The 123,732-nt window shown below is 38.7% G+C and overlaps 2 protein-coding genes across 3 annotated transcripts; one reads left to right on the forward strand and one right to left on the reverse strand.

Annotated features, from left to right (window-relative positions):
• Positions 1-12,189: 12,189 nt before the first annotated feature.
• PTCHD4 (patched domain containing 4) lies at positions 12,190-77,310 on the forward strand. 2 transcript variants are annotated; one of them, XM_007435456.3, is made up of 3 exons: positions 12,190-12,753; positions 37,106-37,586; positions 63,900-77,310. In XM_007435456.3, the coding sequence occupies exons 1-3, from the start codon at positions 12,205-12,207 to the stop codon at positions 65,534-65,536; spliced, it is 2,667 nt and encodes an 888-aa protein (XP_007435518.1). In that variant the 5' UTR covers positions 12,190-12,204; the 3' UTR covers positions 65,537-77,310. The 2 variants fall into 2 exon arrangements, with proteins under 2 accessions (XP_007435518.1, XP_025027104.1); XM_025171336.2 differs by having other exon boundaries at positions 12,190-12,579.
• Positions 77,311-92,408: 15,098 nt separating this feature from the next.
• On the reverse strand, positions 92,409-102,627 carry OPN5 (opsin 5). Its single transcript, XM_015889325.3, has 5 exons — positions 102,429-102,627; positions 100,090-100,260; positions 99,441-99,775; positions 96,052-96,296; positions 92,409-95,464 (listed from the first exon to the last, which is right to left on the reverse strand). Exons 1-5 carry the CDS (start codon positions 102,571-102,573, stop codon positions 95,398-95,400), a joined length of 963 nt encoding a protein of 320 aa, XP_015744811.2. The 5' UTR covers positions 102,574-102,627; the 3' UTR covers positions 92,409-95,397.
• Positions 102,628-123,732: the final 21,105 nt, after the last annotated feature.

Below are 123,732 nucleotides of genomic sequence, written 5' to 3' on the forward strand. Positions count from 1 at the left end.
GTTGAGCTTCAGGGTTTAGTGACTGTGATTTAGACAGCATATTTCCTGATGTTTTGCCAGCAACTCATCAGAGGCAAGGTAGTCTGCTACACAGACCACAGAAAGCTGAGCAGGGACTGACTGGGCTCCTGTCTTTATAGCCAGGTGACATGAGTTCTGATTGGTTTTTGGCCAAGCTGGTTTCCTGTTGGTGGAGGTTGATGTGATGGGATATACAGTATCTACGAGGAGGTGAGTGATGTGGGAGATCAAGGCTATCAGGAAGGAGGCCCCCAGTCTAGAATGAGTAGAGTAAATTCTGGCCCATTTTCTGTATGGACAGCTCTGAAAGTTACAGTGCAGAATTCTTTTTTAATATTCTAAAGGGCAGATTTGCAAACAAATCAATAAAGAGACTGATTTCACACACTGTTTGCTTCCTTTGCTACATGTTTAATCTATCATTTTCCTTGACGTGATGTTACCATTGCTAGTCTTAACTATCTTTTTCTTTATTTTGTATGGTTTTCCTTTTGTATTGTTTTCTGGGTTGCTAAATTATGTTAATGATGTTGCACTGGAGAAGGCAAGTGCAGAGGTGATGCTCCTAATACTGATATAGATAGCCTATTAACAGCAGTATCAATGTATTGCCAGGGTCAGTTCTTGGAATCCTATTTGCACATTACAGTATTGAAATCATGGTTTCTATCTGTTCCTGAAACCATTTCCTTGTCATCAAGAGCTTTGACTTGCATCCAGGGTTTTATACTGCTAGCAAGTGCATATCTGAGTGAAGCACAGTTAAAGGCATGCTTAAAGCGTGATTTTTATGCCTTTAATTGCTATTTTAATAAAACATTGACAACAATTATGAGACTTTCACCACAGTAAATTTATATTAGCATCATATTAATGAGTGTTCTGATAATGGAATATTGAAGACAGAGGGATCATTTCCATATTTACTGGAAATGTCAGGGAAAAATTAGTGTCTGATACCAGTAATTCTATTCCGTAGAAAATTTACACATAGGCAGGTTTGAGCATTGCAGTGACACATGCTTATAGCATTCTCCAATCTTTTTTAATCATCTACTTTATTTCTATGCCAAAAGAAGTGTGTGTGGTGTGTGTGCGTGTGTGTGTTTATGCCTTCCTGTACAGAATGATTTCCTCAGGAATTCTTCCTCAGGAGATTTGTATGTAGTGGCCCCTTTTATTAAAAAGTAACCTCAATACTTTTGTTTTTGTAATCAAGGCCAACATTATGTTAGAATATGTTGTCTTCAAGGTAGGTTTACCAGATCTGGGGTGAAAAAAACCCAGGCAACCACTAGATGGCAGTGATGGGTTCATTTTCTATGGCCCTTTGCTGCCATCTAGTGGTCATTCAGGATTTTGTCCCCCAGATCTGATACCCTTACTTCATGGAGTCTATTACAAACCAAAAAAGTCAGAAACACTGAGTTGAAACTTTTTCTTTTAAGTTGGAGTGGAAGAAAGCAGTGGAGTAAGATATCTGGATTTTAGTGTTTCTTTTCATTTTAAAATGTAGTTTGCCACTCCTACTAGTAGTGTCAGGTTAGGTAACAGTAGTCTAATGCAAGATGGGTTTTAAGGCTGGGCCCTAGTACTCTTTCTAACTTTCCTTCAGGTCATTTTGCAAATATGGAAAATGTAGCAAATAGCCCTAGTCTTATATTTCCTTTATCCCTCATGTTCATATCCTTGATATTTGATTCAGTAGTTAGTTGTAAGAGCCAGTTTGATGTAGTGGTTAAGGCACCAGGCTAGAAACCAGGAGACTGTGAGTTCTAGTCCCGCTTTAGCCACAAAGCCAGCTGGGTGACCTTGGGCCAGTCACTCTCTCTCACCCTAGGAAGCAGGCAATGGCAAACCACTTCTGAAAAACCTTGCCAAGAAAACTGCAGGGACTTGTCCAGGAAGTCGCCAGGAGTCAACACTGACTCAAAGGTACCCCCCCCAAAAGTTAGTTGTAAGCTTGTATTGCTTGTGACAAAAACACAGCAACTTCACAAAGGATGTCCATTTTAAATCTTCTTGATTAAATTTTCCAGACCCCTACCAAACTGAATTTTTATCTAATTCTTGTAAAATGTAACCTATTGTCTACAATACTTCATGTTGATATGGCAGGCTACTTATATAAAGCTAATTCTCTGTTCTTAACTCGGCCACCTCATTGCTAAGGAAGGCATCTAAACAGGGCCATATAATAGTACTGTGTTTCTTAAATTGCTTTCTTGGCTACCTTGGAATTATAGGGCCAAATTTAAGATGCTGACATTATTTTATAAAGCCTTACGTGGCTTAGAACCCAAGTACTTAAAATAATGCCGCTCTCAGTATGTAAAATCAACAGAGGGATCCTGCTCGTGGCCTGGCTCCATTGGTGGGTTGGCTCACTGTTGGGTGCTCAGAGTAGGATTTTCTTGGGGGCAGTGCCCCATTATGCAGCCCTCCCTCTCTTGAAGAAGGAAGACAGATGACACCCCTCCCTCCTCGGCTCTCTTGCTTTGAAAACAAGAGAAGACTGCCACTTCACCCAGACCTTTGTAAAAGAACAACTTCTTCAGGACCACAATGTTCTTCTCGTTCCCTTTTTTAAAAAAAGTATTCTTATTGTCTTTTATTTAGGAAAGGCAGTTTCATGGTTGATTGATTGATTTAATTGTTTTATGGAAAATAATTTCTGTTGTTCTTTTTGCACATATTTGGGAATCATTTGGGAGGAAGAGCAACACATATACACAGAGAAAGAGAGAGAGGAAACTGCGTAACTGCAGTCTAGGCATAACTGCATCTATGCATTTAGCTACTGACTTTCAATATTCACCTTTCCATACCCAAAGCCCTAATCCTTTAACTGGAAGTGGTAAGAAAAATGCTTTATTGTTCCTTTATTTTCTTATTGTGAGCCTCCTAACTTTTGGAATTCCATTCCATACATCTTCTGGCTGTATTGTTTGTTCCCAAATGGATCCGCTGGAAAAGCCATTACTTGGCTGGATATGTCTCAGTAGACTCCTGTCCCATCTTGAATGTGCACTCCAGGAAGCAACACGCTGATCACAATGACATCTCCATTCTCCTGATGGCTGTCTCCCCCCACCCCTCTTTCTCAGAAGGAAGGTTTGAACCATCACCACATCTCTGCTCTTGCTTGGCTAAACATCCCTCATGTGCCTGAGCTCCTGATACATGGTTCAGAGTCAAATGTGCTTACTCCTACTGATTTCTCTCTAGGATGTACAGCCTTGAAATCCAGGGTATGCCCATCTCAGTCCTAGGTTATTCTGGAAACAAGTCTTGTTTTGTTTATGTGCTTAAGATTCCATCTGTAAAAAGTGGCTTGATTTCAATCAGGATCAACAACAAATATATTCATGACAGTGAAAGCAATTTCTCATTATTTAAGTATTTTTATTACATTTTAAAAAAGAAAAAGTTCCTTCAAATGTATTCAAATTTTATTTTTTATTTTTTGGGGGTTGTGCAACAGAAGCTCACTTGGTAACTTGAGTCAGTCCAATGTATATCACAGGATTGTTGTAACAGGAAAAACAGGAAGAGGGAACCCTATGTACTCTGCCTTCCTTGAGCTCCTGAAGGAAAGAAGAGATACAAATCTAAATAGTAATAGTAATAATAATAAAATAATGCTATAACTATAGCAGTAATAATAATTATTCATACAATTGGTAAGGATGAACACAGATATTTGAGTGACAACTGGTGAAGCCAGAGTGACACAGCAAAGTTAATTTACTTGTTCTTAACCCCCCCCCCCCCCCAAAAAAAAACTATGACACAGAAGTACTCTACATGGATCAACTTCTTTGGTGTATTTTTTCAATGCCCTGCAACTTAGTCAAATCGAACCTTTATTACCGTCATAGACCAGCATAGTGCTATTTAATCAATGTACAGATACAAAGGAGATATTTTACTGACTGTTAAGCATCTAAATCATTTAAAATACTTTGGAAAAATCAAATATTTAGTTGACTGCTAGTAAATCCTTCTATATCTAAAATCCATAAAATGGTATGCTGAAATGTTTTATTTGTTGTTTTAGCACATGCGGTGTAGCATTAGCTTGTTATAAAAGTGTTAAATATAATCAAAGCTTTTGCTTATGCCATGAGATTCCTACTAAGATGAATCAATTTTCTTGCTTAATAAAATTGGTCCTATTAGTTGACATCTTTAAAGTTCTGATTTGAAGTCTTCATTTCCCTTTACTTAGATTTGTACATTATAAGAAATCTTCTTTGTGCTGTTCATTTGAACATCTTTCACGCCAATTACTTGGTGTCCTCTTGAAAGGTTGGGATTTAAGATTTGAAATTTAAGAGATTGCTAAAGAATTCCCCCAAGAAAGAAATTAGGACTATACAGTGCTTTGGGTTTACTCTCAGAAGAGTGCTTGGGTGTGTTTGGTAGTGTGAACTAGCACTTGTCTGCAACTCTTTAAAGCAGCAGTGCGTCTTCTAGGATCACAGAGCTGCTTTAATGAGTTACAGACAGATCCTGTTTGTGCCCCTGAGTTCTCTGCAGCATCTTTTTGGAATTAAACCTAAACTGCTGCATAGTCCTGAAAGAAATATTGAACACAAGCTTTGAAATAGTGATTTGAGGACTACATTTAAACCAGCTATGTTAAATATGTTGATGGGCTGCAAAAAGGGAATAAAGATATTCAAGGTGAACTGACCCCTTTACATGGTCTCTTATCGATATATTTTTTGAATATTCCTTATAATGCCAAATCAATCAGTCACTACTGTTGTATATGGACAAATTTTTGTGTGAGATTTTTTCCATTGCAGACTGAATACCAGCTCCAAATAGAGTAGCGTACTGTTTAGGTTTTTGTTTTCATCTACCAGAACCCCAGCCTAATTTTGGTTCAGCTTCTCTGAAGCGCTTCTTGAGATAATATTTTATCATTGTCAAGACAGATAAGAATTTTTTTTCTGATAAGTTAAGCAGATAATTTTTTCCAGACCTATCTCCTCAGGCAGTCAAGCAATATAATCTGTTTAGTAGAGCATGTTTTGCAGCAAGCCAAAAGGGAATTACATTTTGTGTGTGTGTGTGCATCCAGATATGTTTTTGTTCTATTTCCTTGGATTCTGGGGTCAAGAAATTCTCTAAAATGGGAACTGCAATGAAGTTTGTGCTGTTAGGATCAGAAGGAGAAATGAAATGGCAGTCTGTTTCTTTTACAAATGTTATGTTTTACTTTTTTGAACTGGAGATAGCTGTCTTAGTTGCAGGGGAGTATTTTTGTACTGTAGTTTCTAGCATGCCTCTTCTAGTAGTTCATACAGAGTTAGAAGTTCTTTTTTTTCCTTCTTGTATTCTTCTATTATGTGCTGGTTTTTGTTTGTTTTTCCTGTTTCTATTTTTTGTTGAAAGTTTTGTTTTGTTTTTGCATTTAGTAATCCTATGGAGTTTATTATTGGTTTGACAGTGAATATTATTTAAATTGTGTTAAGCAAAACTATTAGGAGCAAGGGGACAAATCCAGTAAATTTTTGGCTTCCAGATTAAAAAATTGTCAGCAAACTAATATTATTTCTATAATTAAGGATTTTCAGGATAATAAACATAAGTCAGCCTTAAAAATATGTGCAGTTTTATAATACTGATTCATAAGTATCAGATTTACAAGTAGCATTTTTTGGATAAAATAAATTTTCCCAAGATAGCTCAAGATAAAGCAATTCAGTTAGCTGTCCCTTTATCTCTGCGTGTAATTATGGATACAATTAAATCAATGAAATTAGGTAAGGCTCTGGGCACTGACAATTTTCCTATTGACTGGCATAAGTTATATATTGATTTTTTGCTTCTATGCTGCTAGAGGTTCTACAAGATGCAGTTTTGCAAAATGTTTTTCAATGACAATATGTGCAATTTTTTTAAAAAAATCTTGTTTTGGCTGGAAGCATTGCCTGTGTCTGAACTTTTCTGAAGTAGCAATTAACCTCTGGAACACCCATTCCTCCTGAGATTAGGTTAGCCCCAACTCTGCTGGCCTTTTATAAAGCCCTTAAAATCTGGCTATTCTCTGGAGGTCAGGAGCTCATCAGTTGAATGTATTTGGGGTTGACTGGTTTATCCTTGGTGACCATTTTTCTTTGGTTTTACATGTTTTATTTATTGTATCTGGTTATTATAATTATGGTTTTATTGTGTTAGCCATCCAGAGTCACTTATGTGAGACTGGTGACCATATCATTCAAATAAATAAATAAATACATTCTTTCACTGTTAATGAAATTAAAAAGAGTTTATAAAGTTTCTAAACATACAATTCATTTTTATTCACAATTGAAAAATTGTAATAATAATAATAATAATAATAATAATAATAATAATAATTGGAATAATGAATTGGAATATCCTCATTAGGATTTTAACTCAGTGGATTTGGGTTGCATAGAATTTTATCATTCAATTATAAGATGAAACTAATTCTACAGAAGATTTATTTTTGGGTATACTGGATGCCCTGGAAGCTGTACAGTAAGGATTGGGTTTCAACTTCTGTATGTTAGAAGTGCAGTAGGTTGGAAGACTTATATTTTGAGGACTTGCTCTATATTGACATCATTTTGTCTTAATATTCACATGGAGCAACAATATCAAACTTTTATGATTTGGGAAGCACTTCTTAGATCATTTGTTTCATCTAGTACATTTTTGCTACAGAAACATTGTAAATAGGGCACTCAGAAAGAAATAAGGGTGAAAGATGTGAATGTGATGCTGAATTATATTCCAAAATATATGCAACCAATTGAAATATGAAGAACTTTGGATTTACTGTGGCTAGGTAGCCACTAAGAAAAACGTTTTATTTTGGTAGAAAGTCTCTAGTTTTAAAATCATGGATGAAAGATATGCTTATACCATCTACATAAGAACTGCCTTTCTATTGACAGTATGAAATTTGATCAATATGATTCTGTACTGTAATTTAGGATACCACTATGTATTTAATTGTTCTAATATAGGTTTATTTTTTTCTTTGTTTTTAATTTTTTTCTTGTTATTGTTATTTTCTGGTTATCTTGTTGTTTTGTATTACAATCATGACGGTACTTGGGTAAAGCTTTCATTTTTTTTCTTCTGTTATGATTAAACAGCAACAAAATACTTTTAAAAAGGAAATCCAATTGAATCAGAAAATGGACTTATACCATTAATAGCTATCATCTTGCCAAATAAAGAGTTCTGGAAAACTCTTGAAAGCTTGCATTCCATTCAGTGATTTTGTGCTAGCTTAAAAAAGAGGTTACACTAATAGGTCTTTTAGTATGAAACTACAAGATTCTCTTAGGAGCTTATTTTCTGTCCAGGCATATTAGTCTAAGTCTTCCATCTTGAAACTATGTATACCTCAGGGCACTGATGCTGTGATCTGTATTGGCTGTTTCACCCATGCAAATAATCATTTGTTGTTACCATAATCAAGTGATGAACGTTTCATTTGTAAACTTGTTCCTAAACCCTATTTGAAATCTTTTCTCAGTTGTTACTAAATGACAGAGGAAAGTGCCTGATTTCTCAGCTTCCATTTCCATATGTGAAAATAGAAATATCTAATTATTTCCTTACTGGGCTTGTTATTTCTGGAAATGAAAGGAAGAAAGTACATTTGGCATTCCAATGCAATTCATCTCACAACACAGCACTAACATGTTATAAACAGCAAATTTTCTAGCTGCATCCCAGTGACTTTGGAAGCTGCTGCTTCATAATAACAGGACTTGATATTACAGTTGCTCATTTATAGTTCTAATAATTAATCACGTCAATAATTTTGGATTAAATAGAACCAATACAATTTCCATGCAGTTCTAGTTTTGTGTATCTCTGCAAACACGTGCTTTACTATCTTGGGCAATGCTTCACAGGGGTATATCTGTGCTTTGTGTAGAAAGTAAACCCTGAAGGTCAAACTAGACACAAGGTTTGACAAATAGTTTTCATTAGCAAGTTGACTTGAAAACAATGGCCAGGGCAGGTCACCACAATCAAGATTGGGACCCTGAAAATAGGAAATAGAACACTCCCATACATAGTACTTGTATAGAGGAAAAAATGGTAAACAGTAAAGCCAATGAATGTCAATTATATTACAGTTTGATTGTATATAAAATAGACAGAGTAACTGTTCACAAATCAGAATTATATAAAGACTCCAGCACTTCAAAGAAAATTAATATAAATAATGAATTACAAATCTATTATCAAGAACTGGACTTGATAACTTTTGTTAGTTTCATGCTGCAGTTTTCCCTTAAAATTTCTTTCAAAAAAGTTACTTCTAAGATAGTCAATCACAGTGCTAAAATAGTTTCCCAGCAGTTTCTGAATATTGTCCCTTCTCATGTACTATTTGTTTGTTTTTCTTCTGTCATAGATTGACATGCCTTTGCTATGTAGTGTAGAAGATCATGGCTAACAGAAGTTGACATATTTATTTAATATTTTATGTATACAATTTATAGGCTGCCCAACTCCCAGTAACTCTGAATGACCTCTTAGGTACAGCTGTCATTAGATCCTGTAATAATGCTGCCTGCATAGGAGAAGATTTGGCAACTGAGTTTGTTGCAGAATGCAATCTTATGCCTTTTGCCTATTATTGCTGATAGTAGCTATTTCAGATTAAGGGATTGTCCTATGGCTACCACATCTGGATTACAACATTTCAGACTACTCCTAGGTGGGAGCAACATCTTCTATATCTTTATTGCCATCTAATGGTCATCCAGGGTTTTGCAATCAAGATATGTTTGTCCTGCATAAACAAAGATAGCCCTATCTACTGCCTAAGGCTTGTGGGAACAAGGGACGATTCTTGGTACCAGTTTGCAAAGATTCTGTGTACAGTTCTGTTGACCAAAACATCTTTTTCTTTAAAAGAAAATTTTAATGTATGTTAAGTATTGTAAATTAAATTCTTCCTTCTCTAAAATATTTAAATCCAATAATATCCACAATCAGGTCCTAACTTTCTAAGTCAGGAATTCAGTACATACATTTAAACTAGAATTTGTTTGAGAATTCCCTTTTTCTTGAACTTCAACTCTAATATGTGTGTCATTTGGGAGTTCAATGGACAGTGGTGGGTTACTCTGAAGACACTTCTCATCCAAAGGAAAGTCCATATCAAAACTAGAAGATGGGTATTGAAACTAAACATGATAACAGACATCTGGTAGATGAGAATTTCTGATATATGGCCATTTGGATTATAAACTATTTAAAAAGGGTATTAGAATAGAACTGTTCTAAATAGCAAAGAGGCTATGGAAATCAATAAAGTAGAAAATGCAAGAGATGTACATGATATATGTTTTCTTGGGACTCTCCAAGGCTAAAGGCACCCATTTTATTGTTTAATCTTCAACTCCTAAAAATGGGAGTGGGGGAGTGAAAATATTAACCATTTCTTCTGCGGCTGTGAAAGGAATGCTGGTGGAGAGCATGTGTATAGCATACCTGGATTGTATCGGGAAGAACAGTAGGGTCATGAGGCATCATTCCTCATATAACAACTAAATACAGTAGATTATTCATAAACTATCTGGTAAGGTAGTTAAATCCGTATTACTAATACTAAAAATGCAAGCGGCTGCCTATGTGCTCCAAAAGTATTTCTCAAATGGGCAGCAAAGTGGAAAATGCAGTTTCATGAAATAAGTTTATTAGGGGGAGAACCGAAGATCAAACAACTGAGTGTGGCTAGGCATACAGCAGATGGCAGCATTTTCCTAACATTGGCTGATTGTGAGAAAACAAAACAGGATTGGACAATGGATGAGACTTGGATGGGAGACCCCCAGGAAATTCCACAGTTGTAGAGTAGACTTGGAAGTCCAAAAAACATCCCAGAAGTGGCAGATCACTTTTCCCTTTTTGCCAAGAAAAGTAGGAATGTGTGCAGGAAGTCACTAGGAATAGGAGTCAATTTGAGGAAGATGCTACCTTTTAATATAGGAATTTCTTTAGGTAAAGTCATGTTTTGACTGCAGTGACACCAAATGATAAAACCCGCATCATGATATCATGAAAGAAGAATTGCCCTTTTCTGGTTTTATCATGACATTACATGCCAGAGGCAGAATTTGTACCGTACCGCCCTGATGCTTGTGTTGTCACTGTCCCCATCTGTGGATGCCTGTGGGATAGTGCACACAAGGGGAATGATCTGTAGCAGATCCAGGAAAGACATGAGAAAGTATACCTTCCTGCAATGAATGCCCAGTTCACTTAGTAAATTTAGTTGCACAAGATGTGATGATGATCACTGTCTTAAATGACTTTTTAAAAGTTTATAGCATGGAGTTGTTTGAGCTGAGGAGCAATTGGTTACACACAATTTAATGTTTATAAACGTGGAACTTATTTCAGCCACTGCAAGCAAAAAAGAAATCAAGATTGGCCAGAGCTGTGGATTAAATTGGAGTCATTGGGGGGATGGTAGTAGAAGAGAGTCTGGGAGAGGACTGAACAGCGCTGGAGCTTGCGAAATGTTACTGTTAAATTTCCTGGTAAACAGCATGACAGATTTCTGGCCTTGATTCTATATGATGGTATGAGTGTGCGAGTGTATCTATTTCAGACCAATTCAGGCTGCTACTGTTATAACAATCCTTTATTAGATGTCTTGAAATTCTTGAAGCAGCCTATAGTGAAAAATTAGACAAAATGTTCTAAACTGAAACAGCCAAAGAACAGAACAGCACCAACGAAAGCAAACAAAATTGCAGTCCGGGTGAAAGAGATCCATTTTCCATTTTAGCCTCTGATTATGTGCATGGTTCTTGACGTGTGTGTGTGTGTGTGTGTGTGTGTGTGTGCGCGCGCTCGCTGGGGGTGGAATGTCAATTTCAGGGCATTGGGGCAAAGCTGCTGCTCCTCAGCAAAAAAAGCCTTCAGGCAAAGATGGATTTCCGAGCAGATCTTTTGCTAGACCAGGCAGCTGGCAGAAGATTGGAGCTGAGACACCAGGCTCTTGGCTTTGTTAGGAGGGCACACCTGGAAGCCTCTTAGCAGTCAGTTCTCCTGGAAGATCGTCGGCCCCATAGCTTTGCGCCTGAAGGCAAGAAGCAAGAGCATTTCAGCAGAGGATCAAGGGCAGTCCCACTCTCAGTTCATTGTAGTAGTCAAGCCCGAAGCTTAGGCGAGACCGCCTGAGCCTTAGGATTTCCTCTCTGCTTTTTCGGGGGTGGGAAAACACCTTTCCCGGCTTCGTCACCTAAACCTCTTCCCGGGGCCAAAAGGCGCGGCTGGAAGGGGAGCCCCGCTCAGCTATCCACAGGCCCGACCCTGGCGGGGGCGGAGGAGAGAAAGGAAGGGGAAGCCGGCGATGCTGGCGGCTTCCCGAACCCGAGCCGAGCCGCAGCTCTCAGGCGCTGCCTCGCTCCAGCCAGGGGAAGGGCGGGCGCGAGAGACAATGAGCCGGCTGGGTTACGCCGCAGCCTCATCTTTCTTCCCCGTTCCCGCCTTCCTGGCCGGTTGCTTTCCGTCCACCCGAGAGCCAAAGAGGCCGGGCTACCCTCAGGTAGGCAGGGGGCTTCCCGCGCCTCCTCTTTAAGGGAAAGCAGGGTCGAGCGCAGCCTAAGCCCTCCTCCTCCCAGGAGCCTCGCCGGCTCGACCGGTTCGGAAACTTCAAAGAGCCCGAGAGCTCCGCGGCAGTCCTGAAATGCCGCCGCCCACCTCGCTTCGGAGGGCTTTGCACGAGCGCGCCAGGAAGGAGTGGGGGGTGAGGGCGAGGGGGCCTTGGCGCCGCCGCCGCCGCCGCCGCAGCCCAGAGCTGCCTGAGGAGGATCGAGAGTAAAGTGGGGCTGGAAGGCTGAGAAGGGGAGGGGGGAGAGGGAAGCCCGAGGGAACCCCCTCCTCTGCCCCCCTTCACCCTGTACCCCCGCACGCGCGCACCCCCCGCCCCCCCATTGATCAATATTTGGTCATCTTGCTGCAACTTGCTGCAGTGTTTGAACCGGGTAGTCGAGGGAGAGGAAGGCAGAGCCAGCGGGCGAGCGAGCGAGCGAGCGCGAAAGTACGAGGCAGGCAGCGCGGCTCGCCAGGCCAGTTAGCTCCCGATGTCCCCCGTGCTTTCGAAGAAGACGGCCGGGAGCATCCGCAAGCTGGCTCGGGAGGAGGAGGAGGAGGAGGATGCTGCGGCAGGTGATCCACAGAGGGCTCCGGTCGTTCTGCCACCAGCTGGGCTTGTTCGTCAGCCGGCACCCGGTCTTCTTCCTCACCGTGCCCGCAGTCCTGACCATCATCTTCGGCTTCAGCGTCCTCAGCCGCTTCCAGCCTGAAATGGACCTGGAGATCTTAGTGGCCCCGAGTCACAGCTTGGCCAAGATCGAGAGGAGCTTGGCCAACAGCCTTTTCCCCCTCGACCGCTCCAAAAGCCATCTCTATTCGGACTTGCACACCCCGGGGAGGTATGGCCGGGTGATCCTCCTCGCCAAGCCCGGGGGCAATATTTTGCACCAGGCTGAAGGGCTGCTGCAGATCCACCGAGCCGTGCTGGAAATGAAGGTGAACCACAAAGGCTATAATTATACTTTTTCCCATCTGTGTGTGTTGAGAAATCAGGATAAGAAATGCGTGCTGGATGATATAATTTCAGTGCTAGAGGATCTGAGGCAGGCTGCCCTCTCCAATAAGACAACAGCCAGGGTGCAAGTGAGCTATCCCAACACTAAATTAAAGGTATGCTCTTAATTGCATGCTTTTGCCAATTAAAGAAGCAGCACTTCATTTCTTGTCCTCAGCAGCAAAGAGAAGCATTGATGTTGTATTTGTAGTTGTTGTTTGAAAAATCAGAGACACCAAGGGCATGAGGGTACTGTGGGAGAGGAGTGGGATCGGGGGGGGGGGGGGGGAAATGGAGCAATTCAGGAGTCATCAGGACAAGCAATAGCACTAGGCTGGGCTAGCAGTGCAGAAGTTGTGTAGAAAAATGTTACCTTTTGCTCCCAGCACAAGCTCTCTTTGGCATGAGAACATCTTTCATATAGACCAGAAGGGTATCTTTTGACAGATGCCAGGTAGGAAACCAATACTATAATGAGCTAATTGCAGTGATTCTAGGAGCTGTATCAATCAGCCCCATGCTCAAGGCTGGGGAGCAAGTCCAGGGTGAGAATTAGGAGTCTTACCAATGGAGCTGAAACTTGGATTGAGCCGTCAGTGCAACCTCATTGGGTGAAAGCAAAATGAAGGAAGAGGGTGGGATTATTTCTGCTCAGTTAGCAAGTTAAAGTCTTTTAAAGCCAGTTATTACTTTTAATATTAAAAAAATATGAATACTTGATGGCTGTTTCCTCTTGGAGCAACAGAATTTCTTCTGGAGTGGATGCTTCTTGATAGACATTTCAAAGGCCAATACATTGCGCAGCAAAGAGAATTTGGGTATAGCCGAAAATGTTGGCTATTGTTAGATGCCTTATTATTAATATTAGTGCTGTGACCTTGCCTTAATTACTACAAAAGAATACAAACTTTTATTTGTCTACAATATGTAATAAGGTACGCCCTTCTTTATAAACAATTTAGGCAAGGCCACAACCATTGATTGAATGTAAAAACATACCATAATATAATCTTCTGCCATTATAGATTTAGTTCTATCTACAGCTCAAACTTTCTTTGGAGAACCTTTGTTTTCTCTTGTGTTTATATGTCCTGCCTTAGACGAGTGTGGTTCTTAACCCACTAGATGAAGAAGACCAGATATGCTGGTCTCTGGAATCTCTAGCCATTTGATGGGCATGGTCCAATGAAAGCTGGTTGTATCTCATTCAGATTAATGAGGCTGTTTGATCATAGATGATGTTCTGATCTTATTCATATTTACTTGGATATAAACTTCATTAAACTCATTGGGATTTACTTCCAAGTAACCTATGTAAGATTGTGCAGCATATCTCTTTCCACTGCTGCCCTTGGGACTTCTCAGTATTGATCTTGTCTGGACAGTGCCATTTCATTTATTATTTTTTTCCAAATAGAATACAGTCTTATAGTGGGAAATAAAGTTCACCCAAGAAGTGGAGATAGATAGATAGATAGATAGATAGATAGATAGATAGATAGATAGATAGATAGATAGATAATAAATTGTAGCAAAGCGTCACACTTTAGATATGGCAATATTTGTGCATTTTATTTCACATAATTTTTTTTCCCATTGTGAGGAACAATTAACATATGAAATGGCTTTTGCTCTATATCCTAAAGGTGAAGATTCTAGAATATCATATGCTTATTTCTAACTAATAGATCTGCCTCATCTTTGCTAAGCAGGAAAATGAAAACTAATGGATAACTACTGCAGTTGCTTTTTTGTCCTTGGGGAATTTTTTTTTGCAGATCAGGGTTATAAAATGGACAGGGCAAAGCTGGCTACTTTTTGCATTTTGCATTTGAATCTGGAACCATAGAACTGTTCCAGTATTTCATCAGCCTACATATATGGCAGATCATACTTGTCATTCTGGGTGAGAAGATGATGGTTTAAAAGTGGATACTCTGAGGTGGCTGAGGGAATTTAAAGATTTCTAAGGGCTTTGGAGGAATTTCAACTGAAGTTGGTGGCACCCCTGATGAAGTCTAGGACTTTGGATTACAGACAATACTTGAGCAATTAACCTATGAGACTGTAAGCATTTTTCTTGCTGCATAATGCAGATACCTTGTTCTTCCAGGAAACTGTGTCAGTGAAGCAAGAAGAATGGTGACTATAATGCATTTGGTGAAATGTGGCCTTGCAGAAATGTTTTGGTGCCTAATCTGTAGTACTGATAATGACAGCAAATCAATACTTCAGTCACCATGGGTCCTTGGAGAGTCATCCATGTCAGTTTGGCGAATAGGGAGATGTTCAAGACCCCTCAGAAGCACATTAAATGTCTGTAAAACATCTGGAGGATTAAATCCCGAATCTTTGACATGGCATAGATTATCATTAGGTTTGCAAATTAAATCCATAGATATGGACAGAATACTTCAAAGAATTTGGACTATCCCATCACACACATCCATTATCCTTTACAGCTGGTAATATCCGGCTGGGTAGAGGTATAGTAAACTCTTTCTTATGAGAGATGGGGATTCTGAGTGACTTGAAAAGAGATTATGAAACCAAAAATGAGACTTTCTCGGAGCCTGGGGATTGTAATAAATAATAGTCATGTGCAATTATCCTTACTTGGGCTTGAGTAATGGCTAGACAATGGTAGGCATTCTTGTTGTTTTTTTTCCTGGATAGGTGGTTATTCTTTCAAAGACATGGGCTGCTGCATGAGGCCTAGAGGCATTTTTGGAAATAAAAATTATACTGGATAGTGGTTCTGTGTTATGCAGCATGCCAACTTCCCATTTTAAAATTAAATAGGTTTTTAAAAATCAGGCAGGGTAAAGAGCCTTCTGGGCATCAAGAACCATTGGCAATTTTGGGCATCATGTTGTAGATTCTAGAACCATGGTATCTTTCTGACTAGATTCTTTAAATTGAGAAAAGGAAGCATGATCTTCTGATGGTTCTGTTTCTACTTAATGAGCTGATTCCAGAAATTAATATTGGGAGACTGCAACTCTCTGGCATGTAGGTTTTCTGATCATACAACACTTGTACCCCATTTTTTAAAACATCTGCATTAAATAACTGGAGAGGCCAGCCAGGCATGTGGCGTGAGATGTTGTCAGTAGCTGTGTGGCAAACAAGGATGGAGTTGTCTTCTATGTCAGATAATAGCAGCGGAAATGTTATACTTGTGTTTGGATCACTTATGGAACTATAGCCAATAAGTAAGATTACCTGTTCCTACTCTCACTAATTGGTTTCTTTAGGTAGGGAGACAGTTTGTATATGGGGGTTGTAGATTCCCAAAGGATTAGATTCATACCTTGGCAGTGCTTCTGGGACATGTTATGTTACTAAAAGCTTAGGTCGCCTCTTTGAAGTGGAGCTCATATGCAGCTGTGGCCTCCCTGAACAGAAATGTCCTGGCCAATTGGTGACATTTAGGATTACTGCTATAATAACAATATGTAGTTGTAACTATATAGCAATTCTCTCTCAAAATTATGTTACTAGAGTTATAATTATTAATAATAGCATCTGTAGTAATGTTAACGTATAAGTTTTCTATGTTAAATGTACCTTTGAAGAATGATTGAAAACTTTGTTTCAGTTAAAACACAACCACTAGGTGGAAACATTTTACTCCAGTTCTGAAAGAGCTGTATTTGTGCTCAGAGACTGGATTTTTACATCATACTTAGCCATAGTTCGTTTAACCATATTTTATTGATAAAACCACTGTTGACTGAGTTTACATCATATACTAACCCATTGTTTGATTGCTTCTGACTTACGTATTGTGTGAATCCAGACACAATGTTGTAATTATGAAGCTTAAGAGAACTTAGGACCTAGTTGTATGCAGGGACCCCTCTTCCCCATCAACATCTCTACTATGTTGAAATAATTGATGGAAGATCTCTGCCAGATGTTCCTGGCATATAACATGATATAGGTGGTGAATGGACGTAGAACTTTTTCATTAATGGGGTCACTTCCTACATGGTTCTTCCTCTTTGCAGAAGCTCATATTTTGGGCATTTTTTTTTCTGCTTGTTTTGTTTTGTTCTCTCCGGCTTTATCAGTTCTGGGTTTAAACTGACATCTACTACTTAAATTCTAGTTGTAAGTACTCTGGAAACTGGATGAAAAATGATATATGTATGTGTAAAATACTGTAAGTAAATAACCTTCTCCCAATAATGTCAGGCAACTGCTATTTGTGTCTTAACTACACTCTTTGCACGGTTACTTGGAATGCATATTTTCAGGCTGGCTGTGCCTCCTCCTCCTCCTGAAAATAAATAAGGTGATATGCTCTATGAGTTTTGGACAATATGTACATTTTACAAGATATCTGTTCATTTAACAGATCAAGGATTTAACAGCTCAAGGACCAAATAATCCTTTTAGTAGTGAAATATTCATGTTACAGTATCTATTCTAACTCTTCTTCTCAAGGAAACAACTCTATTTCAAAATAATTTATATATCCCTTTCTTATGATTAAACTGCTATAGTATTGAATAAAAGAAACATAATATATGAATAAAACATGACATCAAAAAACTTGTCAATTTATATTATGAAACCTTGTGCAATTTCCCAAGCCTTTGTAGCATCTATCTGGAGGCATTTGTTAGAATATGAAATCTTTATACCTTCTTTGGGTGCTTTTACACATGCTGAAGATCACTAACATTTCCCTGGTACAGTGGCAGACACTTCCCAACTGAGGGTGAGGTTATTGGGACATGTGTAATGCAACCTCTCTTGTTCTCTTTCTGACTAGAAGAAGACGGACAGTTAATAAAAGGTTGGCTCAGCCATCTTCACTTCCAAAGCCATGTCCTTGATACACTCCCTGGCTTTCCCTGCTCTTTTGTCCAAGGGAATAGCCTTCACAATTTCTTAGACAGGATAGGAATTGATATCTGGGGCTGGCCAAAGAGATTTGCTTCAAAAGAGAATATCATGTCTATCTACATGGGACTGCTCTTGAAGACCACTTGGAAGCTACAGCTGATCCAGAAAGCAGCGATATGTGCAATAATGGGCATACCACAATATGCCAGTACAGTATCTATCCAGAACTTTTTATGAGGAAGGAAGGAAGGAAGGAAGGAAGGAAGGAAGGAAGGAAGGAAGGAAGGAAGGAAGGAAGGAAGGAAGGAAGGAAGGAGGGAGGGAGGGAGGGAGGGAGGGAGGGAGGGAGGGAGGAGGAAGGAAGGAAGGAAGGAAGGAAGGAAGGAAGGAAGGAAGGAAGGAAGGAAGGAAGGAAGGAAGGAAGGAAAAGGGGAAAGGACATGAATCAACAGAGGAACAGACAAGCCAGCAGATACAAAGACAGAAGAAAATAACAGAAAAGGAAAAAAATGCAGGGAAGTTGGTGGCAGCAAGAAAATTGGTGCTGTCTTGCAAAGAATGTGGGATTAAGTTGGCAGTCCATTAATAAAGAGTAAATCATCCCATAATTAAGAGCATAAACATGATAAAAGGATTGAATAATTCCCCACACCCCCAGTGGGGATAATTGTGGTGATTAGGCTTTGCAGTCACTGCAATGAGTACAAAGTAGGTTATTGCTCCTAGAAAATAGTTTGACATTTCCATTTATGTTTATTATTGTTTTATATCAGAAAGGTTAATACATTCCTCAGAAAATGTCTGCTCCAAAATGTCTTTGTCTTTATCCTGTTGCCAGGGATAAGCTCCCAGGTATAAACATAATGGTATTAATATAATATTAATATATCTAACTGCCCTTCAGTTTTTTCTGAAGGATGTGTGCCTGTCTATCTAAAATCTGTAAAGCTTTGCAGTCTGTTGGGCCTGAATGAGATCTTACCTCAGGAGTCTCTTTAAAACATTGTCTACATCGAAGTAACATTTCCAAAAGCGTAGATAAGTCACACAAATCTTCTCCAGTGGTATTCATGGGGGGAGATGTAAAAAAAGTCAAGATGGCAGTCCTGGCAGCGTGCAGTCAAAGTCCTGCCCTTTCTGAATATATATAACCCTTTTCAGATGCCACCGGGTCTTCTCCAAGAACTAGAATCCCAGATATATCAAGCTGCCTGTTGAAAACAGAGATGAGTTTGATGTAACTTCAGGTTTTACAGCTCTGCCATTCTTGAACCCAGCTAACTGAATCTTGTTTCTTTCTTTTTTTTCATGAGATGCTGGCAGTGTCTTCAGAATTCCAGATACATTTTCTCAGGACTTGGTTTCATCATTCTGTAAGGTGGGGGAATTAAGCTTTGTTTCCTAACTGGCTCTTTCCATTCAGAAGAAATATTTGCATTCCAAAATCAGAATACCTGCATTGATTAGGGTTTAGTCAAGAGACAACTAATCTTAAAATGAAAACTTAGAATTGCATGCACACGCGCGCACACCTACACACACTGTATATATGCAATTACATACTGTATAAGTAATCAATCTTTTCCTTCTATCTAAACATTGTGTATTTTATATTTATCTACGTACAATGCTGCTTTCTTATTTTACCTTGCTTTCTCAAACTTAGGAACTTCCTTAAAAAACTTCTGTTTTTATTGTTTCAGCAACTCTGTAAAGTACGTTGGGCGAAGTCACTGGCTCTACCGCCATGTAAGCGGCGTAGTCCAACGATCTAACCACTACCATATTGGAAAACAGTGAATGACTAAAGAAACATAGATTCACTGAACCTCAGAGGAATTTGAAATGATCCTTTCAGAAATCTAGTCATGATTTGATGAGCCTTCCTAAAGATGTGTGCCTTTCCAGATGCTATTTATTTATTTGATTTATATAGCCAAATAACAAATTAAAACAAAATTAAACATTGTGCAAAACATATAGATGTACAAAAACATAAAACACATAGCAGCCAAGAGAAATGACAAAAACATCAGTTAGCACAACCAGGAAAAGGACTCCATCGCGCGCCTGAGGCCTCAGGCTCGAGCACAGGGCCAGGTCTTCAAAGCCTTATGACCCTTAAGGCCAGCAGGGTCAGGGCCCATCTGATCTCTGGAGCCACTACTGTAGAACCAGTGCATTATTGATGGACAGCTACAGGAGAAAGAATCTATACTAGCATAAACTGTAATGTGGAGGCATTTTCAGTTGCTTTTGACATCAGTTTCCTCAAAAGTAGTCATGATAGCGCTTTAGAAACTAAATACACATGCCTATAAAGGCCTATGCCACTTTTGTGCCTCATGAAAAGCCAGTTTGCAAAGAAGACTGTAAAACAAATCAGGTTTATTGCTTCTGATGTTATCTCATGTGCATGTAGTTCAGAATATTAATGCAACAAGCTGAAATAGGAAGCATTTTCTTCCTCCTATAATATTGCAAACTACAATACAGCATGATGTGAGTTTAAGAGTCAGTGGGGTGTAGTTGATGGACCTGGGCCAGGAAATCCTTAGTTATATTCTTCTCTCAGCCATGAAGTCATTTTCACTAAACTGCCTCACAAGTTAGATATATAGATAAAATAGGATGACACTAGATATGGGCTAAGAGAGTTTGTGGCCTGAGGCAGAAAATCCAATAAAAATCACAATAATATTGACATAAAACCAGTAATTGATGATTTAATGCCTTACAAGTTCTCACAAATGTGGTTGCACAAGATAGGGTGTTTCTTTCTTCTCTGCCAGCTCAGGAATCAGTCTGGACCTACTAACTCATATCTGGCAACAGAGAATGTAATCTTTAGCAAGACCACTGAGTGAGTTGAACAATGGGGGATTTCAGTTTTGTTCACTGACAAGGATCCTATTGCAGCCAAGATCATGATTTCCTCACTGCCATGAACAGTGGTGCATCAGCAATTTTGATCAGAATTTTGGGGCTTTCTTCCCAAACCTGATCATTTGGGGGAGTGGGAGAAGGGAAGAGCCTGTATGCGTGTTTGTGAGACAGCAAGAGTGAGAGAGTCTGAAAATGGAAGGGCCAGGAATGAAAACCGCAAAAATTAAGAATGACATACCCATTGTCTGGAGAAGGGAGATGGAACTGTGACTGAAAAAGAATGGCAGTTTCAGACAGGCACATAACACTGGGGGAAAGCCCTCCCCTTTCTTTTAATCACACAGAGCCTTTATAATGCCTAGCATGGATACAATTGCCCAAATATTACAGGCATGTCTGTACACTTCTCTAGACAAGAAAACAGGGATGGTTTACTCTTGGTTTCTTCTGGTTTTGAGTTTTGAGTTGTGTCTTCTAGTTGGCTGGTCTTCCACGTGCCTGCAGAGCCCTATCTACTCTCCCATTGTGGATTGCCCTTTGCTTTCCCCTTCTCCTTTTGAACTTACCAGCAAGGGTGGTAAGTTCATCAAGACCTATCAGATGCAAGGTGGCTAGTGTAGAGAGCCAAGGAATATAAGCAGGAAGTTTACTTTTGCTAGACTTTGTGTAGATCAGCGTTCCTCAACCTTGGCAATTTGAAGATGTGTGGACTTCAACTCCCACAATGGGAGTTGGCTGAGGAATTCCAGGAGTTGAAGTCCACACATCTTCAAGCTGCCAAGGTTGAGAAACACTAGTGTTGACTGTGCCAGAATGTAGAATGTATTAAGGGTAATAAATGTGTGCCAAAACACCTGATTAGTCTGTTCAGGAGTTTTACAGTAAATAATAAGGTAGAGTAAAAAATGAGTTTGGAGGAAAAGAGGAACAGAATAGAAAAGAGAATGGGATATTGTCCCCCTATCTGTTTAATTTATATAGTAAATTATATTATAATATCAAGTTGGGACAAAATCAAAACTGGAGGTCAAAATACTAGCAATTTGTTATTTGGAAATAAAAGACACATTCATATTTAGTATTTAAGCTGTTCTTGCTCTACACTCATGCTGGTTTTAATCTAAATGGGTTTTAAGAAAACTACCTGGAATGAAATGCTTTAGCAACAGCTTGCAAAGGATTTTGTTCATATTGCAGGCTACCATATCCTCTGCTGTGCCCTCCCTCTTTTCTAGGAAAGCAGTTGCTTTCTTCTTTTGGGTGGGTCTTCTTGGACATAGATATTTTGATGTGTGGGCATATGTGTTCGTATATATATAAAATACACACACATTTATATATACATGGATATATATTTATACATGTACAGATACACATATATAAAAGTATCAAAATGCACATAGATGCAGATACAACAAGCAGCTAAAAAAAATCCTTTCTTACTGCCCTGTTTCTTTCAGTTGTGGGGCCTGCCCTCTGGAATAGTGTTCCCTCCCCTGAGATTCATACAGTTTCCACTCTGACAGCAACAGTCCTGGGGTAAGGTGGTTGTGAACCCCTGAAGGTTTCTTTTGCTTGATGTGTATGGGTATTTTTTTCCCTTTTGGACTTGTACGATCTGTTTTTCTATTTTATTGTTTCTTCCCTTTTGAAAAGTGCAAGCCGTTCAGAGTTATCTGGGCCCAAGCAGTCTCTAAATTGTATAAACAAATGAAGTCTTTTTTAGATGTACCCTTTATGTGAGTGCTCTGATAGCACAATGGCTATAACTCTTGCCTTGTAAAAAAATGTCCAAAACCCAGCATGTTTTTAATTACTTTTCCTGCTTCCCCCCCCCCTCCCTCCAAAACTCCAGTGGTGCACCATTTAACCTTTTTTCTAGTTAGCTTCAGGAACAAGGATTTCACCCCCAGCTTCCAAATAGCCCATGGTAGAGTGGGAGTAAAAAGATTTGTGTTCTACAGAACCTGGAGCAAGTTGGGGAATTTTGTTCCTTGTTCACAGCATTCAAGTTGGCAGAAGTGAAGACAATCAGAAATCACCTTTGATTCAGAGAGTTTAGAAAGTGGAAACACTGCCTGTGCCACTTGTTTGAAGATGATGAGCTGAAATTTGTTTGAAGAGTTAACAAGCTTGTTCATGGGTTAAAACATTGACCGGAGCTTCTTAGCGTATTACATTGTTAACTTATCATGCAGTGCCATTGGCATCTGCAGGGTTGCGGCTGGGGAGGAGGGTACATAATGAATGTACATCCCTGCTTTACTTCTTTTTAAAATCATAAAACAACTATGAAATGGCTTGCATTGTGACATGATGCATGTCTCATCATTTAGGCTTCATCATGGTTAGAAACAGAAGATTACTGTATATGTTCAGTGCAAGAATGTCTGTGTCATCCCACCCCTGTATTGAATTTTTCTTCACATGTTTCTCTTGGAAATAGCTGGGTTGGGTTTTTTTGGTGTGTGTGTGTGAAAAAGCATATTGCTTTTTTGGAATAAGAAAACTCATATGAAATGGATTTACTGGCCTTTGAGGTAATACAGGACTCTAGCTTTTCTGCTAAGATCTGACAAGGACACCTGTCTAGACAGAAGACTCTTTGTTCTTGCTGTTACTTGTGATTAACATCCAAAGCAATTATGCTGTAGTGTCAAACGCTCTGGTTTCTGCATTGGGAGGGCTCCATTGTTGCTCTGCCTTGCATGGAACCAGCAGGGGAGCAACTTCAATAAATTGGGAGGAGGCACAAGATCATGGAAACTTGGCTAGCTCCATCAAACTTCTGGGAGACCATATTAAAAATGGGCTAGAAGTTTTCCAAGAAAGTACATTTAGGAAGGGCTATTTCCAGCACTGCTATCCAGTTGGGATGGGCAATTTTAGGGATGGCCGGAGCTCATATTCTATTTTTCTGTTGGGAGCAGCCAAAGAGTCAAGTGCCATGATGTCACTGACATGGTAGGCTGGGATTTCTATGCAGCCATATTTTGAGTGGGCTTGCAGTCCAAATTTTGGGGGGTATAAAATGGCAACATGTGGCTTGTGAGTTGCAGGTTCCCCACTTCTGGCCTGTAGTTACAGGGCATATAGGCTGTATAGCCAGAATTGCCACTGTTTGTGATGGAGCTGGCACATTCGGCTTTAATTCTGACTCTCTAATGTAATTTCAAGGACCATTCAAATCTACTTCATGGGCTCACTGGAGTCCAGCTCTTGACTTGCTTGGTCACTGCAGTGACATTTTACAGTGTGAATTTGTAACAGACTGATGTTTTTTTCCTTCAGATGCTCTGGGGCTATTTTATCATATCTATTTTATCATATCTAACTTATGTATCTATGGGAAGCTGGAATTATCCTCTACAAAAGGAAGAGAAATTAAAAGCCAAGTTACTGCAAAACATATTGCTTGATTTTGCCAGTCTGCAAAATTGGGAAGGCTATTCCACAATGAAGTGACTTTCATGGGATCTAAGACAGATATCCCAATATTTACTAAATGCTATTATTATCTCATGATGCATATGCTTCTACAGCAGTTTTTAAATGACCTCTCTTACTTACTACTACCCTGCAAAACTTGTTAAAAACGGGACAGTTTAAAACAAACATTGTAGAATCTGTGCCCACGGACACTTCTCTTGCTGCTTGCCAAACTCTGCTGCACCGATGTCTGAGTATGTTAATTTTAAATGTAATTAAACGGGAAGCTATACTGCTGCAAAGCAGTGGGCTCTAAACATGACATTTATTTTTGAGCATGCCACTGAGCTTGACACAAGTGCCAGAAGCATTTTTAGAAAGTGACAATGGATGATCGCAGCACAGTGCTTCATTGGGAATATACCTATGTAGTCAGAAAGACGTGGCAATGGAGCCTGCATCTGGAGGAGGCATTAGAAAGCATCTTAAGGGGCTAAAGGTAATCTTGCGATACCTTATGTGGGCTTACTTGCCTGATTTGCTTATTATTATTTGTATGCTTTCTCGCCTACTTTCTAAAAACATGTATGGGTGTGTTTGTTAGCTGGTTTGTTTCTGGGTTGTGTATGTTTTCTAGGGCTACCAAATATGGGCTGGAAAACTGCTAGAGGGCAACCACTAGAGGGCAGCAAACCGAGAAATTGCTGCCCCCTTGTGGCTGTTCAGATATTTGCAGCCCAGCATTTTCAGCTTATGTATTTTTCTTTTTAAAACGCTTTTATTAATTGAATGTACAAAACAAAACTACAGATTAGCTGCCCTTAATTACATCACACATGGCTAGGTTTTGCGCAGCAGCATGTAAAATCTGCTGGACCTTGATAGGGCAAGCTTCTGCTACATAGATGTATTTTATGTAATTTTAGATGTTATCACATTTGATGTAATTTTAGATACTATCTCACTTATAACTTAGACATAGATTGCTCCTTTTAGACTTTACTCACTAACCTTTCTGGTCAGGTTGTTTATAGATGTCCTTTAATTTTGTCTCAAATATTGTTTATTGATTTCTTAGATAGATTTATAAGTGCTCACAGATCACTCGTGGACCCACTTCTTCTATGGCCTAAGACTGCAATAAACTGATTCACTGATGACTGACAAAACAAAACACATTACAATAAAAATACCAGGAAACAATAAGCAAAATTATGAAAAAAGGAAAAAGTATTTTTTTTCATACAGTGCATATACATATATAGAAATTCTACTCTTGCATTTCAATGAATGATAGTCATAGATTTCATTATAATCATCTATTGCTAATGTATGTCTATAAGTTCATAAGATGCTGATAACATCAACTCTGCAGACCAATGAGTATTTAGGACTATACATTTATTTTTTATAATGCTGAAGAATAAGTGTTTTAGCTATAAGGAGGGCATGAAGGATACACTTTCTTTGTTCAGCTGTCAGTTTCCATTCAATGGGGATATAATAACATGGACATCTGAAAATATTATATCTTGTTTCAAAGTTGAATTAATGCATATAATAACTTTCTTTTAAATGGTACGATTATAAGACATTGTACAAACATATGTTTCAATGAAACTTAAACTTACTACATTTCTAATAATATGATGATTGACTCAAGCCTTTTCTATATAAACACAATGGAATCCAGGAAGTTCAAATACTATTTTTGTTGAATAAAATGTAATCAGTTGTTTTTGATATTAACATCTTTTACCTTTTTTTGCGCAAAGTAGGGATCTCTCATTCTTCAACCATTAAAGTTTGTATATCAAATTAATTCATCACTAATGAAGTAATTGTGGATTTTTTAGTATCATAGGATTTAATAATTGCTTGTAGTAGATTAGGTGTTTTTGAGACTGGAAATGCAGCAGATGCCAACTGGGATGTCAGTAGAAATAACTATAAATACTGCTCCTGGGCTATATTAGGCAGACAATATTTATCCTTTAATGCAGATATTAATTTTTTTAAAATCCTTTTCATCTGTAATTCATCCAAAGTATAAATCCTGACTTTCATCCATTTTTTAAACTAATTCTGCAGTCTGGATTATCCAACAGAAAAAGGGTCAAAATGCTCTTTCCTGCAAATAGTGTATCACAATCTTCAAACTGATGTAATAGCAAGTGGAACTGTTTGAAATATGTTGTATTTTTATCCCATGACAGCCCAAATAAAGGTGTTCTATATGAACATTAAAAATTGAAGGGGGGCCCAGTTGGGAAAATTTCCAATAAGGGAAATTGTCCAAAATTTGTTACAAAGTAATAGCAACATGCAAAATGACATACTTCAAGTCTGGAGAACCAATTCCCCCCTTTAACAGAGAGTTGCAACTTTTAAAAAGATAAGAAAAAATCTTTCAGCATTGAAGATCCTCAGAAAAAAAAATGAAATATTATATTACATTTTAAATATATATTTTGCAGATATGTGTATAGGAATTCCATGCAAGGTGTATAGTATTCTAAGAAATGCATTCATTTTTAGAATGCTAACCTTGCCCCAAAGGATAAGATTTAAAGACTGACATCGATTGAGACCCAAAGAAATCATCTTATATGTTTTGTTCTTTATAAAGTAATTATCTATGAAATATCACATGGGATAAGAACGCAAAGACAGTTAATATATTCACCATAAAGTACTAATAATTGCTTAATTAATAAATGGAAGATTTTTTTATCTTTGGCAGAAATTCAAACTTGGACCAGTTAATTAAATATCCTGTTATTTTCCCGAACACATTTATCACATGCATCAAAGTTGGACATGGAATGTAGACATAAATAATAACAGCAGTATATAATATCAATTTACACTCTAATGAATTATGATATAAACCTTGAATATTTAAGCTATAACAGCACAAACTATTAAAAATCAAAGGGAAAGTGTGCAACCTCGCTTAGTGCCTTAGTGGAAAAGTGGATGAAAAGCTGCCACTAACTTTCACTTTGGATACAGGAACTGCAAAAGTGAACGTGTGTTTCTTTGAGCATTGCCTTGGGAGCTTTCCTGTGAGTCACTTTGTGTGAGATGGGTGGCTATATAAATATGATAGATAGATAGATAGATAGATAGATAGATAGATAGATAGATAGATAGATAGATAGATAGATAATTTATGATTTGGCATTTGAAGTTTAGTTCCTTGGAAATGCTGCTCTTGATAAATGGACATTTTGCGATTGCCCACATTTACTATGGAAGCTGTTGTATGTAGAGCAACCAGCTCTGTGGGCAAAAGTCTTGAGAACCCCTGGATGGCAGCTGGAAATTAGTTTTTTCTGTACCTCTTTGCTGCCAATCTAGTGGTTGTCTAGATTTTTGAAGCCAAGAACTGGTAGCCCTACATTTTTTGAGAGAACCTGCAACATGCCTTCCAAATTCCAAACGTCCTTCCAGCACCCTCCCCTGCCCTTCCCCCCCAAAAGATTGAGGACTCTGCTGTAGTCCAGAAAAACCGAATATTTGTCAGTCCGAGGACCGCGCTAAGCCAGGGCAAAATCTAAATTTGATTGCATTTCATTTACATGTTACATTTGAATTTAAACTAATATGACTGTGTGCTGCATGTGATGTCTGCTGCTTTAAACTTTATAATTCAGTGGTGAGTGTTTGAAGGATTCTGAGAGTGTCATCCAAGGCTTTTGGGGTTCCTCTGTGGTCCTGGGACTCAGACTGCATATCACTGCTTCGGCTAGCCCCTTGGGATCTGGGCTGTATTGGCTGAGCATTCTTCATCAGGATCTGCTGGTGGACTCCTTATCCCACCTAGTCAAACAGAGCCAGAACCCTATTATCATCTCCGAAATGCTGGAGAGAGAGTTTTTATCCAATCTTATTGTCATGTAGAGACTATATAACCCACGATAACCAATTTATTATACAGTAATCAAGATTGTTAAAGTGTGTACTAACACTTGCAGCTGATGATATACTGTACCTCCTACCTGGCAATTCTGTTTCAAGGACTTACACATTTCCAGGGAAAAAAAACACAATACAAAATACAGAGCCTGCATTTGCAGCAAGGGTAAATCTAATTAAACTGTCACATTCATCACTTCCTCACAACCAAAGTCAACTGAATGCAGACATGACTGTATAGTATTCTGCTTAATTTTATTGAAATGCAGTTATACTTTTAAACTTCTTAGACTTTAAATTGGTGGGTTCAAGTTCAAACCAGTATGTCTTATATAATCCTAGTTTTTCTCTCTCTGCTTTAAAACTAAGACGGCTTTCCACAAGATCAGGTCCAGAATATCCACCATCTAGCACTGTCTGTAGCAGCTGTTTTTGGAGGGTCTGACACATATAATCTTTCTGAGACATATATTTTTTTTCCTTTTTTGTGTGTGCCTTTGAGTCAGTTATGACTCCTGGCAACTGCCTGGACAAGTCCCTGCAGTTTTCTTGGCAAGGTTTTCTGGAAGTGGTTTGCCATTGCCTGTTTCCTGGGACTGAGAGAGAGGGACTGGCCCAAGGTCACCCAGCTGGCTTTGTGCCTAAAGTGGGACTGGAACTCATGGTGTCCCAGTTTCTAGCCCGGTGCCTCAACCACTACATTAACCACTACAGCAAACCAGTCCACCAAATTCAAATAATTTTTCCTATACTTGCTTAATATATCTGAGATTTGTTGTGGGACTTTCTGCATGTTACCTATGTTCTTGATAGGGTCCCTCTCTGTTTATGCTGAATACATCACTCAGAGTCTAAGGAAATCTCCATGGTTTCTTCCAGATCCCCCCTTTTAAGACAGCTCCAGCTATTGCAACTGCTGTGGGAGGCACCCCAGGATCTAAAAGGTCCCCGTTATTAAACAGCCATGGGCATACATCTGGAAAGCCTGGTTGTGGTTCTGTTTGTGTCAGAACAGAAGTGATCTTGCTGTCCTTCTGCTTGGACACAAAAAGCATTTGACGATTCAAGCCCAGTGGCTGAGGGAGGGAAGGAAAGCACTGGCTACACTGCAGTTTGTTTTTTATCTGAGGTGAGCTGGAATAGCATAGCAAGCAATGGCCAGGAGAAAAAGAACATCTTTCTTAGTAAAGTCCTATATAATTTCAGTCCCAGTTGTCGCTGCTGCTGCTGCTGCTGCTGCTGCTGCTGCTGCTGCTGCTGCTGGAAAGGAGGGCTCCACCATTCTGTGTCCCCCTACAAGCCCCTTGGCTCACTTTTTCTGAAGAGATTAGGCAAAACTCCTTCTCTTGAAATGGGCAGTGGACTACTATACTCTAGTGTGTGATACACTGACATCATTAAACACTCAATTGAACACCTGTTTCAATTTAATCAAAGAGCCTATTAATTGGCTCTGAAGTTCCCTGAGATTTTGAATGTCCTTACAAGTAGCACCTTAATGTTTTTCTAGATGCCCTTCTTTTCTGTATTAACTACACCCAGGGATTGTTGTTTTCTGCACCTAAAGCTCACCCCTGAATCTTTGCAGTATTTTTAATCAGAGGTTATGATTGGCTTAGGTCCTAGGACACTGTTGGGAAATATGAACAAGCATTTTGTAGCTATCCAAATGTTATGAGATTACAACTTCATCGTCCCTCATCCTCCCTTAGGGATGGGAGTTGGAGGGGCTGCAGAAAGTAATATGATTTCAGAAGCAGCATTACTAGCAAACACTTTGCCTAATTGAGTCAGAAGCGGCTGGCTGGATGCCCGCAGTCCTCTTGCAGCCCAGAGCAACTAAACTCTAGGAGACTGCAGGAGAAGTCCTTCTTGGAAAAACAAGCTGGCAGAGTCTGGCACACTGAGGCCGACTCATCCCAGGAGAGCCTTCCTCTGGTCAAGATAAGTTTTTCTTTCTTGCTCTCATTTTTTAAAAATCCTTTTTAGAATTAGACAAGTACTGAGGAATCTCTCACTTCTTTCCTGCATTCCGAAACAGTACTGTATATGGAAAGAAAAATCTAATGTCTTCCACTTCTTTCTCTTTCCTCTTTTCCCCTTGCTACTTGCATCCTTACCTCTTAACCTTCTGTCTTCTGCCTGTGGGATAAGCTTCAGTAGTTAACCATTAATTTACTATTTTGTCAGTTTTCTTCTTAAAAAAAAAAAAATTAAAAACCCACTACTGATCCTCTAAATAGCTTACAGCAGCACTCTCCTTCTGTCAAATAATTATTCATACCATGCTTCTTAAATGTGGAAAAGATGCTAATTTCTGGGTCAAATCTTCTGAAGCAACTGTGATTGTAGATGGGCTATGTTCCCCCCCTCTCCCACACCTACATACACATCAATCTTTTGCATTCTGGAAGGGTTTATTCTGTAACTCAAAGAAATACTTTATTGACAGGAAGAGATACATGTAGCCCAAGCAAGTCCAGTCAACATAACATTTTTTTCCAGAGCTGCAGGATATATGGCAAAAGTGGTTGCATTTGATGTAGTAGCTATCTATTTACATTCAGTCCTGTTTTCTTCTGTAGCCTTCTATATATTACTGTCTTGTAACTCACCCGGAGCCTTCTGATTGGGGCAGACTAGAGAAACTGTAAATAAATACATAGCATCTGATTTTCAGCTTGCATCTTTTTCTCCTCTTTCCAAGGTTATTTCAGGGGCTAATATATGCCTGAAAAGTGTTTTATATATACATGTACAGAGGAAATAAACATAATAAATAAGTATTTGCAAATGTATGCATTTTTGTGGCTACTTTAGATGAATTTAATATCAGGAATAAAACTGGGCCAACTAGGGACCCACCCTGGATTCCAGTTTAAGAAGAGAATAGAACTTCTCAGAAGTAAGCCAGGGTATGTTATGAGTCATTCTCTGCACTGTTTTCCTAGTAAAATATTCTAAAAGCTATATAGTCTGTCTAGTGGTGGCCGGGTGTTCCCATAGCTTATTAGAATTTTTCTGGATTCTACTTTAAAGTGAATCTATAGTTAGCTGTTGCTTTCTGTAGAGAGCGACCTGGGAATGCAGAGCAATACTGTGCCAAGTCTGAAGCTCTGGCTCAGCAAATTAGTCCATTACAAATGTTACATGTATCTGGGCAAGCATTTTGTGGAATGACACAGTCAACAGCAAGAGCTGTTACCATGATCACAATTGCTCTACAATTCATTATTACTATTGCTCCAAAACAAAGGTGTGCAAAATATAATTCCACTCAATTCTTTAGGATTGCTGATCTTTTTGAAAATGAGGAGCTCTTTGGGGTTTTAATGGTCTCTCTGTGTGCATGTGTGTGTGTGTATGCGCATGTGTGTGCATCAGATGGCAGGGGTTTTCAGTAGTGTCTTTGAGTATTAAATATATGAAACGTTTACATTTCTTCTCCCTTCCCTTCTCACTGATTCAAGCAATGGCTTAGCTGCCCAGAGCAGCAATCCTAGGAAGCAGGGTCTCTTGCGACTGTGCTGTGTGATGATGTTTAGTGGATAGATGTATCTAAGAATGTATATTGTTGGTGGTATCAGTGGAATCTTATTGAGCCCCTAAGAAAGTTTATTGCATTTTTGTCCAAATGCTCAAAGCTGATAACAAGGATTATAACATTCTATTCCAGCTTTCATTCATGTAGACTCCCCAAGATATATTGGCACTGCATCTCTCATAATTTGGCCAGCACATCTAGTAAGCATCAGACTGGGAAAAACTACTCTACTCCATGATTTCTCAGTTTTCATTTACATAACTGAGGATTTCTGACTATCTGATTTAAGATTCAGAAGAATATTTGACACCCCTAAGTTATAAAACAAAAAATAGTACTGATCACATCCTGAGCAAAATAACAGGGTTATTGTGCAAATTTAGTTCCACTACCAATCTTGGTAATCCTTGAATGTGTAGCTATGTTCTGCTTCTAGACTGCATGACTTGGGATTCTCTGGATGGTTATTGCTTGGCTAAGAACTAAGGTTGTAGATTATGGCTGCAGTTTTCTCCTTTACTGAAGTATTAAAAGTTTATAGCTGGCAATTCTAGCTCTCCACAAGGCAAGGATATTTACACCATTCTTGTGCTGTATTTGGTATTATGGGATATCAGTAAAAAAAATTGTTTCAAATAATATCAAATCAGTTTTAACAATAAAGCCAAGTAAATTCAGAGAAGAATGAAATTTCCTCTTCAGCTCATCTGAATTAATGTTTTCTGGGGAAAGTGAGAGAACCTAGAATTTGGGAAATAACGTGGTGCATGCCCAAGCCCCATTCTGAGCTGGGCCACCAAGTGTCATCAAACTCCATCAGTAGTGCAGCAATGACTTCAGGAATAGGAAACATATCCTGCGGTGCAGACTCTTGGGTTTTCTATGCCAGCACAGGTGACTGTCAGGAAGCGAATTAGTAGTCTATAAATCAGCCACAGGCCAGAGGTAAGTGAGCTCAGGTTCTATCACAGCTAGTTGGAATAAAACAGCCTTTGAAAAAGTACTTTTGCAGTACCTTTGAAGACGGATTGCACTCATTGTCCAACAGGCAAGCAGGGTTTGAGATCAATAAACTATCAATCAGGTGACAAATCCAAAGGAGAAGCAAGAGATGAGTCCAGAGGAAATCCAAGATCCAACACAAGATCACGTAGAACATTCTCTAGCAACTGTTTTTAGCACTGTCCAAAGGGAATGAACACAATGAATAAGCTCAAAAGTGCACAGCTGAGATCTGTTAAGCTCTCACATGGCTTTTGGGTAACCTCTCAGATCTGGGAAGTTCAGTCATCTGATCCTAGATCTTCATTAAATGCCTCTGCTTAGTGGCTGAACTTCTGAGTCAGTGGGAGTGGGTAAGGGAGCTTGTGAATTTGCTAGCTTTGACTGCTCCAGTACTACTGAAATCTCCCAGGGACAGGACTGTTGCCGCTTGGTGCTACTAGCTCCATTTCCTCTCCATCCTTCTCATCTAAAAACATGTCCCCAGCAGGATCATAATACTGAAGCTATAGCAACTCCTACTCCTTGCCTCTCTCAACCCAAACAGCCTGTATCTCTCAGCCCAAATCAGCCATGCCACCAGGAGACGTGAGAGGAAGTGAGGGTCTTCAGTGACTCTTTGTCTTTCTACTGCTGCTCCTGGTCCTGTCTGCCCCCCTTTGCCAGAGTGGTGGCCTGGCTTAACTTGGTCTGAGAAAAATCAACATTCCCTCACTATAGACGAGATAAGAAGGTTGAAGAGTATTCTGGGGCAAAGTAGTACAGGGTATCCTCAACTGGTAATGAATAAAGAAAGAGAATCTCACAGAGGAGAGCTTTGAATGAGACTCTGAAGCAACAGTCAGGAACATATAGGTTGGTTCCTTTCTGTTTGGAAGTGAACATATGAGTAGCTCCACTATGATTTAAATGTGGGCCAAATACATTGCAGCTTTGCTGCTTGGCCAATCCGAGATATGCTTCTCTTCCAAACACTTCAAGAGATGAGGATGCCTATGAAGTTTTTGTTTAGACTGGCTTCCAACAAGAAGAAAGTGCTAGAGTACTTTAACAGAATCAGCATTCTAAGATGCTATAGCACATCCCAGTTTTTCAGAAGCTAGTGCAAGGGGAAGCACATTCAGTATGGTTGAAACACCCTAGATTTCCTTCAGATGTTGTGTCCCCCAGCTCTATGTCACTAAAAAGATCTAACGCTCCCATTTCTGTTTTTGTGCATTTTACTTGACTGAAGGCTGCCCTTCCCTTCTGCCTGTAAATTGCCAAGTTGATGCTCATGTGTCTTGATTCAATGGCAGATTTACAAATTAATTTCAAACAATTGATTAAAGCAATTAACAGATATTAATCAGTGATATCATGAATTGTTTCTTCATGTTTCATTACTGAATGCAATGTAACCCTTCCAGAAGTATTTTAACAACTGGCATGAGATTATAAATTGCTATTTGTATCAACTACTGCTAAACAATCAGTGGAAAATAATATTATCTGCTTATAAAAATATCCAGTCAGCAGTTGTGTTAGACAAAGGCAGGCAGGCTGGCTGGCTGATTGACTGACTGACTGACATGTGACTTACAATCTATGGCTTTTGCATTCCTTGCATAATCAGTATCTCCCAGGAATGGCAGAATCTCTCTCCCCATTCTTTCTGCAGTCCTGTCATGTACTTCTCACTCTTGCAGTATTAGCATATCACATTAGTTTCTGGAAGGGATAGCTTGGATGAGAGGATTATGAATGGAATGAGTGTATATTGCCTATCTAAAAATTTCAGTTAAGGTTGAAAGGACTGTGTCTAACACAGGTATGAGTCATGTGTTGCCCAATCCACAGGAACCAGAAGTGAACCCAGAAATGAACTTATATGTTAATGTTACTTCCTATAAATACTAAATGTAAGGCAAATGTGCAGGAAGAAATTGTTGACCAGCTGGGAGTAACTTTGCAGGCACAGGACTTTTATCTACCTAGGGATGTGGGTGAGTTTACTTTTTTCAAAAAGTATCTGAGATGCAACCCCAAATCAATGGCTAATAATTACAATATGTTGGCAGGATTTCTCTATATGGACAATAACATGCATGACAGTTTTATGGGGAGCAGTTCTCTCTCCCTTCCTGCTTTTCTGTTGCCTGCCTTGAAGGGCTGACAGCTTGCCTACCCAAATATATGTGGCAGGAAAGACAACAGTAACATAGGGTTCATGTTTGGTAGAGTCACAGACACTGCTGGTGGTTGCTTATTGTTATAAACAGTATGGTGGAACAGATAAAGCACAATTTGACTCGGCAAAGTAGTTCTCAAGGGAAGTTGTTGCATTGTTTTTTGCTCTTAAGAAATCCAGAAGTCAACACTGTGTGTGACTTCCCTGCAAGTTGCATATTAACTAGTTTGGTAAAAAAAGTTATGAATTCCTTAAATTAGGAAATTTCAATGTTCCCTTTTAAAATCAGTGGTTTCACTAAGAGCAAGAAGTGTAACATGTGTACCTGTTTGTCACATTGAAATTTCCCATTAAAACACTTTTCCAGGTCTGAAGGTAAGACTTGTTTGGGGCTCTGATTTAGCAACATTTGAACGTCTTATTTGACTTTTACCAAGTATAATCACAACAATTGGTGTGGCAACTTGATCTTAGTAGAGAAGCTTATGCACACAGTTGGGAATGAAACCAATATCTATCCTAAGCATGAGTATTAAGTCCCATTGAATTCAGGCTTACTTCCAAATAACTGCATGTAGGACTGAAGCTTTGCTTCTAGATCCATATGTACATTATGGGATTATTAGGGTTAAAAAGAATTATTTCATTATATTATTGTTCAGGGCAAGACATAATCAACAGTACACTAGTGATCTTGACCATAGGATGACTGGTAGTAATTATTCCAGATCAATTAATTTGGAATTTATAGTTTGGGGGTGATTCTTTGTGTTATGATTTCAAATTTTTATTGAACGATCAATAATAATAATTGGTCATGGGATCTATCCATAATTTCTGCTACAGAAATAACAATTGTGAAGGTGGTTTCATGCATAAAGGATCATGATTGATTCCAATTTTGTTTGTACTTTTCTTAAAAAAATAATAAATATTTGTTTTTCTTAAAATAGCAGCTTCTGAGTAGGAATTACCTACTCAGGTATTCATTGAACAATCATTCATTTTTAAAATGATTGAAAAGCAAAACAAATGCATTTTTATTCATTATTTTGATGTGAAATAACCAAAAATATAAATGAAAGGAAAAGCAAATTCAAATCCTTTTATTTATGCTGTTCATTTCTCATAGTAGGGATTCCTGAAAATTGACACAAGGCAATACATTAAAATGGTTTGATAGCAAATTGATATTCAGTTTAGATAGATAGATAGATAGATAGATAGATAGATAGATAGATAGATAGATAGATAGATAGATAGATAGGAGGTAACTTGACTTGGTGGAATGTGGGGAAGGTATAGAACAGTGTTTCTCAACCTTGGCAACTTTACAACATGTGGACTGCAACTCCTGGAATTCCCCTGCAAGCATGCTGGCAGGGGAATTCTGGGAGTTGAAGTCCATACATTGTAAAGTTACCAAGATTGAGAAACACTGGTATAGAACAACACAGTCTTTTTTTTTTTTTTTAACTATTTGAACCAAGAATCAAATTAACATTATAGAACTTCAGAGGAGTTGTAAACAAGGTTCCTTTAAAACTACAATTTAGGTTAACCTTTTTAGCTTTCTCAATAACATGACTTGAAGTAACTTATATTTGATAAAATATCTGCAGGCTGCTAATCCTTGCCTTCCCTAGCAATAAATACTGTACATGTTCTTCAACCTGTCACTCTGACAGTTGGAGAACTGCTTTCAGGTAGGACTCCAAGCTCCTCTCAGATCCATCTGTCTATCCATACCTCCCAATTCCATGTTCCATTCCTTTTTATCACATTTATATTCCAAGGAATTTAGAATGAACCTTCCCCCATTTATTCTTGCAAACATTATGTGAGCTTGGGTAATTCTGGGGGCTGGTTCAAACTCACCCAGTAAACTTCACAAAGGAATGGGGATTTTAACTTGATCTCTCCACATCTTGTCAGGTACTATGTCTCACCACACTTAGTTCTTCAGTGCTCTCCAGATGGAAGAAACAGTTTATTATTGCTTCTCTTCAAGATTTAAGTATCTTACCAATTTTGGAGGACGGAACCAGTCTTAGAAAAACTTCCCAATCTACTAGCCCCTTAAAGTGATGTTATGGGAATTGAAAATTCCAGTTTCAAGAAGACTTAAAAAGGGTGGTGCCAGGGATTGAGAAAGATGGAACATCCAAGGAATCTTGTGTTTCAGACTATCTACCACATCATCCAATGCAATTAAATGCAAAACAGCTGTCAGGCTGGTTTATATCCCCCCCTTCCCATTGAGAGGGTATTTTTAAAAAGAAAAGGAGGAGACCTGTGAATGTTGTTGCTTTGTTGGTACTCCCTGCTAGTTTGCAAGAATGTGTAGTTAAATTAATATGCACAAAAGGTTGTTAATTGAAGAAATTTGGTGTGTCCTTGCCATCCTTGCAATTCCCCCAGTTGTCCTCCATGAGCTTTCCATCATCCCCAAGGGGCCCTCTCCTTTGCCTTTATGGTCACGCTTCAGACTTTAAAACTTTGTTCAAATTGCTTACAATTTTGGTTATCCAAGAAAAGCAGGATAACTGGATTTGTCTTGTAGGAAGTTCTTTACAGGAGAGTTACTAGAGCTGCTGCTATTTGTACCTTAAGAAAAGGCTTCATCCTAACATTTTTGTCTCTTGGTTTTTATCCTCAGGATGGGAGAAACAGCTTTATTGGCCATCAGCTTGGTGGAGTCATGGAGCTGCCAAACAGCAAGGACCAAAGGGTCAAGTCAGCCAGAGCTGTCCAAATCACTTACTACCTCCAGACTTACCATTCTGCAGCCCAGGACCTCATTGGCGAGAAGTGGGAGAATGAATTCTGCAGGCTGATACACAAGCTACAGCTCCATCACAAGGATCTACAGCTGTATTCTCTAGCCTCCTTTAGTTTGTGGAGGGACTTTCACAAGACCAGCATCCTAGCCAGGGGCAAGATCTTAGTGAGCCTCATGCTCATTCTGTTGGCGGCTATCCTCTCCAGCTCCATGAAAGATTGCCTTCGCAGCAAGCCATTTCTTGGGCTTTTGGGAGTACTCACAATCTGTATCTCCAGTGTTACTGCTGCAGGGATATTTTTCATTACTGATGGAAAATATAATTCAACTCTGTTGGGAATCCCTTTCTTCGCAATGGGTAATTATTTATCTTCATAATAATAGGATTAGTGTTGCTGAATGACAGAATTGTAAATGGGTCTTATACTCTACAAGTACAGATATTTCTTGATTGATTTACCTGCAGCTTTTAAACAACCCTGTTCAGTTGCCCTATCTCTTTGCTAGGAAAAAGGGACCCTCAAACAAAACTAAGAGGGTAAAATGAATCTCAACCAAGGGGCAGATTTTTTTGTAACTAGGATCTAGTTTTACTACCTAGGATCTAGTTACAAAATGAAGGAAAATTGTTTTTAAAAATTGGAGAGTTGTTGAACTGGTTTTGAAAAAAAAAGTTTGATCAGAAGATCAAGGAGGAGGGCTGGGAGGAGATTAAAACAACTCTAGAAGGCAAAGGGTCCAAAATTGGGACAAAAGGAGTATCATTTGGAAAAGAGGTTAGCATTCTGAACATATGCATGTTTATTGATATAAAGTCTCCCTGTGTGAAGTAAGGTTTATGCCCTTGCAACGTGATCACATGTATGTTTACTCAGAAATGAAGTGTAAAGCACTCCAAACCAATTACACTTAGGACTGCAACTCTGGAACTCTCTGTCTCTCTCACACACACATATACGGAAGCCAATCCTTTAGCCATAATTAGATTTTGCTTTTGACTAAATATCCTCAACATAATTAAATGTCAGATATTTGCAAGTTTTTTTAAAACTTTGACATCATACATTTTCCATAATCTCTAGCTTTCTGAAGTTAAGGTAATTGCCAAGATGTTTGCAATAAGTTATTATGGTGCTAGTTACTTCAATTAAATAACAAACATGTTGAAACCATCCTACTTTTTAAGCAAATAACATGGATTTGGGCAAGTTTAATTTAAATGACTAGATTGACATGACCAGCAAATCAAAACTGCAGCTATAGCCAAAGGATAGGTTTTATGTCAGTTTGTCTTTAGATTGAAATAACTGATCTTACTCTGTAGAGATAGAACATGTATTTGGCCTTTAGGTATTGGTCTCTATGGGAATACACATTCCATTTGATTTTCAGGGCCTTCTCATTTAAGTATACATGGCACCTTTATGGAGCACCATGGGCACAGAAGACTATTTACCCTTTTTATAGAATTATTTAGAAGTGGAATCTACTGCCAGGGTCAGTGGGGAAGAATACTCTTAGTTTAGTTTTAATTTTGAGGCCTGTATCTTTCTCTTCAAAATTGTTTACAGAATTTCTCTATAACTAGTGAAAGAAATAGAGCCTGTTTAGTGTAGTGGTTTAAGACACCAGGCTAGAAACCTGGAGACCTTGAGTTCTAGTTCTGCCTTAGATACAAAACCAGTTGTGTGACCTTGGGCCGTCCCTCTCTCTCAGCCCTAGGAAGAAGAAGGCAAGGGCAAACCACTTCCAAAAATTTTGCCAAGAAAACTGCAGGGGCTAGTTCAGGCAATCTCCAGGAGTCAACACTGACTCAAAGGTGCACACACACACACACACACACACACACACACATGAAATAAAACTACAGAGCAAACATTTGTTCATTTGAGAATTCTTGTAAGATAAATTTGCATTTTGATAGTTAAGAGCACTTTGTTATGCATATATAGACTTTTTCATTATTTAGGATATTCCGAGATATGAATACACTCAGCTTTCTATATTTAAGGAACTGTAGGATGGTTTAATTTAAGAAAACTGCTTGTATCTAAAATAGACCAATGCATATCACATCAAACATCAGCTCATTAAGGTTGAAAGGAGCATGCTTCAGGGCAGAGATGAGCTGGTGTGGTCTATACATCATCCTTAATAGGATAGTGCCAAACCTAACTCTAGCAATATCAGAGTTCAAATGCTAGCAATATTAGAGTGAATTGTGACCAGTTCTTTCATTGTGGGAATAATGGCTCTCATTGCAGAAAAACAGAAAGTATATTAATTTATTGACTACTCCATTTAAACATTAATTTTTTAAGAATATATTTTGTTTGGCAGCTTATAACATAGGTGATGCATAAATTAAAACAATTGAGCATCTAAAACAATCACTCATGTTCTCTATCAAATCTTAATTGCCATAGGTCTAATTTCTGATGTCTTAAACCAATGGGACTTATGTTTTTTGAAGGCTTCAGTAGACTTCTGGATCTAGCCTCCTCTCAGTTCATTTTCCCTTTCTCTGCCTTCCTTCCACTTCTCAGAAGTGTAGTTAGGACAGAGATTCAAGTAACAGCAAAAGTTGTTCGTGACCTGCAATTTACTAACAGGAAGGCAGGAAAACCATAATCTCTCTGGCATTTCCCCAGCCTCATATACTTCTCCTGTCCATGGTAAATATTATATACTATATAGCCAACCAATTGAAATCATCTTCTGCAAACATCAGTGGTTCCAGTGATGAAACAAGACCATATGACATAAACTAAGAAGTGCTCTTTTGGATGGGTCTTGGGTGAAAATCCTATCTTTAACCAGCTGGGTGCCCCAGCAAAATTGCTAGGAAGAGTGGGTGGGAGATGTCTCTCTGTGGCTCTCTTTCTCTCTGTTTCACACCAACCCTGCTGCTTTATATTGGCTCTCAGCCTAAAGATTCTACCATATTTTAAAAGATCATCTAGTGAGTTGTAGATATGCAGTCCTGAACATCTCAGAAGAAAATTCTCCTCTCGTGCAAAGCTATTTCAGCCAGAGGCCCATGTGATATCTTGTGCTTTTTGGAGATAAACTATCCAGCAAGATATAAAAGGTGAGCTTCTGATGTGGCTGCTTTATCATACTCCCCATATGCCCATAGCATGCGGTGATATTTGCAGAGTCTGATTGTTTCTAAATCAGTGAAATGATAAGAATCGCATAAAACGAAGTAGATAACACACATGTGATTCTGTAGGCTAGGAAAGAGAGAAGCAGTTTCCTTTGAGGTTTAGAGGCATCTGGAAAAATCTCCTTTGAAATACTTGAACCACCTTCTACATGTAAGTCAGTATTATAAACTGAAATGACATTACAGAGCTTTCCATGCGATACCTTCATTTTTCATCCCTGATCCTTACTATGCAGGGAGGATGTTTTTCGAAAACAGACGTTTCATGCCTTGGAATTCATCCTGCTTCCAGATAGAAGCTGCAGCAAAAGTGAAGAATTTTATATTTCTGTTCTGCTGTTAATGAAATTAAAAAATATCCTCCATGAAACACTATTCTAGGTAATAGCACTCATAGTGACCATGTAAATATCTATAGCATTCAAAAAATATAATCATGGTTTTTAAAAAAATCAGTGGCTTAGACATGCCCTAGAAGTGCCAAAATGTCACTTACCCTGCTTCTAGGTTAGGGCACAAAACAACCAACTTGTGCATTTCTAGTTTGAGGTTATGCATGAGCTACAGCAGATCTCGAACAACTATGCCCTGAGTAATTAAGGCTTATAAATACCTAATTCACCTCTTCCTCCTTCTCCCTCTTTTATCATAGTTCCAAAAGGTCCACCCAACTTATCTGGGGCTGGAGAACATATTGGAAGGGTTGATTTCAGCTCCTCAGCAGAACATTAATTTCCACTGAGCATCGTACAGTAGGATCACTATTCCAAATAAGTCTGACAGGAAAGAAGATAGTTCGTAATACTGTAGCTTCATGTTCCAGAAGAGATGCTGGGATTTGTAGTCTAGCTGATTGCTTGTGGAGAAAAGATGTTCTGTGGAAAGGGAAACAAGTGCTTTGAGCCTCTGTGCTTTGCCTCTATTTCCTTCTCGTATCTCCTAACAGTGATCTTTCTGCATATGTTCATTTAGATCATGCACAAAGGAGTGTCTGCTCGGTGTTTATAAATCTGAAGCCTACATTTCCTTCCTTCCTGCCTCCCTGCCTCCCCCCCCCACCCTGTGCATTTCCCAAAACAAAACTAATATAACACTAGACTGTGTAACAGCACAGAATTGCATGCCCTGTTTCTGCATAATGTGGGTATAATTGTGGACATGAATTTACTTTAATTAGCAGAGTAATTTTAAATGCTTACCAAATCAGTGAACAAAATATTTTCATTTTGCTTTTTAAAAAGCTGTATTCCTATTGTTGCTGCTATCTGTTGTTAGGGGCAGTTATTTTAAATAGCTAAAATTTCTCTATTTAAGTTGAAGGACAAAATCACTGTTTCGTGGTCATAGATCAAACCTTGGGTTCAAAATTAACCAGGAAGTCTCTTCTACCAACACATAATCATTCCTCATTGATTTATTATTATTTTTTTAGCTAGCACAATTGGTCAGTTATTGCTATGACATTGTTGGCTAAACACACTGAAAGATAATAGCAGGGTTTTTTCTCACAAGATGACTGAGCCAGACAATTTTTTGTTTTCTGTTTTTGGTAGTTTCATTGTTGTTACAAACTGGGAATCTACTTTAGCTGGTGTGGGCCCCTTCTGATGCTGGCCTGGGGTTAATCCAGTTGTGCTAGCCACTCTATATTAATTTACGTATTCAGTAACACATCCAGTAACATATTCACTTTATATTAATTTGCATATTCAGAGCTTAACAAGCTGCACCTTTGGAAACTAAAGGAACTTGTGTATATAATTTGGCTATAATTATTTGAAAAAGCCTTGAAAAAATGTGTGAGACAGAAGATGGCCAGATGTTGACCCTGTCCTTAAGGCACAAAGAGAGAGGAGCATTCAGACAATACACAACCATAAAAGATTTTCCATAAAAATCTGGAACGGTTTTTAATTAATCATTAAGCCCTGAATATATGCATGCATTTTGTGGGGAACTGCTGTGTCTGTTAAGAGCAGCAAGGTTTCCTGAGGAGTAGGTCATCCTAGTCAGGGGAATAAAGGGGACATGGAACAGTATATTGTGATTCCATTATGGTTTTCGACAAGGACTCCCACTATATTTTCCTTGTAAACTGTTAAAATATGGCCTAGATGGTGCCGCTGTTCAGTATATTTGTAGCTGTTTAATGGACCAGCTGTTCATCAAGCCTGATGAAAAATAGGTAACGGAATATTGCTAGAAACTGGCCTGAGCCCAGTTTGGTTTAACATTTTTACAGCTGGACAAGGAAATAGTCAGTTTTGCAGATGGTATCAAATTGAGTGGGATAACTAGGAAAGAAACAGTATTCAGTGTGATAGTGTCTGACATAATGGAGAAATACAAGTAAGGTAAGGAAGTGAATTCCAGCACAGAAAAATGCAGTTCTGCATTTAGGCAGAAGGTTCCAGGTTGTGTCAATAGAAAGATCCCAAGCAGTAAATGCAGTGCTCTAATATGCTTTGGTGTGACCTCACTTGGCATACTGTGTTCATTTCTGGATATTGCAATAGAGGAATTGATAAAGTGGAATATGGCCAGAAGATGTGGATAATAGCAATCTGTAGCAATAGCATATTTGAAAGATTGGATGGTAGAACCCAGATGAACAGTCCAGATTATAAGGACAAGTATCTACGTATTAGGAAGAATGAACTAGCAGGAGATTTTTCTCATGGGAGGTTGTAAATTTAGCAGATTTTTTAAAAAATCCCCATCATGGATAATTGCTATAATTCTAATGCTTAACATACTGAAAATGAGAATGGTGCAGACATTTGTATCTGAAGAGACTTCCTTTGTTTATGCTTCTTGCTACAATGAACTTCTCTGAAATCTAATTGTATGTATGTATGTATGTATGTATGTATGCATAATGTTTTATACTTTGGTTCTATAACAGAGAACAGATGGTGTGCAAACCAAAAACTTAAGTAACTTTTTGCCATCATATTCAACATTGTTTCCACATAAATTTGATATTTGATGCTGGGCAAAAATGTAGCTTTAGCTTTTAAAACAAGGTTGTTGTTATTTATTTATTTCCTAGCTTTATTGGGCAACTCACTGATCTGTGGGCCACAGCAGCCCTCTAAGCACCCCATTTGCAGCTCCCAACACTGCCAGAATATGCCAGTGAAATTTGCTGGCAAAATGACTTGTTTTCAATGGCACAATTTTTCATTATTTTCCCTCTTAAAAGAAAGGGTGAAAATGGAATGGGATGCTTCTGGGAAGTAAATTCTCTCATTTTTAACCTTAAACTTTTTCCCAAACTTCCACTTCCAAAACATCTATGGGATCTGTCACACCTCTGAAATTACACTGGTAAAATCAGACCATTTTATTGACAATTAAATTTTATTGATATTAAACTAATGTGATTTGGGGCCATAGAAGGAGCCTTTTTAAGGATTGAAAAGAAAGTAGTTTGCCTCTTATTCTCACTTCTGACCCTCCTCCAGATCGCTGAGAAACAGCCTTTGAAACACAATCCTGCCCTGTTTTATGATGGCACTGTCTTTTTGGTAATGTAATTCTGTGGCCCTCCAGTTGATTGTAGGAGTAAATTGTGGCCCCCAACACTGGGACAGTTGCCCACTTCTGTTTTAAAGGTAGACATCATATTCAGCCCTAGCTGGTCTAAACCATTAGAGACCACGAGCCTGTTTTACCTATTTTATGAACACTGTGGTGATTGCTCTCTTCATGTTGTGCTCTATAGCACACACTGAGTGTCTGTATTTAAGTATCAAGATCTTCCTTCTACAGGGACATTTAAATACCTCAGGCTACATCTGCTCAATGTCACTTGGGATCAGTTCAGGACCTGTCTGATGTCACAGGGTCAGTTGTTTTGGAGCTCTGGGTCAATTTATTTCTGACTGCTCTACTGTATCTGAAGTTGTAGCAAAGGTGATATTTTCCTTAGAATTGCTGTGGCTCAACAAACCTTGTGGGCAGTCTAGTTTCTTACTGGTGGGAACTCTTGCCTCCCCTCCAAGTTTGCAATCATTGCCCTTCTTCTCCCATTGAGATTTAGCCTCTTGTTTCTAGAGTCTGCCAATATATAGAGATATAGTGATAGAGATGAAGATGGAGATAGAGATAGAGATATATAAATATATTTGCATTTATCTATCCCTCTTTCCCACTCCAGCCACCATAGCAGCATGAAACCCTGGGTAGAGATACTGGGAAAAGCACTTGGTTGCAAACTTGCTGACATGCTATATCACAAGAGCTTTTAGATGCAACACAGAAATAGCATCTTGGCAGGTAGGAATGTTCCCTTCAAAACAACTGCTTAGATTTTTTTTTTTTTTAATGATCAAATACACATGTATTTGATCATTTTCAAAAAAAAAAAAAATCTAAGCAGTTGTTTTGAAGGGAGCATTCCTATGTTCTATGAGTCAGTCACTGCTCACCCTCCAATTGATTAACATGAGAATACCAAAAAGTTTCATCCCCTCACTGTTCTTACTCCACATGGTTCAAGGAACAGGACACTAATTGAATAACACTTTTTGGTATTCTCATATTAGACAACCAGAGGGTGAGTGCTAATGGGCTAATAGTTTTTGTTGCTGTTATGCATTTTGAGATTGGCAGAAAATTGATTTGGGCTGTTTCAGATTACTTTGTAAAGGATTAGGAGTAGAGACAATGGAGGCATGGAAGTACAGTACACACAGGTAATGGGGAATAATTCTACTTCATAATAAAGTATAGCAAATATAGTTTATGAAGAAAGTATTGGACTTATTAATTACTTCTTTCAGTCACATGCATAACTGCTAAGACCTCAGATTATATTACAGATGCTACTGATTAATAATATAGAGAACAAAGAATACTCATTTAAAGATTAAGAGCTAAAGTAGAACAAACTGCAATTACTGCATGAGTGACTTTTGCTATATTAAAAGGAAGAGATTGTTGTTCCTGTCCTTCAGTTTCTGAAAAGTATTTTTTAAAGAATATTATTAAACAAAAGCCATTGGGAGAGTCAGCCAAAGTCAAGGATTTAGAGAAGTAAAAATGAAGAGGGTAAAATGGAGGGAAATTGCAAAATGTCAGTGAACCTTGGAGAAAAAGTGTAGGAAAGAGCCAAACAGGGCAGAAGCCTTCCAGTTTAACCTTCAGAATTTCCTGAATATGCTGACTGTTCTTTAAAGTGTTCCTTTGTGTGCTCTTCCGGATTGCTCTCTTTTACAACCATCTGCAAATGTTATGGTGTGTCTGTCATGGCAACCCAACTAGGACATTGTTAAGCATTCAAGCAGGGATACTTAGAACAGTGAGCATTCTCAAGACTAGTCCATCTCTGGTCTTCCTACTCTGCATTTGCCTCAGTTTCACAAGGAGCCCTCACCATCCCACTCCTAGTGGGAGCACTACTGCCTTCCCCAGGTGAAAAGGTTCTTGGGTTTGTGGAAAAGGGAACCAGCAAGAAAGAAGATTTATTAATAATTTCTGCTAAGGGGGCTATAAAATCAAAATCGAGTCACCTAGCTGTGGTATGTGAATAGCATCTTGACTCAGTATGCTGATCCCAATTTCCATTTTGGTCTATTAATGCAGCCTTTTGAAGTTTGGTGCCCTACAAATCTTGGCAGGGTATGATGAAGCTAATAACTCAAATTCATCTGGAGGACCCTCAGTTCAGAAAGACTATACTAAGAAAAGATGCAAAAACTAAGGGTAGACAAAGAAACATCTGATTTTGGTAGTACAGAAATTAGAAGTTTGACACCAGTTAAGTATTTTTAAGGTTGTTTTTGTTTTGTTTATCAAATGTGAATGATATTCTAACTCCACTGTCTTCTTATGAGACAAAAACCTAGTGGTTAAGATTCATGTTTATCACTGATAAAATGGAGGAAAATTGCAAAAGAAAAGTCAGTGAACCTTGGAGAAAAGGTGTAGGAAACAGCTCCATTTGGGCTCCATCTCCCAATCCATAAATGTTATAAGGATAGTCCATTAATTTTCTTGATCCTTTCATCTACCTTATCCTTTGTTTCTCACTTTTTCTACTTCCCTCAAACTTGCCAGGCATAATATTTTTCCTGATCCATTATCTACTCACATCATATACCCAAATCTGTTTGGTATTTGTTTGTGCTTGCTGATTATTACCTTGAGCAGCTGATCTTCATTTGATCCAAAGCCAACTGATTTGTTCTTCTTGCAGTCCATAGTACTCTCAGTAATGGTCACAAATACATAATATAAACATATTTTATTTTTTCCATTCTCAATGTTCAGCTTTCATAGACACATGTATCACCACAGGGATAGCCATTGCTTTAATTATTTAGCTCTTTGTTATTGAAGTATTTTTATCTTTCATGCTCTTATTGCTTTTCCCCAAGAGTAATCTCTTCTTTACTTCTTCAGCAAACTGCCCAAATGTATTTATTATTTTTTTATAAGAACTTTATTAAGTTATAAAAAGCATAAAGATAAAAGCAAACAAGAACTAATAATCAAAGAGAGAAGTAGAGAACAAGAGAGTTAGAAATAAAGAGAGAATACAAAAGTGATGGAAAGTAAAGGGAAGAAAGGAAAAATTACAAAAAGAATGACTTCCAACTTCTTACACAGCAGATATAGATAAATCATATAATAACTTCTTACTCTAAAACGACATCTTAACATACATATTTTGTATAACCTATTATTTTAACTAATCATCAAATCTATATATCATGATTTCATTTTTTTCCGTCTCCTGCAAAAAGTCCAAAAGGGGCTTACAACTGGCATTAAAGTTAGTCAATGTTTTTTCTCTAAGCAAAGCTGTTAATTTTGCCATCTCAGCTAGCTCCATAATCTTCACCATCCATTCTTCCTTTGCGGGTAATGTCAAGTCTTTCCACTGTTGAGCATATAAAAGTCTTGCTGCAGTTATCATATATAAAAACAAAAGTCCATGAGCTTTTTCCAGTTGTTTATCCATCAGTTCCAAAAGGAAAGTCTTTGGTTTTAACTGTATATTAACCTTCAAAAACTTCTGAATTAATATATGAATTTGGGTCCAAATTTTTTAGCCTTATTACATATCCACCAAATATGATAAAAAGTCCTTTCTTGTTCACATTTTCAACATATGTTTGAAACCCCTTTGTACATTTTTGATAATCTTTTTGGTGACATATCCTATCCATACATCATTTTATAGAAATTCTCTTTCAAATTATAACACAATGTACATTTTAACCCTTTCATCCATATATTTTCCCATTGTTCCATTTGTATATTATATCCAAAATGTTTAGCCCATTTTATCATACAATCTTTAACTTGTTCATTTTCTGTTTCAAATCTCAACAAAGCTTATACATTTTAGCAATAAGATGTTCATTATTGATACACAATTCAGTCCCAAATGTATTTATTCTTGAGCTCAAGAAAACAAAACTATCTTCCGCTGTTGGTTCTTTGCTATCTGCCATGCATATTAGTTAGTTGACATTATCTTTATCCTTTTTATATTTAATATTTAGTATTTTTCATTTTTACTTTCTACTTTGATAAAAAGCTTCTTTACTTTCAGTAAAGTGATACTATCTAAAGATAGCCAGTTATTAATCTTGTGACCTCCTATTTTGATTCCAATTATTGTATTTTCCAAACCTGCCATTCTTATAATATACTTGCTGTGTAAGGTAAAGAAATATAGGGACAATATCCATCCTAGTTTCACTCCCCTTCCTATTTAGAATCACTTTACTTCTCCAAACTCAGTTGTAACAGCAGCTTTTCTTCATTGTAAAGATTCTTCAGAAGAATAATCGGATGTTGTGGCAGAACCATTAGCTTTAATAGATTCCACATTCTAGCATAATTGGATGTTCAAAAAGATTTTAAAAAGGAAAAAACAATGCAAATGCAAGGTATAATGTATATATAAGGGCTTCTCATGAAAATATATATGTATATAATATGAAATTTTTATATAACAGTTTCAGTAAAAAATAACCTTGTTTTATTATCCATGCCTAATCTAGGTCTTTAGTCAATTCATTTATAAGATACAAGAAACATCAGCTCTTCAATACACTGGGTAATTGGGGTCATAAATTCTCTTTCCAGTGTTGAAGAATTCATCTCTTGGCCATAATAAGGACATGGAGAATCCATTTCCATGGTCCAGCTGTCAATTTCCATGTAGTATACAGGTAGTTCAAAAGAATGTGTGCATTAGAAAATACTAAACCTTGTAACTTATTTCTACCCAGAATGTAACAACTTTAGGACATTGCAAAAAGACACAATTGAATGATGTGTTATCTGGTTGCATCTCCAACAACAGGATAATTTACTAATTTCTTTTCTGTACAAACTCAGTGGAATCCAATAAACCTGATTTTGTTTTTTTGTATAAGCCATAATCTATCATGGGGTTTCCAGTTCCCTGTTTGATTCAGTCTTTAAAGTTGCATGTCAACTTTATTGATTTATTGATAACAGATCTTTATAAAGACCAATTGTGGTCTTTTGATCTGATAGGAATTAATGATCCCTTCTAATATCTTAGATGTCTCTGAGGCTGAAAATGTTAAGGTCCAAATCAAGATGTCAATAAATGTTGTAATTATAAATATTGCCAATGGGTGGCAGGTGACAAAGAACATTTACCTGTCAACACAGAAAATGATAAGAAGTCAGTTACCATCCACTAGTTGATTTAATGTAAAGATCTTAGCATCCATCCAGATCCTCTATAAAATTGTTTTTTTAAAATAATTTTTGAGATTTGAATCATCCCATAACATCATTGTTTGTTTATTGTTTTTGGATTTTTAACTTTGTAAGTTGTCCAGAGTCATGGCAGTGAGGTGGGCAGCTATATATAATAAATAAATAAATAAATAAATAAATAAATAAATAAATAAATATAAACAAAAATGTTAGCTACCCTATTTTGTGCCCCTCTTCTTTTTCTGAAATGTATTCTACTTATTTGTCATTTCTCTTATCATGTTTGACTTTATTCTTCTTTAAAAGAGTTGATCTAAAGCAAAACTTGGCTTATGTTAGGGATTAGTACAGTTGGTTCAGTAGTTTGCACGTTTTTTTTAATCTCTCTTTTTTGATGTGGCTGCATTCACTGATCTTTTCCAGGCTCCAAGCCACCCAGTCTTGTTCCATATTTGTTGATAAAGAACACTTTAAGAGCCTTATCTTTGAACCTTTGAACAATTCAGTGGCTATTTCATCTGCACGTGCCTGAGCCTTCCTGCCCAACAGCTGGTCTATTGCCTCTTGTACCTTGCTTTCTAGTAAAGTCAGTTCGTGACCATATTCCCTTCCTACATACTCTATGTTTCTGCCATCCTACAAACTTGACCTTAGTCTTTCTATTTTTCTTACACATCATTTGCCTCTTTTAGATCGCTTCCATGATTAATCTTGAGTAGACCTGTCATTTCTCTGAACTTCTTAAAACACACTTTCTTGTTATCTCCGTTCTTGCTGACATGTTTGATTGAGATATCTTTCTTTGTCCTTTCTTGTTTGACACTGAAAATCTAAATTCAGTTGCCATGCATCTTCTTCTTGCCCAAGGCTTTCATCCTCCATCTTTCTCTAGCTGTTGAGATACCGTTTTTGAAAGCAACTCAGAGCTTTCCCTCTTTTTTTCCACTTTTTTCACAGCATTGCTTATTTCTTCCCATAGTTCCTCAGGCTCTCTTTACCTAAATGAAATGTACTGATTCTGTTCCTTAATTTGATCTTGTATGTCCTCCTCATTTATGTTATTTAATTTTTAAAATATATATACTGATTTGTTTAATTATTTAATAAATCTGACCCCAGTAATCCAGTATCTGTACCACAGTCTGGTTGAATGTTTTCTACCTTTGCATCTTTAGTAAGTGAATGTACTACTGTAGTATATCCACTATTTCTAACAGATATTATCCTTTTCTTTATAAAATTATAGCCAGGCACATCCTTAGTAATGTCCTTTTTGAGCATCATTACCATCCCATTTCTTTGTATGATCTAATGTCACGAAACATCCAGTTTAGTGTGCTTCATTGCCAGAATGATTCCTATACAGAAATTTTAATTATTCAGTTTTGAAAAACACTTCCCAACTGGCAATAATCCTGGCACCTGCAATGGCCAGCTGTTTCCATGATTGCCGCAGATGTAAAATACCCTTGTGAGCATAGAAGAAGCTGATGATTGCTTTAGCTGTATTTATATATACTAACATTTCCCACAAATTCTGTGCATAAAGGACAGTATGCAGACATTTCACAATGCCTCTATGTGTATTTATGGGGGTAGTACTTTGGATGTTAGTGGGAAGTGTGAATAGGCTGTTTCCTGTCATTGACCCAGGACTGATTTCCCTATCATGGAGAAATAGTGGGCAATTTGCTTCAGCTTTCATGAGTGTGTTTTTGCTTGCTTCTATGCAAACTGCTATGCAATGGGCATTGATAAAGCATTGCAAAATGCAGCCTTGATGCCATAAAACTGCTTCAAGGTTCTTTGGAGCACCCTGCACCCTTGCCATTGCTAAGATATAACACAGAAGAATCTTACACCTCTGTGTACAATCATATTATTGCTTTTTTTCCTGAATTTAATCCATGACTATTATACTACTAATAATAGTCAAGGAGCACCGTGAAAAAAATGGAACTAAAATTAAAGATAAAAAAAACCCAAAATTGATGACAAAACCAACCTTAGAATTGACAGTGAAGATACTTAGTGGTGGATAGCTTCTTCCTCTTAGGATCAACCATCAACTGCAAAGGAACAAGCAGTCAAGATACATGCCACAGAGTAGCACTTGGTAGAGCAGCCATGAAAGCCATAGAAAAGATACTCAAATGTCATGATGTGTCTATATGTATAAAAATCAGAATAGTGCAAGTAATGGTATTCCCTGTGACACTCTATGGAAGCGAAAGTTGGACTTTGAAGAAGCAGGATAGGGAGAGCATTGATGCTTTTGAACATTGATGTTGGAGAAGACTCCTGAGAATACCATGGAACAAAGGACCTGCTTAGAGACAGATTGTCATGGAGAAAATCTGTATGGTACCTAAGAATCAACACTGACTTGATGGCACATAATCAATCAATCAATTAATCAATCAATCAAAACTTTGCAAAAAAAAAGTTCTATTGACTGCAGTGTTTTCTCAGTGGAAACTGAGCATTCATGTAAAAAACTGCAGAAAACTATGAACTTTTTTTTCAAAATGGAAAAAAATACTTTGATTTTTTAAAAAACTCAACAATGGAGAATTTTTAATGTAGTTATTCCATCTTACAAACAAGATGTCCTGGTTTAGTATCTCAGAATTTGGAGATAAATTTGGTTGAACAGAGCTTTGGAAGCATCCTTTGTTTTCAGGAGTTGCATTTGCACAACATCAGCTGGCAAACTATGGTGACCTTAGTAATTGGTTCTTCTTACAGAGAAATTTTTCAACAGAGGTTTTAATTATAACACTTCTGAACAAGTCTTCTAATAAAGTTGCAAATTATCTGAAACATTTTGCTTAAAGGCACACAGTCTCTATGAAGCCTGAGAGAGAAAGGGTGAAGGTGAAGATACCAAGACGGGATTCAGAGGTAGCTACTATGGAATTTGAAGAGTAAGGAGAAGAATCCAGGTCACTTGAACTGCTAAAATTCACTGACTTGTCTTTGAGTATGTATTGCTTTAGCCTCTAAATTTATGATACCACTAAACAACGTGGAAATCTTTAAGACCGACGTGTTTATCAGTGGCATTTCTCCTAAGCAGACTATTTGCTCAGGTTTGCGCTGATTGTTACTGCCTGCCTGGTGGGCTAAACTAAAACCATTCCAATGTTCTATGGTAGATTTCCAGATTTCCCCAGAGATTTCTTTTACTAAGGATGTGTACTTTTGCTGGATGAGATTTTACTGCATTTCATTTAAAGTCCCTGTGCTAAAAGCTAACCTTTTAAATTAGTCATTTTGCAATGACATCAATTTGTAACTGAAAACATCAATTCTGCTTCACTGCATCTTAAAGATAAATACGGCAGGCACCAAAACACCTTTAAAGAACCAATTTCTATAAATGAGAATGAGGTGTATTCTAGCACAGAGTATCATCAAGAAAGGGAAGCATTTCAAAGTGTCTCATTATTTAGGCAAGATCCAGCCAGCATGGCACACTTTCAACAACAAGGCCTTTGAGATGTTTCCTCAGATGGGGCTTGTAGTATATGAACATGATTTCCATTGGCTTCAACTGGGCCCTGTAAGCAGACATGTAACTCCCAAAGTAAATTTTCAAATTTAGAGGATGGGAAAGGGGACATATCCCTAACCCCCTCCATTTTCCCCTCACAGTAGTGGGGAATACTGCATTGTACCAGAATTCCAGAACAAAAACTGCAAGATCAGAGGTATACAGTCTTTGTTTTTACTAGAATCCTGAGATCCAACAATTGTGCATAAAACAGAGTGACAAATAAAGAATTTTGAGCCTAGGAATTTGAGCCTAGACAAGAACTGAAAGGAATTCAAGATCCTTTTACAGAAAATAAAACAAAAGTTGAAGGTTTCTTCATTTCAGCAAGTCAAAATTAAGATGAGATGATTTACTTTCGTTTTTCCTTTTGTTAAGCAGCTGCAGGTTATCAATTTTTGCCAGTCTCCTGTGGTTTGGCCTGAGATCTGTCAGAAAGGCCAGACCTATCTTCTGGTTCCTCCTTTCCAAAGCTTTAATGTCTTACCTCCGGAAGCCTGGTAAGCTGCTGAAATAATTGCAGGATGAGAAACACCACCAAAGCAATATGGCAAGATCAGTGAACGACTCCAGCTCTGCCTCACTCTGTATCATCCCTGGTTTTAATTCTCCTACACAACTTCTGTTCTCTTAGACCCTAAATACAGTGGTACCTCGGGATACGAACTTAATCCGTTCCGTGACTCTGGGCGTATCCCGAGTTGGTCGTAACCTGACGCAAATTTCCCCATAGGGTTCAATGTAAATCCGGTTAATCCGTTCCACCCTCCGAATTTGGTCGCACCCTGAAGCAAATTTTCCCATAAGGTTCAATGTAATTACCATTAATCCATTCTGGGGTCCGCGGACCATGCGTCAGGGGCGGGAAAACAGCCGGGCACCGCACCGCGGGGCGGGAAAACGGCCGGGCGCTGCGCGGTGGGGCAGGAAAATGGCCAGGCGCCGTGTGGCGCGGCGGGAAAACGGCCAGGCGCCACGCAGCGCAGCGGGAAAATGGCCGCAGACCACGTGTCAGGGGCAGAAAAATGGCCGCAGACCATGTGTCAGGGGCGGAAAAATGGCCGCAGACCACGTGTCAGGGCAGAAAAATGACCGTGCCCCGAGGCGGAGTTCGCACATCGAGGTAAATTTTTGCGGCCGGCGCTGGTCGTAACCCGAAAAGTTCGTTAGTAGAGGCGTTCGTATCCCGAGGTACCACTGTAGCTGCCTACCTGGGTTATTTAGCATATCTGACATCTGCCTCTTCATTAAATCCACATGCCTTAGATGAGGAAAGGAAGCCATTTTGGACCCAAAGCTCAAAATTGGCTCTGGATGGGATGTAAGAAGCTGTAAGATAGTAATAGGGAGAGCTGCAATCCAAAGGAGGCAGAATCACTCCTGACACATTTTGATAGACACCTACACACACACACTTAGATTCACCATGTCAGCTGACCCATACAGATCATTTCCCCCTTTCAGTGTTAAGTTTTCCTCTCTTAATACTGGAATAGCAAAATGGGTTTATGTCTGATTGGCTACATGTTTGAAATAAGGTCTGTCTTTCCTCTGAGAAAGAGAGACCTTCACTCCTCACAATTCTGGAGAAGAGAGAAATGGTCATCTCCAAACTCATTGAAACAGCATTGGTCGCACTTTTAGATGATCTCTGGTGAGAGCGGGATGAAGGTAGTGCATCCATCCTTGCTCTTCTTGACCTCTCGGTGGCTTTCGATACCATTGACCATGGTATCCTTTTGGGTCGGCTGCAGGAGTTGGGGCTGGGTGGCACAATGTTGCGCTGGTTCAGCTCCTTTCTCCAAGGCCGAACCCAATCGGTGTTGATAGGGAGCGAGAGGTCTGGCCCCCGGCCCCTACTTTGTGGGGTGCCACAGGGGTCAGTACTTTCACCGCTCCTATTTAATATCTACATGAAACCGCTGGGTGAGATCATCCGGCACCATGGGGTGAGGTATCATCAGTATGCGGATGATACCCAAATATATATCTCCATCCCAGGTGCCTTAAGTGACGCTGTGACTGCCCTCTCGCGGTGCCTGGAGGCTGTGGGGGCCTGGATGGGGGACAACAGGCTTCAGCTGAACCCTGGTAAGATGGAGTGGCTGTGGATACGGGGAGCCTCAGGATCTAGGATTTTGTCATCTTTGGTTCTTGATGGGGTTGCACTGCCCCAGACAGATCCAGTGCATAATCTGGGGGTTCTCCTGGACTCACGACTCCTGCTCAAAGAGCAGGTGGCAGTCGTGGCTAGGAGGGCCTTTGCACGACTTTGTGTTGTGCGACAGTTACGCCCCTTCCTGGATCAGGAGGGCCTCTGCACAGTCACTCATGCCCTGGTCACCTCTGGGTTGAACTACTGTAATGCGCTCTACATGGGGCTACCCTTGAAGAGTATCCGGAAGCTACAGCTGGTACAGAATGCAGTGGCGCGGACAGTTCTTAATGCCCCTAGGAGGGCACGTATAACACCCCTGTTGCGTGAGCTGCATTGGTTGCCAGTTTGTTTCCAGGTCCAATTCAAGGTGTTAGTCATCACCTTTAAAGCCCTTCATGGCATGGGACCAGGTTATCTGAGGAACCGCCTTGCCCCGGTCATCTCAGCCCGCCCCACTCGGTCCAGCAGAAGGGGCAGATTGCAGACCCCACCCGTCAAGGAATTTCGATTGGTGGGGTCTAGGCAGAGAGCCTTTTCTGCTGTAGCGCCCGCCCTATGGAACATCTTGCTGCCTGAGGTGCGGTGTGCCCCCTCCCTCATGGCCTTCAGGAAAGAGATCAAATCCTGGCTCTGCCAGAAGGCTTGAGGGCCAGAGGGGGGCCCGCACCTATGGAGATGGCTGGTGGGGTGACGGTTTGTCCGGGGGGGGCCCCAGCATCTTACAGGTTTTTTAGGGCCAAATTATAGGAGGTTTTTAGGCCATTTTTATATATGTTTTTAACTATTTATAGATTATGTCTATGGCTGGAGAGTCCTGTGTTTTTTATTATTATTGTGAGCCGCCCAGAGTCACCCATTGGGGGAGATGGGCAGCATACAAATCTGAAAAATAAATAAATAAATAAATAAATAAATAAATAAATAAATAAATAAAACTACTTAAAATCATCCAAGATAAACACTTTCCCTAGCCCCACACTGAAAGGAGGGAAGGTTTTATTTCTGATCACCTGCATATAAGCCTTTTTCACTCTCGCTGCATTGAGGCAGAGGAAAAGATGGGCCTTTGGAGATGGAGTGAGGTATGTGGAATATGTTTGAGCCTGGTAGAGAACTGTGCAGGCCATAAATGGCCTGGTGTGCTCAGGGTTCCTGCAAACTTAGAATAAACCACTTTTCTCTGCCCCACCTGATTAATGATTTGCTTTCTGCTGACCTATAGCCTCCTGCATACCATTTGTATGTAGATGCAAACCCAACCCATCATGGAGTATGTAAGAAGCAGTCTGCCAAAGAGCATTGCTATGACTCATCCTCAATTCTAAAATAAAATAAAAAATTCTTAGCTTATGCAGATGAATGAATACCACTCCTGGCATGTGTGCCTACCTATTTAAAATTCAAAGCTTTCTTAAACTGATGTATGACACTTAGGCTCAGCTGAATCGTTCACCACAGAACTATATTTCCAATGCTTTAAAGTTTTTACCTAATTTCTGATGCACCATCTTTTCTTTATATTTTACTTTTCATTGCATCTTTGTCATGGAAGAGCAATCTGAGAGTTGTTTAATGGATGCAACACATATCTCCATATTTGAAATAGTAATGTTTAAAAGGCTGGCGATGATGATGGTGGTGGTGATGAATTCTCCTTATGGATATTCAGTTATACAATAATTGGAACTTAAAACCCTTCACAGAAAGAAGAAGCCTATATTGGACAGAGCCCAGTGAAGTAAATCAGGTCAAGTCAAATAGATCGGGTTGAGTCATTTGGGTTGTTCTGAGTCATGTCTAATCAAGTAAATCAGGTTAAGATTAGTCTGTCTAAGATGAATAAGCATAGGTCAAAGTAAATTAGGTGATGACTTAGTTTTGGATGGTGCAAGAATCAGCGTGGTTAGCTGAGTTGGAAAAATAATGTTTCAGAAAAAAGGCTGCAGGCAACAGAAGGCTTAGAAAGTCTGGCAGAGCACCATCTGAATCAGAGCCATCTCAAGGTGATACTAAGGGCTTGGCTTCATATCCTGCTTGTTGCAAACACAAAGACAGCATGTAAGTATTTTTGAGAGACGTCCTCAAGATGCTGCCTTCACCTCATCCCTTGAACAGTCCTTAATTGTTCCAGTTTGGAAGTGGTGTTTTCCTTCTCCTGACAGAAAACTTCCCATGTAGACAATCTAGGGTACCCCGGGGACAAGCAGGGGGATGACACAATCAGAAACTGTGATCTTCCCATCTCCATTTGGCCCATCAGTCTGTGCAGAGACGCCCCCTCCACCATGTCCGTGAGAGGGGCCGTTGTGGTGGGGAGTCAGAAAAGACAAGATGGTGCTTGGAGTAGCACAATCAAACCCCTTTTGATCTTGCTGCTATGATACCATCTTGCCTTTTTTGACCCCTTCCATAGACACCAGTGACCCCTCCTCTGGATATGGTACTTTAAGGCCACTTTGGCTTTGTCTGCATAAGAGAATGGACATCTGTTCTTTTTCTCTTTAAATTGGAACATTGAATTGCCAAGAGATGACTAGATCTGTCAAACAGGAATCCTGTTATTTGATCTGTATGTAAGTTACATATATGTGTTTGTGCTGGTGAGATCATAAAGTAGGAAAAGTACATGACACACACACACACCTAGTGGGGCTGACAGAAGGGTATATGACATGATAGCTTCAAAATAGGAGTTTATGCAGTCTACCATTTCACTCAGAAAATTGTCCCAGACCAAATTAACTAAGAGCTTTACCCCACACTATACTTTCATGTAATCAACTAATAGTAAAGTAATCAACATTTTAACAATGGAGACTCAGTCAACTCTGGACCTCTGTTCTAGGCTATTAACTTCCTATTTCTATTTATTCATTTTCTATACTGCTAGTAAACCATATGAGTTAATTAACTGAGAAAAATTAGCCTGAAATCCTAATTGTAAGCTGCCTAAATAAAAATGTGTCAATAATTCTGAATTGGAATGATACCTCTACTATTCCAGTATAACTGTCAAATCTTGTTATTACATTATGACCAGTGCACTTTCCACAAAGAAGGACTTGTAAAAATATTGCTGGATTCCCTTGTTCCTGTCCTGTGCAGACTCATCCAGAGGGCAGTGAAGACCTGGCTCTTCCCCCAAGCATTGGGCAAGGACGGGGGTTGAGCTGCGAGGATGGTTGCTCTGGTGCCTGGGGGAGAAGGGGACTTTTGTTTTAACTATGTTTTTTATGGATTGTTGTGAGCTGCCTAGAGTCATCATACGAGACAGGCAGCCTTATAAGCCATGTAAATAAATAAATAGCACTTTGAAAGTCTATGGGAATGGAGTTCATGATGCATTTCCTTATGACAGTTTTGCTGCCAATTTCCAGGAAGAGTATAGGGATAGGTGAAAAAAATTTTCCCTTTGTTTTTGATAAGATTTTACTGAAATTCATAAAGATCTTCAAAATAGAAATAACAAATGATCTTTTAAAAAGTGGGAGTAAGAGAACGAACAGATCTATTCATCCAGGTTTGAGCTCTTAGATCTTAAAAATCTGATGGAGTTCCTGTGTATTCAACCATGTTGGTGATGATGAACTGGATTTTCCATTTCTTTTTTTTTTTTTTATGACAAACTCATCTACTGTAAAAGCTCATGGCAGGCAGCCACACTAGTCTTTCTGCTGATGTAGCTGTTGACCTACAGGAGATAGTGAAAATCAGTTCATTTTTCTGATAGTAACTTAGAATTCACAAACATGTTCCTAAATGAGAAAAGTTTTTAAAATCAAATTGACAGATTCATCCTGCCATGCAAGACTAGGAGGCAGTTGGTTCTGAACTAGGACATGTTTGGTTGCCAAGCAGGGTGAGGATTACACTGCATTAACTCCTGTGGTAACATCAAAATGACAATCAGTAGAAGAGACAGAAGCAAAAATGTTCTAATCACTTAGCAGCCTATTGTTATCTTTATGAAAAAAAGAAAATGTTTTCAGAAAGATTACTTTAGCTTTTCTTGCTTTTTGTTAAAGATACTATAGGCAGAGAGGAGAATTTTTTGTCATCTGAAGTCTTCCCATAAAATTAGTTTTTCCTATGGGAGTGCTCAACAGCACATACTACTAAACAAGGATGGATAATTTTGTTGTTGTTGAAATTAAACTACCTTGTTTATTTGCTACATATTTATTCCAATTACACAACCTAATTAAGGAGAACTTCTTGGATAGAAAGTCTACAAACCCACTTTAAACTGAAAATGAAGATCTTTCTCTTAGGCAGAACACTGATAACTTTGAACCAAAATGTAAATGAAGAGAATACCCTTAAATATTGATACTTTTCATGTAAAACAGGAATGCAAATCTGATAACTAAAGCGATTGCTGTTAATCTAGTACTCAATACAGCATTTTGCAATACATAGGATGGAGGACTTTGTATAGTTCTCATATTACTTAGTTTTTATTCATTTAGAAAATTATAGGCAATATCCATTATTTATATGAAGCTGCAAAAACAATGGAAAATATTATGAATGGCAATAATGAAAAGTTGCACACACAAAAAATGCATTTATATTTTATTAAACCAAATGTTAAATTGTTTTATATAGCCTCTGTGGATCACATTACAGACTAAGAATTTCAAAAATTTTCTAGCAGTGTATAAACAATTTTTCAGTTGCTTTTTCTCTGACATAATGGTGACTTCATGAAAAATGTTATTTGTGGTTTGTCCATTTTTGGCTTTCTCTCTGTCATTATTTCTGCTTTTTTTCTTTATGTCTATAAAGTTAGTAGCTTGGCATCTTTTTCTCTTTTTGCTTCTCTTGGAGCCCTTTGTTGTGCTGAAACTTTATGGCCATTGTTCTGGGAGAAAGATCTTCGCTTCAGAGACGGTCACTCTGTTGACTCATTGCCAGAATTTCATGCCACAGGTTTAGTGGAATTCTTTCTCCTATCATCTTTATGCTTTCTAAAATGTAGGTCCTTACATGACTACCAGAGATCTGAGCTTTCTCACTTCAAGTTTATGCAAAACTCTGATACTAATCAGTTCCAAACTTGACTCAAATACAAGTGCTCTGATGGCTCCCGGGAAACACAATAAGTCTAATGTGAGATGGTGCCTGTCCTTAGACCAGAATCTTTGGCCTGATTTCCAAATCTAAATAGTTCCTGTGTTGGAACTGAAGTCCTTGGCTTTATGTATCATTGACTGCTGCTCTCTACTTGCAACTGCATCAAAGAAAGTGAAGACAAGGTTGGCTGGGGATTGATAGGGCTGTAAATGTCATAAGAACTGATTCTCCATAGAATACCCTGCTCTGATAGTAGGAAAACTGGCTGCAGCACATCTGCTTTTTACATCTCACGCTGAGGAACTCTCTCTTCCAGAAGTCATGAATAGGCCACTGATTTCATAACAAATAAAGGGGACAGCAAAGTAACCTATCCCAGTAAAAAACCAGCAATCCAAGTTAAGTTGTTCCCATGCAGAGATTTGACCCACGGTAATTTGATCCATGGTAGAGTAAGCAAAGCTGGTTACTGAAAAGAGGGTAAATCTCAGAAGTTAGAATCAAAAGTACTTCCAAAAAGCATTGGTAGGCTTATAATGGGAATGAGATCCAGCTCTTGAGTTGGGCTGAATCTGGGTTGAGGTTTATAGTGGGGGTCTGTGAAAGGAGTTAAGTGGAAAGTATGTGTCCTGTTCCACCTGGAAGATTGATCTTCTATTAATGAATCTTCTATTAATGAAGCATACTATTATATAATATCTATAATTTGGCTGCATTATTCAGCTTCTCCATGAAAAGACAAATCTTTGATCTCTCAGAACTATTCCAGGAGATCTTTAGCTTCTTACAGCCAGGGGATATTAGAGCAACTAATAATCTAAGGGCCTACATGGTGTTCCAGGTACTCTTAACTCACCAGACTGATATAGATTGTGTAAGAGGAGAGCTCTGTTAACGTATGATAGCATATTTTCTGACTAACAAATTTATTAAAAGGCATTAGCTTTAGTGAACTACATCTCACTTCATTAGATGCATGGAGTGGCTAAATACAGGATTTAAATTAGGGCGAGGTGTGTGTATTGGCGGTGGGGGGGAGTCAGGATGGATTTAGAGAGTGGTATAACCCAACAATTAAAAATTCGTATTTGGTCTCTGCAGTTTGGTTCCTCCTTGGAGCCTTTTGGGAGTACTTTCCCAGCTGGGTGCTAAACTATTTGAATCTATGACTACTTGTTCTCTTGATCTTCTCACTTGAAAGACTTCATATCTTGTGTCAGTTATATCTGTCCGCTAAGCAGCCAATAACCATTGTGCCTCATTAATGGATCCACTTTATCTGTTCTGTCTCCATTGTTCCCTAGTTTGTTTCTTCCTTTAATACACCTCAAGACATCATTCTGACAGTTTTTCTTTCTAACCTAACCTGCCCACTGAAATCCATTCTGCCGTGCCTGAGTATCAGGTTCAGTCTTTTATTGTTAAAAGGAATAAGCCTCTTCACAAGTCTGATAAGTTATACATTTGTCCCTCTGGGCAACAATGTGGGCCCTGCTTCTCCTACTGGACTGTGAATGTTTTTGGTGTTACCAGCTAGTTCACTAGCTCGCTAGTTCCAACTTATGTTAAAGGCCTGATTTAGAGACCTTCCTCCTCAAGACATCTCCAGAAGCAAGGCAGTCTACTTCATCTAACTTCATGAAATACTGTGGACTGGATGTCAGGGCCAGAATGAGTGGTTGTGGTTGTTGTTGTTGTTGCTGTTTTCCCTTTTAGAGGAAGAGTGGGTATCTCTTCTGTCTACCTTTGAATAACCTTGCTGTTCTCCTCTCAGGAATATATAAGCAAATGGGGGCAACATTCTTGATTTTTTCAGTTCAGTTAAAGAGCATTCCAGAATGTTGGGCTGCCCAGGTGGAATCCTATCAGTATAACTCACAGATGATCACAGAAATAAGTGCAATGAGATGTAAGAAACCCACTGTGATATAAACATGGCCTATTTGCAGCTGAGTTATTTGCTGGCTATTCTGGACCCCTTTTTAATTTTAATGTTTTTACTAAGTCCACAGATAAATCATTACAATACTAAATATATGCTCTCCTTAACATTTCTGCATCTCAGTCTTACCTTACCCACTTTCACTGTAATTTTTTAATGATAGGCTAAAATAATAATCCACATTTTCTTGATTTTTCAGTCTCAAGTTGCTATCTTGGTTTTTAAAAATGAAATATTATGTCTGTTTCTATTAAGGAAGTTATTCCTGTATAGAGCTGGCTTAGCACTTGAAGGAATATATTTCATAATACTTGGAAGTGACTTCTACTACTTCATGTTTGACATATGTATGTTTAAATGAATTCCATCTGTACTCTTGATGTTTATTACAGTTAGTGTGTGAGAGAAAAGTTCCAGAGACACTAGCGCTATGTTAACAGTAACATCTTCAAGAAGTTAGGCATCTATCTTTATACCTAGGGTTGAGAATCTTTGTGAGAAAGTTGGCTATTGTTGGTGCTTAATCTTCAGTGCCTTCAATTTAATTTTTAAGTGTTGCAATGCAGCAACGATCTCTGTAATTTATTTAATGTTACAAATATAGGCTTCAATATACTGAGCTTTTATTCCTCTTTCATTCAATGTTAATTATTTTGGGTAAGATATTTTCATCCTTTTAACAAGTTTGTGATGAATGATAGTTTAGAATTATGTTTTCTAAACCAAGAAATCTATTAATTTTCTGATTAAATAACCTTGCACTTATTTAGATAATTGATTTTTATCCACTCTACTTTTCCTGCCATACCTTTTCTTGGACAATCAAAATAAAGCTCATTTTAATTTCCAGCTGTTGTTTTCTGCCCTAGCCAGCTGTGCCTAATAGCCTGGCAAAAAATCTAAAGTTAATTAATCCACTTCCCAAAGCACAACTGATACACCATTTAACCAAAAAGTAGGAAGACAGAACTATGTTGTGGTGCTACCTATTCTGTTTTTCTCCCTTTGAAATTAATAGGAAAGCTGCTGTTGGTTTTAAATGAGCAGTGCTCCACAGTGTGGCAATGCGTATACTTGTGGTTCATTGAAAATAGTTGTACACAATTATTATGCTAAAAATATTATTTAGAATGCTTGCAGGATTGGTCAAGCTTCATACGCATGACTACTGAAGAAGAATTAAAGCTACATATGTTTTATGCATTTACTGGTTCACATCTGCTCCTGTTGCTATAGGTTGTGTTTTCCTGTCCTAGACAGAAAAAGAAGACAAGGTATACAAAGATTGTTATACTTTTCCCTTGCTTCTCCCCTGCTTGCTCAGTTGGAAAGGTGTAGTGAAAAATAATTTTCAACAGGTCCAGTTTCATGAAGAACAACTGCATAAAATCCTTTTCTACATGACAATTAAAGGTGCCAGAACTCTATCTTCTCTTGCATCTAGCAATTCTAGTTAGATCCCTACATCTCCAAATCTTTAAAACTTACATCAATTGCACCAACAACTTTACAGACCATAGAATTTCATATTATAAGGGATCTGGAGGTCTTGAGATGTTGCTGAATAATAGCCATGGCCAGCCCCAGTCAGTCTGGCTGGTGGTGAAGGCTTCTGGGAGCTGTGGTTCTGCAATATCAGGAGGGCTACAGTTCCATGCCCCCAATTTATCAGGTCCTTCATTTGCCTCAAAGAGAAGGATGAGATTTTCATCTGACAGCAGAAAACAGCAGTGATCATGGTGTTTTGTAGAATCCTGCTGATAGGACTGAACTGTGAAATGCTAATAAGAGGCCAAGGACATCAGTATGGTCCTACAATGGCAGCTAGAGTATTGACTTTAGTTTCTGTTGTCTAAGCTGTTGGCAATAAAATGAAGCGGGTGTGTGTGTGCAGGGGAAAATTAACAGTGGATTAAATACAAATAATTGATATCTAGCATCCAGGCCACTTATTTAATTGGTTCTATGCAGTAATCAGTTATAAATAGAATTAAAAGAGAAAATGTGATGTTCAATGAAAACAAATTAATGTATTTCCTCATTGTCCTTGTTTAGGTCATGGAACAAAAGGAGTGTTTGAGCTTCTGTCGGGATGGCGTCGAACCAGAGAGAACTTGCCATTTAAAGACAGGGTTGCAGATGCCTATTCAGATGTAATGGTTTCCTATACAATGACAAGTTCCTTGTACTTCATAGCCTTTGGCATGGGTGCCAGTCCCTTCACCAACATTGAGGCTGTGAAAGTCTTCTGCCAGAATATGTGCATCTCCATCCTGTTGAACTACTTCTATATCTTCTCTTTCTTTGGCTCCTGTCTGGTGTTTGCTGGGCAGCTGGAGCAGAATCGTTACCACAGTATCTTCTGCTGTAAAATCCCCTCTGCGGAATATTTGGAAAGGAAACCTGTTTGGTTCCAAACCATGATGAGTGATGGGCACCAGCAGTCAGAGAAGCATCATGAGGCTGACCCATACCAGAACCACTTTATCCAGCATTTTGTAAGGGAGCATTACAATGAATGGATTACTAATATCTACGTTAAGCCATTTGTGGTGATATTGTATCTCATTTATGCTTCTTTCTCCTTTATGGGCTGCTTGCAAATCAGTGATGGGGTCAATATTATCAATTTGCTTTCTAGTGATTCCCCAAGTGTGTCCTATGCTGTTATTCAACAGAAGTATTTCAGCAATTATAGCCCAGTGATAGGATTTTATATCTATGAACCTCTTGAGTACTGGAATGGTACTGTCCAAGATGACCTAAAGAAACTGACTGAAGGCTTCAACACACTGTCCTGGCTTCAGCAGTATTACCAGTATCTGAGAGCTGGGAATATCAGTGCAACCAATAAAAGTGACTTCCTTAGCATCCTCCAGAATTCCTTTTTAAGAAAGTCTGAGTTTCAACACTTTAAAAATGACATCATTTTCTCCAAGTCTGGAAATGGAAATAACATTATTGCTTCCCGTATGTACCTTGTAGCTAGGACTAGTGAAAAAACACAGAGAGACGTTATAGAATTATTGGAGAAACTAAGGCCACTGTCCTTGAAGCAGAGCATCAAGTTCATTGTTTTTAACCCTACTTTTGTCTTCATGGACCAGTACAGCCTCTCAGTAATCATGCCTGTCTTGATCTCAAGTTTTGGCATCTTACTGGTCTTGTTACTCACGTTTTTCCTTGTTATTCACCCTCTGGGGAACTTCTGGTTAATTCTTACTGTCACCTCAATAGAGTTGGGCGTCCTGGGCTTGATGACTTTATGGAATGTAGACATGGATTGCATTTCTATATTGTGCCTTATTTACACTTTGAATTTTTCCATAGATCACTGTGCACCCCTGCTTTACACGTTTGTACTAGCAACTGAGCATACCAGAACTCAGTGTATAAAAAGTTCACTCCAAGAACATGGAACAGCAGTTTTGCAGAATGTTGCATCTTTTCTTATTGGGTTGGTCCCCCTCCTTTTCGTGCCTTCAAACTTGACCTTCACACTGTTCAAATGCTCGCTGCTCACCGGCAGTTGCACCCTTCTGCACTGTTTTGTTATTTTACCTGTCTTCCTAACATTCTTCCCGCCATCTAAAAAACACCACAAGAAAAAGAAACGAGCCAAACGGAAGGAGCGAGAAGAAATTGAATGTATAGAAATTCAAGAAAATCCTGATCATGTGACAGCAGTCTGAATGAAAGTCAAATAAAAATAGGTGGGTTTTTTAGTACTGAAAAAAACGTTACACGGAGCTGCGAGGAAAGCAAAGATCTCCACTGCTTGTGCTGGCCCCTGTGAAGCGAGACCCAGGAAGCCCAGGGAAGGAGCATGTGTGAGCCACGGAGGTGAACGTGTTGTTAAAGTAATAACCATTTTAAAAAAGAAAGGAAACGAGAGGGAGGGAAAGTTCCTCCCTTTAACCCTATGACTTCGCCGAGGGGAATGCTTATTAGCAGTTTTAGCAAAAAAAGATGGTCTCTTACAAATGAAATTATTAAGATGGTTCTAAGTTACTGATTTTAACAGGCCACATAGTTTCGAAAAAGGGGGGAAAAACCAGATATAGGAAAACATCGGTATGGCCATAATAGTGATCAGATATTGTAAAGGTTGGCCCAAGTAAAACCTACGCAGTTGGGAAGTAGATATTCATTCAATCTAAAGCCAAAGTACTTCCTTACTTTCATATACCTTTATCTGTCTGCAAGTCATGGTTGAAAATTGTGTTAGTACTTCTGAGAATAAATGTATCTCAGAAATGATTTAAAGAAAGTTGGCTTCTACAAAGGTGGCATTTGACAGTGCTCCCCTTTATGAATAGAGTGCCCCTTAGGACTACAGTAATGAGAGTTACAGCAGACTATCCTTGAATTCTGTCAAGCTGAAACACTGCAGTGCTACCTATAATTACTGCAGTGCTGTCCTTTTGCTTCCTACACATACTCTGTACCAACATTAGGCACAGCATACTAATCAGGCCAACGTATCAAATATAATGATAGATCACATTCCATAGATACAGCGTGGGAATCATTTTGTGCCTGGATCAGGCTGGATACATAGCAATGTAAGCACTGTTGATGAGGCTCAGTGTGATGTGATGCAAGATTTTCCTTTGAAATATTTTCCAGATTATAAGTATTTCACATCTCCTTTGGCAAACTGAGAAGCTGACTATGTCTTTTGCCATAAGAAATTGAGAAAACATACATGTTTTAGTGAGAGTTAATAAACATAAGAGCACGAGGCTGCTTGAGAAATTGTTCTTTATAACAAGAACATTACTATTAAATATCTGATAGAATGGCTATGATAAAACAAAGCTTTGTGGCTGTTGAGAATTATAGATGAAAGCAGTAAATGTGTCTCTTACTGCATGACTTTAGAATTATACCATAACAAAAGGATACTACCAGTTCTACAAGTAATATCTGCGCTTAGAACTGCAAGCGCAAGAGAAGGGATAGAAAGAGAATGAACCAAAAAACATAGATTGGGTGAGATTTTGCCCTGAATTAAGCCACGTATTTCTCTCTTCCAAAAGCATTTTGGAAAGGGCTTGCTTCATGCATTCTTGCCTTGCATAAATGAACAATGTCTTCCTGAAAAATATATTGTGTATATTATCACTGTTGACAACAAATGTCAAGGGGAATGTGGGGAGGGATCAAAATGACTAATTTTTATCAAAAGAAGCTGACTCATTTAACAGATTGTAATCTTCTATTCTGTACCAGTTGGTTGTGCATTGAAGAATGGATTTATACAGAGCTATGGTTACTATGTCTGGGCTGCAAATATCTGGACAATCATTAGATAGAAACAGAGAGAGAGAGAGAGAGAGAGAGAGAGAGCGTTATCTTTGCCGCCATTTAGTAGTCATCTGTAGTTTTGCAGTTATGGTAGCATAGAGCTTAGGTTAGTCCTCAACCTTCCCCAGTTGGCATTTAAATGACTAGTGATGGGTAAACTGTAAGCAATACTATGCGAAGGAAAGGGTGGATAAAGCAGAATGTGGGAGGTACTTATAGTCCTCCCATGGAAAATGACAACCCCCTATAATGCCCATTCACCCATTCCTGAGTCAGGGAGAGAAGAGGCTTCCATAGAACTAAATGCTGGCCCTTCTTCCATGCTCCATATTCTTTCCTGTACTTGGTGAACTGTTTCGGGGTACTAGTGCTGTAAAGAGATTTTGATTTGCTAATTATATGAGCTAAAGCCATATTCTCCAATAATGTGTAATGCCATACTGGATCATGGTCAAACCGTTTGAATGATTTCATACTTTTGTAGCTGTGGCAATCCAAGATTACAGGCAGAAATCTTTAAGACAACCTTAGAAATGTTAAAGATTTTAATCTGGGATATTCTGTATAGAAAGTATACGCTGCATTACAAAGTAATTGTTCTTCTCTCTAATGTGTTTCGGGGAGCTAAAAATGTAGCTGGATTTAAAATCCCCATGAATGTCTTCGCTTGCCATAAGAATTTTGTCCTTATAATACTCTACTGTAAGACAATAATTATTGTTGACAATTTCTATTTGGTCATATAGAAGATATAGTTGGAATGAAAAAAAAAAGGTAGTATGAGCAGATTGGCATACACCTGGAAGACATTTTCCAAAATGGCTGCCAGGCAGCCTTTTATAACACCTGTCTTATGAACCCATATGCCACAACCATAAAATGTGTGTCATGCTATAGGTTTTTGCATGTAGTGAAGCAAATGATAATATTCCCAAAGGTTTATATGTTTACTTCCTGAATTAAACAATAGTGCCAAAATAAATGTGAAATAAAGAATTACTGGTATGATTCCCTAGCAAATTCATAAATGAGTTTATGATGCACTCTATAGAATTACAAACATGTATAACTCTTATCATTCATTCTGCCTTTGGCTTTCCAAGATGGAATTCTCTGTACGGTACACTGTTCTTCATAATTATGAGAATTAGCACGACAAATTTAATTTGTGTCAAATTAGCATGACAAATTTTGTCAAGCCTAAAACCTATGCTAATTAATCAGCAGACTTTAAGACAGAGGAAGATTTGCTTTGTCTCAAAGTTAACTGTTACAGAATCTGCATTGCATCCAGGGACTGCAGCCTCATGAATTAGACTTTGGACAGTCAATCTACATGCCTGTGTTCTAATTATGTTACATTGCTATCTTATGTTCTTTATATCCCTTTATGCCTAACCTCTTTTGTCATACCCTAATCTTTATTTTCTTTCTGCTGTAATTTGTGCCTTTTAAAAAATGTTATTTTAAGTCATCCAGAAAAATGAGATTGCTTAACCCTTGCAACAGATACTTTTAAAACAACCAAGGTTTAGTAGTGCTGTATAAGAAGATAATTCTATGGGGGGAAAAAATTAAGCAGCCTTTGTCATATTTAATACCTCTTAGAATTCTGATCCTAGCTGGAGAAGTGCAACAAATGACAAACATGTTCTCCATACAGTTAAGTATTCTATGAAGGAAAGCAGTTCTACACAGTATTAGCCAGTTTGATGTAGCCATTTTATAGTCTGTGAACTAAAACATAACTTCCAAGAATGCTTGAATAACTGTTAAATCACAAAGATATGCCCATTAAAATACATTTCCTGATCTTCAACTGATATAGAAATCTTTGCTTCAGACATAGAATACAACTGGAATATTTCCTTCAAACGATGCAGATCATTCTTCCAATTTTTCATGAATATAACAATATTGGTATGTATGGTGGTGCATGGGGAAAATGCAACAATTAAAAATGATAACCCAAACTGTTACTGAAAGATTAAAGCAAGACATTTTAATGTTGTTACAGTATAGTAAAGCCAAGGACTTTTCCATGCAGTTCCTCCTGACATGATATTGGATTAAAAGAAGAGCAGTTGCCTATATCATGTTTTGATAAGTCATAGTTGCTGAAGGCGCATGAGAAAAGGAGGGAAATCCAATAGCATCATTAAGGTTCTTAGATTTCATGAAAAGTGGCACAACAGATTATATTAAATTCTGAAATGGCATACTCATCAACAAAACAAAGCATGAAACCCTCACCCATTCAAGAATCCAAAGTTGCCTCTTTCAGCTCACATATTTCTTCCATCACTCAATGGGCTTGGTAAGAAGACTTCAAATAAGAATAATTGACATTGCAATAAGAGGAGATTCTGTTGCAGACATTCTTAAGTGTGATATTTTGCTAGCCAACATTGGATTTCTTTGTGATGACTTAACAAAATCCTTTCTGTATATAGAACTATTTCCTTGCAAATATACCTCTACTTTCAATATGCATTGTTGATTGCCCACAACTAGGAGGCTAAAAGGCAGATATGTCTTCCAAATTAAAGACTTTCAAAGCATATGGCAAAATTATACTGACATCTGAGCAGCGGACTTCATTTTTTAGAGCTACACTGAAAATTTCATCAAGAACATGAAAGGCAGAGAAGATCTTATCTAATTCCCCACATTTAATGACCTTTGAATGTGACACAACCATTCCTATGTAGTTCAGAGATTTTGTAGAGTTTGGAGACTAATATTAATTTTGACAAGGTGAAGGACTGATAATACTCTGTGCCTCTAAATGAGAAGGATGTCAGATGAAATGAATAATAATGAAAGCTAAACATTTATTTAGCATTTGGGGGAAGAGCAGGGGGATGCAGCTGAAACATGAAAGAATACAAAAGGAAGAGTTGTAGAAGTTGGTGATTCACTAATATGAGGAATTAAAGGAAAGGTGTGCCATGTGGATCTAAAAGGGCTCCATCTGCCAAGAACATGGACCAGGGATAAGACAGAACAATTTCCAACATGTATCAAGTCTATTGGCCATTATCCCACCCTGCTAATACAAGTGAAGGCAAATGGTATAGTAGAGGTCAGCTAAAACAGATCACTATAGAACTAGGAAGGTAGCTCAAGAACCTGGAGGCTCAGGTGGTCTTCTCATCTATCTTCTGCCTAGAAGAAGACCCAAAAGAAGAACATTGTGAATGGATGACTGTAGACAGGAGACATATACAAGACTTTTGAATACTGTACTCTGGCTTTTTTTTGGTAAACAAAGCATCATATTTCAAAAAATCCCATTTCCAACAATATAGCCCCCACTGCAAAGTCTCTTACAGTATTACTTGCTTGTGTTATGATACTGTACAATCCTGCTGGATGGAACTTTTCAGTTGTCTGAGTCATGCATCCCTAAATATGAATCCATGCACACACAAAAATCCTACTGGGTTTTCCCATTCAACTGCTTATAATGTGTGACTGTCTAAAACCTAGATAGATGTACATGTGACAGAATAGGTATCAGTTGTGCAACATCTGCACATGCATAGATTGCAGATGACTGTAAGTTAGTATTTTGAGTCATTTACAGTTACGTAATAACTGTACATAACTAATTACATACAGTTTGTTAGTACAGATTGGAACTAATAATGCTTTTTGCATGCTTTGTGTTTTTTGTCTTGTTTTTGCTTTTGGTAATAAACAGTTATCATAGTGTTTTTTAAAAGTGATACCTTTTTGTACTGTATATCTCCAGAAAGTCAACAGACTGTTTTTGAATATTATCAATGGTTTTGTTTTACCTCCAAACTGTAGTTTAACATATGTTGTACGGATACAGATGCCATGGTTTATGGGATACATATTGTAGGAGAATGGTCAGCTACCATTTCCAAAAATGATGTTCATAGACTTATGTCAAACTGCTCATGTCTACTCATTTTTTTTTCATTCCATAATATGTCCTCTAGGTCCAAGTATAGACTACTGCCTGTCATAAGCTTCTTATGAAACTTACAGGGGCAGGGCTACAAAGTGTTGACACTAATGGGCAATGATATTCACATCAAATTGAAAATTTAATTTAGTGTGGGGTTTGGTTGCTTTGTATCTGAAAATTCTTTCTCTATAGTATTTTAAGACTTATGAATCTTTATATCTTGCAGATCAACATTTCAGATGACCTTATGGTCATGTCTGGAGAATTAAACCTTCAAAGCTTGAGTAGGAGACCCATTGTTCTTCATGTTTTGTCATGCTAAAGTCAGGGTTGGTCTAAGGAAGAAATAAGGTTTCTGAGATGTACCATAACTTAAAATATCATAGATTCATTAAGGAACTCCTTTGTCTTGCTTGAGCCACTCAGTTCAAAGGGCATCTATATAAATAAGGCTCATGTGCAGGAAGGTGGGGGGGAAGAGATCCTTTTTAAGTTTTGGGGCTTCAAGGGAGACTTGATTCTCCTGTTAAGTACATTATTATGAGGAAAATGTTGGGCTTAAATTGTAAGTTATTTTCAAAACTATTTATTTAATACATTCCTTGTTATATGTATTTCCTATATTTACTACTATCTTGACCCACTGACATATGATGGAGCCAATCAGAAGCAATATTAGAACAGTAAAAGCTAAACAATTAATATCTGACAGCAGGAGCTAAAGTCCTTTTATGGGAAATCAGTAGCTTAAACATATTTTTTTCTTTGTCTGTCAAAATTACAAATGCTAGAGATCCTTAGTTCCTGCCTGTGTCTCCTGAAGAAGGAAACAAAGTACAGACAAGGAACCAAATGTCACACTAGTATAGTAGATCGTGACCAAATTTCATGAGTTGCTAAACATGTCATTTAAAGATAGATAGATAGATAGATAGATAGATAGATAGATAGATAGATAGATAGATAGATAGATAGATAGTTAGATAGCAAATAACAGCCATGAGCAGGGAGAAAGCAAGATTAAAGCCACGAATACCGTAATTGAAAAAGAGGATATTGCTCTTTCCTCTCCTGCTAGAAATCTGATGAACCCTCCCTCTTTTATGAAGCTATCCTCTGAATCATAAGGGGAGCTTCCAAAGGGAACTTCTTTCTGAATGAAAGGGAGTTTCTTCCATCATAGGACTGGAAGAAAACTTTTATTGAGGCAATAGCATGGAAGGAAAGGATTAATTTCCTTCCCCTGTATCTTACTGTCCTAATTCTGGCTTCTTTCTCAAATATTTACATAATTTGCAAATGTTTGTGCAATTTAAAGTGATGTGTTTGGTGCCATACTTAGCCCGGCCTTATGCTCAGAGATACTGGGAATGAACCGGTGCTGTTGATCGGGCCTTCAAACATGTTTGAGCAAATGAAATAGACCTCTGGTTTTTGAGTGTAGGCAATAATAGGTGTTTCTCAGTATATTCTTGTACAGCTAAAATGCATACATGCATGCTATCTACAAATTTACATCAGGCAACCAGAAATTTAAGAAGCTTAAAGAGGATAGTCTCAGTAATGGTCTAGTGTTTCCAAACAAATGAAGTCTTTCCAGTAGGGGGGACATGGAAGAGAGAGAGAGAAGAAATTATCAATCTTTCCATGAAGAACTCAAACTAGGCACTTCATAAAGATATAAAGGTGGTTTCTCACTTCTCTTTCAAATCTTATAATTCAGTATATTTAAATTAGTTCTGATGTGAAACCAATTACAATTGCAAATTAAGCCTATTTTAATTAACATTTACAAATAACTACTAAACATACCAAAAACCTAGAAATGTATTTTTCAGGCGACAGTGTGAAAGTTCTACTGAAATGTGCTTTAGTATTTTACCTTGGCAAATACATAGAAACAATTGAGTGCATTAACAAAATATATGTTTCTTTTCACCTTCCTTGTGACAAAGAATCTGAAAGCTGATTGATAACTTCCAAATTTGTATGGATCCTAAGAAATTTACAATGCGTCAGGTTGTAGGTCCATCTAGTCTTAGTTCTGTATAAGTGACTTTTAAGATAAGTCTTCAGTAGCCCTACCTGTATATGTCTATGTATCTTTTTGTGCAAAGTAAATATGGGCTATTGCCACTGAGCTTGTAATAGTAATAATTGACATGTTTGGAGAATCATAGGTATTAATAGCATCTGTCATAAAACTGGCATGCATGTGCAAATAGCAGTGTTATTCAATGTCAGTAAATTGAGAAGTAAGTTTTTCTAAACTTACTCTATATATTATTTTCAAAATACTGTAAATTTGTTGTAGCCTGTGCAACAAGTTATGCAGAGACAATTACATTTGCAAATGTATTCCAAGTGCATGGCAAATAGAGTGGACCCAGCACCAGGAACTATTTTCCACCAAGTGGCTGTATTATGCTTATGAGGCAGCAACTGGGCATCATAAATCAGCGCCATAGACGTATATTCCTTCAGCATATGCATTTGTAGGAGACAGCTTTAAGAAAAAGTTAAGTAGAGTGAATTTCATCTGTTTGGCTATCACCACATCACGTGATAGGATGATCAAACCGTTTGAAACCTGACCTGCTAGAAGAATCCTTACAATCAATATTGTTGGTATGAATGCTAAGGACATCTATGTATATGAACTCAATTCAAAGTCTTATTGCAAGAAACTAAGCATTGCAGCAGAACTTAGAATTAACCTTTCATCAGATCTATAATGGAAAGCCAATCTTATGTATAGCAAATATAAAAATAATGAACTTTGTTTAATGGTACTGTGTCTCAGCAGATCCTTAAATCAATATATCATTTATATCTTGATCCAGATTACAATAAGTCATGTTAATTTATGCTAGAAAGAAAACTGCATATATATATTACAGAGGTGCCATCAATTACCCCTTGATAAATGTTGCAGTATTCTGAACAATTGTAGAAGCGGGAATGGCTTATGATGTGGTGGTGATCACAGTATAGGTTCAGTGTATTAATTTCAAGCATGAACTGGACTGAGCTTAGGGAATGGCAAAGCTGCTTCTGCTTGGGGAATGGCATGGAGGAACTATTCACAACTGCTGTGTTCCAGCTTTCATTACCTGGTGGTCTCTCGAAGTATTGGACTGGTCGCCCATCAAATAATTAACACAACAAAGAAGTGATAGCTACCATATGCAGAGGTTGTTTTCTGTTTTTGTATGCTCCTTACATATGAACTATCAGAAACTGGAGTCTTCACTTCAAATCCATGCTAGATATCCTCCCATATTTTGTGGCAGCTATCCACAACCTAAATCCAAACCAATATACTTTTCCCTTTAGCAGTTTTTTTATCCTGGAAAAGAAAGCCCGCGTGGCTCTGTCAGTGCTGGACTGTATTTGAGTGGTAGATACATTTATTATGGCCATAGACGAAAAGGGAAAAAGAAACACCAAAGTAGAACATAACATTTAGCTTATGGTAGGGCAGACTTTACACACTTAGCAACAAAGTTTAGAAACATTTCAGTACACAGACTTGTCTTTCTTGTCTAATAAGTAACGTAAGTAAAATAAATCAGAATGCCCTTGGAAGTTAGAAAGAAGAAGGGAAATCAGCTGCAAATAAGAGTCACTGTAGAACTGGGCTGTACAGTAGTTGCTACCATATCTGCATCGCAGAGGCACTGTCATTTAGCACGGGATTTTCCTATACTTCTCTTCCAACACTGCTGTGGGAAAGCTTCAAAATGGGCCAAGGATAAGACTCTTCTAAATTTCAGAACAGTGATCTTGTTTGGGATTTAAAATTTGGAAACTTGTTAATAAATACATCCCATAATCCAACTGGTGTTCTACATCTAGAATCCTTTGTTTCAAAATTAAGTCGGCCTGCTCTAACTCTAATGATAATAGAGTATCCCAGGAAAAGCCATAAAAATGTAATTTCCTAGAAATGGCCTTTTCCCAGGAGGAATCAGAATCATCTACTATGGGGCCAATCCAGCTGAGTTATGTAATAATGTCAACCAGAAGGTAAAGATGGTAATCCAAAAGCCAGCTTGGACTCTAGCGATTCCTGCTTCTCACTGAAGCGCCATAGCTGGAACCCAATAAGGGAGCAGGAAAATATTTCCCAGGAATTTAGAATGAACTTTCTCTAATATTGACATCTCAGGATATGGGGCTGATTCAGTCCTGTACAATCACTCGGTGTGAGTCTTAGCTGCAAGTCATGTAACTTGACAGTAGCTGGAATGATCTGTGTATAGTTGAGGCTGATCTCTGTGCCTTTTGGGTACATATTCCCAATGGGCATTTTGGATTCCAGAAGCTTGAAAACCACTCCTAAATATTTGCCAGTTCTATAGCTTGGGAAGTTTGGAAAATATGGGAAACTTAGAACAGTTTATGACTATGTCCTTGTTATGGCAGTGAAATAAAAGAGCATACAAAGCTCTTTTAAGGCCAGTAAGAGTCAAGGACAAAGCAATACATTGTCAGATTGATATGCTATTGGGCTAGTTTAGGGGGGTGGAAATATAGGCTGTTTATGCTGGCCACCAGTGAATTTATATAAAAATTAAATAGTGCTGAAGCTAATATATAGACCTGTCTTATCCCCTTATTCATCGGTATTTCATTAGTTAGATGCCCTTGAACATTATATCTAACTTTTACTCATATCTTCAGGCATTTAAATATTAGTAGAAGCAGAAGCTTATCAGTTGTGGAATCATTTAGTTGTGCCGAAGTTTGGTCCTAGAAATTTAACTGAATGCAAATTTAAAGTCAGTGAAAGCTGCAAGTAGGAATAAACATGTCTAAAGGAATATTTTTCTGTCAGACCCTGCAGCACTCTAGAATGGTCTGGTGTAGTTCTGCCTGCTCTGGCGCCTGCCTGTTTGTCTCTCAAGATAGATTCAGATTCAAGCCAATCTAGGAATTTAATCTGCATATTTTTAACATACACTTTACTCATTTGGCTCAATGGACCGGTAGAGGAGAAACTGGCAGCAAAAGGCATCCCTTTTGCCTCTCCTATAGTTTGGAGTTATGATAGCCAAGCCCCAATCCTTTGGTAGCTTGGTGGAATTATCTGTGGCCATAAATAAGTTAGCACAAGTGCCTACCAGTTCAACTTACTGTTTACAATTTCATAAATCATATAATTTGGACCAGGAGCCTTCCCTGGTTTGGACTGTTTAACTATGCCTTGATTTCAGGACAGAAAAATGGGGGCCACATGGTTAGAGTGGTCATGTCCAATTCCAGAGCCAGAAAGGGGTTCTCTGTCTGGGCATACGGGGTAGCAAAATCTTCTTCCCAAATGCCAGCTGATATATGAGAGGAGGGTCACGGGGAATGCATCGTTTGTACAAGCTCGTGCTGTTCTTCCAACCATAGCAGCTGCCAAGTACCACAGTTTGCACGTGTATTATCACACAGAGTGCTGGATAGGGCAGTGATGCTGAGGATTATGGATGAGGGATTTCAGCACACAGACTGTGTCCTGTAATAACAGACACGGCATCAACCTCATGATTCTAATGCTGGGCAAAATGCAGCAGAAAAAAAAATCTGAACTATAATATAAAGTGGAATTTGAATATTGCCATTGCCTAAGCTTCACCAAGGCACCATCCCTTTCTCCTGAAGCACTGATCTCACGGATGAGATGTAATACAAATTAAACATCTTTCTATGCATTATTGTGTGTTTTGTATTGTTTTTCTTGTTTGATAAATGAACACTGACTCAATGCTGATTTACTGGAAAAAATTCATCGGTGTATGTAGCTAAATTTATTGCTGATGTCTTTGGAAGAGTTTTTAAAAATCTCATTACAACTCTTCTGTCACTGGAATACTAAAATTATCTAAAGTGAAAAGCAACAGATGCATTTAATTAGGACAAGTTATGTTTTGTATGTATTTGCCAAATTTCAATATTGGATGAGTGATCACCTTGAGTTTTAAAAAGTTTCTCTAATTATAATTGTTCAGATTTTGTATTAATTAAATGAGTCAGATTTGATTTTTTTGCATTTCACTTGTGAAAACATATTATGACTGAGCTATTACAGTAGTATATACCGATACACAGACACAATATAGTATGTATATCTGTGCATACACAGATACACACACACACATTGCACTGACCCAATAGCAAGATGTTTTATGGACTCCTGCCAGAAAACATAAGGTGATTGTCCGTTATAAAAAATTAAATCAGCTTATTTCTGAAGTTAATTTTTATATTTATAATGTATTTATGTGTTATTTGCCCTTTGAGTATAGAAAAAGCTGTCACAAAGTACTGAAATAAAAATGGGTATAAATGATTTATTTTTTCTCCCAAAGCTAATAGCAAGGGCATGCATGAAGAGAACTGGAGTGGATCCTTTCAGGATCCTCATCTGGGTCAGCCTTCCCTGTTGGCTATTCACTCTTTAAAAAAAATCATAATTGCTAACTATATGAATCAGTCATTAAAACTTATACTGGGATTGTCAGTTAAGTAGTAGATGCAATCTCTTCCTGGTGCACCTCAATAATTTTAGATTCTTTAGGGTTTTAAAGGGGAGGAATTCAGTTGGCCTCTTCCTTTTTTCTATTTCCGTGGTGTCAGTCCTGCATTTCTGCTAGCATGGGGCTTATCTGAAGAAAGAGGAAAAGAATAAAACTATATAATTAAACCACAACTTAAAACATAATTAAAAACACATTAAAGATAGCTATAAAAGCAACAGAAAGCATTAACGTGCCCCACGTTCATCAGTCAAAACTCACTTATGTGTCAAAAGCCATCTAAGCGAAAATGCTTTGGACAGTGGTTAGATGGATCCAGAGCAGTAGTTGGCAACACACACACGCACACACACACCGACACACACACTTGGAATATACGTACTTTTGCTTTTTAAATTCACTTAAAATCGTAATATCGTTATTATGGAATTTGTTACTTTTGCATGTACATGGAATGAGCTTCATTTTATTGTCGAAAACTATGGAGGGAGGGTAGGAGGGAGGGGGAGAGAGAGAGAGAGATTTTTTTTATCCCGCCTTTATTGTTTTTATAAATAACTCAAAGTGGCAGAGATCCCTAATGCTCCTTCCTCCTCCTATTTTCCCCACAGCAACATCCCTGGGAGGTGAGTTGGACTGAGAGAGGGGTACTGGTCCAAAGTCACCCAGCCGGCTTTCATGCCTAAGGTGGGGCTAGGACCCATAACCTCCTGGTTTCTAGGCCAGCACCTTAGCCACTACACTGGACTTGCTCTCATTTGAAGTTTTTTTGAAGTCTCATTTGAATATATTTGAAGTAAAAATACTAGAATGAACAGGGAGAAAGGATGGTGTCACTGGTAGTCTCAGCCCTGATACGCTGATGCCATTCCAGTCTTGATGGGAGGCCTCTTGCCCTCGATGGTCTCTTCTTTTATGGAGGTTGTTTGGCTGGTGGTCCGCAAAGTCCAGCCCTAGCTGTACACGTTCCCAACACAGGGATCCCCAATTGTGGGCTCCTTCTGCCCCTGTTGCCATTGTTAAAAACTATCCTGACCACACAGTGCCAGAATGGTTGTCAATTTCCAGGGCTGAGCCGTCTGTAGCAGTCGCATTTTCACAGCAAAGGTAGCAATGGAGGTAAATAAGTTGGGGGAAGGAATAATGGATGGAAAATTGCTAGTTCTCCGGTGTTATTAGCAAAGGGGAAACAACCCAGATCCTGACTGCAAAGGGCAAGGGTGTGATTTAAGTCTTGCTCTTTTCAGCATTATGTGTGAAAAGTTTATGAACAACGTGTGTATGTATAGTGTGTGTGTGTGTGTGTGTGCGCGCGCATTAAATGGATTGCCTGCTCAAAATATGGATAACATGGAAAAAAGAAATACAACGTGGTAATATGGAAAATATGGAAAAAAGAAATGGCAGCAACATTTTGTTCTCCCTTTCTGTCTTTGTTTTAGGAATGATAATCTGCAAACAGTGTTTTTCTCTTAGGTGGTAGGGAAGCAGTAGCTGCCAGCAAGACTCTGGGAGCTCTTCCCAAGACAAGAAAGGGGAATGAAAATAAGACTCCTTCATCACATTACTAAACTTGCTGGTTGCTTTTTATTTACATCGTGTTGTATTTTACGCTGCCTTTCCTCCAAGAATACAAGGGGGGCACCCCTGGAAATCTGCCCTTGTTTGATCCTGAATCATATTGTGATAACAAGATTTAGGGAGTTATCTAATTTCAAAAATTTGAATAAATACATTCACAGCATACTACAGTAAGACAGTGCAGAGAATTTGATCTGAAGGGCAAAATTATGATGATAGCGCCCAAGCAACCTGCTAAAGAATTGGATCCATGTCCCCTGCCCACAAATGTGTTTTAAGTAGTCAAGCGTCCTCCTTTGGGCCAGCAAGTTATTTAAATCAAATATCTGTTCCCAGACACTGAAGACCACTAACATTAGTGCATTTTAGTGTCTTCCCAACAGCTCTTTCGGACAGTAAATACCAAAAAATTCCATGTGAGGTAAGATTGAGTCTTTGCGGTGAATGACCCATTGCATCTACAGCCCATGTATTGTGTCCTCTGTAGAATGAGGCAACATTTTGTCATCCTGTCTGTAAAACCCATCATGCCTTAATCAACTTAATGATGTAGTTATAATTTTATTTCGTTTGATCACAAACATTTTTTCTTTACTTTGTGAATCTGCAGAATTCTGGTCAAGTGACCGTAATAAAGAACAGTCAGCGTGTTCAAATTTGAGAGGCAATTACAGAGGGCAGCTGTGCAAGGCCAGGAAAAACCGAAACTGCTTTAAGGTGTTCCTGGCAGAGGTTATATGCATACCTAGGTATGCTCTAAATCACATTTGCCCTTCAATTCCAGATCTCTGCATATATAACATAATATATATGACATAGTGATGGCAATAGACAGAATGTGGTAAAAATAATTTCAACATCCATGCTTAACTTCTCTTTTATAGATTTAGGACTTAATGGTGGGTTGCTATATTTCAGCATAAATCAGTCTTCCTTCCTTAGAGGAGTAAGATGAAATATTAGAGTCCTCTGAAAATAAAACAGAGGAGAAAACAATTATGGATGCACGAACATTGGCCAGACAGTTTTTTCTTAAGACATATTTTCAATTAGCAATAAATACCCGGGATCTTAGGATACTGTAATCACAGGGTTCTATGCTTTCTCAGGTGGAAAAATCCCACTGAATTCAGTAGGGCTTAAACTGGTATATATTTTCATCATTTTAATTTAATTTATTTCAACTATTTTAGGCCATGTTTATGAATAAAATGACTGCAAGTTGGGGTAAAGTCTGATAAAAGAATAATAAAAAAAGCAAGAAATAATAAGTAAACAAATCTCAGCTCAAGGAAATGCTAAAATGCAGGTAGAAATCATCTAGTAAAATACAACTCAAGACAAAGTTAAGAAAAGAAATGGATCTTCACACTTTTCATTTCTTTCTGAAGGCCTGCAGAAGGATGAGTCTAACAGTGATGCTTTACAGAAAAGAATTTCTCTCTCATCCTTGTTCCCCTAACTATTCCTTAAAGACAAACAAGTGAGAAGGACCTAACTGATAGAGTAAAAGAGGCCCTTCAAGTAATTTGCTTCCAATCAGGTTAAGATCTATAATTATTGGCTCTGAAAAACCTTAAACAGCTTGACTTGAATGGGCATTTATTGCTGCTTCAATGGGTAGCTGTTGGGATTGGTGCAGCCTAAGGCCCTTGAAGAATTGCTCTGCTGCCATTAGGTGGGAGTGATCTCTATCAGTGCTGTTAGAATAGCCATTGGCAATTGAATGCGCTGAATTTTCTATGAAACCCTTTCCCCCCCTTTTTATTAGGAATAATGCTGTCAGCAAAAACGATGTTTTCCTAGCCTCACTTGGCAAGCATAACTAACTGCCCTCCGTTCCTTTGTGGGTTCCTCCCTCCTCCCAGTGCAGCCTTTTGGCTTTTAAATTCCAAGAGAAGAGTGCTCCTATAAAGTACTCAAAACCTCAGCTAAAGCAATTCTGAGCATCTGTGTATCTGCATCATCTATATCTATCCATATGTAGATTATGATTTGAGCTTCATGTGTGTGCACTATTCTATCCATTTCCTAATTTACAGTGAAGAAAGAGTTTACTGAAATTGGTGTCAGTCTCTCCCCCCGCCCCCCCCCCAAAGTCTGGCTGGCAGCTGGCTTTTTTCCTGGGGAGTAAAGCCTTTGATTTTCTTTTCTTCTGCCTTCTTCGGCTCCATTGCAGCCCAAAGTCCTTTGTTGGTGACTAGCTCAGTGTCACCAAATGCGCATTTCATTTGAGTGGGGACTTGAACTCAGTTCAAGACTTCTTCTCAGTTCCAGATCAGCACTTTAACTGTTACCCTGCACCAGCTGGAACATGTTCAGAAACTGAGTTCTGACTTCCTTTTTAGTGTCTAAAATTCCAATACGGTTCCAAGTTAAATAGTTCGGATGTTGTTTCTGATCCAAGTTACAGGAGTTATGTTGTAAATGGTTTGGGTGGGTTATCTAACACATCCCCTCCTTGTGTATTATGTCCAGCAGCTAAGGCTCTGCTCGTTACCCCGTTTCTTCGGATACGAGGCTCCTGAGTAGAAATCCTAGCCTTTCAGCTGCAGTGCTCTGGTTCTGGAATAGCCTTTGAGAGAGGATCACCCCTGGCTTAGTCATTCACCTGGTATAGTCCTGCAGAGAGTAGAAAGCTGGATCCTGTTTGGATGCTAGTATATTACTGTCCTTGAGATGGTGGCATTGGGTTTTCTTCACAGATTTTTTCTGCTTTTCTTTATTTTATGTGACTGACATATTTTTATTGCATATTATGCAATTCTTTCTGTTTTATTCTATTTTTCATTTATAAACTGCCTTGGCAGCTTTTAGTCCTAGATTTAAAAAAATGTGAGAATCAAATACTGTTCTTCATCACAATTTCTAGGCAAGCGCCAAAACACTGTATAGACCATCAGGTACAGCTAGTCCCCAGTTTAAGAATGAGTTCCATTCCCAAGGTCTGTCCTTAGGTCGAATGTGTACATAAGCCGGGACAGTATTATTGTATAATACTGTATAAGTAGCATTGTGTAATTAACTCAAACCATTGTGTATTTAACTTGAATCATTATGTATTTAACTTGAATTTTTGCTAAGAATAGGCTCTGTTCATAACTATGGGCTGTCTCTAAACTGGGCATTCTTAACCCGGGAACTCCCTGTATACTTAGAATAATATTAAACAACATTAAGAGAGAAACACATCAGAAAGCACAAACACTTTGTATGGAAAGCAAGTCACATCATCTTTATATGTATCACTAACACATTCCCTATAGGCAGCAATCATTATTTTCAGCCAAGCTCAGTTAAACTCAGGATGAAAAGCCATCTATTCGTAGTGGCTGTGTTAGAAGGGAGATCTAGGGATCAAGCAAGCAGAAGCAAATGTCTAACTCTATGCTTTGAGTACCTGATAATCCAAAAGCTACATGGTTGCACTGCAACCTAGTTTGGGATGGAGAGATCAGTATCTTTTTGCTTGCTGTCACTTTTGCTTATTTTCATTCACCCCATCCATTTTCTGCATTAATTTCTTCTTCTTTTAAAATGCGTACTAATATGTATATTTAAATGCATGTTTTCTCAAAATATGCATTTGGAAACTTTTTTTTTAAAAAAAGACCATTTTGGAGTCTTAAGTGAGTTCAAAAGCCAATAGATCTCCAATCCTTGTATGAGTCTGGTTCTTCATAGCAATCAGTTCTCGTTGAAATTCTTTAGGCATCTTTGAACAGCTCCTTAATGCATTTTCCATTTGCCAGATGTCTGCAATTAAGTGTGACACAATACATTAAAAACTTATTTATTTAATCTTCACTCAGTTGTTCTTTTCAAAATTTTCAAAAGTGCTATGCAAAACAAGATTCACATTTCATTTAGCAGTATGAATTAGATGCTATTGCTCATTTAAATGAAATAAAAAATGTGTTAGAATTTTTTTGGATACAGATGATAGACAGACATACAGATGGATTCATGGATGAGGCATAGAAACTGTGATCAGCACAGCTGTTAGGCTATACTTGAGGAAGCACTGCATAATATACAATTAACAAATTCTTCTATAACCTACCATCATCCCCAAATTGTCACTTGTAGTTTTGGGAATCTAAACCATAGAGATTATTCAAGAATTCTAGCATGGTGGGGGACATTAGGGTTAATATCTAGTTTAATGTAATATTTAAAAGTATTTCTAACAGAAATTTGTTTCTTCAAGTCAATGGTGCAATCCTTCAGAGACTGTTAGCATCCATTTCCATGAGATTCTATCCATTTCATCAAAATGGGACCCCTGAACCAGCAATCACTACTTTTTCAGGATAATTTTGCAAATAAAAGGGAAGCCAGCGATACTTAGGTGAACTTTACTTTTCATGACACAGCATGGTCCCCACTCAAGCCCAGCCCAAGAACCAGGACACACTTCAGTGCAGGACACTTGCTAGAAAAATTGTGACTTACATTGACTTTAATCCTATTTGACACACATGTCTTTACATTATTTCATGTGGGTCATAACAATATTACCACTTTTACTAGTATTATTGTTTTATTGTAACCATTAGTTGTCTGATTCATTGAAAATAATTAGTAAATGTAAAGTATGACCACTGTCTTTTGAAATATTAACGTAAGCATACATAGGCTATTATTATTAGTAAGTGTGGTGACCAATATGTATTTTATATTAGAAATGATAGGTTGGGGAGGAATGATAACCTGATGAATATTGTTTCATGAATAATTTTTTATTATATTTATGTTATTAAAAACAGAGAAACTATTCTCTATATCTTGCCAAGATTTATTAGCTTGTGTAATTTTGTATGGAAATAATAAAATTGGTTTTTAATTAAAATTTTGTAAAATAACAAAAATATGTATGTATTATTTCTTCTCCTAGCATTCTGCAGTATTAAGCCAACATTAACATATTGTATTGAGAAATTCTACTTATCTCATCTTGGAGAAGTAAACATGCTCAAATTCTCAGAAAAATAGTGTTGGTCCCCAAATCATGAGATGTGGGGGAAAAAATCCAAATAATGAATGTTAGATTGGTCTTCATCCACTATTGCTGTCATGGCCAGGTGAAAATGTCTCATCTCGTCCATTGTAATATATATGTGTTGACCCATGCCATGGGCTTCCAAATGGAATAGGAGAACAACAAAAATAAACAAACAGTAGAATATCAAGAGTTTACCTCCGACAGATGGAGTGCTAATTCTGTGCTTGGGGTACTTCTAAGTCTGCTTAATTTCTTTTCTCTATCTCCTCTTGAACAAGGGGTGAAGCGCCAATGTTGAGAACATTCTGGGTGGATGTCAGTTATTTAGCTTTATGGCAGCTGACTACAGCCCCAATAACATCTCTGCAAATGAACTTAGAAAGTTATGTGAAGATGGAGAAATGTCCCTTAAATAGTTCAATTATTATATCACATTTCAAATTACATTTCACTTATCTGTCTCTACTCAGGAGACCTTTGAATACTTGGTTGTTCCTTGAATTTTGTATTAATAATTTATAGTTCACAGTCTACAGAAGATTTAATTATATTATTACCACTGTTTATGGTGAAAGAAATATCTTTATGCAGTATTAGGGTAAAAGATGCCCATGAGCTTAATCGTAGTTCCTCTTTCCATAAACTTGAAGTTGTAAATTACCCTCTGTGATGAGCTCCTAAGAAGATGACTGATGCAATCTTTTATGATTTGTCTTTGGCAAGCATTATATCTTCCGTGTTTTGCAAAACCAAGAATATGAATGAGTGAGCTGTTCACATTAGTTTAACTTAACAGGAGCTCTACATCTGAACCTTTGCAAGGAACAAAAATATACATTCTGACATAACATCTTTCTTTAGAGAAGCAGAGAGAGTAATATGTAACATGTTCTTGTGTAATTTAATTTTTAGTATATGCATTCTAAGGGATTTTGGGGGCAATTAAAATCAAGGCTGTAATTTGAAAAAAGTGTATTTCTTAGTGCAACCTTTGAATAACCAAATATGGGCACTTACATAAGAGTCAGTGATGTTTGGGTCAGAATCTGTTCTGATTCTATCTGCAATGCTCCCAGTAGGGTTATAACAACCAGCTTTTGATTGTGCAGTCCACAACAACTTGTGGATAAGCTTTAAAAATATGGGTGTACCAGACTTCCTCATTTACCAGTTGAAAAGTTTGTATTCTGATCAGGAAGCAATAGCTAGAGTGGAATATACAGCAACTAAATGGTTCAAAATTGGGAAAGAAGTGCACCAAACTTGTATACTGTCCCCTTATTTATTTAACTTATATGTAGAATATACAGTATCATGAGCACTGCTGAACTAGGAAAAACAGAAATTGGAATTAAGATTTCTGGGAGAATAATCAACTACTTCAAATAGGCTGGGTTATCACTTTGGTGGCTAGAGGCATGGAAGAGAAAATAATCTTTTGTTGAGGTTGAAAGAAGAGAATAAAAATGCCAGTGTGCTGCTCACTGTCTCCACTCCCTCCTTAAAACTAAGGTTATATATCAACAGTTCATTGTAAGTAGGTGGAGAAGAAGCCGAAGTGGTAACAGACTAACTTCTTAGGATCAGAAATTATCAGATTGAGGAGTGCACATAACTGCCTATGCCACTTCATTCTGTACCAGTTGTAGCTTCTGGATGCTCTTCAAGGGCAGCCCCATGTAAAGCATATTGCAGTAGTCCATTTGGGAGGTGACCAAGGCATGAGTGACTGTGGGCAGAGCCTCCTGGACAAGGAACAGGTGCAATTGGCACACAACACTAAGTTGTGCAAAGGCCCTCCTGGCCACAGCTGCCACCTGTTCCTCAAACAGGAGTCATGAGTCCAGGAGGATCCCCAAATTGCACACTAGTTTTGTTTGGGGAAGTGCAGCTCCATCCAGAACTAAGAGTGCTAAATCCCTGGAATCAGGTGACCCCAATAACCAAAGCCGATCACTCTTGCTAGGGTTGAATTGAGAAAACCTCAAGAAGAATGGACAGCTCCCCAGAAACACGAACAATGAAGCTAAAGGTTAACTATTTTGGACATACAGTGCAAAAGCAAGCACTGCTGGAGTCACTGGGGAAAACCCCCATGCTTGGAAAGTTCAAAGACAGAAAGAGGCTTACAGAAGACAAGATAGCTGGATATTATCACTGATTACACAAGCATCGGGCATACAAGAACTTGAAGAAGCAACTACTGAGAGACAGTCCTGGCAAAAAGATGTCTACTGATCATGAACAGTCAAAAGTGGCTGAATGTGTGAATAGTTCTAGCTAAGCAGAAAACCAGGAGGCAAGAACAGATTTCCTAGTATGAATGAGAAGCTGAACAAATCAAAATTGTCAGATTTGCTCATCCCTTATTGTGCATGGAAGAGGTCTGCATGGGCACCACAGGCATCACCCACACGTGCAGTTGTATTCTGCCTACGGTAGAATGAAAACGTTAGGACGCCCATTGACAAGGATTTAGTTTAGATGGATAGCTGAAGGCTAGCAGAGATCTTTTAAGGTATTTTTTAGATGGGCTTTTTTTTGGGCTGGGATTTGGTAATGCTATAGCAGAAAGCTAAAGCTTTCTTCACAAACGTAAATAGAGCCAGTTCTGGTCTGTGACCGTAATAAAGATGATTCTGATTCTGAATAGAGCCAGTTTGGTCTAATGGTGAAGGCACCAGGCTAGAAAGCAGCCTGGTGAATTCTAGTCCCGCCTTAGGCATGAAAGCTGGCTGGGTGACTTTGGGCCAGTCACTCTCTCTCTGCCCAACTCACAGGGTTGTTGTTGTGGGGAAAATAGGAGGAGGAAGGGTATTAGGTATGTCCACCACCTTGAATTATTTATAAAAATAATAAAGATGGGATTAAAAATTCTATTTAAAAAAATAGATAAAAGTTGAATATTTTGTTTGGATATTTTTAAGGAGAACTGGATGACTTTCAGGACCCCTCTAGTTTGAGGGCAGACTTACCTAATATTTCCCATTCCCACCCCCATCCCCCACCCCCGTGTTTATGTGAACCTTGAAGTTCTCTTCTTTTTGATGTGGCTATTACAATGCTGTCAGAGGTTTGACAAAACAGATCACAAGTGGAGCTTTGTGGAGACTCAGAATCAGAATGGAGATAGCTGAGATTTGTCTTCTCTACCCAGAGTAAATGAAAATAATTCCAAGCAATTCTAGTCTATCTCAGATTCTCTGGGAATAAGTTGAATACTTTTTTTCCCCCTTTTTGAAACAGGTTTTACTAAAATAATGTTTTTTTTTAAATAACACCTTTCTTTCTTTATTCAGTTTATATAGCACAATATTTCCAAGGACAATAACAGTGCTCCCACATATGCATATACAGAGACACATTTGCCTTACAATGCACTGCAGCCCTTACCTAATTTCCCCATGTCTTTAAGTGTGAAATTAGAAGTAAATCTAAATCAATACCAATTCCCCAAAGTGTGGGTGTAAAACTCTACTTAAGTTATAAAATTCTCTCTAATTTTCCAGAAAGAATTCAAGCAGAAACATACGAGGTGTTCATTTATTGTTACATTTACATTTTGAAAAAACCCTTCATGCCTGTGGACATGGTTAATTATCTCATCAATTTCTGCCCAGCTGAGACACTTCAGCAACAAAAGCTTCATTAGAAGGAGCTGAACTTTTTCCCAGCATCTCATATATAATTTCCTAATGTCTTAGCAATGATAATTATACATGATGCCTATAAACTATATGCTTTTTATAGATTTTATCTCATTAAAGAAGAATTCAAAGGATCCATGACAGTTATACCACCTACAATGGGTAATATTACATTTAACATCTCAAACGTAGACAAATTTGGGCAAATTGATACTCTTGCTGCATTAATACATTTCTGTTCTGGGCATCTCACACTGCCAGCAATGGAAATGATTTATTGCATCCTTTCTGTGTTCAGTTTTTGGCATCTTAGAGTAAATGATATTAGATAAATGGGGGCTGGCTATGAATGGCTAGGTTTGCATTTTTGAAGTATTGAGAGTGTTTTGGTTTATACTTCAGCTATTTAGATATATAAAGCTTGTCCTATAGCTTAGAAACATATGCAATATACCTGATCTTCCCTTTATAGTTGTCCCATGTTTTAAGTAAGCAATTAACAATTTCTTTATGCCAATTAATATTAAATATCAGATGACATGTATTCAGAGATATATCAGTATAAAGTTATTCCACTAGGCAAGTGACTTTGTGTAATGATCACTTGGCCAACTAAGTTAAGTAAACCATTTCTATTTTGCAATGAATTAGATGCTGCTAAAGTTCCCACTGGTGAAGTTGTGAAGTTTCAGCTGTAATAAGCAGCATCTGTCTAATTTAATACAATTGTTCAGGTGTTTTAAGAAGGCCAGTGCTCCCTTTCATCCATACAGAATCCCAAATAGTTCATCACCTCAGCTCCTGTGTAATCTGGAAATTCCCCCTTAGTTTTTTCTCTAAGTCTCACAGAGTTTTAAACTTGTCTTTAAAACACTCCAATGATTTTGCTGAGAATTTTCCATTCTGCCACATTTACTCCATTTTTGATCCTTTTTCTCTGATTAAATTATGCCTGTAGCTTTTGCAACATTTTTTTCCGCTAATGTATTTCAGTTTATATTTAAACTTGAGTCTCTGCCATCTACTTTTTTCTAACTTGCCAAATATTTAATCATGGACTTTTCTCTATTTTACTATTTGTCAGTCTTTCATTCTTGCTGGCCTGAGCATTTGCTTTATGCGATGATTTCACTTGTCTAGCAAATATCTTCAGTATTTTATCACGTTGAATCAGATTTACTCCTTCTTCCTTCCTTGCTATGGGACTGAATTTGCAACAAGACTATTGATGGAAGTAGGTAAAGAATAAGTCAAAAATTCTCCTCACTGAAAAGCCTCACTGTCTCCAAATAATTAATTAGCCTGGGGACCTTCCCTAACAGGTTGCCAGGCCATGCACATGGGTGGCTAAAATGCCCTAAAAGGTACGGATAGAAGAGCAGCACCATTTCCAATTTCAGAACTGATAGGCTGTTTAAATGATTGACTGCAAAGATACCACATGTGTGAGTGTCCTGATACCTAACCTAAATTGTACTCAAAACCTTTTGAGAAGATATAGAAGGAATTGGTTTTCTTTTACTTTTTTTTCTCTTAAGACTCTTGACAGATAAATAGATGGCATTTATGGATCTTACCATGGGGGAAATGAATCTGTTCTAGCATTCAGTTGGTGTTCTTTTTGATGATTAAACCATTTAGTTTCATGTTTATGTGGGTAATATGAACATTGTGTTCAAAAACATTTAGTTAAAGACTAAACTGCAGCATCTGTAGGGGAATCAAAAAAGTCTAGATGGCCATTGCAGCCACATAAAGTCCCACCATTTGGTATGCACCAAGGCTGTTGACACACAAAAGGGCTGGAATTTCAAACTATGACGTGTTTAACATTTGAGGTATTGGCTCAGAGGCACTCTGACTTCCACCAGGTTAAACCTGAGTAGCAGAAACAATTTATATGGTGGCAGAAGGGTTATTCAGTAGTTTATAATGAAATGTGTGCTACTTTATTTTATTTTAACAGATATTTAAAAACACAACCAATAAAAAAGAATAAAAAATAAAAGCAAAAAAGTAATAAGGTTTGTAGGCTGTATAAAATTGAACAAGATTTTTCATAATAACATCAGAAGAATGCTACAGATAAAGGTAATCTTATATCAATTTTAAACATTATTAAAATTGAATAATTTTAATAATTATTAAAATTAGAAAAGGTTACCAAAATAACAAGACTCATCCATCAAAATAAACAATTACAGAAGTTTCTTTCTAGTTTAAGGAAATCTATCCTTTCTATAACTAATGAGGCAAGATGTAATGTCTTAGAGCCTTATGTTGAGAGAAACTCAAACTCTGGATGTGGTAAAAGTCCATGTGCAGAATTATATTATAATCAAGTATTTATTTGTCATGGGAAGCAGTCCAGTTAGAAGTTAACATTCATTCTGGTAATTAATGAAATGTTGAAATGAATGCAGTCCATTCGTTTGTTTGTTTGTTTTTTGGCCAGAGAAATATACAGCAGAGTTCTGAAGTATTTCCTGAATTAATGTCTTGCTCATTTACAATTGATTCAGAACCATTTCAACCTTTGTTTTCCCTTCACAGCCAGAACAACCTATCAAACCTTTATCACTGCCTATGGGCCAGAAAGCATAACATGAAATACATAGACCTGTAATTATTAATAAAACTTTAAAAATGGAGTTTAACACTCTAAGTTTCCTTGCTTCAAAATTTTAGAGAAAAACGTCATGTTCTGAAAAGAGGCCAGCAGAAGCCTGCGAAAGAGGGAAGAACTGCTTTCCCCCACTTTTGCTTGTGCACCCTTCTCCTCTTTGGAGAGGGCCAGCAACTGTTACAGCACACACAGCTTTTCTTCAACCCTGAGGTGCTGGTATGCATTAAGACCAAGGGCAAGATAACAGGGAAAGAGAAGAGGCAAGAGAGTTTCTTCATGGCTCCAGGAAACCCTTAATCTGATGGACACCTATGATGGGGTGGGGGGAGGAGGAAATTCCACTGAGTCACCTCATCATTTGGGCAGACATGTCCTGAAACAGCTGCCCACAGATATTATCATGCTCCTGGTCCAAGGCAAAAATGATGAGGCAAAACCACCAAGGCAGTTCCCAAAGCTTCACCATATTTAGATAGGAGATGTATACCCTGCTTCAATGCAATTGAATTCCATGTGATTCAAGGATAATCACTCTTAGGATTCCATTTCTACATTTGGTGAACTTTCAGAAAGTGAAAATGCAGTACAATTCTACCTCTTCTTTACTATCATTCTCCTTCAAAATTGGTAGCATTGCTAGTAGGAAGCAATACCCATTGAAGGAGCTTAAAAGTGTGTACAAAACACAAAATGTACTTCATTGCAAGCTTGAAACAAAACATTGCCTCCCAGAAATTATGTTGAACTGTTACAGGTTGGCTGTGGTTTGGCGGAACACAACTTCCATTGATTTTGGGTAGAAATAGAAGCAAAACTTGAAATAGTATGATAGCAAAGAGAAGCTGTTGGAACTCTTGGGCAGCAATTCTCTGGCTGACCCTCGGACAGCAGCAAAGGATCACAGAAAACTCAAATCTCTGCTGCCATTTAGGTGTCTACTGATTTTTGCAGCCCAGACCTGCTGCCTTTGTCCTAGCCTTCCTTAAGTGAAGAGCACTACAATCATTCGCCTGCTAATCCACTGAGATTGTGCCTACAGCTGTAGTAGCATGTTGAGAATTCAGCAGAAGCGTTCATAATAAATAAAACATATGAAGATATCCACAGAGATACAACATCTCTTTTATTTAAAATTACACATAAACGATACATTGGGGAAGGAAAACCAGAAACCTATTAGTGTAGCTGTACATATGTGTTTAAGATGGAACAAATAGCCAACAAGGAATGAAAGCAACCATCTTATTCAATGCAGCAATGAGATGAATATAGTTTTTATATACTGGAATTCAGTACTGTCAATTGGATATGATTATCTAACAGAATATAAAATCTGTTTACACTTCCTAAAATTTTGTATTTTTATTTAAAAGGGGCAGGAAGTGGGGCAAGTATGACCTGGACCATTCTAGCAAAGAAGACTCTTGTGCAAATATTACTGTTCTAAACATTCACTATCTGTGCAATCCTAGGATATTATACCCTATCGAATTATCCTAAATATATCCTAGGTATATCCTATAGAATTCTATATCCTATAGAATTATAGGCTACTAGAGTCTTAGTCCTCTGTTGGGTGGTGAGGGGAGGGGGCTGCTGTAGAGATCATTGCTTGCCCAGTGGTGGAAAGCTCTGCCAGTGAGGCTGCCCTACTACTGCTGCTTCATGGGCATGAATGGCTCGAGGAGGAAGTGCTGTAGCAAACTCAGCACTTTAGATCTATTAGATCCCATGTTTGTTTTTCAAACATGTGGAAGAGAGGGGGAAAAAAAGGGAAGGAAGGAATAAAGTTATAGCCACCCCTTCTCCCCTGACCAGCTAGAGCACAATGGAGCTTAGCAAGTAGACCTTTTCCTGCACATTCTCTTCCCGTTCGATTTTTGTAATATTCATGGGGGCGGGGGGAGCTTTGTTGTTCTGCTCTTTCTTAACCTCTAAATGAGTAAAACTGTTCACTACAGCCCCATTACTATAAAGTTGACACTTCACTAATATAATTAAATATTGAGCATAACTTGGCAACATATTAATGCTTTCTGCACTTACTACAGATTAAAAATTTTTGCCTGAGCAATGCTCTCAAATCCTCATTATTTTTTAAGTAAACTTCTATACTTGATCTTGTTTAAAAAATATTTACATTGGAGATCCTCTATTGTTTCATTTTTAAAAATTATTTTAAAATTTATCCTGACCAATATGGCTGCAACTGATTAGTTTATAGTTCACTTCTCTCCCCCTCAAACTTTTTTTAAATAAACAAAATAGCAAAAAGACAAACAAAAAACACCCCAAACCAAAAACAAATCCTGATGTGACTGTCCATAGTTTTTATCAAGGTTTTCTCCCTGCATTTTATTAATTTAGCATTTATTAATTTATTATTTATTATATTTATTTACATAGCTGCCCATCTCACTATTACAACTCTGGTTGAAGAACACTGAAATAAAGCCAACAAAGAACAAAATCAATTAATAATAATAGTAACAACAACACAATAATAGCATAAAAGCACCCAAGGACACTCCAACTCAATCCCCACAACCACAATCTTGTTAAGAAAAATCACATCCAGAGGCTCACCCAACTTCCAGACGCCATGCCTGAGGCAGTCCAGGTCTTCAAGGATGGTGAGAAGTCCTGCAAATGCTAAAAATGACATGCAGGAGCCATCTAAAACACTAAGACTAGGTTGATGTGAATGTGCAAAGTCTTTGAACGTGGGGCTTCAGAACCTGTACGAAGCCCCTCTTTCCAAATCATTAGAGCAGCTGCATCTTTTCCCAAACTTGTGCAGTTTTTGTTAGCTTCTCCCAGCAGTCTCTACCTGCGTATGCCTGCACAGCCACTTCCCTTCACCAGGTGAATTAATCTGAATTTAAGCATCAACTAAGCTTTTATTAAATACACTTAACATGGTGATTCCTTGTGAATGTCACTGTTACCCCCATCTTAGAGGTGCAAGAGAAATGGACCCCTACCCAACCCTCTTTCGTAGGTGCACCCAACAGCATTAGAAGAGGGTGCCCATCCTCCCCCTGCCTTGGCCAATGTCCAGCTACCTCCATTCCTCACAAGTCACAAACCAAGTTGGAGCAAGGGGGAGAGATGTCATTATGTTGGAAAGCTGCTTAAAGGAGGAACACATCAACAATTGATATGACAGTGCCAGTTCCACTCTTGAAAATATATAACAGAATTGCTCTGCACAGATCTTTTGTTCACACTAAACATATTTAAATAAATGAAAGAAGTACAGGAAGATTGGAACCCAAGGTCTTTACTTTTCTGTTGAGCTATCTTCAGTCAAACAATGAACCACTTCCTAGGCCAGCCTTCCCCAACAAAGCATGATAACGCTGAGAAAGTCCACCATGCACCAGGTCCAACACGTCCGCACAGGTTCTCCTGTGAAGGCAGCTAAAACCATTGGTTCTGGGCAATTTTGCATTGTAGCCTTAGCTACTGGTCTCCCATGCTGCTCTTGGCTGTTTCTTCAGCCAAATTCTAAAAGTTGGTTTGCAGCAGCTGGACTGGTGTTTAGTCCAGATCAAGGCCTGAAAGACCGGTCATTCCCTTGTTTCCTACCCTTCCCATCCACATAGGGAAGGGAAGCCTCCCTGTCTGGCTCCTGCATGGATTGGTCTGCCAGTGTCGGACCTTTCTTTTCATGGACTGTTCCCTCCTCACTAGTCCCCATGTCTTTCCTTTGCTTTCTCAGATGGTTGTGCATATGGATGCCTTCACACACCATTACCTTCTTTAACACTAACACAGATCCATTCCTTAGTATTTTTCCCCTGACTGTACTATCTTAAAGCTGAGGCTACAATAATCAAAACAACTGTGAACACATTGTTTCTTTTGTTCCTACTTAGGTCCATGCCAAGGAAGAACTAACAGTTTTTGATTGTTGCAAATGAAAGAAGTTAAAAAAATAAGGGGAAGGGAAGCTCTGCAGTCCTGTAGGCAAGGGGTGGGAAAGGAAGGGGAGCATGCTTCACCCAGCCTGGCAGAAACCCCCCCCCCAAAAAAAGGTACTCACCAGGAGATGTAAGGGTTGAATAGAGCTATAGCTTCTAGGCTTGAGGATAGTTCATTGACTTAACGGACCATCAATGGATAAACTACAAAAACACTAAAAATGCTGAGAACGTAGCAGTCCTACAGCCCTGGACAAAATGGCTGCACAAGGCAGTGATCAGCTGCTAGAAGGGAGGGTACATGCCAGGCACTGCAACCAAGCAGAACTGGGACTACTAGTAGAATGGAAGAAAGCGCTGAAGACAATCTGCTCTGAAGAGCTGAAGGCTGCTCTGGCTGGAAAACAGCTATTTTGAACTGAAGCTGGAAAATAAGGGAGCAGGGTGCATTTGCTTTGGGAGGAGGATGTCCTCCATTCCTGGCCTCAGAGGTCCATGCTGGCATAGGGCCAAGAGCAAGTGTGGATCTACTTCTCTCTCTGCTCTGCAGCTCTTGGCCAAAGGCATCCATTGCTTCTCTGTGTCACGTGGCTGTTGCTGACAGGCTAGCGGTATTTCACTGAGAGGAAGGATCAACAGGGTCCTATGGTTCCTATGGAACCTAAGCACCTACATTTACTACACTGTTTACCGTACTAATACTATTTTTTATATGCCTATTTATTTGTATTCATTGTAATCTCTTTAAGATATGTAAAGTAAGAATAATGCAGGAAGCCTCTGTTTACCCAATTAAAATATAAACAAAATGGTTAGTTTAAAAAAAAAATCTTGATAAGAATGGAGAAAACTTATATTAAGATCCTGTGAGAACATACACGCCAAGAAAACTACACTAAATGGAGCTGCCACACTTTTAAAGCAGCTGAGAGCAGAAGCAGCTGAGAAAAAAAGCCGCTGGTTGGTTGGGGAGTTGAGGGCTCCCAGGCTCTTATGCAGCATCCAGTTGAGTTTCAGTCATTACTTCAGACTTGTTTTCTGCAGAGACTACATAGAGCCTGCAAGGAAAAGCAAAAAAAGGTATTTTTATATGGAATCATCACTCCTGGAGATGCTTGACAACAGATACATCATCTCTGATACATATATGCCTAATCTTAAAGGACAAAACCTGAATGCCCCGTACGTTCCTGTTACTTGAGGACTCCTCATTCTTCATCCACCTTAAAATCAGGCACTGGGGCCATTCAGCAGAGTCCACCATAGCTGAGCTAGATCTTATCCCAGCAGTTCTTGCTGAAATCTCTCTGCAGGATAGGGGTGGGAGAGGAGGGTTCAGCGAGAGCAAGACTTTCAAAGGAAACAAGCGTAGAAGGCAGAGTCCTCCTTCTCTGTAGCCACTTACCTTCCTGCATCTTCTCTCCCTGGGCACTTTTCCTACTCAATCAACCTCCAGGACAGAAGCCCCCATAGTGAGAAGAAGAAGGAGGAAGGTTTGTGTTTGGGACAAGGGTTTCCTTGTTCATCTCCTGGAAATGGACTCCTTTTATTTTCGCCTCATATTCCTGCATCATCAGATGGCCGTCAATTACGTGAGGACTCCAGTGCCCTTCAGATATTTCAGCCCACTTCTGAAAAGCCCTACCTGGATTTGTTCAAGGAGTTTTTCTTCTGCAGTGGCCTGAGAGCCTCTGGCTGACAACAGACTGATTTGCAGTTGATGACCTGGTAAATAACAGGGTTGTACATGGCTGCTGATTTTGCAAGCAAAGTAGGTACCACCGAAACTTTTATGGGAACCGAATCTGGTTTTCCAAAAGCTGACCATACTGATACAGCTGCATACGGGATCCAAGCAATTAGAAATCCTGCACAGATCAGCACTGCCACCTGGTGAGAAGAAATGCGTAACAGAGGATAAGACAACCTTGTCGATACGACAGACAAAAAGTTAATTCAAATGTCATATGGAAGGCACTATATGAGTGGAGATTGTTCTCAATCAGGGAAGCAAATTGCCACAGAATTAGTAACAAAGTTTGTGAAAACCTATTCCCATTTGGCATGACAAAGAGGTGTGATGTGCCTTCTTAAAGCCAGAGCAGTCAGTGGAAAACAGGGGTGCACACTAGTATATATTCTCTCTGAAGTAAATCCTATTTGATTCAGCAGGACCTATCCCTAAACATACATATGACTGCAGCCTAAAAGATTATGAATGAAAGAAGGCACAGAAATAAATTCAATCAATGCAATGAGAGTGAAACCACAAACATGATTACAGCAGCAGGAGATCTTGGTGGTGACTTTTTCTCATGTTGCTCTGAAAAGAGATGAAACCTGTGGATATAACGAAGTATTTGCTGTTTTTCTTACCACATTTGTTGTGAATGGGAAAGAACCACATAAATCACCTAGCCTGTGCTTAGTTTATGTGGCCTGTCCAAAGTTTGGGGTAGGAGTGTGCTAAAAAATTATGCCTGCCAGGTCTGGGAGCCTAGCCATCATTTTTCTGGGAAGCAATTCATTCCTTCTTTAACCTCCAGGTGACTTGCCAACTGCAGTGACTAATAAAGGTGACTTATATTAAGATCATGCTACCATATAAAAACATACCAATAGATACAATATAATGAAGGGTATCATTGATAGACTAAATCAGATCGCAATTATTGATCGCAATTATTTTTTTTAAGATAATCAATTTTTTTCTAAAATAAAAGGTGGAAGCAGAAGAGAAATGGTAGATTTTAACTGGGTAGGACTACATTCAGTTGAAGATAATTAGGATTCTCTATCTGACTATAAGTTTTGATATTATTTTCTGTAACTTGTCCTGAAGTATTTGCTTCTGTTTACACTAGAGGGCTGTAAGCTTCCTATTGAATTAGTGTTTGATGAAGCTGGTGAGTTCAAAGAGAGCTACATGTAAAGTATAGGATCTGATTAGTTGGTTTCTTAGTAAATCATCTCACTAAAGCTAGTACGGAATGAAAATTTGTCAGTTTGAAATGCTCCAACTGAATAATAAACATAAGTATTATTTTATTCAAAGTTCCTGCATAAATTAATATGTGAGAAACAGAACTAATGGAAGTAGAGTTTCCTCTCCCTTCCACGCGAGTGAAGGTCACTCCCTGTAGTTCCCTGCATGAAAACTCAAAGCCATAGTGTGAAGAAGAGGGACAATCAAGGCGGGGGCACCTTCTACCTACAGAAAGGGCCTATGGCTAATTTTCAGGGACACCTCTTCTACCCTTCCCCCACCATCACCCCTGGCCATGGACTGTCACAACCTCCAGCTTTCTGTGTAGCCTTTGGGGGATATTCTCATGGGAAGAAGAGATGGGCAGTTCCATTTTTATTGTTCTCTCACACATACAGTATTAGCAGTGCAGCTGACCTGTACTCTTTAACTTGATCGTGTTCAGTCGAAGTTCAGGAGACAATCTATGCTAGTGCTTTATCCCAGTTCTGTTTCTCTGACATCTGGTTCACTTGTACTGGATGTGAGTCCCTCTACATTTCTTCCCCCTCAGATTACTTGTATAACTTGTACTCTGCAGTTTCTTTCTTCTACCAAGCTGTTTGTTACCTTGACAGTACTACAACTCCCCCCACCCCCGGGAGAAGACTTTGAAATCATGTTTTGCCTTTTTTCTCCACCTTCTCTTTTGACCCACGTTGAGGTTGGACAACAATCTCTGCCCACCCTCTGTCCTCCACATCTTCTTCTGTCTCCTCTTTCCTGCTCTTTTGCCACATCCCCCCTTCCTTGGATCCTGGGCTTTTTTGTGGTCCTTGGGAAGAGGGAGTGACAGAGGCTGCTTCTGAGCAGGAAGGGGGCCGCTGTGTCTCCTGGTAGTGGAGGATAGCGACTGCCGAGAAAGGGAGGGGAGGGAACAAAGGATGTTTGCCCAGAAGTATTGAAGCCTGCAAGAGTTTAATTTCTGAGTTCAAGGGAGTAGGAAGCCCAACTGTCTCTGAGTTGATTGGAGGGAAATAGAGTTGCAGGCAGGGAATTTGTGACTTTTTTTGGGGGGGGGAGGTTGGTAGTTGTTATGCAGTGTGTATTTACAGAGCTGTGAACAACCATGCAATTCTCCTTCAACCAGCATTCCTGAGAGGACAAAATATAAATGTATTTATAACTGCTGTAAAGAAGATTGGAAGTTACTCCTTTATATTTCTCTTCTCTCTCTTTCTTTTCTGTCTCTTTTCTTTATTTCTTATTTACTTATCACTTTTCTTTTACTTTCCTTTTTTAAAAAAAGTATTGTTTTATTCAGTAAGAAAAATCTTTCATAAAAATTAATTTTAAAAAAACCCTGCATTCCTGTGTGGTCCCAAAGCCATGCATATAGCTATCAGGCTTTTTTAAACATGCAATTTCAAAGGCATGCTCCCCCAGCTGCAACATGTGAACATTTCACACTTTACTTCCTCTCTCACAATTAAAGCACTATATACCACTATGTGGCACTACATTGTGCTGTAAATGTTGTGTATTTACACCAACGTAAATCTGCTTGGAGGTGGTTTAGTTTTGTATGACCAGCACCTGGTGATGGTGCATCAGGACTGGGGAGACTCAGCTTCAGCTCTGGAAGCTCACAACCTCTTGATGGGAAAAGAAGAATATAAATCTAATCAATCTCAGGCTAATTTAATATCATGCAATCAACTTTATGGTTTAAAACACTTAGAGGGAAGTGACTTGTTTTTCCCCCAGAGAAAAACTCTGGCAGAAAAAAATATCTGGCTAATGTCCCTTCCAAAATCTACTTTTAAGCCAGATTCTAGGTGAAAAGGCCCAAAGATTTGAAGTGAAAGGCAAGTAGCATGTAGGAGGATTGCGGGGCGGGGGTGGGGGGATAGATTTGCCAAGTTCAGTTTATTTCACCGTTTGTTGTCCAAATTCCCCTTTACTTGGCATAAATGGTTTTCTGTTCATGCTCCTGAACCGAATCTTCCTCTCTATTCAGTCCATTCTAAAAACAAAAACAAAAACAATCAGGGACTGTGTGCACCTACCTTAGTTAGTTTCATTTCCAGTTCGTGGCTGTTCTGAAACCTGTTGTCATAATGAGCTACTTCTTTGCTGGATGACTTGACCTTTGCTATTATTTTAATATAGGAAAACACGATCACAGCAGTTGGGAATACGAGGCAGAAGAAAAGGATATTCAGAATGAATGCCTGTCCCGCCACTGAACCTTGAGCCAGCCACCAGTCCAAGGTGCAGGACGTGCCAAAGGGCTCAGGAGCATAGTTCCCCAAGCCAGCAAAGGGAATGGTGGCCCAAAAGACAGCATAGGACCAGATAATGCCTAGGCAGATAAAAGCATGGTGTCTCTTCAACCAGATTCCTAGGAGAGAAAATACGTATAATGAAGTTATAATTGATTAAGTATATACATACTATGGACACCCACATCTGTATAATTCTGTTTGCACACACATATATACCCAGACACACAGGACTGTAGAGAAGCAGTGAGTCAACCCCAAAGGATCAACTCACCCAGGAATTGCAATCTAAAATGGAAAAGCAGTAATTAGGACCTGATAAATCACCCAAGTGTGGATGCTTTCAGAGACTGTCTCACAAAGCTGGCTGGGAACCCTAGAGTGCAAACCTCAACACATCTGGGGGAAAAGTTGTGTATAATTTTCAATTTACCATACGCCAAATAGCAGATTTTGAAATACCGGTCCAGGCTGACTGCAGTCATAGTAATAAGACTTCCAACTCCAAAGAAGAAGCCGGCCCACCCATACCAGCGGCAGCCACTCCAACCAAAGATCCAACGGTGGGAGAGGAAGGCAATAACACTAAATGGCTTTCCTGTCACTGTAAAGGGGAAAAAAAGAGGCAGGTAAAGGTCTGAAACAATAAAGAAAAATGAATGTAACCCTCTTCAAGCAACATAAAAATTGCAGGCAGGCAGGCAGGAAGGATCCCAAGGTAAGATCAAACTGAAGAGAGATAACATGATTTATAAAATACTGGTAATGGCTTCATTATTCATTCAAAGATCAAAAAAGGTTAAAAGACTTCATGCTGGAAAATACTGTAGATTTTTTTCAATATTCAATTTTAATAATTGTGACACTTGGTTTTAAAATTCCACCAAACATCTCAATTTCCAGATTCCCCTCCCAGAATTATGCATGTAAGGTGATCATTCTGCTGGTATCTACAATAGGATAGACCATAATCAAGAAAGTGGTTAAAGAACCTTTTCATGATCAGTGGTAGATTTCAGCTTTCAAAGTTGGGAGAAATTGCTGTGGTCAAGGCATTTTCATTATGTGAATTGTTGTACCTATTTCAGGTTCTTCCAGTTAGTTTATCTCCATTCATAACTGAAAGGTGGGGAAATTTATTTTTGGCCTTCGTATATGCAAATTAAAGTGTGAACTTTCTTACAAAGTAATAAATATTAGGAATGACAGTTTTGCCCCAGCCAATGTTTTGCAGGCCATAGACAACCTATGGTTGTTACTGGACTGTTGAGCCCAACAATGCCAACCCCAGAAAGACTTGCTACTTTGGAAATAGAAAGGAAGCAATGAGCTATTTTTATTTTTGCACAACTTGTATATGAATTAACTTTTGTCATGAATGTTAGTATAAGCCTAAGTGCTGTTTCTTCTGAGATATATCTGATGTTTATATGTCCAAAAGAGCCATGTTAGAATGTATCACACACCAGAAGTGGAAAAAAATGCTGTATAGATTTGATATCTGAAGAATCATTGCATTGGATTGGATTGTGATGAGCAATAGTGCTATCATCTACTCAAGGGTGCTCAGGAGCAGGTTTGAAGGTATGTAGTGGGTAATATTCTGATGATGAATATTACCCGCTGTATACCCTCAAACCTGCGCCTGAAGCCAGGGGACTTCCAGAGCATACAACTGGCACATTATAAGAAAGAACAGCAATGGAAAATCCAATTCCATCAGCAGAAGTGCTTCTGCTTAGCACTGAATATACCCATTACCTTTGCATAGGTTTGTTTTTCCTTGAACATTTCTTCCAATAGTATTGATGATTTCAATAACATTTCAACAATTCTATGCAAAGTTTATACATACTTCATAACTTTCAAGCTAATTCCTCCCATATCATTTATTATACAAAATGGAAGGGTTATTTAATCGATTTTATTGAAATAAAGGAAGCTAAGATTCTTCTTTGACTATATGAAAGAGTCATCCATGGTTACATGAATAAATGTGGTACTGACTAAAAATAATAATTGAGTTTTAGAAATGAACTGCTGTAATTAAGTATTTTTTTCACTTCCTTTTTTTACTGGGAAGAAATTATAAATCATTGCATGATCTACTTGTAGGCTTCCTTTAATTGCACAATACAGAATCCACAAAATTAAACATACTTTTATTCAAAAAAAAATTATTAAAAGCCATTGATTTAATATGATATGAATGAATTATAGAAATGGGGTGTTTATTTTATTGAATCCTTATTAAATTAGCAGAATGTTCACTTTTTTTTGAATTGATCATATTTTATTTGTCATGAATTTATTAAATGTAAGGTTTCATTGACTAAATGATCAATACATCTGAAAAAGAATAAAAATAAATTTCACTGTGTAGTGTTACTCAGATTTTTAAAAAGTGATCATTCCATATTGTTATATACTGTAACAGCATTCCCCACTCTAGTGCCTGCTGTGTTAGACCACAGTTTCCAGAATTCCTAGTGTACATCCAGTACATCTGGAGGACCTCAAATTGATGAAGCTGTTATATTGTATATAAATGCAATCAGCTACAATACTACCTTTACTCAATACCAGAGTATCATTTAAAATATGCACCATTTCAATGATTATTTTCCACACTGGTTGGCATTAATCATTTGTAAAGACAGAAATTAAAGAGACTTTGGTGGTGAAAATATGTGAAGAAGACATCACTATAGGCCTAGACACTGCTTACAGGGCCCCATATTTTCATTATCAGCTGAGCTAATGTAGAATTACCTGAAATCCCCAAATCACAGACTGCTAAATTGACTGTCATGATCTCTGCTGGCCTCAGCTTCCTTTTCCGTTGTATAGACATATAAATAACATATCCGTTGCCTAAAGTGGACATGATCCCTGCAATAAAGTGAAATTCAACCATAGGAGTGTTATCAGGGTGGACTAAGAAGATCTTCCAGATATCTTCCCAGAAGTGAATTTTCAGTTTCAAACATGGACATCTTAAAAGAGATAAACAGGATTAAAAGATTTGGAGAACAAGAATCATCTACAGCAAACACAGGAGCCTTTTTCTCCCTCCAAAAAGCTACATTCCTTTATAACGAAAGTTTTGGGAGTAGCATATTGTCTCAATCTTTCGTGTATACCTCCTCTATATGTATTCATTTCCTTTCTCTCTCACACACAGAGTAAGGGATGCATGCATGCATCCATCCATCCATCCATCCATCTCTCTCTCTCTCTCTCTCTCTCACACACACACACACACACACACACACACACACACAGACAGACCTTCCTCTCCTCAGCATTTCAGTGTGGAAAAAAAATCACATCATTTTTTCAGTGGGAAAGATCCACTGACAAGAATCTGTCATAGGAGATCAGAGTTTCTTGAGGAGAAAGAAACCCTTTTAAAATCCTCTAAAAGGCTTCCAATGGACCATTTATTTAAAAGTGTAACTTTCTGGAATTGCATCCAAAACACTACACGGCTAACAGCTATATTATTAAAGGTAAACTTGCTTTTTAAAAAAATCTCCATCTCCCCTCCTTTTCAAGTTCTTGCTCATTTGTAAAGTAGCCTACTCCAGCATATAACTGCTGGTGTGCACATATTTACATGTGCTTACTTAGATTTTATTTATAACATTTATATCTCTCCTTTCCTCCAGAAGCTGAATACAATTAGAGCCAAACAGTATTCTCCCTCTTGCCTCTTCTCTATTTCTTATGAAATAGGTGGGCAAGTAGATCAGGAGGAGGCAGGCAAATAGAAGGGGGACAGCTCTATGGAGGAGGGTGGACTGGCAATTTCTCTACTAAGGAAAGATGCATGATAATTGGAGAGAAACAGTGACAACTTTACAAATGAAGCAAAATGTCTTTGAGCTCATGGTCACCCCAAGAATTTGTTCTGCTGTGCTAGAATGAGCTCAGAGGAGAGAATTGTAGATCTGTACAATTTTTTAAAACTTATTTAATTCAGTTTCAAGGCTGCCTGACTCCTTAATGACTCTGGGCTACTTACAATTAGAAGAGGGGGGGAAAAATCATTTGGAAGACTACACACTACCAATATAAACCAAAATAACAGAAACAAAACCCCCCAAAACAAAACAAAAACTGTGGGGACTTCACAACCACCCTCTCCCAAGGCCTGGGAGAACAATCATGCTTTTAAAGATTTTCTGAATATTAGGGTGGGAGCTATTTGAATCTCTGGAGGGATGTCATTCCAGAGGGCAGGTACTGCAACACAGAAGGCACACTTCCTGGGTCTTGCAGAGTGAGCCTGTTTAATTGATGAGACCTGGAATGCACCCACTCTGCCTGACCAGACCCCATGCCATGAAGAGCTTTATAGGGGATAACCAACACCTTGAACAGTATCTGGAAGCTGACTGATAACCAGTGTAGCTCATGAAGCAGTAGAAACATGTAAGCATAACGCGACACACCCATCGCTACCCACACCACTGCATTCTGAACCAGCTGTAGCTTCCAGATAGTCTTCAAGGGCAGCCCCATGTAAAGTGCATTACAGTAATCCAATCTTGGCAAGTTATGACATGACCATTGCAATTCTTGATACTTCTAGAGTTAAAAAAAAACAAGAAACGATTGTTTTCCAACAGTTCTCCCAAAACTAAAGGATTTTCTGCCACTTTGTGTAGGCTTCTATATGATCTAAACAATGTGGGTATACATGTGTGTCTATATATGCATGATACACACTAGTTAAAAATCACATGGCATGTGAAGCAGATTTGATTTTTTCTATGAGAAATTTCTAGGGAATACTTGTTCAGATGGCAATGGAGAGGCTGCTTCCATGTTGAAGTACAATGGAATTCCTAGACAATCTGGATTTCTCCTTTTTGGAGTTTGTAGTCTGGCTGCTGGAATAAACTGGAATTAGCTGGTGGGAACAGCAGACTGGGATCCAGTGAACATAATATCTCCAAAAGCACAATCTTTCTTTCAGGCTGTCTCATTGTTCTGCTTTTCTGAGAAGGTTCCTACCCTACGGATTGCATAGAAGGGAAGATCCTCATCATGGCAGCAGTGTGAAAGGAAAAGCTATGGCTGGCCAAATTTTTCTCTTTATTTTGTGACTAAAAGAGAGATGAATAAAGATGTAGAAAAATTCTGCCACCAATTCCTCTGACAGCTTTGCTCCCAGAAGAGTCTATGGCAGGATGAATGATAGCTAATGAGCTGAGTATGATTAACATTCATCCTCTCCCTAAAGAAGTCCCTAAAAAAAACTGGAGTTGTATGAAGAGGATGGAATGTTGTGTGTCTTTCTTCAGCCTTAAAAAAGCTTGACATACCTTCCTTAGCCCCAAGCAATCAGTAGCATGATTTCTAATTTTCTCCAATAGTTTCTGGAAAGATGACATGACACAACATGACACAACTCAGCACTCTTTTTAAAAGGGAATTCTATCCTCCCTGTGAAAATTGAGCGCAACTGATACAGTACTACTGCTTTTTGGATTAAGGTGTATAAGGAATCTAACAAACATTTCTGTAGAAAAAATAAAATTAAATCAACAACAGGAGATTCTTGTCACATAACAGAGCTGCATACATTTCAACATCTCCCTTGTAGATAAGAAGCAGCAGAACACTCTTACCTATTATTAATAAATAAATTCCAGCTATTATGTCAGCTTCCTTTGAGAGTTTTGATGCAAAAGGGTCTCCATCTCGCTGGTAGTGAGGAAGATTAATATCTTGGGATGAAGCATTTTGCCTTAAGTACATTCCAGTCATATTGAAATGGGTATCTAAGAAATAAAGTAAGGTTACTGAATCACATCTATCCAAACAGGAAAAAGAGAAAACAAATGATTCACGTAAGGTACAGTATTGGAACAAAGTTTAAAAAAAAAAAAAAAAGATCCTGGCTCAGCCATGCTCCCACTATAATTTTGCAATGCATAGAAAATAATATAATTTTAGCTTATGGCCTGAACCTATGATCTACCTGTGCATTACAACAAAGAGACCACTGGCATTAAAATTTGGATGCAGATTACTAATTAAACATTACATGTTATACTGAAACTCTCTTTATCAAGAGCAAAAAAATTGGTTCCATATTACCTTTCCACTTCATGAGATTCATGAGTTTGCTCAAAATATGATGCCAAGAATAATTTTGTCACATTTTCTTTAAAATAAAACATTTTGATTTAAACCAGCACTTCTGAAGTATACCTATTGACTTTGGGGGGCTAAGAATTGTGTCGTTACTATTACTGCAGCAATATCTCTGTCCCAGGTAGTGTAACATTAAACAAAAATAAATAACAAAACCACAAGTCCCTCTCCTGAAGAGCATACAGTCTACATTGATGTTGGAGGGACACAACCCTGGACAACCCAGCAAAGGGAGGGGAAGGATGGAAAAGTCAAGCCCCTTAAACAGTGGCTGTGAGGAAGACAAGGTGGTCTTCTTAGGGTTCTGGTTGATACTTGGATGCATATTTTAAATATTTAGAAATTGCTGTCATATCGCAAGAACTGGCAAGTTGCAGAAAGGCATGCATAGAAGGACTAGTGTGATATTTTACAAGTGGGTAAGAAAGCAGTTGCCAATGCTATCGCTCTTGTCCCAAATACACACACAGGTGGTTCAGGTGGTTAGCAAAATGAATGGAAGCAAATCCTGACCATCACCAATACATATGCCTAGCACTGTATTTCTCATGTACGTCTACGCTGTGTCTAGTCAACAAATTGGAGATTCTGCGAGTAATTGAGTCAAACTAGCAACTGCAGTTGAAAGCTGACTTCGATATAAACAATTTGTATACAAGACATTATAAAGGAAAGGGCAAACCCTGTTACTCCCCTCTTAAGTGAACGAATTGGAGCATACCTAGGATATACACTTCAGAACAGCGTCCCCACACAGTGTATGATTTGACACCACTTACGGCTGGATTGAAAAGCCACCTATGAGTTTAGTAGCACGGAAAGATTCTGCTGTCACTGCCTAGATAAGCAATCTTTAACTTCTCTATTTCCAACTGAAAAAATGCCCTAGAAATTAAAAATACAACCCAAATGTATTGCCACCCAATTACATATTAAACGAGATTTACCTGATAGTTAATACAGCTAACTGTTTATTCTCCTGGTCTGAACTGTATCCAGTAATTAATATGTATTTAGCAATTTTCAGTATTTTCAGACCTGTGATCTACTTTTAGTCCTATCTACCAAATTAAGAGTCACTTTTGTTTTTTACTTTTAGACCTATATTTTTCATTCTTTCCCCCCTCTTTAATAGTGAGCTTTGAACTTTCTTTTCCCTGCTCTCTCCTCATTCTCTTGACCTAAAAATAACATAAGAATAAAGAAAAAAGCTGGAGAAAAATGGCACAATTAAATGGTATGTCACAATCTACATATTGCAGAATACTAAACTAGATTAACGCCTTTCTGCATTAGAAGTTTTTCTCAGGGTTAAATGATTACCATTCCATGAAATATAAATCAAATCAGTGTAACCTTAACTGTCCATGCTTTCTGATTTTTCACTAGGCGTTCATATTTACCTTGACTGAAATTTCAAAATTAAATAGAGATACACAATATGTGTATGTGTTCTTGAGTAAATTCATCCAATATTGCTTTGTTAGTAAGTATAGTGCATTGCCTTGCAAGGGGTCTACCTTTTAACACATTGAAGTTGATACAGTAAAGGAAGACAATCAGTTTCACATCTCTTTTTACAAATGCATGATTTCTATTAAATTTGACTGGACTTTGAGAAAACTGGTATATTTTTAAAAACATCTGACTCAATGGGAAGCACCAATTCCATTCAGCAAGTTTAAAATGACAATAAAGTTTCAGCAATCTTTCTGTACCAAACTGAGATTCTGAAGGAGTAATACGTGTTAGCAAGTATGTGAAAAATCTTCTTTCAATGAAGAATTCATTTAATGAGCTAAATATTCCCTAAATATTTTAAGCCTAAAGATTCAGGCTTAAAAAGAATTCAATCATACAACAGCCAAAATCCATATATACTTTCACAGAAACTCACTGTGTTTATACTCTGCCAACATTTTCTTAATGGTAAAAGCAAGAATTTAGTTGTACCTTAGATCTTACGCTCTGCACAGCACTTTCCTACTAAACTCTGCTCTTGATCTCCAGATTAGAATTAATGCTTCCAGTCTTGAGTATATCCAGGAAAGAATTCTTTGGCACTGGATGTGGCAACAGGTCCAGTAGTTGAAACACCTGATTTTAAGGCTTCCTCAGATACATCTGTGCTGTTTTCTGTCTGCTTATTGCCTCATCCCTCTCCCTCACACTCTGCTTCTTTGGGAGTTGCTTGAGATCCTGGTAGCTGACTTATGGAGCTGATTCATCTTCGAGAGCAGCTGAAAACCTTTGTGAACTCAGCCAGATCTCTGAAGAGCCAATTACACCCTCAAGTAGAGACAGTAAGAGTGTGCCTGCTGGGCACGAAGCACATCGGGCAAGACTAACTTCAGTCCTGTACTTTGCCAAGTCCATTTATAAGGATTGACTGTATAGCTTAAAAAAAAAAATCAATGGTCTGTTTATTTTATAGAATGGGAAGCTCCATATATAAAAGCCAGTAGCCACCTGTGCAGCTAGCTTCTAATCCTTTGAACTGATGCAACATCAGCAAAACCACACTGCTGTTAAATCAAATCCAAATGCCAGTTTAATCAATCATCTGCTTGGAATATTAACTTTTATTTCCTAGATGATGAAATTGCTATTTCCACAGAAATGTACTGCTGGAGCCCCTGGGAGGTGGCATGCAAAGGTTCTGGTCAGAGATGAAAAAGGCTAAATACTCGTAGCCAATGAATGAATCTGCTCACCTTTTAAAGCCAAGGCAGAGCTTGGAAACAGGGCTGATATTGGACAATGATTCTAGAAGGATTTTGCCCTGTTTGGCACGTTCTGGGCAACTATATACTGTGTATGTATCATATAGACTTTTCCTAGGTAATATACTACGAAGTGCTAGTGGTTTCTTTTCTTTGGGGTTGCTTAATGTCAGAGAGGGGGGAGGGAGATTTTATTTCTAGGCCTTAAAAATAGCCTAAGACAGAATTTATTGTAAAAGCAAAGAGTGAACTTTAAAGGCAGGGGACATAAGTATGCTTTTCTTTGATTTTGTTCATCTGTCTGGCATAAAGTCCCTTGAATGCAATTACTGAATTGTGCTAGTTTTGTAAAATAATCCTATTTAAATTCTTAGTGCTAATTGTAGAATGAGTGCTTGGTCCTGATTTGCAAACTCTAGTGTAAAGATATTAATGTAGGTAAATTAAGGTAGGAAAAGGTAAAAAGACTGTCCACAGGATCTCTTAAACTGAGCTGTAAAGGTGATGTGGAAGAAAAGGGGGGAGGAAGAACTGTCCCATCCCTTCTGGAAAGCTAGCAGGGTCAAGGCTATCTACATCCAGGGGAGAAATCATTCCAGGCAAGCACCATGATAGAGAAGAGATGCTTCCTAAGACCCATCAAATGATACTGCTTCACCAATGGGATCTAGAGCATGGCCAATCTAGTGGGATGGGCCAAAACCATTGGGGACAGGCAGTCCTGTAAGTAACCTGACCATGTGCCATTTAGGGCTTTAAAGATGACAACAAGCACATTGAATTACACCCAGATACCTACTGCAAGCCAGTGCAGCTCACATAGCAGCAGTGTTACATTGGTTGACAGTGGCTTGCCCAATACTGCATATGCATTCTGGGCCAGCTGAAGTTTCAGAATGTTCCACAAGGGCAGCCCCACGCAGGGTGTGTTGCAGTAATCCAGTTGGGTTGCTGGAGCTGATTTGTTATCTATGGGGAGAGAAAAGTCCTCCAGGAATAAACATCTTGGATTTTGTAGAGCTGCTACAGAGCACCTTATAAGCAATTATAACCTAAGAGACATCCAAGATGAGAACATACCTTTGAGCCAGGAGATCAGATGTTGCTCCTCAGACCAGTACAAACTATCAAGCCCCAAGCGGTATGGAAGTGTTCTTATCACATTAAAGAAAAGGTAGAACAGATGAATTATGTTATATACAATTCCGAGGATCCAGACTGAAACCTAAGATGTGAACACCCTCAAGCCCTAGTATTCTGTGGTGTTTAATATCAGCAGAAGATACCTGTTTGGGATTTTGCCACGCGTAGGAATAGAAAATATCCCATTGGTTCCTGCCCTGACACTCAAACAGAAGGAGGGTCCCTTGCAGTTGTGCAAGTATGCTAAGCTGTTCATAAAACATATTAATCTTGGCTTAGGACCTGGCTATCAATAAGACTGCCTGCAATATCTTCCTGTCCAGTAAGATTGGACAGAGATTGAAGTGGAGATGATCTCCTAGTAGGCACTTTATACGTGAGATTGTTTTCATGTCACATTAAAATGAGAAGATTAAAACTGTTCTTATGTATTGTTTTAACCATTATTATGAAGGTGGAATTCACTTGTTAGCATCATCTATAACCAAAATGGCCTACAAGCCCAAGTAATACATAAATCTGGCCATCACCATTATAGACATGGAGTATGTGAAGGAGTACTCAGCAGCTCCATGGCTACAAAAGCCCCTAAAAAGAAAACTACAGGCAGTGGGGGTGAATTGGCCCTTTAGGAGTGCATGGGTCTCCCCAGGCATCCTGCTTGCTATGCTTGGGGGAAGGGTAGAATAGCTTTCTGCATGGTCTATTGAGAACCTAATAAGAAAACAGAGCCAGACTAGTTCCATATTCCTTCCACTGTTGATATGATGCAACAGTTAAGAGACTGAGGTATATTTCCACAAAATGGTACTGGAAAGGGTCTTTGGTAGAAAAAAATAAGGAGAAGTCAGCCTTTGGTTGCTTATATTTAGCTTGCTCCTGTTTTCTCTTCAGAATGTTCTCACAACTCTGAAAGAGAGGCAAATGAGCTACTCATGGAGTTTAATGACTTTCCTATGCCATATTTAGATGATGTGGTAATCTTTTCAACCACCAGGGGATCTGGAACACTTAACAGTGGTGTTCCAACACATTAGGGAAACCGAACTCATTATTAAAGCCAAGAAATGCCAAATTGGCCTAAATCAGGTAGTCTAGATGGGACACAGGGTGGGCCAGGAGCATATTTTATCTCTGAAAGCCAAAGTACAGACTATCCAGAAACGCCCTATCCCTACAAGAAAAAACACATGCCATTGTTTTGGGGATTATCCAGTTACTCCTGGAGGTTTGTGTTCAAGTACAGCCAAACTGCAACTTCCCTGTCACACCTAACCCACACGAACAAACCCAGTGTGGTGATGTGGTAGCTTTCTTCTGTGTTTTGCTGTGGACACTGTTGTTTTGGGGTACAGAAAGCAACCATCTTCATGTCTGAAAAAGCAAAAGAAAAAAAAAAGTACAAATCGATACAATGATGCAAAAGATATTATGGACTAACATCATGATGAAACCAGAATTATTCCTACTGGGTTTTATGAACAAGGAATTAGCCAAAAAAAAATGGGAAATCAGTATTATATATGGTAACTGTGGCAAGATTATTGTACACGAAAACTTGGAAAAGCAATGAAACGCCTACAGTGGAAGACTGGATTATAAAATTAACTGAACTTGCAGAAATGGTGAAGCTGACCAGTTTGGACAGAGAAAAAAAACGACTATGACTTTTTTGAAAGATTGGAAACCTTATATGGACTTTTTGCTGAAAGAAGAAAAAAAGCACAAATTGATGATTTTGGGATTTGGGAATTAAAAAGAGATGAAGAGGTTGGGGGAAAGTTTAAGATGATAATTACTCAACAGAAAGAAGGGTGGAGGCATAATTGTATCAATAGAAGAGAATATACAGTATGTAGCTCAGGGTTGAATTGTGGAGTCCTTGGGGCTTTCTTGCAAATGTTTCATTACTCGGCTAGGTAACATCTTGAGTGCTAGAATGAAGTGCGGGTTTGCTCTCTGTTTATATACAGCAGCTTGCTCTGCCAGTGTTGGTGGGGGTGTGGGTTTCTTTTTTTTCTTGGTAGTTCCTTGATTAGGGTATTGTTTACTGCTTGATTGTTTGTCTGGTGTTAATCTTGGTGTTAATCTCTGTTTATCTGGGTGATGATTGCTGGTGAGATGTTCTGCCTTTTTGTTTCCTTTTTATTGTCTCTTTTGAATAGTGTGTAGATGTTGTTTATTTCTATGTGCCTGTTGATGGCTGCTTTGTCTGAATACTAAGCTTCCAGGAATTCCCTCACATTTTTGGATCTAGCTTGATCAACAACGATCAACAACATCTTCAAAGGAATAAAATTCACTAGAGAGGAAGAAAACAACACGCTACCCTTCCTAGATATTCTCATCAGCAGAGGAAACAACAGCAAATTAGAAACCCTAGTCTATCGGAAGACAACCCACACTAATCAAGTACACCATTACCAAAGCAACAACCCAACCTCTCACAACAGGAGCTGTGTAAGAACATTATTCAAATGGGCACAAACACATTGCAGCAACCCAGAACAGCAGAAAAAGGAAACAGACCACCTATACATCTTCCAACAAAATGGATATCCATGCAACTTTATCAAAAAGTGCCTGAACACTCAACCTACTACAACACAACCACCACAAGCTATGAAAAAGATAACACTGCCATACATCAGAAATGTCTCAGGAACTACCAACAGACTATTATAACCACATGGCATCTCCGTAGCACACAAACCAACTAAAGCCCTCCAAAACATCTTAAGTAAACCAAAAGACCCAGTAACCCAAGAAGAAAAAATGGGAGTCATCTACAACATACAGTGTAAGGATTGTAGAACAACCACTACATAGGACAGACAGGCAGAAGGCTAGCAGAGCGCATCCATGAACACCATCTAGCAGTCAAAAGACACAATGGAAACTCCTTAATCTCACAACACATGGACAGACTTAACCATAGTTTCAACTGGTAAACTGTCAGCATCTTAGACCAAGCTAAATCCAAAAATGCAAGGGAATTCCCAGAAGCTTGGTACTCAGACAAGGCAGCCATCAACAGGCACATAGAGATAAACAACATCTACACACTATTCAAAAGAAACAATAAAAAGAAAAACAAAAGACCAGAACATCTCCTCACCAGCAATCATCACTCAGATAAGCAGAGATTAACACCAAGATTACCACCAGACATACAATCAAGCAGTAAACAATACCCTAAATCAAGGAACTACCAGAGGAAAAAACACAACCACACCCCCACCAACACTGGCAGGGCATGCCACAGTATATAAACAGAGAGGAAACCCCATCCCAGTCCAGCACTGAAGATGTTACCTAGCTGGGTAATGAAACATTTGCAAGAAAAGAACCAAGCTCAGAGAACCCCAAGGACTCCCCATAATTGTATGTTTTTCTTTTTTTAAAGATTTCTCCTTTTTCTCTATTTCTTATTTTCTATCTTTGTTCTTGTTTTATATATTTTACTATATTGAAAAATGTTAAATAAATACATAAATGGAAAAGGCTGCATGTCTTGGGGTCAAGGAACACAATTGGTCTGGCCTGGCAGTTCTTTACTCTTTGGAAAGCATATCTTGGATTGGAGGTAAACTGGATCATGACACCTCAAGAGACAAACTTAAATTGTTAATATAAAATCCTTCCCATACAAAAACCCTACATTGGAACTCAGCAAAATAACAAATAAAATTAAAAGACCGAGATAAGAAATATACAAGTTGAAATCATATGAAATCTGTTTCATTTTTTATTGAATGAAATCCATTATTTTAAGCAATGCAGTGTCTGTTCAAATGAAATTCTTATCTCAGTTGTTAGGGCAACACAGCAATTTTGGGATTTGTAATCCCAACAGAACACAAAACAAAGAAAAGGCTATGCCAGAATCCTTTGCTTGCCACAATTCAACATTTGCATTTTATACACATTTTCACACACACCTACAGAGCATTCTCTTAGCAGGAAGCTACATCATTTCACTTTTAATCTGTGAATTGATAGCTTCCCACAAAGAAGAAATGATATTGTGTGCTTTAAGCAGATCAATTTCATGCACAGAATTGCTTACCTTCATTCTCACACTGTTCTAAGACTTATTTGTAAAAGTAGCTGAAACAGAAAAAAATAGATATTAGGCCTCCTTTGATTTTATTTTTCATTGCCTTATTATATAGAAATAAGAAATAAAAAGTAAAAAGAAATAAAAATATATTTCTATTTATTTATTTATTTTTCCAAAGGTTTAGTGGCTAGTGTATTTGAGTAGAATGAGACCAATGCTCAAATCACCATTCAGCATTACTTTTTTTGGGCTCACAGCACTGAATGAAAGGCAGGATAAACAATACATAAAACAATACATATTTAAGAAATGAGTAACACATCTTAATTCCTCAACGTTCCTATTTATTTACTTTTTCACATCAGTGGAAGTTAAACACACAGCAACCAGATAAAAATATTTAGAAAAAGTTCCTAAATTTTCTTACCTGCAAACTGAAAAGGTTACACAAAAGAATTATTGTTTCACATCAGCTGATTTTTTAAAAATTTACAATATATAAGGATAGGATTTTCTGGTCATCTGGTGGTATATTTTCTAACTGGAGAGCATCTGTTATATAGCATTTTCTAACCCAAAGGCATCAATTAGAAAGGATGCATATTTTCCTATTGCCTCTTGCCTATGAAAGCAAAACAAGAAGTACTTCACACAAAACCCTCAAGTCGATTTTCAAATTCTCTGGGGCCAATGCATACTGTCATGAGAAGAAAAAGTGCACTGAAGTGAAATGACAGTTTGCATTACATTTGCACCTTCCAAAGCGATCTGGAATAAATCAACAATGTGAGAATGCAAAGAGACTGTTGACTTTCCAACTGCTTTGTCAAGGTCAGAGTGCAGCTCAAACTTTTAACTGAGTGCCATTAATTTTGCATGCACTTTCATTGCGTTTAAGGGGAATTACTTGTTTATATTTTTAGCTTTAAGAGAACTGTCTTTGTATAGCAATGCACTTTTCATTTCAACAAATATTGCTTGCATTGGTAAGGTGCAAACCAAATTTAGACAAGAAGCAAACTGTGAAGAACTGTATTAATCATTTAACTCTCTCCATAAATAGCCCACCGCTCCTTTGCCTCTGTACTTTTGATACTTGTTGGCTAATTCTCAAAAACTGCTACCGTGTAATAGCTCAGGTAATGTATTTGTAAAACTGTTGAAAGTACAGACCCATAAGACTGAATTCATAATGGATAAACGTGCTTTGTAACATATGGAGAAACCTAGAACCTAGGCATCACAATCCCTGTTATATTTACGGGAAACAATTGTTCCCTGATCATCTCTAAAGCAAACAGAGGTTTAGACCTGCAGAAGGGAGACACTATTTAAAGGGAGCAGCTATTTCAACGGAGTTGTTGCTTATGCTTTATCGTGGGTGAGGATAGCAGAAAACTCTTTGGACTCTATAAATTAAGTCTTGCTTCTCCACACGTTTTTAGATTCTTTACTCTTAGAGAGGCTTATTTATTTAGAGACATCACCATTTCTAAGAAAGGCAACCTCTCTTTTCTTCCCTGACTCACTTCTTCCTTGCTTCATTCCTCTTTCCTGCTTAGGATCAGCCCCCCCCCCCCTTTTTTCTTCTTTTGCAGTTTCTGCGGGAAGGGGAGGAAGGATAGGGGTGTCTGTGGGTCTTGCTCCTGTAACACGTGCAGCCCATTGCTTGGAGGGGCTTGGAAAAGGTTACGACGGTAAAGGTAAGCTAGATAAATACCCAGGTCTCCGGGTGCGGGGTCTTCGTAAGTAAACAGAAGTGCAGATCTTGGGGGAGAGAGAGGAAGATTTCCTGCAAGAGGCTGATGCCAGGCTAGCGTTTAATTAGCCCCGGCCCGAAAGGTCAGGCAATGGGACGGGAGTGAATAGAGGAAGGAGAGCTAGTTTGGAAGGGGTCAGAGAGCGCGCGCGCGCCTCCTCAGAAGCCCGTATAAGAACCTAACTTGGGGCGCGGCAGAAGACAGGAGGGAGAGATGAGCTCCGAGGAAAAGAAGGGCGTTTGCAACTAGCCGGGAGCCGCCCCTCGTGGTATAAAAGCTACTCCGGAGCAGCGGCGAAGGAGGGCCGGCGCGGAGCTTTGGGCCAGGAGTACTAGGGCGAGGATAGGCAGCTGGCTCCACGTGGCGAGAAGGGCTGGAAGTTCACCTGTGAGGAGACGCTGGGCAGCGGCTTGGAGAGAAAGATCCTGGGACCAGAGGCCGAAGCCGAGTGAAGCCCTGCAGCCAAGGAGCAGTTCCAGGAGGCCGTAGCACTGGCAATGAGAGCCCATTTTGGAGAGGGGGGCGGGAGAATTGAGTGTTCCCGAGGCTGCCCTTTGAATGGCTTACCATATAGTTCCTGCTGTACCAGTGTGTATCCTGCTCGTGTACCTGTATGTCCTTTCCTAAGGAGATAAGTAAGCATTGTAAAAAAATCCGCAATGAGAGATGAGATAGTCCTTTTCTTGCTAGACGGCCCAGGAGGGAGAGAAGTCACCCGTTAAAGATGGATAAGCAATAGGCCTCATGAGGATAATTCTGCAGGAGGTGGAAGAAATTCTGGCTTACAAATCTCTGGGAGACTCTGCTCTTGAAACCGGGACCAGTTCCAGTGTTATAGCTGAGGCAGTTTACTGAAGTGCAGTATTTTTCCCCAGCCAGGCTGGGGAATTTTGGGAGTTGAAGTCCACACATCTTAAAGCTGTTAAGTCTGAAAAATACTGCTCTAGTGGTTGAGGCACTGGATTAGAAGCAGGGAGGCTCTTGAGTCTTAGTCCTGTCAGCTGCATGACTCTGATCCAGTGTCTTTCTCTCAGCCCTAGGAAGAAGGTACTAGCATAGCCACTTTTGAAAATGTTGGCAGGAACTTGTCTCTGTAGTCCCAGGACTCAGAGGGCTGACTCAAAAGACCATAGCAACATATACTGTACTTTAGTGAGTTGCGGTGGGGGAATGTTACGTAACCTCTGAAACTGAGTTGGTTAACCTGGAGGGAGTTCAGTGTAGCCCTCTATTTACTTCCTTTTGGATAAGTACAATAATATACCACTACAAGAATAGTAATTGAATAATTACAGTTAAGTAAATTAAAATATATTATGGAATCAGCTTATTCCCTAAAGCAGATTTCTCCCAAAGACAAAAAAAAAGAAAAAAAGATTGATTTAGATAGGAAGCTTATCTCTTTAAAACTAGTATTTATGGATTACTGCTCTACCAGGATCATCACCAGTGAGGCATGATTTAGAAATGCAATAGAGTATACTCTTGATTTTAACAGACTAGTGGGGGAAAGGGTATCCATTAGCCCCAAAGGTCTGTTAAATCTGATAGTATAATATGCATGCATAAAATATCAAATGGATGTTTATGCATGTGTATTTTATACATTTAATGTTGTATGTCTGTGAAAAATAGGCCTGGGATTTGATACATGAATACCAATGGAAAATGGAAATAGGAAAAATCATGGATGGATGTATCTATTTCATCCTAAGACCACAAAACAGATGTGGAAAATCAAGGGTTGACTGTACAGTACAGTCAACAAATTGCAGTAGCAAAATTAAAGCAAGAACATGGCTCTCCTGAGAACAGTTCAAAGAGAAACATCAAATTAGAGGCAGAGAACAAGTGTGTTACTTTCCTGCCTCCCTAAAACTCCATAAAGATAGAGGCAAAATGACTTCCCAGGCTTCCATAAACCTCAATCCCCTGTATCCACGAACCTGGCCCCTTTGAGGGTGGTGTACACCACAAGCCTTCTCTGAGGAATAATGGGAAGAGTAGTTTTTCAGTTGTCCTAGCCTCAGGCTCTTTGGAGCTTTATAGTTCAAATGTTGCATGGTCTATGAGAGGCACCACAAACCACAGCCTGGGCCAGCTATAACTTTTCCAGAGCAATTTGACCACGTAGCCCAGCTGATTCCCCCTTCTTACGGATGTGTGTAGCCAGCAAATTTGGGAAGCGGTGATGGCCCTTCACACTCTAAGAGCCTCTTTAGTTTCCAGGATCCTCTTCAAAAGAGTGGCCCTTACCCCAGCACAGATCCCATTGTCTGTAACCAGACCTTTTTAAACCAGTGATGCTTAAACTGGGGATCATTTGGGCCTATCCTGGGGGTAATGGAGCAATTTGCAATTGCTTGTTTGTGAGTTGAGGATCTCATGCCACTGCTGAGATAATTGTGTAAAACAACATACTCTTTTTTGTGGGGGTGGGGTTAATTACATGGGGAAAGGGGCAATTGGGTCAAACAGTTTAAGAACCCCTGATTTAGCCCACTTACCCAGAAGTAGCTACCAGTGTCACCAGTTGTCCCAGTTTGGGGTTTACTCTCTGAGAAATAGGATATGGAAGTCATGTACTTCTAGTCACACTCTGTGTGGTAGCTAGCAAGAATTGCAGATCTTTCTTTCCTTCCCACTCATAGGAAATTCAAAAGTATATTTTTCTCCTTCAAAGTGAGTGAGAAAAACTGTGTAAAAATGGTAATTGAGCACAAACAGGTTAGATCAAACCCTGAAGATCTCATTTCAGTGCAAAAACTAGGGAAATGCCATACAGTGTTTGCATTTAGAAAATGCTCCAGACAGCCTCTTAATCTGCAGATGAGGTAGCCAATGGGTGAAATGCTAGAATTCTGTTTGGTATAAAAAATAAGATTGCTGGTCTCAGTGGCTGGTAGGAACTTTTGATACCTGAATAGTTTTATTTTTGAAATTGCTTTTTAATGTAGCTTAGTTGATTTTGGAGTTTTGCCCTTATCTACATGCTTCCATTCCTACATAGCAGTTAAACTACTCTTGCAAAACGAATGAAGGATCTCTGAGAATCTAGTCTGTATTTTGCTTCTGGCCTTTGTGACCAAGAAGTTGAGTTTCCATGAGGCCACCAACAACTGGACTGCTAATGCAGAATCACAATCCATATATTTGTACTCCCACGTCTGAAGCAGGAAAGGAGAGGTTTCATTTTGGCTGGGGTTCAAGTTTCACTTGGGCTATGGGAGGAGAAGCTAAGGGCAAAGGACTAAGACATATTAAAACCCTTCGTGTAGGAAGAGGAGGAAGGAGACAGAGCTGAGAGCAGACTTTAACAACTCTGAAAATAGGTTGGGAGGGAAGGCAAGAGTTTGGAGAAGGTAGGGTTTGGAGGCTAAAATGTGAGGCAATATTCCTTTAAATTTGATCCTATATTGCAGTTTTACTTCCTGTTTCCAGTTGAATTGTTAGCTCACTAAAATGGTAACTGGAGCATTGTGTCATTTTAAAGCTCTGTTCCTAATATCTAGCAGTGAAAAGGCTTATACTGAAAAGGTTAAATGGAGACATTCCATAATGTTGAAAGCACACAATTTTAGAGCCCCTAATACAACAGAAGGAAAGACTATTTGAAACTGAAAAATATTACAATGTTTTAAAATGTTGATATGAACTAATAACCGTTTTTGGTTTCAGCAAATGTATAAAGACAATACTATAGCTTTTATGGCATCAATAACATACAGACAGAACAGGGAATCTGATGCAAGAAATCCCAGGCCAAAAAAGGGTGACTTTTCTGGGTACTATTAGGGAATATGATAGACCAAAAAACATTCAAAATGTATGTATAATGTTCTGAGCAATTTACAGTTTATAACTCCAGTCCTTATATTAAAATTATCTCCAGCTTGCTGATTGATGTGCTCTTCAGATTTGTGTGGTGCTGCATAATTTGTTGTTCCTAGTATCCTAGTCTCCCACCTCCCTTTTTTGGGGAAGGTGGTTGAGAAAGTGATGGCATCACAGCTCCAAAGGGTTCTGGAGGAAACGGATTATCTGGACCCTTTCCAGTCAGGTTTCAGGCCTGGTTATGGAATAGAAAAGGCATTGGTCGCGCTTATGAATGATCTCTGGTGGGAGCAGGATGGTGGAAGTGCGACCATCCTTGCTCTCCTTGATCTCTCAGTGGCTTTCGATACCATCAACCACGGTATCCTGTAGGAATGACTCAGGGAATTGGGGGTGGGCTGCACGGTCTTGGCTGGTTCACCTCCTTTCTTCAGGTCCGATCCCAATCAGTGGTGATAGGGAGCGAGAGGTCCCATCCTTGGCCCCTCCTCTGCGGGGTGCTGCAGGGTTCGGTTCTCTCTCCGCTCCTTTTCAACATCTACATGAAACTGCTGGGTGAGATCATCCGCCATCATGGAATGAAGTATCATCAATATGCTGATGATCTTCAATTATACAAGGAGGTTGTAAACGTCTGGATGGGGAACAATAGGCTTCAGCTGAACCCTGTTAAGACAGAATGGCTGTGGGTTAATGGCTTCTTTGGATCCGGGACTTTTTCATCTTTGGTGCTGGATGGGGTAGCACTGCTCCAGACAGACCCAGTGCGTAATCTGGGGGTCCTCCTAGACTCACAGCTCCTGCTTGAAGAGCAGGTGGCAGCCGTGGTCAGGAGGGCCTTTGCATGACTTCGGGTTGTGCGTCGGTTACGCCCTTTCCTGGATCGGGATGCCCTTCGAACAGTCACTCATGCCCTTGTTATCTCCCAGATAGACTGCTGCAATGTGTTCTACATGGGGCTACCCTTGAAGAGTATCTGGAAGCTACAGCTGGTCCAGAATGCAGCCTCGCGGGCTATTTTGGGAGCCCCAAGAGGACCCAGGTAACACTGTTGGTCTGTGAGCTGCATTGGATACCAGTTTGCTTCCGGGTCTAATTCAAGGTGTTGGTTATCACCTTTAAAGCCCTACATGGCATGGGACCAGGTTACCTAAAGGACCGCCTCTTCCCCGTGACTCCAACCTGTCCCACCCGATCACACAGGGCATGCTTCGGACCCCCTCAATAAAAGAACTTTGATTAGCGGGGTCCAGCAGGCAGGCCTTCTCTGCGGTAGCCACCACTCTTTGGAATATTCTGCCCCCGGAGGTGAGATTGGCCCCCTCACTCCTGGCCTTCCAGAGGGCTTTGAAGACCTGGTTCTGCCACTTGGCCTGGGGTGGGGAGGGAATACATCAAGCGTGGGGATGGCTACCCCATAGAGGCCTGCTGTCTTCAGCCCCAGATCCATCATCTTCTTAGACTTTCTCCTTTTTTAGTAGTGTTTTGTTTAAATTTTTATGTTTTATGTATATGTATGGTTTTAATGTTTTGTGTGAGCCGTCCAGATGGGTGGGGGAGAAATTTAATTAATAAAAAAAAATTGCCTGGAAAGTGATATGTATGTAGACATTTCTGTAGACATGTGTGGTCATTGTACTAGACCACCTTGCCCATATATGACCATGAGGTTTTGTTGCAGGGAAGAAGAAAATCAATTGTACATTTTTTAGCTGAACTCAGGAAGATGTTATAATGTTGTCATTTTGGTCAAATGTTAAACAGTGTCTTGAAAGACCAGTTTGTCTCCATAATTATCTCAGTAGTGAAAATCACAAAAAATGTGATGGAAGTGGCAAAGAAAAATATCAAGAATTAAGCAGCAGTGGTTTTGTTGAAGTTGGCTAAGGGGCAAGTCTAGTTCCTGAATGTAGATGATGTGTTCGGGCTCCATCTAAGAGCAGTTCCTGGATCCTGCCACTTAGTTGCTAAGGCTGGTGCATATCACAGATTGCACTACCTCAGGAATCTCCAGCCATTTGCTCAGTGGGAACACTTGGATTTTGAGAATGTATTGGTGCTGTAGGTGCTGGGGAGAAATATCACAAAGTAAAAGTCAGATGGGGTATAGTGCTTGGAGGGTGCTAAGGGAAGTGACATCACACTGAGGTTTCCAGCATTAAGCTTTATTGCAGTTTGTGTGATTTAGCTTAGTTTACTATGTGAATGCAGCAACTATGGATTGTAAAACTGGTTTATGATTTAATATTATGAGTGAGTCCAGCCATTCTAGTTTATTCAACAAACCATGGATAAAACAAACCTTGGCTTCATGCAATGTGTGAACTCCTGTCAGATAGAATGACATTGTAATGGCCTGCTACTCTGCTTATTAACTTGCAACAACCCTAGAAAGATTACACTTACATTTAGATGCAGGAACAGGTAGAAGATGTGGGCACAACACCAGAATGCTATCTGCCATTCCTTTAGCTCCTCTCCCCTCCCCTTCTGCAGGATGCTTCCTACTACCCCTTGTTACCTTTGTTCTTTTTCTGGGCAGGTAAACTCATGTCCATCACTAGGCTATAGCATCCCATCATTTTTATTTTCTGTGGGGACCATTTGGGGCCCAGCAGCATTCTTGAAAATGTCTGCCATCAGCATTTGACGAACGAGGAATGGAAATTATGGTGGGGGCCAGTGTATTCTTTTGTCTCCAGCATTTGACACATTAGGAACTATCCCTCAGATCCTGGAGATACTCAGTGAGGTCTGATTCTTAGTTGAGGATGCTTGGGATGTATCTGCACCTGAAAAACATTTCAGTGATTTAGAGAAATTCATCACAACACCTCAGCATTCTGGCTTTGAACCGGATTAGACATGATTAGACACTCATAACGTGTGCTTTTTGTGAAAAGCTAAGTGTTAAATGGGCAACATTAGTAAACTTATTTTTATGCCTTAAGGACATCATTTTGGAACTGCTAAGAAAATTGCAAAATGTTAATTAGAGACTTTTTTTTTCTTATTACGAGCCCTCTTCATAGTTAAGACAAGTCAGGCTTTTGCTCATGGTGTGCTTATTCAACTGGATAGATTGATGCCTGAGGACCTTCACAGCCAGCTGAGGTTGTGGTAACCTTTTATGGAAGAGATAACATCCTTTCTGCTTTCCTCCCCAGAGGGCCACTCTTAATCAACTTCAAATGATAAAGAAAGCTTGCAAATAGGATTTATGTGAAAGTTGTTATTTCTAAAAATAGATAACTGACAGATTTATTTAAGGTTGTGATTTTGGTTAAGTCTCCAGTGCTTGTCTAAACAGAGTCAGAATAAGGCTGAAGACTGATTTCAACTTCCTAAAAGACAGATCAAGCAAAGATGTAATTGGTCTGTTCCAAGTAAGTAATACTGAGACTCCATTCACCCATAGTGAATGGAGGTTCACTATGGACTCAATTTCCAATTGATTACCAATTTCCCATTGATTACCTAGATCTGATTTGTGGAAAACTTCATTGTCTGTCACAAGAACAATTTTAGAGTAGGTTGCCAGTTTGATTTGCATCATACTACTTAATATCCATAAAGAAAATAAGATGATTGTATTCACACATAAGGTTGCATTATGAAGCCAACTGAACTGGGTAAAAAATAATTGGTTTTTGATGCTCTGAAGAAGGAACATGGGACAATGATAGGATCTACTGAAGTCTCGAGCAAATGAACCAAACTCATGCTCCAAGGATGTTGTGAATGAAGGCTCAGATATAATAGAAGATGCAAACCCAAATCAAATGAAACCTGAATTCTGAAACTTGAATGTAGGCGAGATTGCTCAGAGCCATAGTTTGAATAAAAGATTTCTAGGAGGAACTATGATCTGGTATGCCATAGGATGTAACCAACAGCCAATGAAAATCCAAAGAAATTCTGTCTTGTGAAATTTTGGGGTAACATCAAAAGCATAGTGGCTAGCAAGATCATGAGATGATATGCCTGTGTCACTAAAAGATGCAGGTATCTGTCAGAATAGTTGCCCAGACAGGTAATGAGTTGCTGCTTTTTGCAATTCATGTTAATGAATTGCAGAAAGGAGACGCATGCCATTCTCAATAATAATATTTATTTATTTACCACCTGACTCGCAATGACTCTGGACAGTTATGTAGTTTCCCTAGCTGATAAAAAAAATCTTCAGAACTTCTTTCCTTTTCTTTGAATTCTTTACACTTTCATTTGAATCTGAAAAACATCTAATAGTTTTGAGGCTCAATTGAGATAGTAGATATAATTTCCTTTATGCTTAATTAGAATGTTTAAATATGCTGAAATTGGAGCTAGAATGGAACTAGCAAAGGTGGAATTTATATTTTGTATTGATGGTAGTATCCGTCTTT

Source organism: Python bivittatus, unplaced genomic scaffold, assembly GCF_059951505.1.
Source record: "Python bivittatus isolate LINGU-HERP-01145 unplaced genomic scaffold, Pbiv_v1 ctg000020_np1212, whole genome shotgun sequence".
Taxonomy (NCBI): Eukaryota; Metazoa; Chordata; class Lepidosauria; order Squamata; family Pythonidae; genus Python; species Python bivittatus.

What these genes read in the sequence shown, in the direction of transcription:
- OPN5 (XM_015889325.3), bottom strand. Translation starts at nt 102,573, where the DNA reads ATGGTTGAATTTCACTTTATTGCAGGGATCATGTCCACTTTAGGCAAC. An exon ending in CTGTGATTTGGGGATTTCAG is followed by an intron (nt 100,261 to 102,428) that starts GTAATTCTACAT and finishes TCCCCTTTACAG; the next exon opens with TGACAGGAAAGCCATTTAGT. An exon ending in AACTCCTTGAACAAATCCAG is followed by an intron (nt 95,465 to 96,051) that starts GTAGGGCTTTTC and finishes TTTTCCTTGCAG; the next exon opens with GCTCTATGTAGTCTCTGCAG.
- PTCHD4 (XM_007435456.3), top strand. Translation starts at nt 12,205, where the DNA reads ATGCTGCGGCAGGTGATCCACAGAGGGCTCCGGTCGTTCTGCCACCAG. An exon ending in ATCCCAACACTAAATTAAAG is followed by an intron (nt 12,754 to 37,105) that starts GTATGCTCTTAA and finishes TTTTATCCTCAG; the next exon opens with GATGGGAGAAACAGCTTTAT. An exon ending in AATCCCTTTCTTCGCAATGG is followed by an intron (nt 37,587 to 63,899) that starts GTAATTATTTAT and finishes GTCCTTGTTTAG; the next exon opens with GTCATGGAACAAAAGGAGTG.